Consider the following 139,792-nt stretch of genomic DNA (forward strand, 5'->3'; position numbering starts at 1 on the left):
TCCAATTCAACCTGTTAATAAAATACGAAAATAGAAAAACTAGCATCAGAATGTTTCCCACCACTTATAAGTAATGACGGGAAACTATGTACTTGACATTGAAACAAATTGAACTGTCCTATAAATTATGAATTCCTTAGGTCATACCAGATCACCCTAGATGGGGTTCCCATAGTGACCAGAAGAAGAAGAAACGGAGCAAAAGGGGGAAAAGGAAAGGAGGATTAAAATACATATGTTCATATTCATTCAACGAAATATGAGAGACATGAGGGATTATACACCTTCTTCCCCCCACTAGATATATAATTAATTTGTAGTATATCTTCTATTATTGAAAACAACCAAAAAATGAAGAAAATAGAAGAAAAAGTGATCAATGAAGAACAAATTTATCCGGTCAGAACGGATTTATGGTCAGAAGAGTTGGAGGGGGGAAGTCCTAAATATGAGTGGAGTGGATTAATCAGATATGTATGGAGATCCATCCGGACATTTTCAGACAAAAACCGATTTTCGAAACTTTTCGAAAATCAGAAATTCTTGTTCTCTACCGTAAACCAGAGAGCTTTCAAATGAGTATAATCATGCTCATATTTGTCCGATTCTTGAAATCCTTGCGCCTTTAAACACCCAAATTTCGTAGTGGGACCCAAAATTTCAAACATAGTCATGATTATACTCATTTGAAAGGTCTGGTTACTGTACTTTTCGTGGTGAGACCCAAAAATGTCTCAAATTTTTCAAATTTTCTGTCTTGACTTTCTGAATTCAATTAAACCACTCAGAACTCTTGAAAATCCTGTCTTGAGCCAAAAAAGCTCATTTTCAAAGCGGATTACTGTAGTTTTTGTGGTGGGACTCAAATTTTACCTAAACCAGTCATGATTATATTCATTTTGAGGCTAACAACGCGCTGAATCTAATTTTCCATACTTTATCTCTATAAAACTTACATTTTCCATGGATATGTATCAGTTCTTGATATTGTACCAGTCTCTGTGAAATGCATATTGTCATTTAACCCATTTGATCTGAAATTTCCGTTTTTTCAGTTTTTTAGTAGCTCCAGTGTCAATAAGTATTCATTGGATTTCTGGATCCTTTTTAGTTTCCTCAGTTCAATTAGTTCAAAAAGTCTTTATTCTATTAAAAACTAATTATAAAAAAATGACAATTATGTCTTGGCATCCACAAAAATCTCCTGATGTGAGAACTCCACTTGCCATACATTAAAGGTTTGAGCGATTTCTTGACGGTGGCGGGTTTTGCGGATGTCTTCCTGAATAAAAACAAGGCATTCGCAGAAAAAAAAGCAAAAAAAAATCTCAAAAATGCTTTATAAAATGCACAGAATGCGTGTTGTGCATTCTTGTGCATTCTTGTACATTCGAGGTCATTTTTAATAACTTTTCTTCAATTTTTGTCATTTTTCTTAAATTTCCCTTTTACTCCAGCTTAAAACACAGGTGTTTTCTTCAAAAAATGCACATTTTGAGGAATTTTGAGAAGAAAAATGCAAAAAATTCTCAAGAATGCTCGAGAATGGTCCAAATATAACTACAGGTCCCTCCACGACAACTACAGTAACCTAATTGAAAAATTAAAAAGAATATTTATTGCCATTCTCCGAAAATTCCATAATTAACTAATTAACTAACTAGCATCAACAAGCATCAACAAAAAAGTCCGTGTGAGAAGGCTCGACAGTCCAGACGTTGAAGACGTCGGCAATATGTTGGCGTTGGCGGGTTCTTAGGATGGCTCCCTAAATAAAAACAAGGCATTTGGAGAAAAAAGAGCGAAAAAAAATCTCAAAAATGCTCTAGAATGCTCCAAAATGCATATTGTACATTCTAGTACATGCCAGGGCAAAAGGCAAAAAAAAGAATATGACCAGGTAATTCTAACTATAGGTCCCGCCACGACAACTACAGTAACCTAATTGAAGAATTAAATAAGAATATTTATTGCCGTTCTCAAAAGTTGTACAATTATCTAATTAACTATGCATCAACAAAAAAGTTGGGATGAGAAAACTCGACAGTCCAGACGTTGAAGACGTCGGCAATATGTTGGCGTTGGCGGGTTCTTAGGATGGCTTCCTAGAAATATGATAGGTTACGGTATTAGCTTAGCACAGTCATTACAACTGCGCTCCACCAAAATCCCACATCTCTTTTTCTCAAAGTATTTCAATTTCGCACACAATTTTTTAAGTTTCGGTAGAGCGCGGTTGTAAGACGTGTGTCGTGGCAATAAGTCTATCTGATCCTAGAAACTTTTGACACCCAAACTCACCCGTATCTTATTGTTAATCTTCATCAACCTGGCCACCCTCGCTGCATAATTGTGCATTTTCATCTGTTTCACGTAGTAACTGTGCAAGTCATCAGCCAGAAAACCCAACACTTTCTCACAGAATTCTAGAATCTCTCCTTGAAATCGTTGTCCGGCATACTGTAGACACAATTGGCACAGCATATAGGATAGCTCCACGTCATTGGGTTTGATGGATATCATTTCGTCCATTAGTTGGTAGATATAACTGTCATGACTGGTGTCGAGGAAGCTGGAAATTAAGAAGTTTGATTGAGAATTGAGAAAGTTAATAAAAAATGAAACTTTTTGAGTCAAAAATCATACAAATTGGTTGGAAATGAAGAAAGTTAGAAGGTTTTGAAATTTTCGAAAGATCCCAAAATTGAAATTTTACAAAATTTACCGTATCTCAGTCATTTTCATGGAAGGACCCATAAAACTCAAATTTTCAGAATCTGAAACCAAATAAGACGGTTACAACGGGTATACTCATGACTAGGCTCCCACCACGATCACTACAGTACCCCAATTCGTGTCGGGACCCAAAAAATCAAAGGTGCTCATGATTATGTTTGTTTGATTCGCTTTGTCACGGGTCTTGAAACAAAAGTCACCGAGTTACAGTAATTTTTGTAAATCCAGAATTTTGAAAACAAAAAATTGAAAAAGTTGATTTGAAATCAAAGCTTCGGGAAGTTTAAGTGCATTTTGAGCATTCGGAGCCTTCAAAATTCTCCTGAAAAATGTGTCAGAATGCACTAGAATGCTCGGCAATCATTTTGAAGCATTTTCAGCGATTTTGGAGCATTTTGAAGGCTCAGAATGCTCAAAATGCACTTAAACTTCCCGAAGCTTTGATTTCAAGTCTCAGGCCCCACCACGATAACTACAGTACCCCAATTCGTGTCTGGAACCCAAAAAGTCAAAGGTAGTCATGGTTAGACTCCCTCGGGGTATTAAAACGAAATTTAACGAGTTACAGTAGTCCAAAATGTTGAAAAAAAATTTCAACTCACTATCTCATCTGCTCATTGCTATAATTGGTACACCAACTCATATCCACCTCGATTTTATTCAAATCACACACTGCGAACTCGTTCTGGTGGCTAACCATCACCATATTCTCATCACAAATCCCACGTCTTCTACCCATTGCTGAGATGGAAAGCTTTTGAAGACGAGACCACACATGCCAGATACCTTGCATTAAGAGAAGCTGGAACATCACTTTTGGGTCCTAGCACGAAACCATAAAATTGATCCTCACCTGATGTTCCTTTTCCAAGAATTGAAACTCATCCAAATAGGTAAACCACTTGGAGGCTCTCAAAAAGTCCGTTTCGAAGAAGGACAGGACTTCTTTCTTCCCCATTTTCCCCACAAATCTCACTTGACCAGATGGAGCATCTTGGAATTGTTGGAGACCTTGAGCCAGTTTGATCAATCGATTTTTGGAGAAGAGAGGGGATTCACTGCCCTTTAAATAATAAATTATGTATGAATATTCCATTTTCACTAAAAACAAAAAAACCCTTTTTCCCAAAATTTATCAAAGCTATCAGAACGATGTTTATAACCAAAAAGTAGCCCTGAAAATTCTACACATTTTATCAGTTGGAAGTTTTTTGATAATTATAATCTCTGAAGAGATACAACGCTTTAAAGATTAGAGGCGAGAGCGCAGACGACCAGACACGCTAACCGTCTGTGCCCCCCACTAAAACTTTCAAGCCTTGTATCTCCCCAGGGATTACAGCTATTGAAAAACTTTGAATTGGTAAATTATGTAAAATTTTAAGGGCTATACTTTGATATACTTTTCGTCTAGTTTCGAACAAATTTGGCTACAGTAGCTGTCGTAATGGGGCCCGAGTAAATCAGGAACCTAGTCACGATTATACTTATTTGGAAGCTAAGAACTTGCTGGGTTCGAAATTTTATAACTTTTTCTATTTCCGTTATTTTTTGCTCATTTTTGCATCAAAGTACTCAGTTTTTCCCCAGAATCTTTACCATTGACAAAACGCCCGACGCCTTCTCCAACAGTGGCACACAATCTATCACATCCTTCCTCAACACCAATACTTCCGGATTGCAACTCAACACAAAATACGGGCGGCCCACAAATTGTTCAATAGACTGAAAAACGCATCATTAATTATCAATAATATATGATTAATTACCCTATTAATATTCTTTCTCGGTGAAACCGGTTTGGCGCCAATGAGATCACGACAGAATTGGAAATCTGAATATGTATATGTATATTTGGGTGGAAATCGAAAAAAAAGATTATAAAAAATACTTCTTACTTTCAGAACTCATTCCAGCTTCATAGCATTTTTGGAGTCGGCAATTCCGGCATTTTAGGGCGAATTTCATATGGTTTTGGCATTTTTTGGTGGTAGATTCCGATTTTCGGGCGGCTGCGCGTCTGAAAATTTTTTTTGGAGTACGGTCTCCCACATAGCGAAAAAGAATTGCAAAAATGTAAAGCCGATTTTTCCACGTTTTAATTCAATTCTTTGATTTTTTGTACTGAGAATCCAGTATTTTTTTGATTTTTAAACGGCGCAATTGATGAAAAAAGATCCAACTCATCAAAATTGTAGAAAATGAAATTCTCCATCGAATGAGCCTGAATTTTGGTCAAAAATTGACTTTTTTGATACAGAAAAACCAAAAGAAAACATTTTCTGCTAAACGTTGCACATAATGCACTTGAGAATGCTCTGAAACTGTTACAATTTTCAGAAAATCTCATTTTTCTGGAAATCGGTTTTTTCGTATCAAAAAAGTCAATTTTAGACCAAAATTCACATTTTCTGGCTCATTCGATGGGGAATTTAATTTTCCACAATTCTGATGGATGGGATATTTTTTCGTCCATTGCCAGGTCTGGAAACTTGAAAAAAAACATTTATGACCAAGACATTTCAGCAATTCTGGGCCAGAGCAGGACAAGTTTGATGCCTGGCACCTTCTTTTTGAAAAAATCCAATAAATATGTGTATGACCAACCGAAAAAAAGCAGCACATGCTCTGCAAGTGAACGCACCAAAATGCATTCCATTCCCAGTATCATCACAGACATTACATTTTTGGGGACGACTCGAAGAGCTCGCTTCAAGCTCCATCTGAAATTTGGAACAGTTGAGTAAAGGAAATTATGAAAAAAGAAAGTGATAGATACAATATAAGCTTCCTAAGTCTCTTAGGTTGTCAAAACAACATTTCAAAACTACGAAATCAAAAAATCAACTCAAAATCCACTGAAAATAACGCAAAATTCCCTTCTATTACCTCAAAAATCACATAAAAATGATGAAAAAGTGAGTAGAGAATGAAAAGTACATAGAGGGGAGAGAAAAAGAGAAAAGTGGGGAGGGAGACAAAAATCAAACTTCATTTGTTTGATTTGATCATACGGAAGAGAGGAAAAAGAGAGAGTGAGAGACAGAGAGACAGACAGAGACAGCAGAGGACATAAATCACAGAATTATTAATGGTTATTAGTGGGGGGGGGGGGAAGTCCAGTGAAGCAAATTGAGAGAGAGAGAGAGAGATAGAGAGACATCCGCACAGACAGACACAGCAATGGACGTGGACATCCGGACCTACAGAAATGCAGACAGGTATAATGACAAAGCAACGTTATATCTCATTCTCCAAGACATCTGGACATTCGGACTCACAGACACACAGACAGACATACAGAAAGAGAGGAGAAAAAACAGAGTCAGCGTTGGTATTCCAGAACTAATGACTGTCGCGCCTCCGGCGCACACTGGCTGTGGATTAGCAGAATCAAGTTTTAAGTTTCTAGGACATCCGGACACCTTGACAGACAGACAGACACACCAATGGACAAAGGCTTGACTTAGAAGAACTCTGCGTATCCAGGACATCCGGGCAGACAGACAAAGAGACAGATGAGCAGGTGGACATCCGGAGAAACAGACACACAGAAGGACAGAATGTTGCCTACAGCCAAATTGTGAGACCACGCTACCACAACTCTTAAAGGCTTTAGGAAATTTGGACAGACAGACACAAACACATTTTTTGTAAATCTGAAACAGAGTGAATCGAAACAAATTTATCTTCAAATATGTATATTGTTTTAAATTTTTTCAGGCATCAACTATGAACTCGGGATGAGAAAATTCAATAGTCCAAATATCGAAGACGTCGGCAATATGTTGACGTTGCCGCGTTTCTAGGATAGCCTTCTGGAAAAGTTAAAACTCATTCCGATCCGTAAAAAAATTTAAAAACTCACATTAATCCTATTATTGATTTTGATGAGTTTGGCCACCCTCCCAGCATAGTTGTGCATTTTCAACTGTTTCCCGTAGTAGCTATGCAAATCATCAGCTAATAAACTCATCACTTTTTCAGAGAATTCTAGAATCTCTCCTTGAAATCGTTGTCCGGCATACTGTAGACACAATTGGCATAACATATAGGATAACTCCACATCATTGGGTCTAAGAGCCACCATCTCATCCAATAGTTGGTAGAGGTAACTGTCATAATTGGTTTCCAGGAAACTGAAAAACTTCGCGATTAGGGCAGAGGAATTTTTCGTTGCTTCGTTCATCTAATCTAAAAATTAGAGAAAAATAGCAAATATGAAAAAACTTTTCGAAAATTGTCGATCGTAAATTGTAGCATAACTCGGTAGAATTTAGTTTAAAACTGAAAATTCTTAAATTTCTGGAATTAGCTCATTGAGACGCGTCGAATGAGTATAAACATGCCTAGGTTTGGTGCATTTTCGAGGTCTATGCGCCTTTAAACTAGATTACTGTAGTTTTCGTGTCGAGACCCAACTTTCTTCAAACCTAGTCATGTTTATACTCATTCGACGCGTCTCAATGAGCTAATTTCAGAAATTTAAGAATTTTCAGTTTCAGACGGAATCCAATATAATTAACTCACTATCGAATCTGCTCATTACTGTAGTTTGTACACCAGCTCACATCGATATTCATCTCATTTAAATCCCACAATCCAAACTGCGCATTATCAAACCCGTTTATTCTACCCATCGCTGAAACGGAAAGCTTCTGAAGACGTGACCACACATGCCAGATTCCTTGCATTAGGAGCAGCTGGAAATATTTTTCTAAAATATCTCCAAAAGTTTTCCTACCTTATTATCCCCGCTTAGCATCTGAATTTCATCCAAATAGGTAAACCACTTGCAAGTTTTCAAAAATTCCGCTTCAAAAGAAGACATCATGTCGGTCGTTTCGAATTTCTCTACAAGAGCGGAGGAGGGGTTTTGGAATTGTTGGAGTCCTTGAGCTAGTTTGACCAGACGGTTTTTAGAGAAGAGCGGGGATTCACTGCCCTAAAAACCATAACCATTACTATTGGACATCCGGACAGACAGACCTTACCATTGCAAAAACGCGCGCCGCCATCTCTATAAGAGGCATACAATCTATCACTTTCTTCCCGGAAACTGAGATTTCTGGGTCGCAGTTTAATACGAAAAACGGGCGGCCCACGAATTGTTCGAATGACTGTAACATAACACATTTCGAAATATAAAAAATATCATATCTCACCCTATAAAAATCCTTTTTATCCTTCCTAACAATGATCTGGTCTCGGTAGAATTGGAATTCTGGAAACTTCTGTTGATAAAATTTCAGAGGATAAAAACTGACTCTCAGTACTCATCCCGACTTCATAGCACTTTTGGAGTCGGCATTTTTTGCAGCTCAACAAATAAGTTGAGTGGATTCCGCATTTTTTGATAGAGGTACGGTGAGCGGCACGTCTGGAAAACGTTAAGAGTCGCTACGCAGTTAAAACAGTTTTTTTTCCACAGACCTAAAGAAAGCAGCACATGCTCGACATGTGAACGCACCAAAGTTCATTCCCTTGGCTGGTAGATCACAGACAACGCAATTGTTGGGGGTGGCGGAGCTTGTGGAGCTAGATGACTCGATTTCCATTTCTGGAATTTAATTTTTATATGAAAAAAACAAGAAAAAAAAACGGCTGAGAAAAAGATTGAAATCGATGAAAAATTGTAAAAAGAACTGAGAGAAAATGAGAGAGAGAGAGAGAGTGCGCAGAGAAAAAAACAAATCATACGGAAAGAGAAGAGGAGAAGATAGGAGAGACACAGAGAGAAAGGACATCCGGACTCACAGACAGACAGACACACAGGCGGAAAGACATAGAAAGGTAGAACAAACGATAGACAAAAACCCATCGCATCTGAACTGAATGTCCAAGTGACTCAGATACTGGACACTGGACATCCGGACTCACAGACAGACAGAAATTCGGAATGATAGAATTACAGATTGGCAGAATTCCAGTCTCCAAGACATCCGGACTCACAGACAGACAGACAGATATAATGACAAACATTATCAAACATCTGGACATTTGGACTGATCGACACACAGACAGACACACATTTCGCATTGAAACTCCAGGACAAAATGGCTGGGGCGCCTTCGGCGCGCCTTGACTGTGGTTTCGTTGCTAAATACATAGAATATCCATTGTCTTGTAGCATTGGAGGATGAAAATATGAAGTTTTTCGAAATATTTTTTTCGAATTTTTGACGATGTTTTTAAGTATCGATAAAACGCAAGAGTACATAGGATTTTTGGTTATTTTTGATAAAATTTTCGAAATATTTTGTGAAAAATTGTGCACATTTTTGACTCCTGGTCGACCGGACCGGGCCGAGATTTTTCAGGTCTGGTGGAGGACACACAGACACGCAGACAGACATTTTTTCTCCGATGATCTCTGGTATCAAGGTACATTATAGTCTCCGCCTCCTTCTTCTCTTTTTCTTTCTCTTCAAATCATTCTCCACTACGAAGTACACATTTGCCCCCTTCTCTTGTAACCCTATCTCTATTTTCTCTGTGTCTCTATGATTCGTGTACTATCTCTTTCTTGTTTGCTGTTGGTCTTTGAAGGAGGTCTAACACTCTATTACTCTCTTCTTTTTTCGATTAAAAACGCGTCTTTAACATGATTTTTGATGAAAAATTGATTTTTCTTTATAAATTTTTGTTTCAGATGCTCCTCCCTACTACGTCCTCATCCTCTCCTGAATCCTCCATCTGCTCAACTTCATCCTTTGAATCTTCCATCAAATTATGCGCTGTCTGTGATCTACCAGCCAAAGGAAAACACTTCGGAGTCTATAGCTGTCGAGCGTGTGCTGCCTTTTTTCGGTTTCACTTGAAATTCCAATAATTTTTCCAATAATATATTTCCAGACGAGCGTCCACCCAAACCGATGGAATCCGTGTGTGCAAGAAGAACAATAACTGCAAATTATTCAATGGGAATGGATGGTTTCAATGTAAAAAGTGTCGGTTGGACAAGTGTTATAAAGTGGGAATGAGTGTGCAGAGTGAGTTTTGGGTCACAAAAAGACATCCGGACTCACAGACAGACAGACAGACATTCCGCTTTGAAACTCCAGAATCAATGACTCGATGAAATTTCAAAATTTGCAGATTTCCAATTCGATAGAGATCTGATAAGGACAAAAGTTCAAGTGATGGAGAGAAATATGCCAGCGGTGAGTCGAAAAATTCCGAAAATACCAAAAAATGCACAAAAAACCCCAAAAAACCAGAAAATACCCAAAAAAATGTCAAAAACGCGAAAATTGCTAAAAACGCCAAAAAATCTCAAAAAATGCCCAAAAATGCCTAGAAAATGCCTAACAATAGCCAAAAAATGCACAAAAATGCCAGAAATACCCGAAAAAGTTACAGTGACAAAGTTACAGTGACAAAGTTACAGTGACCAAATTACTGTACCAAAAACGGTTTGTTTTAAAATGGTTGATCCCAGCTGAAAATGCAATAGATATACGAAAAAAGCACAAAAATGCCAATTTTTGACACTGACTAGAATACAATGACAAAGTTACAATGACAATTTTCCAGACAATCGAAGAATTCATTGGACGTCCCCACTTTGTCATTTCCTGCGCTCCAAATATGCTGAAAATGAACCCCTACGAGAAGATAATTGACTGCAATGAATTTGTAGGGAAAGGAAAGAATATATTGTTTGGGGTGAGTTTTTTCAGTCTTTTCAAATTGACGAAAATGTCCAAAAATGCCAAAAAATGCCCGAAAAACAGCCCAGAAATGCCAACGTTTCAGGGCTCCGAGTCCCCCTTCCACTTCTCCAACACTCTCCAAAAAATGGCACTGGCACGACGGAGAATGGAGGGGCGACACAACACCACGGTGAAAGTGATCACCACTTATGGGGAAGCTGAAACTATGGCATTCTGGGAGAATGACTTTTTAAGAGCTGCCAAATGGTTCACCTATTTTGATGAGTTTCAGAGATTGGAGCAAGGGGAGCAGGTAATTTTAACTTTTGGGACAGATTGTCAGAATTACAATCTCCAAGACATCAGGACTGCCAGAAATTTAGACAGACAGGCACAAAACCATTGAATACATGCAAAATCTCAACCACTGGACATCCGGTCCTACAGACACACAAGCAGATATAATGACATTATAACATGATCAAAGACATCTGAACATTCGGACCGAACGACACACAGACATTCAGCCTTAAAACTCCTGAACCAATCGCTGTCAAGTAATCCATTTTTTATTTACAGCTAAAAATCCTGGCCTCTGTCTGGCATGTGTGGAGTAGACTTGATAAGCTGGCCATCACTGCGATGGGTCGACGGAAGAAGCTGTGTGGAGACTTTGTAATGTTTAGCCATGGGGATGAGTACTCTGTGATGGATATGAAGAATATGGAGATCGATTTGACATGGTGTGCGAGGTTGACGAATCAACAGATGAAGTTGTAAGTTTTACTTCTAGATGGCAGGCATACAGTAACCTTTTATAGTTTCTACGACACATCTGAAACCAACATAACCTACAAATACGCCCAGGAGATGATGGACTTGAATCCAGATGACGTGGAGCTGTCCTTCATGCTTGCGGAGCTAGTACTTACTCATGCCGGGCATAGACTCAAAGGAGAAACTCAAGAGATTTGTGAGAATTTATTGGAGCGGCTGGCTAACAACCTTCATGAGTATTATGTGAATGAGAAGGAGACACCGAGATATTCTGGGAGGCTCGCGCAGATTTTGAAGCTGAATCGGAAGTTGAGGGTGGGTTTTTTTGGAATTTGTATCCTCATAAGGGTTTGAAGCTCTTGATTTGCACAATTTGATTATGTTGTTCTTAAAAATCTTACTTAGAAAACAGTGGAATTCAAAAAATCTAAATTTTATAAATTATTTAACAAAAACCATCGATTATTCCGACAAGGGAAGTACACGACGGACCGAGTTGAAATTTTCTCTATAAATTTGACCATAGGTAATTTTGACCTTGAATATTCCAAATCTGCAAGAAAAATCTGCAAAATGGTCTCGTATCTCGTGGTAAAAAGCTTAAACCAAAGGAAAAGTTTGATGGCTCATAACTTGGTACACGGGACCATTTTGCAGATTTTTCTTGCAATTCAGAGTTGAAATTACCTGGGGGTCGATCTGTCGTGTACTTCCCTTGTGAGACAAACTTCCTAATTTTTTTCTCTAATTTAATTTGTTTTTTTACCTCAAAATTATCAAATGTTTTTAATATTTAATATCATATCAATATTTAATTCAACTAACTTTTTCATCATTTCCAGGAAGAAATAATGCAAATTCGATCGAAACTGCAACTTGCCAAAGTGTTCGATGTGCACACAGTGGAGTTTTCTCATATGGAGTTTTTTGAGGACTTGTGAATGTATTTATGTTATGAGCTCAGGAAAAGTACAATAAATTGTTATATTATGAGGCTCAGGACAGTGTTATGCTGGATTACAGAAGGCAAGGTTTGTCATGATGTTCTCAGTGATTCTCAAAGTCATCTGGACATTCGGACAGAACGACACACAGACAGACAGACATTCCGCTTTGAAACTCTAGAACCAATGGCTAATGGTCCCCTTAACTCGCCGAATCCTCCTCAATACACTCCACCCCATTGATCACAATCTAACACACATTCGCTGAACATAAAATGGGAAGAATTCGGGGGAGAAGCCTCCATCTATTCGCCTAAATATGTACCACGTGTGGGTGAAAACAGGGAGAACACAAAGATGAGGAACAAATTGGATGAATGAGGCAGATACGCATTTCATTTGACTGTTCAAGTTGTAACTTTGGGTGTAATGAATACAGAAAGGAGGACGGATTTGCATATTTAAGAGAATTTGAGATGAAAGTTCAAGCAAGAGACACCAACTTTTTTTGGTTGAGATTGTTGGTGGTTACATGGAGTTTTTAGTGGAAAATGACAAAAAGAGTGTCATAATGCCACCGATTATTCTAGGACACCAATTTTTGTAGAGTATGTAGGTTAGAGGTGGAGCTTCACTTTTGTAGTTGACAACTTTTTTGTACGGACAATCCCTAGCAAGTTACATGACAAAGTAATATCTCCCTCAAATCGTCCTATTTCAATGTAAAATAGTGCGATTTTTGTCTTAAAATGACCATAACTCTCTAGGGAGTGTCCGTTCAAAAAAGTTGTCAACTACAAAAATGAAGCTCCCTCTTTGTTCTGAATGGTTTATATATAACTTGGTTTGTGGGACATACCGTAACACCCTCTGGTCATTTTCAACTGAAAAAGGCCAAATTGTATGTCTTGTACTGTAGCTATACCGATTTGAAGGTAAAACTTTCGGAATCTTTAACTAAAAGGAATTTACGCATCAAGAGACAGTCAGGAATGCTGTGACGCAAACTGACCTCTTACCAATTCTCAAATCAGTTCAGAATGTTTCTGATCCTTGAAATTAGTGGGAAACGATGACTCAAAACTCATCAAACACAAACAAAAACACTCCGTCACTCCAATTGGCCATTCTGATTCGTGTCGTATTTCCCTTGTTTCCTCCTCTTACTCTCACGTGACGTTTCTCTTTTCTTCCTTGCTGATCTTTCTTCAAACCGTTTTTCTCTTTCGTCCATCACCCCGGCTTCTCTTATTCAGCGAATGTTCCGTTAGTCCCATCTCTCCAATATATCGCAGATAAAACTATGTATATAAATAGGAGGGGGATACTGTGGAATTTCTCATTTTGCAAGTTGGTCGAATACATTTTCTCATAGAATGACCATTTTTTTTCAAATAGAAAGATAAGGTTATACGAAAAGATAGCTTTGATCCTTCTCAGGGTTTTTTTTGGTTTTTCTCTTTCCTTCGCCTATTGATGTCCAAAGTTGTCTTGAATCCTGGTTAGAGATAGGTACTCGAATTCAATTCATCTAGATTCAGAATTATGAAAAGCTTGCCTAGTTCTCGCCCTTCGTCTGCTCTGTTCTTGTCTTTAAAATCTTGGCTAAAATGTTTGTACCTGAAATATGGCTGGAATTTGACTAACCCAAAAAATCTCAGCTTCACCAAAATTCTCTAGCTTATTTCTGGTTTTTGCTCAGAATTGTTTGCAATTGCCTAGAATCCCGGCCGGACTTGCAGGTTATTCTTTTTGCACCTAAATTTGATTTTTCCATTTCCAGGTTCCAGGCTTTAACCATGCTAACAGATTTTTGCCTGTTTTTTGTCCAAACGGAATATCATCTATCTGCATTTGAAAATTTGATTTACTTCAGTCATATTAGACCTCAAATCCTAGAAGAATGCCTCAAATTTTCAGCCGGGATGTCTCTGCATCAAGGCTGTCGCACGGCCGGCCGCGGCCGGCCGCGGCCCTCGGCTTTCAGGGCCGTCGCGGCCGCGGATTAACCAAATGGGCTGAATTTTTGCATATCGACTAATCTTTTGGTCCTCTACAAGGCCGCCTGAAGAAGCGAAAATTTTCCATGGCTGGGAACTGAGATATAAAATCGCCCCTTTTTGACAGCCTTGCTCTGCATCCAAATTAACCAGTTTACCAAATAAACCACTATTGATGAATCCAGAGATCTCAAATCCATTCTGATTCAAATGAGATCATTTTGTGTTTTAACCGACCGTCTAGCCTAACAAACAACAAGAGGTCACTTTTTCTAATATACCAACTTGAGAAGATAACGATCTAAAACAAAAGAACACGGCTGTCTATCGGCCAGGTCCGAAATATGCACTTTTTTACTATTACTACGTTGCAAATGATTTTTTTCCCCAACACTGTGTTCTGGTCTCTCTAGATTTAGAATCACTGCAGTCGTTTCCTCGATGTTGTTGCACTTTACCTGACGAATTCGAATTCGCCCAAAAATTTAATATGAGACAAACAATGTATTACTTATTGTTATGGTGTCTCCCCAATTCACACTTAACCTTGAAATCTCTCACGCCTATTAATTATGCATCTTCCCTTCCTTCCGCACTTTATTTGTACTCATCTCCCCACTATCTGTCTGTCGGTTTGTCCTAGGGGGGTCCAAAAGAGGGCGGAGCCTAGGAAACTAATTGTCATTGTCTCAGAATCATCGAATCTTCCAGAACAATTCAATCTTTCTTGTTCTTCTGTTTGTTGTGTTAAAACTATTGACATCATCATAATGAACAATAGAGGAGTGACCACAATAACTGTTTCGTCTTGTTTTCTCTTATTTAGGTGAGGAGAGGAACAACTTGTGATTTCATTTAGTGAGAGACATTTCTTGTACCTAGTGTAGTTTTTGTGGAGGAGGGTTCTGCTTTAATACATTCAAAATTAAAAAAAAAGTTTTTGAATTGAATTTAGGCTTGTTTATGTTGAATTTTTGACCTTAAATCGAAAAAACTCAAAGGTTTTTTGGTGTTTTGAGATTGAAATTCATAATTTAGATTAAAACTACGAATCAGGCTAAAATACCTTGTTATCAGTCAAAAATTAATGAATTTTAGCCAAGATTGGTCATTGGATTTGGTCAGTGTACTTTGTCAGTGTACTTTGTCAGTGTAAGCTTTCCTGGCCTCAAATGCTCATTCAAGTTGAAAAATCTGATTTTTAGCTAAAACTATGAATCTCAGACCTACTTTCCTACTTTCTTCGGCTCAAATGCTTTATTTCATGCTGAAATTGGAATTTTTTGTGGCAAAACTTTACAATTTTTTATTAGAACCTGAATATAGGATTTCCAATTAAAACTAGTTCTTTTCTGAGCTCGGTGGCATATTTCATTCTGGAATTCAGACTTTCCTAGACTAAAATCACACAATTCTCCGTTAAAATCTAGGCTCATCCAGATAGATTTTCAATTTTTAATTGCTAAATCAAAAGATTTTTGGACCAAACTCTGCTAGACCAGAAATCTATTCAAATTTTTTAAATCCCAAATTCCTTTTTTCCTGATCTCTTATAACTATAGCCTACATCCCCTCCTCATCATCATCATCTCATCACCTTCCTGCAACGTGACTGTGTGTTCTATTTTGTGTCCTTATCATAGCGTCCCGCCCCCTCCTCCTTTTCCGTTAAAATGTATCTTTTGAAGATCAGAGAAATCATTTGGGAGGACGGACTGTTTTATTGGAGTGCAGGTTGATTTCTTGGTCTTGCCTAATTCTTGCCGATTTTTTTTTGAAATTTTGACCGCTCACTTTTTTATCTTTCCAGACCTAACCATGCGGCTACCCACCGCCAAATATGAAGTCCACATGCGGAAATTCTTCTACAAAGTTGGATTTTTCATTGGTACACACCCCAGAAAATGTATTGCTGCTCTACTGATGGTCACCGCGTTCTCATGTTTGGGATTTTTGAGGTTTCATCAGGTAAGTGGGGTATGGGACAAGAATCTGGGTAAGCAAAGGCAGTGTGGGATATCAAAATGTTAGAAATTTACTCACTAGTTCAAAATTATCAAAGACTTTTCTAAAAAAACTTCTTACTGTAAAAATAAAGATACACTAACAAAGTACACTGACCGAATACAATGACAAACTTTGGGTACTGTAGACTTATGATTGTACCAAAATCAACTTTTCCAACTAAAAACGCCGTCAAAACACAGTATTTCCCTTTAAAAACCGTTGAGAAACTCATTTTCTTTTTGTCAATCTCAAATTTCCTGATTTCAAGGGTAAAACTTGCTATTTTTCGAGTTTTAGCCAAAAATTTCATACTCTCTAGTAGACAAAAAATGTCTGATTTCTGGTTTTTGATTTCCCATAGAAAATAGATACAACTCAACGAACTACTAAAATGTTTTTTTCCAGAATGACATCATTTACAAAATTTTTCTTATTTTTTGCATGTATCCAATCCCCCCTTCTTTCAGATCAACAACGCTCGTGTCACATTCACCGCTCATGACTCGCCCAGCCATCGTGAGGGATCCATGTTTTTTGAATTCCTGCGACAAAATGGTACACTTCACATGATTGAGGTATATACAGACTACAATAACTACACTACACAAGTTGTAAAATAAGAAAAGGACAGCAAAGAGGGGGGTGGGGGGGAACTTGTTTTTGGAGATTGATAGTGGGACGGAGGGGAGAAAAAAAAGGTGTTAGATAGAATAGTCGGGAAGGTGTCGGGGGAGATACTGTAGGTGTGCAATTACTGTTAAAAAAAGTTACACTGACAAAGTACACTGACAAAATACAATGACCAAATACACTGACAAACTTTGGGTACTGTAGACTTATGAGTACTGTAAATTATGCCAAAACTAGGAATCCACACCTTTAAATTGAAGACACTAAGAGTACAGTACTCCAGTGGTACAGTAACCCAGGATATAGGATCCGTGGGAAGGGACTGATGTTTCAGAAATCTTTAAGGTACCGTAACTCGATAGGTTTTGGGTTGTTTTTTATGATTTTTTGGATAAAAATGTGAGATTTTTAAGGCTTTGAGGGTAAATACTGTAAACTGAAAGAGAGTACTGTAATCCAGTGGTACAGTAATCCCGAAATATAGAATCCAGGGGAAGTGACTGATATGTAAGAAATATTTAATCTACCGTAACTCAGCGGGGGTTCGACCAGATTCGATGATTTTTGAACGAAAAAATAAGGAGTTTTCACATTTTTAGGTTTTGAGATGACACTTTTGAAGTTTTCAGCTGTAAGACTACAGTACTCCCCTTCCCTTCTCTTTCCAAGATCTCTGATTCTTCTGACGTCAAAATCCCCCTTCTACCATCAGATATCCGCCTAATTCAGTGATTCACTTGGTATAGTTACACAGTGATCTGTTAATGTTGTTAGTGGTCAAACGGAGGAGAAGAAGAAATTGTACTTGGTGTGTGTCTGATCACTTTTGTGTTTTCTTGTGTCCCCAAGTGATATCATGATATCAAAGACTAGGAAGGGATTTGTAGTTTATAGGGAACATGTTATATGAAATCAGATATATCGTGGCTAACTGAGAGGTACTGTAGGTGAAATTACTGTAAAAAACAAAGTTACACTGACAAAGTACACTGACAACTTTGGGTACTGTACATAGGTTTGAGGATACTGTAGAATTATGAACAACAGTAGCTGAAGGTGCGAATACTGTAATCGGTTACTGTAGATACTGTAAGAATCGAAGGTACTGCAGGTGAATAAAGTTACACTGACAAAGTACACTGACCAACTCAAACTACATATTTCACCCTAACAAGGGAACCTTTTTCATACACGGGTTGAGAATTTGCTGAAACTTGGCACACGTATACTTTCGACTATGCTCAATTTAATGGCGTTGTCAGAATTTGCAGAGTTATGCTAATTGGCTAGAAAACTCGATCTGAAAATTCTGGAAATCCACGCCTCATTTTGTCCGCGTGGCATCCCTCTCTTGATTCTCCTTTTCACAATACAAAAAGCAACGAAAATGGCGCAGTGGTAGTGAGGGGGTGTGGTATTGGGAAGGTGGTGGGTACGGTTCCTCTCCCCCGACATTCTTTTTTTGCATTTTTGAATTTGAATTTTAAAGAGCTTCTGATTGGCTTAAAATACACTTTTTGGATTTTGAATCATCGAAAATTGATGATTGTGTATTCAGGAAGCAGTTATGACGAAAAACGAAACACTTTTTTTTTGAGAATTTTTCGCTTCCGACCATCAAGAGGTGGACTAGGTAAAAAAATACTTTGAAATAAAATTTTTGAAAATACATCATTTGAACAAATCAGAAGAAAAATAGTTTCATTTTTGAAAAAAACTACTTTGCCCACCTCTTGATGGTCGGAAGCGAAAAATTCTCAAAAAAAAAGTGTTTCGTTTTTCGTCATAACTGCTTCCTGAATACACAATCATCAATTTTCGATGATTCAAAATCCAAAAAGTGTATTTTAAGCCAATCAGAAGCTCTTTAAAATTCAAATTCAAAAATGCAAAAAAAGAATGTCGGGGGAGAGGAACCGTACCCACCACCTTCCCAATACCACACCCCCTCACTACCACTGCGCCATTTTCGTTGCTTTTTGTATTGTGAAAAGGAGAATCAAGAGAGGGATGCCACGCGGACAAAATGAGGCGTGGATTTCCAGAATTTTCAGATCGAGTTTTCTAGCCAATTAGCATAACTCTGCAAATTCTGACAACGCCATTAAATTGAGCATAGTCGAAAGTATACGTGTGCCAAGTTTCAGCAAATTCTCAACCGGTGTATGAAAAAGGTTCCCTTGTAAGAGAACCCGACCACTCCCTTGATTTTTGATCGGCGACTTTTAAAGTGTGTCACCCCTCTCTCCTTTTCCCCATGCGCCTCCCGGTAGATCATAAAACCAAATTTTATATTTTCCAGGTCCTCCTCCAAGCGTCTGATAAAGGCAACCTCCTCCGACCTGCCTACCGCCACCAACTCCTAGGAATTTCCAAAGAAATTGTTGAAGAGTTGAGTGTCACCACATCCGGACATGTGCAGACTTATGGAGATATGTGTGAGCCGTACTGTGAGAAGAATGACGCATTTTTTGCGTTGATGGACATTTTTGAGTCAAACTCAACGGATTCCTTCGAGTTGACCTACCCATCCACCGAGATCCTTGGCCATAAAATGCTCCTCGCCAATAACTTGTATGGAGTCAAGACTGACCCAGACACCCATCAGATTCTATCCTTCTCATCAGTGATTCTCAGGTTTTTCCTGACAAATCCAACAATCAAACCCATGACAGATTTCGAGAATGAGATAGTGAAGCTTGTCTATGATTCTGGAAAGTATAGATTGATTCATGGACAGGTGGCTAGTGATAACTTGGTGGCCAAGGAAGTGAAGAGGCTGGGCAACGAGACGGCACCATGGTTGTCAGTGGCTCTGGCTATCCTGTGTGCATTCTTGGTGGTTTGCTCGTTGAGATACCGTCGAAGCGAGTCGAAGCCCCTTGAAGCCTGCCTTGGAGCCCTTATCCCGGTGCTCTCTGGTCTTACAACAGTCGGAATGGTGTCAGCGACCGGTCTAGCTTTTCAAAGTATCATTGTTAGTACTTTATTCCTGGTCATTGCTATTGGAATCGACGATGTTTTTATCATCCTGGCCGCTTGGCACAGATCGGACAAGAATTTGGAGATTCCTGAGAGACTTGCGCTAACGGTGCAAGATGCAGGGTGTTCTATGACAGTTACTACAGTGACCAATTTGGTTTCTTTTGGAAATGGAGTGCTATCGACTACGCCGGTTCTTCAGGTGAGTAGTGGCTTGGGCAAGCTGCCTGAAAGTATGATAAACGTATTTTCTAGACATTCGCCATCTACTCCTCGGTTGCCAGTGTTGTCTGCTATATCTACCAACTTGTGATCTTCCCGGCTATCATTGCTATCACCGCGCCAAAAGAGTACAAGGAATTGGGTAAAATGGAGGAGGAGAAAACTTTCGAATTCATCGGAAGGCTATCGGAATGGTCGGAGAAGATGTGGCATCAGTTGGCAGGTAAGGGGTTCAAACTGGGGGAAATGGGTTGCTGAAATAAAGTTACACTGACAAAGTACAATGACCAAATAATACACTGACAAACTTTGAGTACTGTAGGTTTGAGGGTACTGTAGATTCCTGTACAGAGACGGGTTAACGTTCATGATTCATGAAAAAAGTGAAAATTGAACATTTTGGGTCAAAAAACGATCGAAAAAGGTAATTTTCAATTTTTTGAAAAGCGCGTCAAAGGTGCGCCAGAAGTCTGTCTGGGGTGCCACCGGCGCGTTTTTGGTGAGAAATTTACGATTTTCGGTGATTTTTCGGTTAAAATTCCCCAAATTTTCAAGTTTTTAATCGATTTTCCAACTTTTTGGTCATTTTTCACCTCTTCCATCAATCTTGACTTATTTTTCTGGATTTTTCTGGATTTTCCTCAATTTATTGAGAATGTGTAAATGGTCTAGAATTAATTTGTAGTTTACAGGGAATGTGTTTCAGCCAACAGTACCTAAAGGTGTGAATACTGTAATTCAGGTTACTGTAGGTACTGTAAGAGCGGAAGGTACTGTAGGTGCAATTACTGAAAAATAAAGTTACAATGACAAAGTACACTGACCAAATACAATGACCAAATACACTGACAAACTTTGGGTACTGTAGACTTATGAGTATTTTTTCCAGCTATAATCGGCACATATTGGATGAGAATTCTCACAATCTCAATACTCCTCGGCTACTGGTACCTCTCAGTCTATGGAATTTTCTCAATGGAAACCGACCTATCGATTCAAAAAATGGCGGATCAAAAGTCTCGAATTGTGAAATACAAAAAGGAAGCGGATATCATAATGAAGGAGATGCAGTCAGTGGCAGTACTTGTCAAACAACCCGGGGATCTCAGAAAACCAGAAAATCTGGAAAACCTTCAGAATCTGATAAAAGATTTCGAGGCTGCCAAGTATAGTTATGGAAAGGAATCTACGATTTGCTGGCTGCAATCTTATCTAGATTTCCTTGCGTTTTATGAGGATTCTGAAGAAGATTTTGAGGAGATTTCTGGAAACTTCTCTGCTTCTGATTCTGGAGCCATCCACAAGACTGTCAACTTCACCTACACTGATCTGCCGAACTTTCTAAACTCCGCCTCTCATTTCAATCCAATGATACGGTATTCTGAGAAGGATTGTGAGAAGAACTTGCCGAGTTGTCTCCAAAGTTTCGTTTTCTCTACTGGATTCACCACAGTGGTTAGATATAATGAGATGTATCCAGTGGTTTCTGATTGGAGGTACATAACTCTTACCCATCGATTTTTCCAAAAATCTAAATCCCGATTATTTCCAGAAGAATCGCTGCGAAATACCCACAACTCGAAGTCTACCCATACACCGAGCGCTCCAACTTTGTAGATCAAACCGTTGATATGGTAGACAACATTTGGAATACAGTAATCTCGGAAGTGATCTGCATGGGTCTCACTTTTCTCATATTCATCCCTGATGTCGTCTCCATTTTTGCTGCGGTCTTCGCCCTTTTCTCTGTCAATTTTGGAGTTTTTGGATTCTTATCCCTCTGGGGAGTTGGCATGGATCCAGTGTCCACTGCCTCTCTGCTGATGTCCATTGGATTTTCTGTTGATATTAGTGCACACATCAGCTATCACTATTATCAAGTAGACAAGCCGGTAAGTATTTTGATATGTTCGGAAAAATTTTTTGGTGAAAATCGCGCCAAAGGCGCGCCAGATTCTTTGAAACTAATAGAAAATGTGAAAGTTTGGTAAAAATTGGCCATTTTCAGGCTGAAAAGGGAAATTTTTAAAACAATACTCTGGCGCGCCTTTCACGCTTTTCTTATCTGGCGCGCCTTCGACGCGTTTTAGACGCAATATCGACTAATTTGATGGTTTTCTCTTGTTTTTTCCGACATTTCGACAAATTTTTTGTGATTTGGAGGTCATTTTCAAGCTGGTTTTCGCTCTAAATCAAGTGAAAAAGCGTCAAAGGCGCGCCAGATTCTTTGAAACCAATAGAAAATGTAAAAATTTAGTAAAAATTGATTATTTTCAGAGTGATTTCCGCTCTTGTTTTGAATTTCTCATAGACATATCTAGAGAGATGGAAACTTTAATATCTATCACAACGCGTCAAAGGCGCGACAGATACCAAGAAAGATGAAGAATTTTCTAAAACTTTTGGTAAAAAGTGACATTTTTAGTATTTTTTGACGAAAAATTAAACTTTTTTTATTTTGCAGACCGCCCGTCAAAAGTTGGAGCACGTCTTCACTCATATCGGATGGCCAACTCTTCAGGGTGGACTGAGCACAATGATTGCGATGAGCCCGATTGTGATTGCTCCGTCTTATTTGGGATTGGTGTTTCTGAAGGTGGGCGTTTTTTTGAAGGCTTTACTGTGTAGATCAAAAGTGGGCCTCCATTTTTGTAGTTGACAGTTTTTTGATAACTATTCACGCTTTTGAGATATGCGCATTCCAAGGTTGGTATAGGAAACAAAGAGAGAGGCGGGAGGCGCAGAGAAACGAGAGTGTCTCGTTTCTCTGCGTCTCTTCGCTAAGTGACAAACTTTGAGCGGTCGTATCTCGAAAGCGTGAATAGCTATCAAAAAACAGTCGACTACAAAAATGGAGACCTACTTTTGATCTACAAGAACAATTAAAAATCTAGGTTGTGGAACAGGTTTTGTTTTGAAGAGTTTGTTTGGGAAAAAATGAAGGAAAGTAAAAGTAGCTCACCTTATTACTCTGAAATTTTTTCCAGACTGTCGTGTTAGTTTGTACCTTCGGGCTCATTCATGGTCTCATTGTTTTGCCGGTTTTCTTGTCGTTCTTTGAGGAGGTGGCTGGAAGTTGCAGGTATATTTCTTTTCGTCAATTTCAGAAAAACTGAAAAATTCAATTTTTTTAGAACCAAAAGTGTGAAAATAACTGACTCAACCACATCGTCCACCCATCATCTCCCTACCACGATCCATGTCAAAGATATAGGATATCATAACAATAATGATGAGAAGTTCTAGATTTTTTTGAATAATTTTGGTTGCTTTCTTTCATTTTCTGAAGATCATATGTATTTACGGGTTGCTATTTGTATATATTTATACATAAATGTTTTCTTTAAAAATTTAAGTTCCATTTTTTCAATATTTTTCTTCAAGAAATGAGTTTTACACCAAAAATTGCCGAGTTTTGGTAAAAATGATGAAAAACGCTAATTACCCGATTCAAAACCATACCGCTCATTTTAATACTGCTAAACGGAATCTCAAAGGAATAGAGCCGATCTCAGAAATTCTTATCTTCCCTACTGTATTTTAAAAACGCATATCTCAAAAGTGGGCGGAGCTATCAAAAAGCTGTCAACTACAAAAATGGAGAGCTAGGTTTGATCTACAAAATAACAGTTAATTCAATAAACTTATCGATATCTTTTTTAGAACTATAATGATCTCAATTTCATCCTTGTAGACAGTACGTTATTTTTTGAACGTAAACTTACTTTAGACGCAGTTAGACTCAAAAACTTATGCATAGCTGAGATATTTCACGACTAAAAGGTACCAAACATAAGAATTTACCAAACAACTGATTGCTACACTCAAATCAATCGAGCCTCGGAAACTAGGGCAAGGAGTACTAAAATAAACTGCGCTGCGCTGAAAAAAATTTTATTGATCTCAGTCGAAAAACTGATCAAAAATGCGGGAAACTGAGATAAATCGGCTGGTCGCTTAAGCTGCGTATCAAAATTTCACAACGAAACAGCGAATTAAAAAAACTTAATTTAGTGTAGCGCGTTTAATTTCTATTTTTTACGTGCCCTTGTTGAACCTTGCTGCTTCCAATAATACTTGGCATTATTAATTATTTTTTTTATTTCGCTACTTTTCAAAATGAACAATTACTATAAATGTAAGCTCAAACTCTTATCAATCAGCACTAATCATTTTTAGACCCACGCGGAGTGAAAGTTGATCTGAAGCCACCTGAGTATCAAGGATTATATTCCACTGCTTATCAAATTTCATCAGTTGCAGGTTTTTATGATTGGTAAGTGTTCGATGACAAACAGGCACAAAACCAGACTGGTTTCAGTCAGTTCAAAGTCTATATGAGTAGACATGGAGATTCATGTGTTGCCTCTGCAACCATTCAACTCGGAGGTTCCAAACAAGCAATCATCAGAACTCGTTGTTGTGTGGAAGTTGTCAACAGAGATGAAGAAAAGAGTGAAATTTTTGAAAAAGAGTGTGCATTTGAGTTAGGCAAAGAGTATTTTTTGATGGACGGCTTCACTCTGTTAAACATTTTCGATGAGGAAGACGGATGGATTAATAATGGGAAACTAATGATCAAATTTGGTATTTATGCCTACGCGATTTATGAACAGAATATCTGGTTCTTTAATTTCAATGACAGCATATTCGATGCAAAGGATATTAACCAGACAATATTTTTGGCAAAAAGGGATAGTGATGAGAAACTGGAATGTAATAAGCAGGTGAGTATTAAGTACCGCGCAGTAAGATATACAATTTGGCCTTTTTCAGTTGAGAATGACCAGAGGGTGTTACGGTACCACTGATTGTCCCACAAACTGAATTGTTTATAAACCATACAGAACAAACGTTGAACTTCATTTTTGTAGTTGACAACTTTTTTGTACGGAAACTCCATAGAGAGTTATGGTCATTTTAAGGGGACAGCTCAAAAATCATTATATTTTGCACTAAAATGGGACTATTTCAGGGAGAAATTACTTTGTCAATATGTAACTTGCTAGGGAGTGCTCGTACAAAAATGTTGTCAACTAAAAAAATGAAGATCTATCTTTGTTCTGTATGATTTATACACAATTCACTTGGTGGGACAATTAATAATACCGTAACACTCTCCAAATTGGTCATTTTCTACTGAAACCAGCCAAAGTTGATAACCTTTTGAGCGGCACTGTAAGTTCAGTCCTGAAGAATCACCTCAGTTCAAATTCTATTTGAATATTCCTATTTTCAGCTCCTAGTATTCCATTCATCACGATTTGCCAAATGTCTACCAAATATGAATAGTATCAGAAAGTTTTCACCTGATGTTGATATGAATACGCTCAATGTTTGTATACAAATGGCGCATGGAGTGCAAATGCGTTGTGATGGTACCTCAATGGATCCCTTCTATATTAATTACTATGTGAATTTTTGCAGTGTCCACCCTTGACCATGTGATTCAAATAGCTCATTACCTCAAACTAAGAAATGTGCAAATTTATTGTGAGCGTCAACTTATCCATGAATATTCTCACCTCAAAGTGACTTCGAAAATGATTTTGTTTGCATTTCGACATGATCTTTATCGTTACTTGGTAAGAAATTCTACTGAACTGATTGCGTTTCCAATCAGAAACTTGTTTTCAGTATCTCAATCTCCAGAAGTATGAATCATTCAAAGATTTTCAAGCAGTTCTGAAGAAAGCGGATATTCAGATGATGTCAACGGAATCCATGAAGCTGTGTATCAAATCTTTTGTTGAAAATGAGAAATGGGAGTAGTTTATTTGAATATTGTAATAAAGTGAAAAGTCTCGAAACTGTACTTATAGAATTGATCTCAGTCAAAAAACTGACCAAAAATGCGGAAAACTGACACATAAATCGGCTCAAAAAGTGGTTGCGTATCGAAATGCCACAACGAAACAGAGAAATCGACAAATATTTAAACTGGAATTTCCAAGTCTAGTGGAGCGCGTATCTTTTCAGCAGACCTCGTGTTATGGTTTTGAATTTTCTCGGTTTTGAAATAGAAACTCCTGAAAACGATTCTGAAATTTAACGTGCCCTTGTTCAACCTTCCTGCTCCAAATAATACAGGCATTATCAATATTTATTATTTTGTTATTGTTTAAAATGACCTCCGATTACTATAAATGTAAGCTCAATTTTATATATCTTTAGCACCAAGATCAATTTTTAGACCCAATCAGAGTCAATGTTGAACTGAAGCCAGCTAATTATCAAGGATTATATCACACTACTTTTCAAATTCCATCAATTGCCGGTTTTCATGATTCGTAAATTCTCGAGGACAAACAGACACACAAACAGACTGGTTTTCAGTGAGATTGGAGTGTATTTAACAAGACATGGAGATTCATGTGTTGTCTCTGCAAAAATTCGACTCGGAGGTTCCAAAGAAGCGTTAGTCAGAACTCGTTGTTGTGTGGAAGTTGTCAACAGAGATGAGGAAGAAAATGAATTTATTGAAAAAGAATGTGCACTTGAATTAGGCAAAGAGTGCAAATTGATGGACAGCTTCTTTCTGTTAGACATTTTCGATGAGAAAGACGGATGGATTAATAATGGGGAACTGAAACTCAAGTTTGGTATATATGCCTACGCGATTTATGAACAGAATATCTGGTTCTTTAATTTCAATGATAGCATATTCGATGCAAAGGATGCTCAGCAATCAATATTGTTGTTGAAAAAGAATAGTGATGAGAATATAGAATGTAATAAGCAGGTGGGTATCTTTTGACATGTTGGACATCGGGACACACATACATAGACAATAGACAAAAAATATTTTAAAAACTCGAATTTTGATATAGAAATAGTAATTTTAGGACATCGGGGTGGACCCACAGACAGACATAAACTAATTAGGACATACTGACACACCAAACGATAGACATTTTTGATCAGATTTATGTTGAAAATATGGAAAAATAGATATTTTTCAATCAAAGATTAAGAAAACTAGAGATTTTCGGATATCCGGACATCCGGACATATAGAGAGACCTGTAAACCAGTTTTTATTGGAAAAATACGATTTTTTTAGTTGTAGAACCAAAAACCCGTTTTCAGCTCTTTTCAATACAAATTCTAGACCAATTTTCCTATTTTCAGCTTCTAGTATTCCATTCATCACGATTTGCAAGATGTTTACCATATACGGATAGTCGCATGACGTTGTCACCTAATGTTGATATGAATTTGCTCAATATTTGTATTCAAATGGCACATGGAGTCCAAATGCGTTGTAAAGGTGAGCTTAATGAATTCCTTTGATATTATTTAAAATTTGATTTCTTTTTCAGCCACCACCCTCAACTATGTGATTCAAATAGCTCAATATCTCAGACTGAGAAATGTTAAAATTTATTGTGAGCGTCAACTTATCCATGAATATTCTCACCTCAAAGTGACTTCGAAAAAGATTTTGTTTGCATGTCGATATGATCTTCATCGTTACTTGGTAACGAATTCTATTGAATTAATTGCTTTTCCAATCAGAAACCTGTTTCCAGAATTTCTATCTCCAAAAGTTGGAATCATTCAAAGATTTTCAAGAAGTTCTGAAGAAAGCGGACATTCAGATTATGTCAACGGAATCCATGAAGCTGTGTATCAAATATTTTGTTGGGAATGAGAAATGGGAGTAGTTTATTTGAGAATTGTAATAAAGTGATAAGTTTCAAAACTGTATTTTTGGGAACCGTTGGTTTCCTAATGCCTGGGAAGGGAACCACGGCATAATTAACTGAAATTTTAAAGATAGATTATGAACAATCTGAAATGACGTTTAGACACTTTTAGACGCTTTAAAACATTTGTGATTTGAGTCATTTGTCCCAGAGTAGCCCAAAATATTATTAAATAGTCCATGTTTAGAATTCGATATAACAGAGGTACCTGCTAATGTCTTCTATATTTGCCGTAGATGAGAGAAAGAGATCAAGATTCTATCAGTCCGTGGGAAGAACACTTTAGAAACTGGCTTATGTACATTTGTACAAGATTCCAACGCCGTAGAACCCTGCCTCCGGGAAGAACACTTTAAAAGACTGACAACAGACATCTTATTTGTGAGGTGCTAACAGATCCCCCAGATTGCTAATGACATGAGAACAATGGATGTGTCTTACAAACCTTTATTCCAAGACCAATCGATTAATACAACAGAAGGAAAAAAAGGAAAAATCAACAGAACACAGCACAGAACAACAAAAAATTTAAAGGATGCTGTCTACTGGAATGTAGAAGACGTGTTTCACAATCAACTTCTGTCCTCCTTCCATGGTAAAAGTGTACTCAAAAACTAGATCGCCCTTCTCAATTTGGTAGGTACCCTGGAGGCACTCAGTCTTCGGATCGCAGCTTCCCACGTTGGCCACATCAAAGATGTCGCCATTCAGAGATGGCCATGAAACCAAGATATCCCCTTCCTTACCGCCCTTCCGAAATTTGATCGGGTAGAAATAGAGGGCCTCCGCAACTTGTGTGCCATTCTGCTTCGTCATGTGAAGATACATCTCGACACCTTCGAAGCGAGTTGGGTCCGGGATGTACTTGTCCCAGTAGTATTCTGGAACATCTGCGAGTTTTGACCACGTCCTTGATTGCATCACTCGTTGTGCTCTCGCAATTTTTTCCTCGTTCTCGAACAGTTTGGTCCTTTGCAGCATTTGACGTTCTCCGAGAGCCAAACGATAGGCGGTAGCATCGAAGGTGGTATTGATGGTCGTGTTGGCAACTGGAGCCGCTTTCTTCGGATTGGAAGCTGCTAGAAAACAGAGAGCAACGAGCACGATGACGAAGTGTACAAGTTTCTGATGGGCTACGTCTTCCCGTTGTTTCGTTGGAACCAGTGGAACAGGATCTTCCTTTTGATCTTGATTCGAGACGTCTCCAAGGTCCGAGGCATCCGAGAGGTGGTCGAACGATTCGTTAGACATTTCTGAAAATTCAAAAATTAGAAAACAATTGAAGGAAAACAAAAAATTGAGACAAACGAAGGAGATGGTGTATATCTCTAAAGATTGCCCCTTTTATACAGGTTTTTTTGGAGGGGGGGGGGGGGGGGGGGGGGGGTGGAGCTCCCTCTGTTGGCTCCTGGGAATCTAGAAGGTTCTATAGGTGCTAAGATCGATATATTTTTTGCTCCGCCCTAGTCGCTTGTGGGAATCATTTGCTTTACAAATAAGACAGACCTGCAGGAATTAGATAGTACATTAATGGCTGTCTGAATAACGGCTTTGCGATGGGTGGAGCTAAAACATAACTCTTATCCTAAATCTCTGAATTTCGGGAAAATGGCTGACACATGGAAATCTGTTGAGAATGTATGGTAGTTCCCTGTTTTACGTATGGCTGAGAAATAAGTGATTCATGGAAATCTGTTGAAATGGGAATCCAAATGATGATGGCGATCTGAAAGAGGTCCCTGGCATTCGAATTTAAGCTTTACATTGTTTTTTCCTCATTACCGCAATTGTATCTTTGTTAACAATGGGTAATACAATTCTTGTATTTCACGTAACATCGATTTCTTGATCCATCACAATATATTGGATTCAATGACCTGTATGTTTGTAGCACACGGGGTAAGTTAATTCCGAAGCCGTAGACCAAGATAATAATGGTCCCCGGGAAAGAACATTTTAGAAACTGGCCTATGTACATTTGTACTAGATCCCAACGCCGTAAAACCCTGCCTCCGGGAAGAACACTTTAGACGACAAGACAACTGACATACACCTTCTTTGTGAGGTGTTAATAAGAGCAGATCCTCCAGATTGCTAATGTCATGAGAACGATGGATTTGTATTACAAACATTTATTTACCACGAACAATTAATTAGAACAAAAGAAGAAAGAAATCAACAGAACAGAGCAAAGAAAGTTTACATTTAAATAAATGTTTCCGCTGGAACATAGTAGACAGTTTTTACAATCATCTTTTGTCCTCCTTCCATGGTAAAAATGTGCTCGAAAAATAGATCACCCTTTTCGATTCTGTAACCACTCATGGAGCACTTAGTGTTTGGATCGCAACTTCTGACGGTGCTCATATCAAAAATGCCATCATTCAGTGATGGCCATGTGGTGTCAATTGAGTTCCACATATTGGCCTTCACAAATTTGATCGGGTGGAAGTATAGTGCCTCTTCAACTTGGGTGCCATTCAGCTTCGTCTTGTGGAGATACGCATCCACGCCTTCGAATCTTGTGATATCCGGTACAAACTTGTCCCAGTAGTACTCTGGCACATCTCCAAGTTTTGACCATCTTTTTGATTCCACCGCTCGTTGCGCTTTGGCCACTTTTTCCTGGTCTTCTAAGATCTCACTCGTTTTCATCATTCGTCTTTCGCCCAGAGATTTCATGTATACCGTGGGATTGAAAGTGCCATTTGCGTTGGTGGTGTTGGTATGATTGGTGCGCCTTCAGTTTTTCCAAACTGTATACTTAGAAACATAAGTATAACAAAGGACATGATATAGACGAGTACTGCAATAATAAATCCCGCATCTGGTCCGCTTGTCTGGTTCTTTTGCCGTTCAGTGGACATGTCTGAAATGCGAAAAACGGAAAATGAGGTAAAAGAGGAAACGAAAAAAAGAAAAATGTGGCTGACTACCGAATACCGTAGCTCCTTTTATACCGGTTTTTTGGGGTGGAGCTTTAGTTTTTGGCTCCTGGGGGATCTAGAAGGTTCTATAGGTGCTATGAGTGATGTATTGTTTGCTCCGCCCTAGTCGCTGGTGGGAACCATTTGCTTTGGAAGATTTACAAATAAGACAGACCTGCAGGGATTAGACATCAATGGTTGTCTGAATAACGACTTGGCGATGGGTGGAGCTGAAACATAACTCTTATCCTAAATCTCTGAATTTCGGGAAAATGGCTGACACATGGAAATCTGTTGAGAATGTATGGTAGTTCCCTGTTTTACGTATGGCTGAGAAATAAGTGATTCATGGAAATCTGTTGCAATGGGAATCCAAATGATGATGGCGATCTGAAAGAGGTCCCTGGCATTCGAATTTAAGCTTTACATTGTTTTTTCCTCATTACCGCAATTGTATCTTTGTTAACAATGGGTAATACAATTCTTGTATTTCACGTAACATCGATTTCTTGATCCATCAGAGTATATTGGATTGAATGACCTGTATGTTTGTAGCACATAGGGTAAGTTAATCACGAAGCCGTAGACCAAGATAATAATGGTCCCCGGGAAAGAACACTTTAGAAACTGGTCTATGTACATTTGTCGGCGATAGCAAAGCCATTGAAACCTGCCCCATGGGAAAAACACTTTAAAAGACTGACAACAGACAGACACCTTATTTGTGAGGTGCTAACAGATCCCCCAGATTGCTAATTTCATGAGAACGATGGATGTGTATTACGAAGATTTATTCCGAGAACAAATAATTAGTACATAAGAAGGAAAAATCAACAGAACAGAGCACAGCAAAAAAGGTTCGATTTAAATAAATGTTTCCGCTGGAACATAGTAGACAGTTTTCACAATCATCTTTTGTCCTCCTTCCATGGTAAAAGTGTGCTCGAAAAATAGATCACCCTTCTCGATTCTGTATCCACTCTGGCGAAACACAATCTTTGGACCGCCACATCCGACGTTGGCCATATCGAAATTATCATCATTCAGTGATGGCCATGAAGTCCTGATTCTCCCATTCTCACTGATCTTCACAAATTTGATCGGGTGGAAATAAAGAGCCTCTTCCACTAGGGAGCCATTCATCTTCGTCTTGTGGAGATACGCATCCATGCCTTCGAATCTTGTGATGTCTGGCATAAACTTGTCCCAGTAGTACTCCGGCACATCTGCGAGTTTCGACCATCCCTTTGATTCGAACACTCGTTGCGCTCTGGTCATTTTTTCCTGGTCTTCTAGGATCTCGCTTGTTCTCATCATTCTCCTCTCGCCAAGAGATCTCATGTCCATTGGATTGAAGGTGCCCTTTGTGTTGGCCATGGTTCGTGCGCTTTCAGTGTTTTGAATAGGTTTTCTCAGAAAAACAGCTCTAAAAACTGTAAATACACCTGTAACTAAGATTATGGCGATCATGAGCATCATAATAATGCAAAATACATCTTCTGCATCTATTCCGCTTTTCTGGTTCCTTTTTTGCCGTCGGACGACTTTCACTATTTGACCCTCATCCGAATCCGAGTAGTAGCTGTAGTCAGAGATGTCGCTGAGATCGGAGAGGTGGTCCAACGATTCAGTGGACATACCTGAAATGCCAAAATTGGGAAATGAGGTAAAAGAGAGAACGAAAAAAAGAAAAAAATGACTGACTACCGAATACCCTAGCTCCTTTTATACCAGTTTTTGGGGGGTGGAGCTTCTGTTTTTGGCTCCTGGGGATCTAGAAGGTTCTTTAGGTGCTGAGATTGATGTATTGTTTGCTCCGCCCTAGTCGCTGGTGGGAACAAATATTTTAAATAAGATAGACGTACAGGGATTAGATAGCGCACATCAATTGTTACGAACTTGCATTGGGTGGAGCTAAAACATGACTGTTATCATAATTCTCATAATCTCAGAAAAATCGAAAAATTGCAGGCACGTGGAAATCTGTTGAGAATGTTTGGTAGTTCCCTGTTGTACGTATGACTGAGAAATAAGCGATTTATGAAAATCTGTATTTCACGTAACATCGATTTCTTGATCCATCACAATATATTGGATTCAATGCCCTGTATGTTTGTAGCACATGGGGTAAGTTAATCCCGAAGCCGTAGACCAAGATAATAATGGTCCCCGGGAAAGAACACTTTAGAAACTGGTCTATGTACATTTGTCGGCGATAGCAAAGCCATTGAAACCTGCCCCATGGGAAAAACACTTTAAAAGACTGACAACTGACAGACACCTTATTTGTAAGGTGCTAACAGCAGCAGATCCCCCAGATTGTTAATTTCATGAGAACGATGGATGTGTATTACGAAGATTTATTCCAAGAACAATTAATTAGCAAAAAAAAGAAGGAAGAGAAGGAAAGAAAAGAAAATCAACAGAACACAGCAGAGCACAGCAAAAAAGTTAGATGACTCTACTCGATGAGTCCACTCGAAGGAAATAAATGTTTCGGCTGGAACGTAGTAGACAGTTTTCACAATCATCTTTTGTCCTCCTTCCATTGTAAAAGTGTTCTCAATAACTAGATCGCCCTTCTCAATTTTGTAGGTACCCTTGTAGCACTCAGTCTTTGGATCGCAACTTCCGACGTTTTCCATATTGAATATGCCATCATTCAGTAATGCCCATGAAGTGTTGATAGACCCTTCCTCATTGATCTTCACAAATTTGATCGGGTGGAAATATAGTGCCTCTTCCACTAGGGTGCCATTCAGCTTCGTCATGTGGAGATACGCATCCACACCTTCGAATCTTGTGATGTCTGGCATAAATTTGTCCCAATAGTACTCCGGGACATCTGCGAGTTCCGACCATCTTTTTGATTCGACCACTCGTTGCGCTCTGGCCACTTTTTCCTGGTCTTCTAGGATCTCGATTGTTCTCATCATTCGTTTTTCGCCAAAAGATTTCATGTATTCCATTGGATTGAAGATGTCATTTTCGGTCATGTTGGCGATGATTGGGGCGTTTTCCGTTTTTTTAATAGGTTTTCTCAGAAAAGCAGCTCTAAAACATATGAAAATACCGGTAACTAAGAGCATGACGATGATGAGCATAGAAATAATGAAAAATACATCTTCTGCATCTATTCCGTTTTTCTGGTTCCTCTTTTGCCGCCGGACGACTTCCACCATTTCACCCTGATCCGAATCCGAGTGGTAGCTGTAGTCGGAGATGTCGCTGAGGTCAGAGAGTTGGTCCAACGATTCCGTGGACATGTCTGAAAATGTCAAAATTGGGAAATGAGATAAAAGACAAAACAAGAAAATGAAAAAGAAAGTGGCTAACTACCGAGGAACCTAGCTTTTTTAACCACGTTTTTTAAGGCATAGATCTTTTTTAAAAGAATAGAAGAAAAACAAAAAGAAAGGTCCAGACAGAAAAGAGGATGTATATTTGGCCTCCTTGCTTCTTTTATACCGGTTTTTGGGAGGGGGTGGAGCTTCTTCTATTGGCTCCTGGGGATCTAGAAAATTCTATGGTTGCTAAGATTGACGTATTATTCGGGTATTGTTTGCTCCGCCCTTGTCGCTGGTGGGAACCGTTTGCTTGGGAAGATTTACAAATAAGATAGACCTGCAGGGATTAGATAGTACATTAATGGTTGTCTGAATAACGGCTTTGCGATGGGTGGAACTGAAACACAACTGTTATCCTAAATCTCAGAATTTCAGAAAAAAAGCAACACGTGAAAATCTGTTGATAATGTTTCGTAGTTCACTGTAATAAGTATGGGGAAAAAGTAGGTGATTTATGGAAATTTGTTGCGATGGGTACCCAAATGATGACAGTGATTTGAAAACGGCCTGTAATTTAAGCACATTTATTCTGAAATTTTTGAAATTTTCGGAATGCTTTGAATCCTACCGGGCTGACACGGCCCGATTTGAGTGAAGTGCCTGTGCTATGCGCTGTTAATGACCTGTATGTTTGTAGTAGATGGGATAAGTTGATCCCAATGCCGTAGACAGAGATTCTATTGGTCCCCGAGAAGAACACTTCAGAAACTGGCCTATGTACATTTGTATGGTGATCCCAACGCGGTTAGAAGCCTGCCCTCTGGGAAAAACACTTTAGAAGACTGACAACTGACAGACACCATATTTGTGAGGTGCTAACAGATCCCCCAGATTGCTAATCTCATGAGAACGATGGATGTGTATTTCAAATTTATTTCGAGAACAAAGAATTAGTGCAAAAGAAGGAAAAATCAACAGAACAGAGCGCAGCAAAAAGTTTAGATTTAAATAAATGTGTCGGCTGGAACGTAGTAGACAGTTTTTACAATCATCTTTCGTCCTCCTTCCATGGTGAAAGTGTGCTCGAAAACTAGATCACTCTTCTCGATTTTGCAGACAACCTTGAGGCACTCAGTCTTCGGATCGCAACTACCCACGTTGGCCATATCAAAGATGCTATGATTCAGTGATGGCCATGTAGTGTCAATCATGCTCCACATATTGTTCTCATTGAAAAAAACTGGTGAAAAACCCATCCCCACTGGTCTTCCAAAATTTTATCGGATGGAAGTAGAGAGCCTCTTCTACTTGAGTGCCATTCTGCTTCGCCTTGTGGAGGTACACATTCACACCCTCAAATCGTGTGATATCCGGCATAAATTTGTCCCAGTAGTACTCCGGCACATCTGCGAGACGCGACCATTTTTTTGATTCTACTACTCGTTGAGCTCTGGTCATTTTTTCCTGGTCTCCCAAGATTTCACTCGTTCTCATCATTTGTCTTTCGCCAAAAGATCTCATGTATTCCGTGGGATTGAAGACGCCATTTGTGTTGATGATGTTGTTGGTGGTTGGTGCGCTCTCAGTAGTTTGGTTGAAAACGTTTCTCATCAGAAAAGGAACTGTGACTAAGTACATGCCGAGGAGGATCATTGTAATAAGTATAAACGCATCTCTTTCACGTTCCAGCTGCTTTTGTCGCCGGACGACTTTTTTCAATCGATCCTGATCCGAATCCGACAGGTGGCTGAAGATGTCGCTGAGATCGGAGAGTTGGTCCAACGATTCAGTGGACATGTCTGAAATTTCGAAATTGGGGAAACGAGGTAAACGACAGAACAAGAAAATGAAGGAAAAAGATGACTGACTACCTTGCTCTTTTTATACCGGTTTTTTGGGGTGGAGATTCTTTTTGGGCTCCTGGGGAATCTAAGGTATTCGTTTTGCCCTAGCAGTTCATGGGAATCTAGACGGTGTCTACATTGAGATAATAGGAGAAAGAGGGGGAATAGGAAGGATGCCATTATCTGCAAACCATACAGAACAAAGGTAGATCTTCATTTTTGAAGTGGACAACTTTTTTGTACGAGAACTCTCTAGGAAGTTACATATCGACAAAGTAATTACTCCCTTGAATCGTCCCACTTTAGTGCCAAACACGGTACTGCAGGTGATTCACGGAAATCTGTCGAGATGGGTACCCAAATGATGACAACTATCTGAAAGAGGTCGTCAGCACTCGAATTTAAGCAGTGCATCGTTTTTTTCTCATTACCGCAATTGTAATCTTTGTTAATAATTGATATTTCAAGTTGTGTGGTTCACGTCACATCGCTTTTTTGATCCATCATAATCTATTGAATTCCAAAAATATTGTGACATATTCTGGGTTAGATACAACGAAGGCTAATCGCTGCAAATGGCATGTATGTTTGTGTGTAGATATTTGTTGCCAAGATTCTATTGATCTCCGGGAAGAAACCTTCATAAACTGGCCTAGGTACATTTGTACTAGATTCCAACGTCGTCAGAAACCTGCCTCCCGGGAAAAACACTTTAGAAGACTGACAACTGACAGACACCTTCTTTGTGAGGTGCTAACAGATCCTCCAGATTGCTAATGTCATGAGAACGATGGATGTGTATTACAAACATTTATTTCAAAAACAGTTGAATTAGTATAAAAAAAGAAAAAATCAACAGAACAGAGAACAGCAAAAAAAGTTTACATTCAAATAAATGTTTCCGCTGGAACGTAGTACACAGTTTTCACAATCATCTTTTGTCCTCCTTCCATCGTAAAAGTGAGCTCGAAAACTAGATCGCCCTTCTCAATTTTGTATTTACCCTGGAGGCACTCAGTCTTCGGATCGCAACTACCCACGTTGACCATACCAAAGATGCCATGATTCAGTGATGGCCATCCAGATTCAATTGCGCTCCGCAAATTGAACATCTCGAATAAAGTGTTGATGAACCCATCCTCACTGACCTTCCAAAATTTGATTGGGTGGAAATAGAGAGCCTCTTCCACTCGGGTGCCATTCTGCTTCGTCTTGTAGAGGTACGTCTCGACACCTTCGAATCGTGTGATGTCCGGCATAAACTTGTCCCAGTAGTACTCCGGCACATCTCCAATTCTCCTCCATCCCTTTGATTCTACCACTCGTTGCGCTTTGGCCACTTTTTCATGGTCTTCCAAGATCTCGCTCGTTCTCATCATTCGTCGTTTGCCCAGAGTTTTCATGTATTCCGTGGGATTGAAGGTGTCGGTTGTGTTGGTGGTGTTGGTGATGATTGGTGCAATTTCAGTTGTTTGATTGGGATTGTATCTTATTAGAATAGGAACTGTGACTAAGTAGATGGCGAGAAGAATCATCGTAATAAGAACAAACGCATCTCTTTCACGTTCCAGCTGCTTTTGTCGCCGGACGAGTACCATCATTTGATCCTGATCCGAATCCGAGTGATGGCTGCTGATGTCGCTGACATCGGAGAGTTGGTCAAACGATTCAGTAGACATGTCTGAAATGTCAACTGATTGAAAAAATGATAGGGGAACAAAGTGAAAGGCAGCACGAGAAAATGAAGGTGAAAAGTGGCTGACTACCGAAGACCCTAGCTCCTTTTATACCGGTTTTTGGGGGGTGGAGCATATTCACTGTTGACTCCTAGGAATCTAGAAGGTTTTAAAGGTGCTATGATTGATGTATTATTTGCTCCGCCCAGGTAATTGCTGGGAATCAATGGATTTGGAAGATTTTAGATAAGATAGGTGTGATGGGATCAGATAGCACATCTATGATTCTTTGACTGACGACTTTGCTGTGGGTGGAGCTGAAACATAACTGTTATCCTAAATCTCAGAATCTCAGAACAATTGCTGACACATGGAAATCTTTCTTGATGTTTTTTATGAACAAAGTCCGGTTTTCGACTAAAAGTTCGAAACTCAATCAAAAAGGGAATATGTACGGTAATTTAAGCAGTTTTGCTCTGAAATTTTGAAAGAAAATCCGAAGAGTACCCATTTTTCCGAGACGGCCAATCCCGTTTTTTGACAAGTCTAATTCTCACAGATTCTGGTCTAGATATGTCTGAAATCCGTGCTAATCGCTGGTGATGACCTGTATGTAATTAGTAGATCAGAAGCGATGATCCCAAAGAAACCTGCTCACCCGGGAAAAACACTTTTGAAGACTGACAACTGACAGGCACCTTATTTGTGAGGTGCTAACAGATCCCCCAGATTGCTAATGTCATGAGAACGATGGATGTGTATTACAAGCATTTATTCCGAGAACAAATAATTAGTACAAAAGAAGGAACAATCAACAGAACAGAGCACAGAAAAAAAGTTTACATTTAAATAAATGTTTCGGCTGGAATGTAGTAGACAGTTTTCACAAACATCTTTTGTCCTCCATCCATGGTGAAAGTGTGCTCGAAAACTAGATCGCCCTTCTCAATTTGGTAGGTACTCTTGAGGCACTCAGTCTTCGGATCGCAACTATCCACGTTGACCATATCAAAGATTCCGTGATTCAGTGATGGCCATGTAGTGTCAATTGTGCCACGCATATTGATCTTCACGAATTTGATTGGGTGGAAGTAGAGAGCCTCTTCTACTTGAGTGCCATTTTGTTTCGTCTTGTGGAGATACGCATCCACGCCTTCAAATCTTGTGATATCCGGTACAAACTTGTCCCAGTAGTACTCTGGCACATCTCCAAGTTTTGACCATCTTTTTGATTCCACCGCTCGTTGAGCTTTTGCCAGCTTTTCCTGGTCTCCCAAGATTTCACTCGTTTTCATCATTCGTCTTTCGCCAAAAGTTTTCATGTATTCCGTGGGATTGAAAGTGCCATTTGTGTTGGTGATGTTGGTGGTGGTTGGTGCACTTTCAGTTGTTTGATTGGGATTGTTTCTCAACAGGAAAAAAACTGCGACTGAGAGCATGACGAGGAGGATTATCGTAATTTGTACGAACGCATCTCTTTCACGCTCAAGCAGCTTTTGTTGGAAGACGGCTTCCTCCAATCGATCCTGATCCGAATCCGATTGATGGCTGTTGTTCTGATTCTTTTGCCGCCGGACGACAGGCTTTCGTTCTTCCTGAAAAACTGGTTCCACTTGATCCTGATCCGAATCCGAGTGGTAGCTGCAGTCGGAGATGAGGCTGAGGTCGGAGAGCTGGTCCAACGATTCAGTGGACATACCTGAAATGTAAATAATGGAAATCTTTGTATAAGAATAGAAGGAAAACAAGAACAGAGATACAGACGAGGAAGATGGTGTATAGCTGCCCCTTTTATACCGGTTTTTTGGGTGGGTGGATCTTTTTTTTTGGCTCCTGGGGATCTAGAGAATTCTATGGGTGCTAATAGTAAGATTGATGTATTCGGACATTGTTTGCTTCGCCCTGGGGTCCATTGGCTTTGGAAGATTTCAGATAAGATCTTTTTGCTCCTGGGGAATCTGAGGTGTTTGCTCTGCCCTGATAGGAATCTAGACGGTGTCTAAATCATTGAGATAATAAAAGAAAGAGGGGATCTTTACTGAATCTAGCAGTTTTAAAGCGGAAAATTTGTTAAATCCGCGTGATGATTTTGTGTTTAGGCCACGATTGGTCATTATTGAATATTAGTTCTTCACCTGATAACCCTGTTTAGATAAACCATTGCTTATATTTTTCAAGGTATCTAACTTCACAGCTGATGCCCTTTTTAGGACACATTTTTCTAGCCGGGAAGGGTTTCACTTTCCACTAAAACTCAGAATTTCATAGAAATTGCTCACATATGGAAATCTGTTGAGAATGTTTCGTAGTTCCCTGTTGTAAGTATGGTTGAGAAATAGGTGATCCATGTGAATCTGTAGAGATGGGTAACCAAATGATGAGAGTGATCTGAAAGAGGTCCTCGGCATTTGAATTTAACCTATACATTGTTTTTCCTCATTACCGCAATTGTAATCGTTGTTAACAAGTGATAAATCGATTATTGTACTTTACTTAACATCGATTCCTTGATCCACCATAATTTTTTGAATTCAAAGAGAACTAATCTCAGATTCTAAGCTCGATTCAACAATAGAGTTTTCTAATTGCTGCCAATGGCCTGTATGTTTGTAGTACATGGAGAAAATCGATCCCAAAGCCGTAGACCAAGATTCTAGTGGTCCCCGGGAAGATCACTTTAGAAACTGGCCTATGTACATTTGTATGGTGAACGCCGTTAGAAACCTGCCTCCCGGGAAAAACACTTTAAAAGACTGACAACTGACAGACACCTTATTTGTGAGGTGCTAACATATCCCTCAGATTGCTAATGTCATGAGAACGATTGATGTGTATTACAAAGATTTATTCCAAAAACAATAAATTGGTACAAAAGAAGGAAAAATTAACAGAACAAAAAATTTATTTGATCTTGTGTGCTGGAATGTAATAGACGGTCTTCACAAACATTTTATGTCCTCCTTCCATGGTGAAAGAGTGATGATAAACTAGATCGCCCTTCTCAAATATGTAGGTACCTTTGCGGCACTCAGTCAGTGGATCGCAGCCTCCGACGTTGTGGGCATAGAAGATGGACTCATTCAGTGATGGCCATGAAGTCTTGATTCTCCCTTCCTCATCGACCTTCCAAAATTTGATCGGATGGAAATAAAGAGTCTCTTCCACTCGGGTGCCATTCAGCTTCGTCTTGTGGAGATACGCATCCACGCCTTCGAATCGTGTGATGTCCGGTACAAACTTGTCCCAATAGTACTCCGGCACATCTTCAAGTTTTGACCATCCTTTTGATTCGATCACTCGTTGAGCTCTAGCCACATTTTCCTGGTCTCCCAAGATTTCACTCGTTTTCATCATTCGTCTTTCGCCAAGAGATTTCATGTATTCCGTGGGATTGAAGGTGTCGGTTGTGTTGGTGGTGTTGGTGACGGTTGGGGCGCTCTCAGTTTTTTGATTGGGAATTCGTTTACCCAGATAAGCTACAGAAAGTGTGAGAATGACGGATATCAAAATAATGAGTGCCGTATCTATTACATCTATTCCGTTGTTCTGATTCTTTTGCCGCCGGACGACGGGCTTCCGTTCTTCCGGAAAAACTGGTTCCACTTGATCCTGATCCCAATCCGAGTGGTAGCTGCAGTCGGAGATGAGGCTGAGGTCGGAGAGCTGGTCCAACGATTCAGTGGGCATACCTGAAATGTGAATAATGGAAAAGGCTGTATAAGAGTAGAACGAAAACAAGAACAAAGATACAGACGAAGAAGATGGTGTCTATCTGGCTACCCTTCTCCTTTTATACCGGTTTTTTGGGTGGGTGGAGCTTCTTTTTTTGGCTCCTGGGGATCTAGAGAATTCTATGGGTGCTAATAGTAAGATTGATGTATTCGGACATTGTTTGCACCGCCCTGGGGACCATTGGCTTAAGAAGATTTTAGATAAGATCTTTTTTTGCTCCTGGGGAATCTGAGGTGTTTGCTCTGTCCTGATGGGAATCTAGACAGTGTCTAAATCATTGAGATAATAGAAGAAAGAAAGGGTTTTTATTGAAACTAGCAGTTTGAAAGCGAACAATTTTTTGAGCCCCTGTGAAGATTATTTATTTCAGACATGATTGAATGTTATTTCCTCACCTGATAATTCTGTTTTGATGAACTGGTGTTATATTTATTAAGAATAACTCCTTTTTCTAGCCGGAAAGGGTTCCATAGTTTTCAATTTCCACAAATCCATACACACACTCCCAATTAGCTCAACGGCTGTAGAATAATTGTGGCAAGTCACGGTGTAATCTACGAGCCGATCAAAGGGTCTTGCCGACCGCCTAATTGTTTGATCTTTCAGGTTAATTGGCCACAAATCTGTACCCCTCGAAGGGATTTGTGATATGGGGGACGGAGGGTTTTTAGGATGATCACACGTTGGCCGTCTATATCTCCTTAGGTAAGAGTGGTAGAGAAAAATGGTCAAGTACAAAAAAGAAGATCTAATGTTGTTCTATAAAATACAAAAAGTTTAAATATGAAAAAAAATGTTTTCAACATAGTTACAAAGTTTTGAATATCGTCTTTTTTTTCAAAAATTTAAAAAAAACAGTTTTTTTAAAACATTTTGCCATTCTGCCAAAAATGAGTTTAGAGACCTAAATTTTTGTCTGTATGTAAATTAAATTGAGATATACATTTTTGTAGTTGACAACTTTTTTGCTCGAGTAGTCCCTGAGGAGATACAGCTCCTAGAACCTTCTACTGCCTGTATCTCCTTAGAGACCGCCCTCACCAAAAAAATGGTCTACTACAAAAATGAAGTTTTAGTCTTGTTCTATAACTTCCAAAAAATCATTCTTATATATAAAACGCGTGTGGGCGCTGTCTGTGGATTTGTCGGTGTGTTTTTCAGGATGTCCGCAAGGTTTTTGAGAAATAAAGAGGAGGGCGCGCCATGTGCAAAAGTCGAACCCTCGCCATTTCAGCGACAGGCGTAAGCGTTAACCACTCGGCCACGTGAACACTTTTGTGAGAGGGTGAACAGGAAAATAAAAAGAGGCCAGCCGGATGAAGCGCCGAAGGCGCGGCAGCCAGGCTGGTGTTAAAATAAAAAATGAGTTTTTATCGAAGATTTGAAGAATTTTGACATTTCGCCATATCTGACCATCTTGAATCTCTGAATCTCATCCATTTTTTTGTCCTTATTCACCCAGTCTGTTTTCTTTCCCATGACCCATAAGATTACTTTAAGTGAATCTGCTGTCTACCTTGCCTTTAGGAATACAAACAGAATCCTCGATCTAGAGTGCTAATTGCTAAGAAAAAGACTACATTTGTTAAGGAGTAAACAATTAAGTCATCAAATGTTTTATTCAAAAACTATGTACAATTTCATCGATTCATACATTTAAAGAATTATCAATCCTGATATCTTCTTCTCAACACAGCGTTAAACTTCCTCGGAATCACAAAATTATCCTTTGACTTGTCCAAATCCGGCAACCCATCCTTTCCCTGCAGCACTTCATATCGATTGAAAATATTGGCGAAGAACAAGAACAACTCCATTCTCGCGAGTCCTTCTCCTATACACTGCCGCTTGCCGATTGAGAATGGGATCACTTCATCTACCTTCTTTAGTTTTCCATTTTCCAAAAAGCGATCTGGATTCACGTGGAATGGCTCGGGGAAGACTGTCTCATCCAACATAACAGTACTAATCTGAGCAATGACTCCTGTTCCCTTGGCAATCGGGTACCCATCAATTACAGTATCCCTCGTAGTCATATGCAGTAAATTCAACGGAATTATATTTGCACATCGTTGAGTCTCATTCAAGAATGCTGAGAGATAAGGGAGGTTGTTCTTATCAGCAGTGGTGATAAGCCGGTCGTTTCCAATGACTCTATCCAACTCTTCATGGATGTTCTTCCGGATTTTGGGGTCATGAAGGTAGTAAGAGATGCCCCAGGTAAGGGTGGAGGTAGTGGTAAGGAGCCCAGCGATCCAGAGGTCGAAGCACATAGCACACAGTTGTTTTCGGCTGGAAATTGGTAGTTTAGGGTAACTGGAGTCATATAAATCTAAAATGGGCTTCGAACAATCTATAATTTTGGTCGTAGGTATTTTCAGCTACGTGGAATCCATTTCTGCAGTCAAAACCTGTTAAATGTCTCTACGAACTGAGTTATGAACTCTCAAACGTTTTATATGGTTAAAAAAGGAGAACACCTCCGCGTACACTAAGCTCAATCATATGACCAATTTTAGAGCTCGTAACTTGGTTAGCTGAAAAAACCTGTGACCAAATTTATAGAGAATTTAGCCTCTAATATTTTCGAGTCCTTAGATTCCAAATTTGAAATAAAATTCAGTTAAATCCTTCTGTAAACCGAGTTATGACCCGTCAAAAATATTCTACAATTAAGCTTTTTGCGTCAGGAGCTTTGACGACTCATAGCTCAGTTCACAGAAGGAGTTAGCAAAATTTTATTTCAGATTCGGAATCTACGGACTCGAAAGTGTCCCGGGCCGAATTCTTGAGTTGTTTGAAAAAAGACACCCCTTGTAAGAAGCTCAACCAAAATAACTCAAGCTACATATACTGAGCCGCTACCCTTGAAAAAACGCGCCTCGGGTGCACCAGATATTCAAAATGTTGTAAAAACCCTGAAATTTTCGCTATTTTCAGAGAGTTCTAGATTTAAAAATTCTCAAAAATCCATTTTTCCACACCAAATCCTCAAAAATTAATATGATATTTTCAATATTTTTAGCCAAAAATGTGATTTTCAGCATTAAAACACTGAAAATTAAACTCATTTTTCTGTGAAAACGCGCCGTAGATGCGCCAGTTTCCTCTAAAACCCCAACGCGTCTCAGGTGCGCCAGCCACTCAAATTATTGTAAAAATCGCGTTTTTAGCCTCAAAAAAACTGAAAAATTTTTGGACCGCCCGTGGTAAAATAGATCGACTGCTCAGGCTTTTTTTGTGATAGTCATGCTAATTACCATCCAATTAAACCCCCTACCCAACCTACCTAAATGTCTCCATATCCCCATCCTCCTCTCTCTTCCTCTGCTCCTTCAAATAAGCCTCAACAAAATCAAAGCTCTCGTGAGAATCAAAGTCGATCTCCTTCTGATGCTCATCAATCTGACTGTAGAAAAAGTCGTCCAGTTTGTTTCGTTTCTCTCTTGATTTCTCTGACAATGTTGGTCCTGGGATCACTCGGGATGTCCACGGGACAAGGAACTGGATAAAATAGCGGAATTTGGAAGCAACGTCTCGGATGTCATCGATAAGAGACTTGAGGTGAGCAAACTCGTCGCCTTGGTTCTGAAATTCCTTTTTTGTATTACCAATTAGAATCTAGAGGTACCACCTACCCTCTCAAATCTCTTATTAAACAATGTCAAATTAATAACATTCCCGACACTTCTATCAATAAGACCTGGTAGATCAAACTCTTTCCCTGAATTCGCATCGATATCTTTGAAGAGCTCGACGACTTCCATCAGAATCTTCTCCTGCATCAAATCCTTGCCCAGACCCAAATCTCTCAGTTGAGTCAACGCGAATCGTCTGTGAATACTCCACATTTCTCCGTTGGTGTCGAGTACTCCGTAGTTTTGACCGAGACGTTGTTTTTCCACAACAGCGAGTTGCTTGTCGACGTATGTGTCTCCATCCTTGACAAACGTCTCCTTGAGTTTTTCATAAGAGGCAATGATGATGAATGGCTTCTGGGCTGAAAGGTATACAGTAGTAAGTAAGGTGGTTTTATATTTGTAGGAAAATTTTTAGGATCGGCCGAAATTCTATAAAGTTTTTATCTAGTTTACTTCAGACCTGACCTACCGTACAACCTCTAATAGAAGTGTCCCCCCAGTAGCAAAAGTTTGGTGCACAATATCTCAACTGCCTCGAGAGTTATCAAGTTTTTTCCAACTAAAAAAATGTTTCATAAGTAATCAGCTACATTTTGTTTGTTAGCAACTTTTTGATATCTCCTTGGAGAAAAAAGATATACCGCTTTAAATAGGCTTTACTGGGGGGCACCTTTTTAGAGGTTTTACGGTAAGTTAAGCCTGATATCAAGCCTTAAATGAATTTCTGAAACTTTGCTAAAAATTCACCATAATTTTCTAAAGTTTTAGTGAAAAACTAGACTTTTTCCAAAAACATACAAAAAAAGGCCGATTATCCCGTGACAACCCCGAATTCTAAACTTTTAGTCAGAAATTGGACTTTTTCCAAACATTTTTTGTTGAAAACAGAACATTTTTGATTTTTTACCCCTGACTCACCCATCCAAAACGTGAAAACCGGTCCATACTGCTTCCTCCACTTGCCAAATGCCTCGTATCCCGGTTTCAGCTTATTCAGCTCCAAAAGATTCCCCAGAATCGGGATAGGCGTTGGTCCGGGCGGCAGATTCCTTCGCTTCCAATACAATTCATGGAAAATGTACAGAAAAATGATAGAGACAATGATTAGGAATAGCATTTTTGTCCGTCTCGGTTATAAGAAATAGTAAACTGTTAATTTGCTTTATAACCTAGTTTCAAAAACCACCGAATAGAGAGACCCAGACACTTTTTTGATTTTTCGCGTCAAAAAAACTGTGATTTGTGACATTTTGAACTGTAGAAACGGGGAATTCATTAGGGAGAAATTGAGTGTGGTCTCTGCTATGTCAATATTGTTTTGTATGATTGGAAGGGCGGGAAAAAGAGATAGGGAGGAGACATAGAATATGTGACAATTTGTCATTTTTGGCACGCTTTGATTAGTGTTTGGCGCCTAGAAAATAGTTGGAATACTTTATTATGCCTGAAAATAAATACAAGAAATCGGTACATTGAGATCGGGTTCAACTACACTGTGTACATGAAAAAAGGAATGACTGGGTGAAAATGAGAGTGGAGAATTATATGCATAGTTCTTACAACTGCGCTGCACCGAATCGCCTTTCGCAATTTTCTTCGGTTTCGGTAGAGCGTGGTTGTAAGAAGCGTGCCGTGCTAATAGAAAAATTAAAATGATTTATGGTCTGCGGTGCTTGGTTCCAAATCCATTGGGTATAGGGGAGACTGGCGTGAAGCCGAGACTGGATTCGTTGTTTTTCTGGAAAAAAATAGCTTAAAATTTTTTTTCGACTTTTTGATTTTTCAAATTTCCTGCTGGGAAAACCGATTTCTACACCAATTTTTTTGAGTTTCTCACGATTTTCTGATCTGGAAACACTGGAAAACCCAGTATCATTCAATTACAGTGCCGCCGATGCACCATGTTCCAATCACTTCCCATTTCAGCCATTTTTTAAAATTTGGGTTTTAGACCAAAATTCTGCATTTTCTGCTATTTTTCACATAAAAAAACTTCCAAAAAAGTCACAAAATACTTGTTAGAATGGCTTTTTTTTTAAACCAAGGTACAGTACCCCCCTTACTAGGGAAGGTCATGGAGTCAGTTTGGAGTTATGAGGCGTGACCGATATCATTGGAAAGCTGAGAATACGCTGATTTAAAATATACATTCACTTTTTGCCCTTGAGGCCTTGAATTTGAGAGAAAACGAGGTCAAAGTTCAAAAAAATGCGAAAAGTTCAAAAATTTTTCAAAAATTCAAAAACTCTGGAAAAATGTGAACTTTGATTGAATATATTAGAAAATGACTGAAAATGTCGGAAAACGCTAAAAGTTTTAAAGCATTTAGAAATACAAATTGACGAGCTAGAAATTTTTTGGTGACCTAGAAACCCAATTAGTCATTTTTGTCATTTTTTCGAACTTTGATCTTGTTTTTCTCGAATACTAGGCCTCAAGGGCAAGAACTGAATATATATTCAGAATCAGCGTTTTCTCAGCTTTCCAATGATATAGCTCACGCGCTATAACTCCACTTTGGTTCCTTCCCTACTCAGGTATTTTTTCGCACTTTGCCCACGAAATGGGCAGCATGGCCGAGAGAAAAGGGCCGCGGGGCCTGCCCTACGCCGGCACTCGTGCCGATTTTGAGGGCCACATGGCCCATTTCGTGGGCAAAGTGCCGAGATTTGGTACAACGAGCGGCATTCCTCTCCTTTTGCTCCTTACCATTTAGCACTATAATTAACCAGATTACACATTTTTGCACTTTTCTACTATTTATTCATCTAAATTAAACAAAAATAGTAATTTCAGTAATAATGGGGAGTAATAAGATAAAATAAACTAGAATTTGTCAAACTCTAAAATAGGGATTAGGAATACAGGAGAAGAATATAATTTTTAGTAAAAGTTAGTTACAAATATACAAATTAAAACGAAAAATTTAAAGTAAATGCGAAAATTAACAGAGACGAGCAGTGGAGTAGCCGGAGCGCGTAGTTGATGAAGATGCTCGTATTGCTGAATTTATTTCTTGTTCCGCTGAAATTTGTCAAAAATTGAAAGAAAAAAAGAAAAAAAAAAGAAAATAGTAGCGTCTTACCTGTTTTTTCGGAGGATCTGTGTAGATTGTCTCATCTTCTATTTGAAAAAAGTAGCATAAAATAGAAGGAGGAAAGAATTGAAAAAGAAACGAAATAAATTAGAAAAATCGTGGTGAAAAATCAGCGTGCGCTGTAGAGCGCGATTTCTCAACTTATGCCCACTTCGGGCCAATGTGGTGCCCAACCGGGGCCAAACAGGTGCCCAACTCGTGCCCACATCCAACCAGCCTCTCCTTTCGGCAACCAACTCTCCAGCTTGTGCCCAACCCGCGCCAAACTAGTGCCCACGGGCCATGTGGCCCTTTTTGTGGGCAATTTGCCCTATTCAAAGGTCACATGGCCCATTTAACAGTTTCACTGCCCAACCCTCGCCAAAAAATATCTGAGTAGTAAGGGGTACTGTACTTTGGTTTTGTCCTAGGAGTACTAGATCGCGAAATTTTTTTAGACATTCTAACAGGTATTTTGTGAACTTTTGGAGGTGAAAAATTGAAGAAAACAAAAAATTTCGTTCTAAAAACTGAATTTTAGAAAAAAGGTCACTCGGGGGCCTTTTGCGCTTGCTTAGGCTTAGCAGCAACAATAGTTTTCTGACACAAATAGCTTATCATCTTTGTCTCTGTCTAACTACAGTACTCCTTATTCTACTAGAGCGCTCCTCACCTGAAAGAACCGTATCATATCCTCATAGGTCACCAGCCCATCCCGATCCCCATCCAACTCTGTAAATATCGTGGTTGCTCTCTGCTGCACGGACTCTTTATTAATCTCCTCATTCCCTCCTTTTCCCTCATTCAATTGGAATACAGATTGAGTGAAATCCAAGAACGCGGTGTACCCGAAACAGTCGCCCTCACCACCGGTGATCAATCGCATCGTCCATTTCGCATTGGTCTCAGCGGTTTGAGGGTGGACATGCGAGAGACTGTCAATGAGGTCCTGAAGCAGCGGGAAAGGGTTACTGTAGTTGGAAAAATGGTCACTGTACCTCAAAAGTGATTGTCTTTTTGTCCTTTCCAGCAAAGGCTGAGAATAATCGAGAGATATATTGATCGGTGGCTTTTTCTGGGGCGATGATAGAGGCTAGTAGATTTCGAAACTCCTCTTCCTTCATTTTTCCTGTTGGGGATTCCTAAAAAACCGAAAATTTCAGATTTTGAGAGTCCTAGGAGGTTTGTAGAGGTTTTCAGCTTCTGAATAAGTATTTAAAATGTGGCAATTTTCAGTGATGGCGTGCCTATGGAGCGTTCGAGTTCGGGCAATTTAAATGACTTTTCCGTATAAAAACCATACTATTTTCTAGCTAAAAATTTGTTCCGTAAATCGACATGGCCTGGCCAAGCTTTTGGAGTCTTCTTGCCTATTTCAACTCTACAACTCACATTCTTAAACTTTGCATACATGTACTTAATCCACTTCGGACTAAACTGTGTCTTAATTGTCAGCTGCTCCAACGAGGGTGGTTGAACTCCGAGCTCCCATTTGTCAACCACTTCGTCTAGATCCATATCTTCATTTTTGTAGAAAATCTTGAATTGCAGCGCCCGTATCGACCAGTAGATACGGTGGTAGAGGGTGTCGAGGATTGAGGAGCTCGTGAAGATTTGTGGAGGTTCTGAGTAGGCTTTGTGCACCGCGCGGTCGAACTGGAATGGAGAGACTATTGATGGGAGGAGGATAGTGATGGGAAAGGAACATTTTCTTAAGTTATAACCGGACAAACAGACTTACTCGGGAGGTATTCATGATTAGGAATAGGAAAAGAATACTGGATTTTAAGGCTTTCAGCTTAATACCAAGCATCAAACAGGTGAATTTTATTTTCAGGAAATTACTTTCACTCGGAAATTGAAAAATGACATTTAGCTCCAAATCTTGCATAGTTTTTGATTTGAAAAAAATATAATTTTAGGCCGGAAATTACATTTTTAGATTGAAAAATGGGTTGTCTATTTCCAGAACTGTCACATGGTGCATCAGGGCTCCGGAAATTGGAAAAATGAATTAAATGTAGTCTTTTAAGAAGCAAAACATGATTTTCAACCGGAAATTTGATATAGTGGAATATTTTTTGAGCTATAACATAGTGCATCAGGATTTCAGATATTGAGAAAATTTGAGTTTTATATAAGTCAAATATGACTTTTTCTGCCGGAATTTGTTGGAATTTGTTGATAAGGTTTTCAATTTTTTTTAACCGAAATATATTGATTTTTGACTAAAAAATTGTACTGTTCCGCATTGGGCGTGCCATAGGCACGTTTTTAACATGTTTTGGTCCAAACTTTTCTTTTTTTCGGGTAGTCAAAATTGTGCTTTTGCACCAAATATGGTGCATCTGCCGTGTCGTCGGCACATTTTGACGATTTTTGCTCAAAATTCTTGGAATTGATCAGAAAACAGACAAGATTCAAGATTTTTGGCACTCCCGTCTAGAAATTTTGCATTTTGGAGTTGAAAATTAGTTTTCTGCAGTGTTCCCAATAAATGGTGCATCTGGCGTGTCGTTGGCGCGTTTTGGACGAAAATTGTTCCAAAATGTGTTTTTAGCCTGACAAATCTTGGAAATTTACATTTTCAGAAGCTCCATGCTCTTACTAAAGCATGGAGCTTGAAAATCATGTGAGAATTTTAACTACTTTTGGAATAATTACGCAGTTTTCTATTTCATACAAAAAATTTATTCCAGAGGCTTTCAACACTGGAACCTGGTGCATCGTCTTATCAGAAATTAATTGAAAATTATAGAAAATTGGAGCTAAGGAGCCGACGAGCCAATTTCTGATGCTATTCCATTTATTTGATCTCCCCAGGTTTCATATTTGATTTCTAACTAGACAGGTGAAAAACCGAACAACTATTTTATGATCTACACTCACCCACTGTTCATAAAGAGTCTGTTCATATTGATCTTGTAAATGAGTGGATCTACGACGAGTCCCATCACCACGACGGGACTCTCGAGACATTGCACCGCCCATTTTTTCAAAATTTTAGTGTTTTAGTATCTCAGAGTTATAATATCAGTAGTGATAATATAAAATATGAATTATTTTTCAGATAGTGGTGGTTTTGGGGCGACAACTGATATGTGATAAGTGATAGATGAGGAGAAGGGAAATGAGAGGGAGGTGATATGATAACAAGTGAAATAGTATAGGCCTGGTGAAGAGACGCAGACACCCCGGGGGATGGGAAATGAAATGAGAAATGAGCAAAAAAGTGGGAGAGGGAGAGATAGATAAGAGACCAATTTCTTTTTAGTTTTTTGTTTTTATGTTTGGAGAGGGTTCCGGGGCCTCGGGGCGTTGGTTTTGGTTGGTTTTATGTTCGTATTGACACTAGATACACTTGTTTTTATATTAGTCGAGGTTGAAGGATGTTCAGATTTTTAGCTGTGTGGATACGGAGGTTGGATAGTTTTTGATTTTGGAGATCAGTGATCCTCAGGAATTGACAAGTAGTGTTGGTTGGCTGAGCCGGAAGTTACATAGGAAAAACGAGTTGTGACTCTTGAAACGTTGAAAGGAATTTCGGCTGTAGAATTTCTGCAGTGTTTTGATAAAGTTTTCGGGAGAAAAATGACAACGGGGTACTTTTGAGGTACGGATAAGTCATATTTCTGTAAAATTTGAACATTTAAATGCAGAAATTAAGCTCCGCCCCCAAAAGGTAGCGACATTTCACAATTGGGCTCATTTTCCGTTTACTGACGTCATTACAGTTCCCGTTTTTATGAAACTATATTTGTCAAGGCCCGGATTCTAAAAAATAAACATTTTTTGGTCATTTTTTTCAATTTTTTATCAAAAATGTGAACCTGATCCTGAAAAGTAGAGTTTTTGGTGAAAAATTTGAGTTACGAGGGTTTTAATGCTAAAATTCATAAATGTGGACTATATGAACAGTCAGAAACTTAGTTCTCAAAACGCGCCGAGGGCGCACCAGCGATTCTGTGATTTAAACGGTTTTGTACCATTTTCTTTCTTGATGACTTTTCAAACTTTTTTATAATTCTGGATGATAGTCAAAAATGTGTCTTTTTCGCTAAAAAATTTTGAAAAAACTGCAAAAAAATAGAATTTTGAACTTTGGCCACATTTACCCGGGTCTTGACAAGTACAGTTTTTTCAACGCGCTCTACTGAACCTGAAAAAATTGCAAATAGAGAATCTCAGAGGAAAATCTAGCTTTTTCAATTTTTTGTGATCAAATAGCTCAGCACAGTTTTTACAACTGCGCTCCATCGTAATCCGATAAATTATTAACAGTAAGGTTAGTACTGCCTAAATTACGTTTAGTCGAGTCTTATAGAATGACTGGAATCTAAGAATTAATTGCAGTAACTTCAGTTTCAGATCTACACAATGTTAGGGTCAATTTTACATTTCTAATACACGGCGGGGCAGCGGCGACGCGCGGACTCCGCAGCCAAATTCCTCGGCCCCGATACGGCGGCGCGCGAAATTCAAACGCCAATTTTTCTCACAAAGCGCGCTGACAGGCTTTTGCACGTTTTCTGGCAAGTATTTGATATATTTAACACATTACATATGATGTTAACTGAAACTGACAATTTTTCAACGTTGCATATTATGGAATAACAAAAAATCTCGATTTTAATTACTTTTTATCAAAGAAAACGAGTATTTTGAGAAAAAAAGTCATTTTCTCAAAAACTGGACTGGATTTTTTGCTGAAACAGTTTTCTAAAGTAAAATGAGGGTCTAGAATTCAATAAAAACATCAGTTTCAGTCCATTGAAACATTTTGAAGGCCCTTTTTTCTTGAAAATGTCGAAAAAATAGGGAAAAACAATGTATTTGTCTATTTTTTTCAAAAACTGGACTGGATTTTTTGCTGAAACAGTTGTCTAAAGTAAAATCAGGCTATAAAATTTAATAAAAACATTAGTTTCAGTCGATTGAAACATTTTGAAGGCATTTTCAGTTTATTTCTCACATCAGCACAAATTGCTTAGCCCTCACACTTAATTTTCCATATACGTTCTCTGAATTAGTGTTTTTATTTTCGTTTAAAGCAATTTTTGCCGATAAAGTCTTTTTCTCACAAAAAAAACCACATTTTATCATTTTTTATGTGGTTTTCTGCACTTAAAAACTTTTTTATATCATTTTCGGGTTACTGTAAACACTAGTCCGCAAACACCGTGTGAAGTGTACACAACTTTTTCGACTGAGTATTTAATGCGGATTTTTCTAGGCCACGCGTCGCCGCAGCCCCGCACAGCCTCCTACGAGCGAAATCGCGCGCGATTTTGTCTCGCTGTCTGCCGCCCTCCACTCTCTCACCCCTGTGAGAGTGCAGTAGAAGGTAGAGATGAAAAAACGAATAAAAAAGTTAAATCTGGGTGGTTTTTTGTGATTTTTTCTATAAAATCATCAAGAAGAACACAGAAGCAACAATTACAGTATAATTAAAAACACTTTACCATGCAAAATATAATAAAAAACGAGTAAACGTTAGTCGACTTTCTTACTGTAGACTACAAGGTATTTTACCGATTCTGAAGAGCTCCGGAGTATGTCAGTTGATCGAAGAATACTATTAACTGACAGAATTAACAAACTAAATGAAATTAGAGCTTGATACAGTGTCGTAGAAGTGGGAATCATCCTCACAACTTTTCAGTTTTTCGGTGAATTTGCTTCATAAGTTTCGGCTAAGACCACGAAATTCAGAATAGTCCAGATGTTCCAATTTTTGGCATGTGTGTTCTACCAACATAGGCCTGGGTTTTCTTAGTTGAAAACTTTTTTTCAAAACCTCTCCCAAGAAAGACATCGGCCGTTAAATCAGGGCTACTTCATATGGGTGTAATCGTAGCTTGTTTGCTTCTATCGTCTCCAACTGCCTAGGATGCTCTTCAACAAAAAAACGATCAACTACAAAAATGGAGAGCAAGAATAGTAGTACAATTTGGTTTAAAAATCAAACACAAGATCATTAGTTCTGACGTCATGAAACCATCTCAAAGTTGAACTATAATATCGACGGATCAATGATTGTCTATTAGAAAGTAAATTCAGTCAAGGTGACATGAATTGTTTATCAGCTTCTTGAAAACGTTTAAAATAACTTCAGTTTTCATTTTTGGTACGTACAGAATTCTAGATTCGATTCTTCCTTCCAGAAGATGACCGAAATATCAGATCATAGTATACCGCTTGAATAAGTGTTCGAACACGAGCGTATTTGTCTGAAAACCAAATCTAAGAAGGAGATTACTCTTATTTATTCTTCCTAGAGTGTAAAAACTCATTTGAGATAGAAAAGAAACCATATTTCAAAGTTCCTCTTTTGATGCGCGCTCTCGAGTCTACACCTACAGTAGTCAACGTGGTCTTGCCCTGTCTCCGAAAAAATGCGAACGTTCAGTCAGTTCTTAACATAAAATGGTGATTGATAGCTCAAATTAACCGCAAAGACATTCTCTACAAACGTAAGGAAACCGATTTTTGATTTAGGCCGTCGTTTCTGAGTAATTTACCAAAAACCCTCAAAAAATGACCAAATTTTCGAATTTTGTACTGAAATTTGTTTTAACTAACAGAGCGTTATTTTTGGACCTTTTTTGACGTTCTAACTTGGAAAATGATCACCATCGAATTCTCTACAAACGCAAGGAAGCCGATTTTCGATATTTATATTTTTTCGTTTTTTAGGGCCCAAAAACCGTAAAATGTGACAAAAAGTTTATAAAATCCGTGATATATATAACTTTAACATGGAGAAACATGTTATTTTTGTATTATCAAAGGGTTTTAGACATCGGTTTATAGAATCCATACAAAACTTTGAGTATTAAACTTCAGAATACCTCTGAAGCACTCAAAATCGCGAATCTGATTGATCTACGTCTTACGGCTCTCTGGTGAAAATTTTGCAAATTTTTTTTAATTAAAAAAAAATTTCACTTCTTAATTCATCTTGTTGTTAAACTTTCTTTCTTTTAATTTCACTTTTTTCATGATTTTAACGTCTTCAAAGTGTCCTTCCAAAAACGGTGTTACGGCAGCGCAAACGCGCTCTATCTGCACGAGCGAGAGAGTGCGAGACGCACAGCACCTCCCACCGTACTTTTTCGCGAAAAATTTTCGCCGCAGGAGGCTGTGGCCCCGCCGTGAATAGAGAAAAAACAAGTTTCAACTCATTCCCAACCCACAAAACCGAAGAATGCTATCCCAAAACCATGACCGCCGCCTTCAAACATGAACAAAGAAAACGGAACAAATAAGAACACGAATTGACTCCGGACGACACTCTTGTTCGAAGGGAAAAAGGGAGAAATACATTTCCGTTTTTTCTCCTTTTTTCATTCAATAGATATATATCTCTTTTTCGTTTTTTTCCCACACATACATACACAAAAGGGGGGGGGGGAAAGGATAGATATTCAATTGGTTTTGAGGGTAAGTGGTGGGTGTTCTGAATATATAAATAGGGAAAGGAATGAGATTCTGAAAACATACAAATCAAGATCAAATGAGTGCTTGGCTCTCCGGAGAGTGCAACAAAAAATTTCTCAATATGAGGAGAATAATAATAAGAGGGGGTTTAGTTCTAGTGCTTGAAGGTAAACGCGTCAGAGGTACGCCAGCGATAACATCGTTGGCGGTGCTGTGGCACCTTTGACGCGCTTTGAGACCTGATGGAATTTCTGGGGTGCCGTCGGCGCTGGTCTAAAGTACTAGAACTCCAAGGAGACTCAGAAATTTCCAAATTGAGAATTTCAGGAACTTGGGACAGGGAGTTTTGGAGCACAGAATTTTTTTTAAAAAATTTTTGAAGGGACTCAAAAATGAATTTATTTTCAGTTTTTCCAGTTAAAAACGCTTCTAAAAAGAGCTAGAACACTTCTCAACCTCCAGATGACGTAAGAAACCAAATAAAAATACGAATAATTGCTTTTGCAAGCGATCTCTCCTCTCTTTGAAGCAAAAAAAGTGAAATGTTTGAAAATAAAATGAAACAAAACGTTTCTGCCACACCCCGAAATCTGATATCCACACAAACAGACTGATTTACAACTGCGCTTTGAGCACTCACTTATTCTAGAGTGAGAATTCCAGAAAATGTCTAAAAATCGAAGAGAAAGAATTTCATTTTCTCTTTCTCATCTTTTCTCACAGCCTCATTAATTATTCCGACTTTTCGTTGTGTATCATCGCATTGCTTATTAGTTTTCTGTATATATGTGTGAGGGATAGAGGGAAAAAGGAATTCAATATGGGAAAGAGAAGAAAATTAAAAGAAGACCAGTAAACATGACATTCAGGAAATTGGGGGAATTTGAAAAAAAAAATTCGGCTGAAAATGACAATGAATTTCTGAAAAACACCCTCGAAAAAGGTCAAACATGCCTACATATGACAATTTATGCACCGCCCATGTTGTCAGAACCCAAAAAAAAACAAGCGAAGGAGAAAAAAAATCATATAAATAACAAAGTACTCTTAGAAAGAGAGGATAAAGAACAGAAAAGTCCAAAGGGACAAGTATTAGCACTTCTTACAACCGCGCTCTACCGAAACCGAGAAAAATTGAGTGCGAAGTTGAGAGATTAGAGAAAAAAAGGCATTTCGGTGGAGCGCAGTTGTAAGAATTGTGACGAGCTAATAGCTAATTTGGCAAGATTCCGGCAAGAAACCGGCAAGACTCCGGCAAGACTCCGATAAGAAAACTTCTGACTCACCTGACTCGGCCGCCGACGCATCCTCTCACTGGCCAACGGTGAAAACACATTTTTGCCTGAAAACATCCGATTTTGGTCCGGCTCTCCGGGGCTGCCTAAATTTTTCAATTTTTTGAGTTTCCTAACACGGAACAGAGGAAAACAGAGCAGAAAAACTATGCTTGAGAATGGAAAAATCATCATCTAACTGCTTTGCGGGGGAGAAGTTAGATCGGAGGAAGTGGAAGATGGCTATAAAATATAATGTGCCTGTGGGGCTTCGTTTATCTTTTTTTTCATATTTAGCGTTTTTTTTGGTCGGAAAATAAGAAAAAAGACTGGAAAAGACTCATGTTTTTCTTAATTATCGATAAAATAAAAGCAGGACTCGAATTGTCTGAATTAGACTGAAAACGGTTCCAAATGACATTATTTGAGAAAGGTTATCGGTAAGTAAAATTAATTAGAAAACAATTAAAGACCAGACTCACAAGGTCATAGAAACTCCATATGAACCGCCAAAAAAAGGGAGTGAATTTAGCGCAAAATTCAAAAAGTTATCAAAATTTTTTATGCAAGGTTTAACCGAAAAAACAAGAAAAATGGAAGAAAAGTGATTTTAATTAGAAAAATCTAACTCCCTATCGTTCGTCCATGTTATCAGCACGCGATTTGGCTGAGCGGCGACTGAATTGGCCACCTGACAAGTCGAGCTACACTAGACTTCCGGTTTTGCGGGAAAGTTTGAATTCATAAGGACTAGAAATGACCCTGTGCAGAATTCGAAAATATTCGGATTTTTCTGAAAAAAAAGTTTTCATACTGTTTGTAGGTTTCTAAGATTGTTGAGGAATATGTTTCAGAAAAATTGAAGTAAAAAATGTTTCCCTACAAAACTGAACAGAAAAATGAGTGGAGCAGGAGAAGAAGAAGTTTATGAATAGTTAATGAGGAACATGATATCAAATAACTTCCTTTTCTCACATTATTTCTGGTCACGTTCTTGTTTTAATGATCAGAAATCTATATTCTACACAAAAAAAGTTGACGAAATGGAATTTCTTCTCGAATTCAAAGAATCCAAATCCAAATCCTTTCATCTCGTTTTCTTGTCATGTAGCAAAAGAAAAGAGTGAAATGTTTTAAAATGCAATTTCCGGCACCTTCATCTAGATGTCTTCCCTTTGTAACACAACAGGGTAGATCAAATTTCGCGCGCTTCTTCTTGTTCTTCTTATCTCCGTCTCTCACTTACTCATTCTTGAAACATGTCTGACATGTCAGCAGTGTGAACTTTTTTTATTCATAAGAAAAAAACGGCGAAAAAAAGATGAGTGAGGATGTAGGGGAACATGATAAAGAACAGTGGTCATTTAAAAACTGGCGTGCGTTTGGCGCGTTTTCTTGGATGGGGGATAGCTATGAAACTTATCCTACATACATATAGTTTCAGATTGAGTACAGAGATTCATGAATATTTCACGTGGGATAGTAGTTCTGGTGGATTCGAGGAGTATCATCTTGAAATTTTTTCTTTGAGTTTTGTTAGGCTACTGTAGTTTTTTGTGGTGGGACTACTATATTTATTTTGAAGCTCTTGAAATACTGGTTAATTATATGTAAGTTTCATAAAATTTGAAGTACGGATAATCAATTTTTTTAACCTTTTCAAACAAAAAACTCACTTTCCAAACTCCCAAAGTTGTCGACAGCGTTGTAATAGGTCATGAAGGTTGAGCTGAAAAAATATATTCTTTTAGTCGATTCCTATGATTCCTAAAAAGAAAAAGAACTAAAAAAACCAATCAAACGTTTATGTCATCGTCTCGGAAGTGTATGCGAGATACCAGAAATCATCGTCTTCTTCCTTCCTTCGAAAATTGTGAGGTCTTCTAGAAACTGGAAATTCGAAACCCCTTCTAACCACTTTCGGACAAGAAGAAGACATCTTTTCCGCTTTTCAAATTTCATTTCCCCCGTTTTATTTCTGTGGCAGCTGGGGGAAATTCAATTCACCATAGGGGTGTCGGGGAAGAAAAAAGGAACATTCTAAGAAAAGGAGGGAACCTGACAAAACGGAAATCATTTCCAAATAGTTCATGAAGCATAGATTTGAAAATTCATAAGGTCTGAACATTATTAATCGGCACATACAGTACCGTGCAGCAAGATATATAATTTGTTCTTTTTCAGTTCAAAATGGCCAGAAGGTGTTACGGTATTGTCCCCAGAAAGTAAATTATGTATAACCATACAGAACAAAGGTAGAACTTCATTTTTGTAGTTGACAACTTTTTTGTACAAACACTCTCTAGAAAGTTATAGTAATTTCTTCCTCAAATCGTCCCAGTGCAAAGTAGGGCGATTTTTGAGCTGTCGTCTTAAAAAGACCATAACTCTCTAGGGAGTGCTCGTACAAAAAAGTTGTCAACTACAAAAATGGAGCTCTACCCTTGATCTGTATGGTTTATACATAATTTACTTTGTGGGACAATCCAATGATACCGTAACACCCTCTGGTCATTTTCAACTTGAAAAGAGCAAATTGTATATCTTAATGCATGGTACTGTATAACACAGTAGTGTTTTTATGTATATGTGACTAGCCGGTCAGTTATAATACCAGATTTTCTTTCTCGGACCCGATCAATGAATTAATTGGGATTTTTCTCGTAAAAACATGTTCAGAACCAAAAATTAAGAGGAAACCCCCGATCCGGGGAGTTAAAATGCACTAAATATCGAGGATAAAGTTTCTGAAATTTCAGGAAATCCGTATAAACCAAAACCTAGGTCAGTTTTCCACGGAATGCCTCGATTTTTTGAATTGAGAAAGAAAGGTGAGAGAATTTCACTGGTTGTCAATCAAAAATGAATGATGGCAGTGGAGAAAAGAGCAAAAATCGAATGGGTGATAAACTAGAATGTTGCCTATCTTTTTGTTCTAAATTAAAGATTTTTTGATATGAATCGATTCAGAAAGCCAAAGAGAGCTTGGAGCTAGGTCCTAAAATCAGTCTGAAACGAGTTATGAGGTCTCAAGGGGCCAAAAAGTACAGTACATTTTAATAGAAATTGTTCTCGTCTGTCGTTGAATTTTCATCTTTCGAAATTATTTGGAAAATTGTTGAAATGCACGGCGAGGAGCTTTTTTGGCACTTTGAGGCCTCACAACTCGTTCCAGACTGATTTTCGGATCTATCTCTGGCTTTTTGAATTGATTCATATGGAAAAATCTTACATTTTGGAATAGTTGTGTTCCCCTTGAATAATTTCGAGACGTTTTGAAACAAAAATATTGAATTATTCCTAACCTAAAAATGCACTCCCCGACACCATCAAAAGTGTACTTTTGAAACATTTTTAGAACTTACTTATTGGAATACATAGCTCCTTCTTCTCACATATGTGTGCACTCACACAAACTTTTCTCTGAGAAAAAGTTCTCCAAGTTTTCTAGTTTCCCTCCAAAACTCACCCCAATAATGAGTTCCTCTTTTTCCTGGTGCTCCGTCGTCCGTGTCCACGCATCATAATTGGGTCAGTTGAAGACATAATATTCATTTTTACTCTAGGACTTTTTGTAAAAGTCGAAGTAAGAGTGGTTTTTGAGACTTGTAGAGATTTATATAGGGTGCTCAATGGGGCGTGAGTGGTTTATTGAAAATGGGTACTTGAGAGGGAAATTGAAAAAGTTGAGAAGTTGAGATTCTACACGTGATTTATGAGATTATGAGTAGTCTGATGATGGCTATGGCACGAGTTGAGAGGACTGTGTTGGCTTTGGTGGCTGCAAAGAATAAAGGAATTACGTGAGGATTCAATGGAGGGCAGTTGTAAAAACTGTGCTGAGCTAGTAGGAATTTATAAAGAAATTTTGGATTTTTGGGACATAGGATGATTTCTTGTTTTCAAAACGCCACAAGTCCAAAACTAGTTATAAGGTCAAAAAGCTGAAGACGTGAGGATTCTGAATCTCTTTTCAAAACTTCCATAGCATCAATTTTAGCTGAGATACATCTATTAGTTGCAGAGCCGATTAATGATATTCACAATACTTAAAACGCGCCTAATGAACCCCAATCTCTCATCATTTAGCTAGAAACGCGTCAAAGGCACCCCAGTCTTTCATAGCAAAAAATGCGCCAAAGGCACTCCAGTCTCTCATCTTTCACAGATAAAAATGCGTCAAACAAAAAGTTATGTAACTTGGCTGCATTTTGGCCTACACAAAATTTTGAACTAGAATCAGAATCCTCAAGACGTCAGTTTTGCAGTCATATAATTTTTTTCCTAATTACCATAAGTAATTTTCAGACAAAACTCACGACTCTCTCTTCTTCTTTGTCCTTGTCAAAATATAGATATGAATTGGAGTAATTGGAAATTGCATCAAGTAGAGGATATAGACAAATGCATCGATCTGAAAAATCTTGGTACCAAAAATATCACTTACAAGGGAAGGTCATGAAGTCAGTTTGGAGTTAAGGGACGTGACCTATATCATTAGAGTCTGAGAAAACGCTGATTCCAAATATATATTCAGTTTTTGCCCTAGAGACCAGGTATACAAGAAAAATGAGGTCAAACTTCTAAGAAATGACAAATTATATCTATTTTCGAAACTTTGACCTCGTTTTTCTCGAAAACCAGACCTGGAAGGCAAAAAGTGAATATATATTTGGAATCAGCGTTTTCTCAGCTTTCCAATAATATAAGTCACGTCCCATAACTCCACGGTCACCTGGACGTCTTCCTTTGTTAGCTTACCCTCAGAAATATCCTCCTCACATCGATGGAGCTGCTCTCTCGTAGGTTGAAGAACTCGTCGAGGAGCTAGAAACTTATTTTATGTATATTTTTAAACATTTTCCTGTAAGAGTACCTGTAAACTATAATTAGGCAGGTTCAAAAACAAAGTAATTGTCGCTGAAATCAAGCATCTCCTTATAGCATTCGACCGCTGCTTCTGAGAGTTTCTCATACTATTCGAGGACACTATTTTCATATGGCTATGCTTTCTTGATCCCACTCCATTATCACTGGTTTTCGATCGGATCTCATCCTGGGATACCAAGTGAATTGATAATCCCCAAGCACTTTTCCAGGTTAGTACAGAGATGTCTGCGAATATGGTAAGGATGAGGGGGAGGAAGAAAGTGGCAAACACTTCGAGCACCATGATGAGTTGGGTGTGGGTGAAACTGCAAAGAAAACGGGTCACAGGTTTCTGGAAAAAACCTAACAAGGGAAGTTTTTGGAGTCATGACTTTTAAATAATCTATAAATTCGATTAGATATTTTCGACTTCGGGGAGTCCATTACTGCAGTCAAAACCGGCTAAATGTCTCTGCGAGCCAAGTTAAAAGCTCTCGAACTTTAAGCTGCTTCACATCGAATCCCAAATCGGTCAATAGTATACTCAAGATGTTTTCATTTAAAAACAGGTAAACCGGAACACAAATGAAACCGTGCGGTGGCGTATATGCGGTCGATTTGGATATCATTTGAGAGCTCATAACTCGGCTCGCAGAGACATTCAGCAGGTTTTGACTGCAGAAATGGATTCCACGTATTCGAAAGTACCTATAACCAAATTTATAGATCGTTTGAAAACCTCGTCTCCAAAGACTTTCCTTATAAGTAAAAGTCACCTCTCATACTGCGGATCCTCTCCACAATAGATATTGTCAAACTGAGAATCCAACCTTCTCCCAGTTATAAATATTGGTGTCCATAGTTGTATACACATTGACATCACTAAAATCGTCAATAGGATGCACCTAGTCCGGCAGGAACTGTGATTTCGAAAGCGGAGAGGGAAGAATATGTAGCAGAAGCGCTGGAACATGATTCTGATGGGGGAGACACATACAAGCTCGACGCTGTTCTTACAACTGTGCTCCACTGAAAATTTTTTTTGGTTTCGATAGAGCGCGGTTGTAAGAAGTGTGCAGTGCTAACAGCTTAAAAAGAATACCTCAGCGTACATGGCAACCCATGCCCAATGGATGAAGCAGGAAGATGAGTTGACTAGGAATGCGGTGAGCTTGCAGACAAGGTATCCTGGGATTATGTCTGGAAGAAGGAAGGGAAATTAGTTACACAGAGACTGACGGAAGGAGAAAGCTAGGCCTGTAAAAAAATTGAATGCTATGACACGGCTCAGTTGGCAAGAAATAAGTATAGAGTTTTAGAGACCAAAAATAGGAAAACTCAGTGTTTTTCTGAGATTTTTCGAGTAAAAAATAGTCGGAAATCTCGAAAAATCAGTCAAAAATGAGTTTTAAAGCAAAAAATGAGAATTTCGGTTTCTAGGCCACCTCTCATTTTACTATTTTCGACCAACTTTTTTTGTTTCTATAAAGAAAAATAGTCAAAAATATGAAAAACCATTGAAAAACGATAAAAAAATGAGTTGGGTTTCTAGGCCACCACTACTATACAATTATATTTTTGATGATCAGAACCAAAAAGTAAAAACCGCATTATTTTGGGAAAAAAATCGAGAAAATCAAGGGTTTGGCTTTCTAGATCACCAAAAAAAATTCGGTCATCAAATTTTTTTTGTTTTTTTCGAAATATTTGAAAATTTGACATTGGTGGCCTAGAAACCCAAATCTAGAAGTTAGGCCACTGAACACTGGCCTAGAAACTCCCAGGCCCCCGTCAACTCACCATAAACATAATCGGTGTTCTCCGTTATCACACTCGTCATCAACGTGCCCAACAGCACCATGTTAGCACCCAGAATTGCACACAAATAAGGCAAAAAATGCACATTTTGACGCTTCTTACACCGTATCCAACAGAAACTTGTTAACAAGACTGGAAGAGTGAAGAAGGCTATTGAGAGGACCGAGTAGAATAGGAGACGAGAGCTGTTCGTCCATTCTTCCAGGTAGATTTGCTCTTCGGTTAGCATCGAGGGTTGGATGAAAGTGAGCAGTGGCATGGAGATGGAGGACATGGTGTCTGGAATCGAAAAGTTAGTACGACACGCTTCTTACAACCGCGCTCCACCGAAACCGAGGAAAATTTTCTCAAAGGAATTTCGATGGAGCGCAGTTGTAAGAACTGTGCCGAGCTAGTAAAAACGGTAAAAGACAGTTGGTAATTACTATTATATAAAGAAGAGGAATTCATTTCTTTTTAAAGAATTTCAGAACTGAGTCAGCCAAGCCTACAAATACCACAGAACTAATAAATTTTCCTATGCAGAAGGAAGTTCTCCCAATGCACCATAGGCAAATATTAAAAAAGGATCTCAGGAAAAAAATTTCAATTTCATAACAGAGATCTCATTTATATGAAGACACACATGAGGACGTTTTATTTCTGACGAGAGAATATAGAAATGGAATATTGGGAGAGCTTTTTGCAGAAGGGATGGGACATCAGGACATCAAAGGACTTGTCTGAGCCATTCTGAGAATTTTCCAAGATCTCTCTGTATTCTAGTTCAAAAAGAATGAATTAACAATTTTTGGAGATTGATTTGCGAAAACGTTATCTTTATGGCCAACTCAAGGAGTAGTACTCCAATTTCCATATCAAAAAACAACGAACCACTGAGACTAGAAATCTACACCTTTACATTGAGATATAACGCTTTAAAGCAAAAAAGACGAGACGCAGACAGTCAGACACTCTAGCTGTCTTTGCTCTCACCCATTCACTCTCGGCAACTTCTAAGGCTTGTATCTGAAAACCTCGCAAAGTTATCAAAAAATTTTCAACTGCAAAAAGATAGTAAATTTTATTTGCTATATTTGTGTAGTTGACAACTTTTTGGTAGCTGCTCTAGCTTTTGAGATATAACGCTTTGAAGCAAACGTTTTTTCCCTCTCTTCATGCAACTCCGTAACAAAGTGACACTACATATGTTCTAAAAAAATATCGTTTAAAAAGACTATCGGTGTGAGAACCGGGAGTTTTGATAATATAAGAGGATGATGGGAGAGCGAAAAGGAAACCTGTTTGGAAGAACGTAGTAAATAAAAATAATAAAATTTTCAGTTTTGCTATGGTGACAATTGAATGGGGGTTATAATGAAAGCACAAAAGGAAGTTGTGGATGGAGAGTAGGTAAATATATTGTGTCAAAAATATGATTTCAGGTTTTGCCAAAATATCTTTTATATGTATTTATTAGCTCGGTGCATTTCTTACAACTACGCTCCACCGAAATTTGAAAAATTTGTCTGTATTGGAGATGAAGTCTTCTGAACTTATATCAGTCAAGTAGCATCAGAAATTCCAGCCAAAAGTATCAGTAAAGTGTTATAAATAAAGAATGAAACCACATGATCCCTATCGGATTAAAGTGTCAAAAGCCATAGAGTAGAAATTGTTAAAAGAAATGGTTATTTTTGGAAAACAAGAGCGGGAGATTAATTTTTTGTAGAGATTTAGAAGTTTTTGTCAGCTTGAATGAAGGGGAGGAATTTAATGAATGTGAGATACAAAATTCGTGATATGATAATAGAAATTTCGGATTTTTGAATCATGGTTGACATTGTAGAGTCTATCTATAACTTTATCGAGTAAAAATACTACTAATCTTATCAGAAACTGAAAATAATGGATGCTGGAATCAGATTAAAATGTGTCTAGACCTGAGGGAACTTTGATTAAAAGTCAAGACAGAAATTGGATTCTGGAAAACAGGGGAATAGCTGAAAATAGCAAAACAGAGACGTTTGGTAACCATTCCTCTGATTACAAAACGATCGGTTTCAAAATATCAATAGTTGCTAAATGTATTGGTTTTAAAACGGCATTACTGCTAGTGTACTACTGAGGGTTGACCGGACGAATTGAATAAAGGCAAAATCACAAAAACTATGACTAGACTTCCTCAGAAAGAGGTGTGTGCTTGGTGTCAAAATTTTATTATTCTGGCATTACACCTTGCATAAAAACTGGATTATCTGAAAATTGCAGACTATTATTTGATTATGTGTCATGCTTAATAGACACATTTCCTTATAGAAATCCAGAAAAGGCACTGTACTAAAAATGATGCACATGCTGAGTACCAAAAATTGACCCAATTTGAATTTGAAGACGCCGACTATTAGTTATGATCTATTTCTCTTGGAGGCATGAAATGATGAGAACAGACAAAGGAACAAGAAAGAAAAAGAAGTGACATATCTCGTCAAGTCAGAACTGAACACAATTCAGTGTCGTTTTATGAAAATTCGCTCGCATTTCTTTCTTTTTTTCTTCTTTTTTCAAGGAATAATAAATTCATACATCCTCCTTTTTTTGGATGAATGAATGTGCAAAAACACGCAAGGGGATGGGACGGAATGGGAAGTGAATCATGATGTTTGGGTTTCTAGGCCACGGGAAATTCTAGGCCATTAAATGGAAAAAGGAAATTGAAATTGAAGCAAAAGGATGCTTTAGGGGTGAAAAAACTGATAAATTCGCTGAAAATCATCTTAGAACCTTTGAAAAACCACAAAAAACCATCAAAATAGAGTATTCCCAAAAACCTAAAGTGGTGGCCGAGCGGTTAAGGTAGACACCTCCTTCGAATCTGACCATCGAGGGTTCGATTCCACATACCGGCAAATTTTTTTTGCGTGTTTGATTATGGTTTGAAATATGTTAAAACCACCAAAAAACCATAAAAACTGTTCGGGTTTCTAGGCCACGGGGAAATTCTAGGCCATTAAATGGAAAAAGGAAAGATAGGTACATTAACATCTTGAATCCCCTTGGGTTGGCCTAGTTTTCCTGGGATGTGGTTTCTTGGTCATGATAAAATAATTGCCAAGGGGTGGCCTAACATTCTGGATTTAGGGTTTCTAGCTCATGGACTAGGAACGCACTGATTTCCCGTTTTCCATCTAAAAGGATTCAGTGGATACACTTGATTGAAATACTACCAAAATGACGAAGCAGTGCCTCCTAGGCTCTCCTGGTGGCCTAGAATGCAACTTTTTAGATTTCTAGGTCATAGTTCACTACCTGGCCTAGAAATCTCCTATCTTAGGCCCCCAATACAAAAAGTGAGATTAACCAAAAAAAAGAGTGAAGTACAAATGAAACTCTACCTCCTACCAACGTAAATTAGATTTCCTCTATCTCCAGAAACTACACTCTCCTCCCCAAAGTGTGTCCTTCATGAATACATGATGATGAGTACTTGGAAAAGAAGGGGGAGAGCACAAAGAAGTTTTTGTTGGTTTTTTTTTGCTGATGAAGAGCGGAAAATCAAAGAGTTCGAAAATGTAGAAGAATAGAGTTGATGTTCGGATGTTCAGGCAATCGAAATATTGGATCATGACCTAGGTTTGCAGATTCGGAAAAACATGGACTAGGATATCAAGTTCTGAGTCGTGAACTAGGATATCAATTTTTTACCTAACTTCACAAGTTCTAGGCCACCATCTCACTAGGGAAGGTCCTCGAGGCAGTGGGGAGGTAAGGTAATGACTTGCCAGAGGTCCAAACGTTGACCTCGTTTTTCTCGAATACCATGCCTCGAGGGCAAGAAGTGATATATATATATTTGGAATCAGCGTGATTTCAGCTTTCCAACGATATAGGTCACGCCCCATATCTCCACACTGACTCGAGGATCTTCCCTAGTCAGATCTCAAATTCTTGGCCAGACTTTATAGGTTCTCTGATTCTAGGTCGTATCCTATGTTCAGATGTTTCGAATCACAATGAAGGGATGGACTAAATTCCCAACCTCTAGAATTATAGGCCACCAAAATATTAGATTTCTTTGAAATCCTTGATTATTTATTAGATTATCATTGTATTTTTTTTCCAAAACGGAAGCCCTCTCATGAACTCTTGTTACTACCCTTTTCTGCATAACAAAAAGGGTGAAAAATAAGGAAACCTTGGGACACTGGGCGCGACAATGATAAATTATAAATATCAAGCTACACAACGAGATAAGGTCAAATAAGAATTTCTGTCTACATACACATATCTCTGTGACTTCTGCTTTCCTATAAATAACGACAAATCCCAGGAAACCTTATGATATTCCTTATTTCCTCATTTCCTCACAACGAACATCATAATAAGAACTTGCTGCAAAAAAAAGCTGGAAACGTGACAAAAGTTGTGGGAATGTGTGCAGAGATCTCACACTTTTTCAGGCACTCTTTAGTGTGAAGCTAAATGAAGTACCCTCTCCCGTTAAGAGGGCACGGGAGGGGGATTATGAAGCAAAAAAGTATAATTTTAGCATGGAGAAGGCCGTACTACAATAGGAGATCATTTTGAGCCAAAAATCACTGAATTTCAATAGAAACTGAAGAAGTTACAGAATTTCGAAAATCCAATTTTTCACTAACACCATCATAACTTGGTCGGATTTGACATTTTCTGAAAATTTTTAAAAATTTCAAATTCAGCGAGCCAAGACGTTTCGAAAAAGTATAATCATGCCTAGATTTGGGTCAAATCAGAAAAAACTACGGTATGCGCCTTTAAATTGTGGAATTTTGTGGTAAGACCCAAATCTTGGCATGAGTATACTCATTCGAAGCGTCTCGAATTGGAAAATCTGAAAATATTGTCTAATCCGACCAAGTTATGATGGTCTTTGTGAAAAATTGGATTTTCTCTATTTTCAAAAAGTTTCGAAAATCCCCAACTTTCTTATTTTCAGTGGTTTTTGCCTGGTTTTTGGCTTAAAATCTTCAAAATTTTCCAGATTCCCAGACATACAATCAATTCATTCAGAAACAGATTCTAGACAACATAGAACAGTTACCAGTAGCAAAAATAAGACAAAAAAAAGAGATAAATTTAAAAATGAACAGAATCCTTGTTCTCACTTCTTTCCCTGCTTCTTATTCTTCTTCTTTTTTGACGTTTTCGTCTCCTTCTTCTCGCTAGTCTCCAACTTAGCCACGCCCTCTGTGACTTCATCAATCTCCAGATTCACAAGATTCATCCTACCACACGCTTGCTGCTTCTTGATAAACTCCAACATCTTGGGAACTTTCCGAACGAGCGCGTTGATTTGACACTGTGCAATCGCCAAATGCAGGTTACTCATTGACAACGACTTCTTTTTCAGCTTCAGATAAATAGGATACGCATATTGCATGAGGTTTCCGTTTCCAAAGCACGTATCCAGTTTCAGACGTTTCAGCTCTTTATCCAAGGTGTTCATAGTGAAAGTGTCCTTGTCCCGAACAATGACAAGTCTTGGGAACGATGAGGCAAATTTCAAGTTCTCATTGTATACCTTCTCCCACTCCTTCTTGATAGTCTCCACCTCTTTTAAATCCATAAAGTAGATATCATTTCTAGCTACATCGAAATGAGATTCCATCGACTTGAAGAACTCAAGAATTACCAGCCAATCCCTCTCTTCAAAGGTATGAAACACCTTTTTCGCCACAACAATATCCATGAGAAGCTCGTAGAGTGCATCCACAGCGAGGATACAGTAACCTCCATAATGAGTTGGAATTGGTCTCTGATTAAACTTCAACAGATTACTCTTCATCTTTGCAAACTCCATCTCCTTCAAGTGCTCATCACCAACCTCCTTCAACACACCCAATGCGTTTTGGAAGGTTATTGTAGACAGTTTCTGATTTCTGAGATCTTCTGGGATCAATGCCAACTTCTCCGATACCTCCGGCTTTACACCATGCTCTTCTAGAATCTCGAGCAAGTCGTGAACCATCACAAAGTGATTCTTTTCAATCGAGAATAATCGGATGACTGGTACTTGTTTGATGGGTTCACCCTCTGGATTCAGAAGGACGTTGATTGGTGGCAAGTGAATATTTGATTCTTGGATCAACTTTGCAACTCTTCCAATCACAAATCCAACCCAGGCAACCACAGTTGTCACTTCTAGATTTCCAACCTTCAACTGTTCGGTGAGCTTGTCCATCGAAGAGAAAATGACACCTCCTATCGAACCTTGAGTTTTCGCCGCCATATCCTTAAAGTCCGACTTCAAGTTCATAAACCCTGTCGTCGAGATCTGTTCGTCAAGTTTCTTATGGTCTTCCTCCTCGAACGTCGGTGGCGCTGGTTCATACGAGCACGCGATCATTTTGTGATGCTTTTTTCCTCTTAGTACTTCCCAGCAATCATCCAGAATCCCCTCGGAAAACATGGAGATCTCCGGAAGATATGGACAAAGATGAAGGTGATCGAATAACTTGTGAACATCGTTTTGATAGATACACGGTTTTCCTTTGACACTTTTGGCGACATACGGGAATCGTTCCACTCGATCGCGTCGGACCATCTGGAAGTGCTCGTAGCTCGCCGGGAAATCCATAAAGTCGAAAATGGTGTCGTAGAGCTCATCGACGGACTCGAATATTCCAAATAGTTTTATTCCTTCTACTAGAAGACGTGCCACGTTGTCTTTATGATCCATATGCTCGCATTCCCAAGTCTCGGGAATCAGCTGAAATTGAGAGAAATTAATTAATTGAGATCTGGAATTGAAAAAAAACCACTCACCTCTTTTGGGATACATTTCCGGATTGCTAATTCTAGATTGCTTTCGGTGTGAGCAGGTAGCGGAGAAGGTAGCCGAGGAGGAAGAGGAGGAGGTGCGTTCGACGCCATATCTGGAAAAAAATTGGGTTGTTGAAATTTGGAGAAATTTGGAGAAAATTGGAAAAAAAAACACGAAAAAACACAGAAAAACGGCTAAAAAGAAGAAAACGAGCGGTTTCCAAAGCGAAGAGAACAAAAAAACAACAAAAAAACAACTGCGGTGAGAAAAGCGCGGTCGTAGATCAAACTTGACGGAACGAAGAAGTGGGTCTAGAAAAGGAAAATTTTTCTTTTTTTTCTCGATTTGGTAGATCAAATCCAGAGCTATTTTTTTGTAGTTGACAACTATTTTTCAAAAACCATATATAGAAAGTTATAGCTGCTTTCGGCTGGAAATTGGTCAGTGTAACTAATTGGTCAGGAATGACAAGATTCTGATTATTTGTGCATTATTCGAAAAGTTTATACTATTTAATTAAAATTGAGAATTGAGGATTCACGAAAATACTCGAAAAAGATACAAAATTCGGGAGAACACTGTTTCTTGATTCCTATCCTATCCAGTAAGTATCGTGCAGTAGGATATACGAAATGACCAACTTTGAGAGAATGTTACGGTATCACTGATTATCCCACAGAGTAAGTAATGTGTACACCATACAGAACAAAGGTAGAGCTTTATTTTTGTAGTTGACAACTTTTTTGTACGGACACTCCCTAGAGAGTTACATATCGATAAAGTAATTTCTCCATCAAATCGTCAGATTTTTTGAGCAGTCGTCTTAAAATGACCATAACTCTTTAGGGAGTGTCCGTACAAAAAAGTTGTCAACTACAAAAATGAAGTTCTATCTTTGTTCTGTATGGTTTATACATTATTTATTTTATAGGACAATCAGTGATTTCGTAATACCTTCTTGCAGTTTGCCATTGTGGAACAAGTTTTTGAAATTCGGAACCCCTGAATCTTCGAAAACGCATAAATTATGTTGTCACCCTCCTCGTCTCTCCTCTCCCACTTTTTGTTGTCTCATAAAGTGGAGAGTGAGGTCGATTCGCAGAGAAGATAGGGGAGGTCTCCCCCTCTCCCCGTTCTCTGACTTCCTTCACACTGCCTTCGTCTCTAATTCTTCGTTTCCCTCACCCAGCTAGTCAGAAAATTAGAAAGAAATGGATTTTTCCTTGGCTTGTGTTCTTTCCATTTTCAAATTTCATTGTTTTTTCAGGTTTTCTTTTTCTCCTTTTCAACAAAATGGGAGCAACCAACAAATCGGTGAGTTCCAGTACGCCGCTCTGCCCGCCTTGTAGTTTGTAGTGCCGCCGCAATGATAATTATAATTTTATAATTTTTCTCCCAAATTTTGGTTTTACGTTTCCTGCTCGCTCTTTTTTGATGTTTCAATCCTATAGGTGTTCGCTGATAAAAAGTCCGCAATATTGCGTAGAATACGGTGTTTGCGTATAGAAAATTGAGGTTTGGTGTCGATTTACGGGGAGCTTTCAGAACTTTTTATTTCACGAAATTTCAGCCTTTTTCTCACTTTTTTCGTATAAAACTGCAATAAAATATAATTTTTCAGCTTAAATGTGTATCGGAGACTTCAAAAATATACTATATCATCAAATTAATATCAATATTCGACAGTATTTCCGAAAAAACTCTGAAAATGTGTGAAAATAGAGCATTCCACACATTTTCCAAGTAAAACGCTCAAAAAATGCTTAAAAATCTGGAGAAATCGCCAAAGGAACATTTCGAAACTAGTTTTGTCGAATTTTCCGCTGTTTCTCGTCAATAGATGTACCAAAATTCCAGATTTCTGTTGAAAATTGAAATGAAACCCCAGAAATTTGGACCTGTCGTCATAATTTTCCTTTTTGCGCACAGAAAATAGTGTTTTCATTGAGGTTATCGCCAGCGGTCACGAATTAATATGAATTTTCAAGCGGTTTTGCTTTAGCGCTGTTTAACAGCGCTAAAATTTTGACACTTGAAATTTTAGCGCTGTTAAGCAGCGCTAAAACTGTAGCACTGCAACAGTTTAGCGCTGTTTAGCAGCGCTGAAGCCACATCATAATGTTGATTTAGCGCTGCTAAACAGCGCTAAAATTTTAATACTTGAAATTTTAGCGCTGTTAAGCAGCGCTAAAACTGTAGCACTGCAACAGTTTAGCGCTGTTGAGCAGCGCTGAAGCCACATCATAATGTTGATTTAGCGCTGCTAAACAGCGCTAAAATTCCACGTTTCGAAACTTTAGCGCTGTTTAGCAGCGCTAAAATTCCACGTTCTCATTATTAGCGCTGTTTAGCAGCGCTAAAATATCGCGTTCCCAAGTTTTAGCGGTGTTTAACATTTTTAAGCTGAAATCGCAAGAAAATTCTTAGAAAATTTATGGAAATATGTTCAGAATCGACTTGAATCTCTATCGCTGAAACGAAAATCTTGACAAAAACCGAAATCCATCAGCTTTTTTCCAGATGGATGCTCTCTTCAAAGTCGGCGAGAAGTTCGTGTGCCTCTACGAGAACACCACCCCCTACCAAGCAAAAGTGACGGCGATTCGAGTGGTTCGAGGTGTTGACAACTACAATGTTCACTACATCAGCTATGGAAAACGACACGATGAATTGGTACCATTCGGAGAGGAGGAGGGAAAAATGTTCAAAGGAACACTGGAAGATTATCAGAGAAATCATAACATTCCGCCAGCGGAGGCGATGAAAAATATCATTATTGGGAATCCACCGAAAGCAGGAGGAGCTGTAGAGAAACCGGGACCTTCTAGCAGAAAGCCAGGGCGTCCGAAGAAGGGAAAAGAAGGAGAGCAAGAATCGACGGACCCGTGTGAACCATCCACTTCCACAGAAGAACCCACACACTCAGTTTGTCTGAAAGTAGAACTGCCTCCGGGACTGCTGAAAGTGTTAGGAGAAGATCACAGTCTCCTGGGAAAAGATTTCATTCCGGAACTCCCGGTGACTCACTCGATCGATACAATCATTCGAGAGTATCTGGCGAAAATGGAGAAAGATGAGAAAGAAGAACTGATTTCGATTAAAGATGGAGATAGTGCGACGAGGGAAAAGAAGAAAGTGTTGGTGAAGTATGCTGCGAGGAAAGGAGCTATCAGATCACTTGTTGAATACTTCAACGCGAGTTTGAAGTGAGTGCCACCATTATTCGACGTGGAGAAGCATGCATTGATGGTTTTTTATCGATTTCCATCACTTTTCACCACTTCTATTTGAATTTTCAGACATTCCTCCACTTTTTTCTACCATTCATATTGAAAAGAATCTGATCAACTACATTTTTATACAAAAATCATAAAAATCGGTTCAGTACCAGCTGAAATTCCCGTAAAATCGACTCGGCGCAATGAAAATGAAACATGTCTGGCAGTTAGAGACACTCTCCTCTTTTAACGCACTCTCTCGTTAGTTCCGACATTCTGAACCCAATTTCAGATGAAAAAAGTGAATTTTTGAAATGATTCTTGCATTCATGTTGAAAAGAATTCGATTAGCTACATTTTGATACAAAAATGAAATCGGTTCAGCACCAGCTGAAAATAAGAAGAACGAAGGATTTTCACTGGGAAAATGTGATTTTCGAGATTTTTCGATGTTTTAACAAATTTCAGACAGAAAAAATAATAAAACTGAAAGACAGACAATGTTTTGGTACAAAAAATTGACTGAAAATCTGAGAAAATCTCGAAAAATGACTGAAAATATCATTTTCCCCCGAAAAACCTCCGGATTAACACAATTCTGAATTAAAATTTTCAAATTTCCTACCAAAAGAAAGCCCAACGGATTCTCTACAACATGAATGCAATGATGATCTCGAAAATTCACTTCTTCCATCAGAAATAGACTTCTGAATGTCGACGGGAGGCGAAGCACAACGAGAGAGCATGTCGAGAGAAGAGAGTATCTCTAACCGAAAGACATTTCCATTTTCAGCGGCGGGTCGTTTTAAACCGATTTTTATGAATTTTAACTATTTTTTCATGAAAATAGTGTTGTGAAAATTGAAGAGAAGCTTTTTAAACATTTAATTCCATCAAAAATTGCAATAAAATCATCAAAATCGAAGGAAAACGTTTCAAGACAAAGAAAGGTGGGATTGTTAAGTGTTATCGCAATTTTTCATCGATTCCCATAACTTTTAACAACTTTTATTCGAATTTTCAGACATTCTTCAGCGTTTTTCCACCATTTTCTACTAAAAATCCACTGAAAACTGCATTTTCGCTTAACAACCCCTCCCTTTTCTTGTCTTGAAGCGTTTTCTCATCGATTTTCATGATTTCTTTGCAAATTTTGATGAGAAAATCTTCTTTTTAATGGTCAGAACACTGTTTTCATGGAAAAATTGTGGAAAAAGTGAGGAAAATTGGTGAAAATCGGTGAAAACCGACCCCGCCGCTGAAAGCAAAAATGCATACTTGTCAAGGGCCGGGCCGGGCCGGGCCGGGCCGGGCTTTTTTTTCAAAACGTCAGGCCCGGCCCGGCCCGGGCTTTTTTTTCAAAACGTCAGGCCCGGCCCGGCCCGGCCCGAAGCCCGGCCCGGCCCGGGCCGGCCCGGCCCGGCCCGCCAGGCCCGTCTTTTTGGAGGGAATTTTTTTTTCAAATTTTTAATGAATATTTTGAAATTACCAAAAAAAAGTAAATTTCTTTGCCAGTACGACTCCACGCTTTCTTTCCTTCCAAATTCGACATGTTCAGTTTCAAAAAAAAAAACACGTGGAAAATTTCAAAAACAAAATTTCATTAAAAAAATTTCAAAAATCCAAGATTCCTGAAAAGACGGGCCTGACGGGCCGGGCCCGGGCCGAAGCTTTTCAGGCCCGGCCCGGCCCGGCCCGTCATTTGACAAGTATGCAAAAATGTGTGGCGGTTAGAGACACTCTCCTCTCTCGACATGCTCTCTCGTCGTGCCTCGCCTCCCGTCGACATTCAGAAGCCTATTTCAGATGGAAGACTTTAATTTTCAAAATAATTATTGTATTCATGTTGTAGAGAATCCGATGGGCTATCTTTTTGTGGTAAATTTGAAAATTTTAATTCAGAAATTATATTTTTCGAGATTTTCTCAGATTTTCAGCCAATTTTTCGTTGAAAAACACAGTCTGTTTATCAATTTTCCTATTATTTCTGTCTGAAATTTGTAGAAAACCAAAAAAAAAACCGAAAATCACATTTTCCCAACGAAAATCCTTCGTTCTTCTCGTTCTCAGCTGGTACTGAACCGATTTTTATCATTTTTGTATAAAAATGAAGCTAATTGGATTCTTTTCAACATGAATGCAAAAATCGTTTCAAATTTCACTTTTTTCATCTGAAATCGGCTTCAGAAAGTCGTCGGATGACGAGGGGTAGCGAGAGAGTGCGTTAGAAGAGGAGGGTGTCTCTAACTGCCAGACATGTTTCATTTTCTTCGCACCTAGGGCGGTTTTCCTTTAAAACTGAACATTTTTCTCTGATTTAGAAAGATGATAACCATGAAAACGACCAAAACCACCCCATTTTCCAAAAATATTTTATTTTTCCAGCAACTTCCTGCTCACCGAAAAGGAACGCCTTCAACACAGCGCTCTTCTGCGACGCGAAGCGACAAAGAAGAATGTGAGATTCAAAAGTGTCCTCGACATTCCAACGGACACTGTCAGATTCTCCGAACACTACGGTATTGTCCATATGGTTCGGATGCTGACGAAACTCGACGAGCTTCTTCAAGTATCCGATTGGAACGACTATTTTATGGAGGTAATCTAGAAATTTATTAATTTTTCAATTTAATTTTTCTTTCAGAAGTTTATGGATGCAGTCCACGACTTTATGGGATTCCTCGAGGACAACTATCTGAAATACTGGAAAGCGGAGGGTGGCTACAGGACGTTGACTGCTGAGTACTATAGACAATGGACAACGGCCGGAGATGAATAATTGTTTTATTTTGTGAAATTATATTTGAAATTCACTTTTTTACTCTTTTAATTACTCTAATTCTTCAAGAAAAACTTGACGCATTGTTTCATAGATTCAGATGTCATCCTCTGGAGATCCAAGGTCTTCAGAATCTTTTTCAATTCATCATTCGAATTCAGATTCCCGAGCCAATGAGCCATGTAGATGTGATCATTGAAATAGGCAGCGATTCGAAACTCAAATTCGTCCATAAGTGGGGTGTCTGGACTCATGATTATCTGGGATTGACAGTAACGGATGACATCTTTCATATCGAGTAGAGAAGCGGCTCTTAACAACTGGCAAAGAGTGGCAGATGACAACTCCTCACGAACTCCATGAGCAATTTGGAGGACTTTTTCGATTAAGCTACGATCCATTTTCCTTGTTAACCCCGTTCCACAACCTTCATCATCTGGGATGTCAGCGAAATACGGGGAATAGAATTTTAGTTGCTGGAAATATTCATTTATAGCCTCACTAGGGGAAGGACACAGTTTGGAGCTATGGGGCGTGGTCTATATCATTGGAAAGCTGAGAAAACGCTGATTCCAAATATATATTCAGTTTTTGCCCTGGAGGTCTGGTATTTGAGAAAAACGGGGTGTGGCAACTTTGACCTCATTTTTCTCGAATACCAGACCTCAAGGGGAAAAACTGAATATATATTTGGAATCAGTGTTTTCTCAGCTTTCCAATGGTATAGGTCACGCCGCATAGCTCCAGACTGACCAATACCTGTTTCGGACAATACAAATCAACAACGTCGCTGTCATCATCGTTCAGTAGAAAGTGTACCATTCGGGGACGTGTCTCCTCTACATCCCCATAAATTCTATCGTAAAAATTGAATTTCCAAATCCGATCCATTCCCTGAATGGCTTTCACATAGACCTCGAAACAAAACGTCACGGAGTACGGGTCCTCGTCATTCTCCTTTTCAGTATGATCACTCGAAATGAACTCTTTCGATCTCAAGACACAACCAGGCTTCACAATTCTATCGTCCTCATAAAAACAACGTTTTCGGTTGTTTGTATTGATGGTTTGAAAGAGAAAGTGGACTCGAAGTTTCCTGATTTCTGTCGAGTGCCCCAACTCCATTGACATATGAGCATTGCCTCCTTCCGCCAAATGCTCAATAGTCACAGTGAAACTACTGGAACATTGGGAAATGAATCGCTGGTATACTGTAGCTTACCAATCAGTTATCCCTGCTATACTTGTTGAGATGGTATAAGGTTCTTGTAGAGAATCTCTTGTGAAATGATATATTCTGAATGCTTCGCATATTGGAACTGAAAAGAGCTGTAAATGGAGAGGCAGGAAGATATTGGTGACACTCACATTTGCTATTCATATCGAAATAAAGAGTGGAAATGATCGGAAGACACGTTGCATAGTAGGAAAGGTTACTGTTTAATAGGGAACTTGTCATGTTTTAAAACCGTGCAATTTTTGGGAGCTATTTGGAGCTTCGTAGTATTCCCCAATGATTCATAATTTGGGAAAATGTAGCTCTGACCGGGTACTTCACTTCTGTAGTTGACAACTTTTTGGTACGAGTGCCACCTGAAAAGTTATATGGTCTAAACCTTCCGACCTGTACAAATGTCTTAGTTAGGCGGCTTCGAAATGACTTCCGTTTCAACACCCGCAGAGTTTAAGTGTTAGGAACCTGAATTAAAGAAAAAGGAAAACAAACCAAATTGACTTATACTATAAAACAAATTAAATGTATTTAAGTACTAATCAGATGAGACTCTACGGACGCAACTAATATTTTATAACTATTTACAGGAAAATCTATTCGTCCTTTTCACATCTTACAATTGTAGCTATAACTGAGTAACTAGAAGCACTATTGGGCAGAGGGTCATCTTAATAGAGTAAAGTTTCACAAATTGAAACTAGGCAGGAGACAAGCACAAACTACTAAATAAGAGAAATGGGAAAACAAGCAACGAATCAGAATTATTTCTATCAATTACAGATTCGATTAGACGGGTGAACCAGCCGGAATGGCGTTGTTTCGGGGTCCTCTTCCTTGCTCCAAGTTTATCCATTGGATAACAAAACTGATCTTTTCCACGTTGGTTCAGTTGCATTTTCAAGTCGTCGTTGAACTTGTCGTCTGCGGTGTAGTTTTTCATGAAAGCTGAACGAGCCAAACTGCCCGAGACGCCACTTAGCTGGTTGTTGACTGGCCCTCTAAAATGCATTAAGAGGCGCTGTCTGTAAGATGAGGATTCCTCTTGGCACAGTTGCAAAAAGATGTTTCAATCCGAACTCTTTTTACATCATATATACCCCTATGGTAGTGATTCACAAACAATAAATCATCAGTCCCCTATGACGTCATCCTAGGAAAATATGACCAATAATTGACTTTTCACCCAAAAATTCACAAAAATTTCAATTTTCCAGATAACTGTGCAAAACTTTCGGTACATGTTAGGAGTGTTCTTGACTACCTCTACACAAATTTCCAGCCCTCTAGACACCCCAGAAACCGTTCAAGTAAATTTAATTTTTATGTTTGATCAACTTTTCTCAAAAAATCCCTGTGGAAGCCATAAAATTTCAAATCGTATTCATATTCCCCGCAAAGTGTTCTATCAAATCCAATTAAAATCATCAAATAGTGGGTGGACCATTTTGAGATATTTCGATTTTTTCAAAAATCACATAAGGGTCCCCCCTTATGAAAATTTTTTTTTGGTAAAAAATTTGAAAAAAAAAATTGTTACGAAAATGATCAGAATATTGATTACACACGTGAAGTAAACCAATTCCAAGATTTTACACCTCAGAAATTGGTTTGAACAGATTTCGAATTTTTCTTCATCAAAATTTTTTCCCATTTTTTGACGTTTTCATCAATAATTTGTACAGAAGCCATAAAATTTCAACTAATGCACTAAATTCCCGCAATATTTAACATACGATCCATTTAAAACCATCAGAAAACAAGTGGACCATTTTGAGATATTTTCATTTATTTTGAAAATCACATAAGGGTCCCCCCCATGGAAAAAAAAATTTTATGAAAAAATAATTCGAAAGTTTTTTGATGCAAAACCGTTCAGAGCTTTAATGAAATATTAGAAAACCAACTGTAAAAAAGTTTTGAACGTTTTTGCATAAAAATAATGTCGACTTATTTTTCAATAAAATTTTTTTCCATGGGGGGGACCCTTATGTGATTTTCAAAATAAATGAAAATATCTCAAAATGGTCCACTTGTTTTTTGATGATTTCAATTGGATTTGATAGAACACTTTGCGGGGAATATGAATACGATTTGAAATTTTATGGCTTCTACAGGGATTTTTTGAGAAAAGTTGATCAAACATAAAAATTAAATTTACTTGAACGGTTTCTGGGGTGTCTAGAGGGCTGGAAATTTGTGTAGAGGTAGTCAAGAACACTCCTAATATGTTACAAAAGTTTCCCGATGTTATTTAGAAAATTGAAATTTTTGTGAATTTTTGGGTGAAAAGTCAATTATTGGTCATATTTTCCTAGGATGACGTCATAGGGGACTGGTGACTTATTGTTTGTGAATCACTACCATAGGGGTATATATGATGTAAAAAGAGTTCGGATTGAAACATCTTTTTGCAACTGTGCCAAGAGGAATCCTCGTCTTACAGACAACGCCTCTTAGAAACAATGAGAAAAATGAAATTGACAGCTGAAAAATTCCGAACGCGCAAACTGAAATTTTCATACTCCCGACCTGGAGTTTCACCCTAAAAATTAAGAAATCAAGCTGTAGACTTGCAGTTTTCTCAAAAGATCAAAAACTTCCCTGTCGTCCTTTTTCGATGTCTGGGAAATCGTCCAATGCCAAAAAAAAATTGAAATATGCCTCCCACGGCCTCCACAAGTCTAAAATTTTGTTTTTTTTCACAATCGGCAAAAATGCATTGCGCCTTTAGTACCGTACTCCGCTTGTGTTTACACAAATGTTCTCCAAACTATTGTTTTATTTTACATCTTTTTCTCTGCGAAACACTTATTTACCGATTCTAAAATTATGTATATAGATAATGCTCTCTACACAATTCTAAAACTGAATTTTTAAAATTTCCAACATAGCGCTCTTAGGTAAAAATTAAAAAAATAAAGTTTCAGACGCGATTTTTTTCAAAAAATTTTGTTTTTAGAGAAGAGATCAAAAATTTCCTTGCGGTTTTTTTTTGGAGAAAATAGTACCGTGTGCTGATCTATCATGAATTTTAATAATTTCTTCTAAGCAATTTCTTAGTAATTTCCTCTAAATTCATCCTCATTCTGTTCCCGATATCTCACTTATTTTCCATCGGGTTCTCCTTAAATTTTCTTTAACTTCTCTCGAATAAATCGGTTTCTAACATCTCACTCATTACTATTTCTTCAACTATTTTTTTTGCCTTCAAAAATTCGTTTTCGTTTCAGAGAAATGACGTACCGCCCGTCATTTCGGTATCGGACCACCCCTCATTTCACGATTCCCGTATCGGACAACCGGTCATTCCCGCATCCCATATCCAGGTAAGAAAACTGTTATCCAGCCTTCTAAAAGACATTGTCGTTTCAGGATGTTCCTGCTGCTGATGGATCAGATGCACCGGATCCGCCAATCGTCATTCCTGCGCCAGCCGCATTCGATAATGAAAGAAGGGAAGCGTCTTCAAGTGAAATGCGAAGAGTAAGTGATGAAATTTGGGTAAAATTAATTTCGAAATCTTTTCTTGCAGAAAAGACCGAGAGTGGAAGATAGCGGAAGTGAGGGGAGTACGGACGTGTCCACAAATCCGTTTGATATGAGTCGATGGAGTTGTATGCGAAAAACGCTGGACCCGATCAGCTTTATGATGGTCAACATAAAGTTGCGAGACGAAGATGACACCTCCTTACTCGAATCGTAGGCCAGAAAGATGTGAGTTTGCATTCAAAGCGAACAAAATATAATTTTCAATTTCTTCAGTGGAGCCGTCATTCAAAACATTCACACTTACCGGATGCCGTGCGGAGAAGGCCGGTACTTCCAGACATTCTTCGCTCATGAAGAAAACGCGGAAAAAATCAAAAGTGCAATAGACTCTGAGAATTGGATGGCACAGTGGAGAATAAATAGTCTTGTACGTATTTCTATTTAATTAGGATATTTTGTTTCATTTGTCATAATTTCAGATGGCGAGAGACGCTCAACCGTTCTTCTGGCATGCGATGGGTTGCGGGAATCTGTTCAAACTCGTGACGTACTGCACCAAGTAAGTTCTTTCAAGTGAATTTTAATTTAATGAAGTCTTTTTTCTCAGGTTCACGAGAAGTCGCGAACTGCACAAGACAGTGAGGGATAAATTGGACGCTCAAGAAACAGTGCGAAAGATTCTCAGCTGCCCAATGTTCGTCGATGACTTCAAGCAGCATTTGAATCATATTGGTGAGGCATCGTGGACATCGATTGTGAATAAGCATGATGATCGTGAGGCAAGAGGGAACGACGTTCCAATAAGGAGAATCCGTCCACGCAGAAGATAAGCGAACGCTCTGGATCATCAATCATTATCAATTTTATGTTTTGTTTTATGTATACTCCGTTTCTTCCCGTTTCTCATATAGTTAAATTCCTAATCATATAAAATAGTACATAGTTTTATATATTAATCCGTGTAAATGTCATATTTCTAATCGTTTCTTTTGACCCCTCAATTTCTGGCTTATCTATTTTTATTTGTTTTTTCCACTCCAATACCACATAATATAGTATTCATTATTTTTAATGTGTTCTGAATTGGTATGAAATGTAGAATGTTTCATTTAATTCTTGAACTGTTTCCTCTATTTTTCAGATATTCAGGAGTCTGAAATTCTGGTAGTGTCAAAACGGAGTCAGCAGAGAGATGATTTGAACTATGAGACATTGCCACGGAGTCAGTGATTGCCCAATAACAGTGAATGTTTGTGGGCTTGTATAATAAACCCAGAGCTCTGTTTTTGTAATTGAGGACATTTGTCTACGAGCACTCTTCAAAGAGTTGTGGCCGCCAAGCTAACCCGGAAAGTTTCTCCGTAATCCATTGGAGAGATACGCGCCAACTCAGATGACATCAGAAGAAATTAAACACTTCAAAATTTATTTCCAGTTTTCAGACCCACCATTATATTTCGCACGTAGAAAGCGATCACTGTGATCTACTTTCGGATTTTTTGTATTTTCAGTGAATAAACTTTCAAGAAAAAAAAACAATTTTTTCAGTTTTTCCACGCGTTTCTTATTAATTTTCAGCAGCTTTAGCACAATCTGATTTAAAAAAAAATATTTCGTTTTATTTTTAAAAATTGCAAAAAAATCTTTCAAAAGTTGACAAATCATTTGAAAAAGCATGTCTAAAAATTAATTTGAAAAATTTATATTCGAAAAAAACATTGCGCCTTTAATACCGTACTACGCATTTTTTCGAAAAAATAGTTTTTAAAAATGTCTTGCTAACTTTCAATGTATTTTGCCGTTATGGTTTTATTTTTTCAAAATTTCCGCACATTTTTTTCTTGTGACTCTTCATTCTATGTTTCAACTAGTGCGTTTTTCAGGTACCATGACCCTGATCAACAACACAGTCAACGTGGATGGAACTCTACATCAAAACATTGATATTACACAAGTGAATCTCCACAACGTCAACGTCCAATTCAACCTGAATGTCTACCCGGTAAGGTCTTCATGACTGTTGTGAGATTTTTGCACAAATGGCGCGTGACAAGAGGACTATCAGTCACAATACCGTAAATGTTGTATAACTTTTGCATACATATTTTCTGATTTTTTGTTATTGCGGTGGAACTGTTATAATCTTGTCGCATAACAGTTGCAGAAACTGTGAAAGCTGCGGAAAGTAGCCGATAAGATAATCATTCTTAATAATTCCAGACGACATCTCCTCCCTTCACATCTGGAGCACCGCCACGACCACCAACCAACAATACCAATGGACCTCATCCGGGAAAGCCGTCAACGTCAGTGGGTGACGAGACAAGTGATGTGACACCACCATCAGGAAACGTGGAAAATGAAAGTTTTGAGGTAAGAAAACTGTAATACAGCCTTCTAAAAGACATGTTCGTTTCAGGACGTTCCTGCTGCTGAGGAATCAGATGCACCGGATCCGACAATCAACGATGATCTGACATGGATTAGGCGGCAATCGACTGTGCAGGAATATGATGCGATGGATAACGCTTTCGTCAATCCTCCATCCGTGGACATGTCAACTTCATTCGACCCTACATCGATGACACCAGTTCGCGCAAGATCTGTTGCCAACGATCTTCTCAACCAACTGTTAGCGAGAAATGCGCCAACCGTGCCGCAAGACAATACGAGAAATGGTTCCGGCTAACTAATCATCGCCGGTAATGAAAGAAGCGAATCGTCTTCAAGTGAAATGCGAAGAGTAAGTGAGGAAATTTAGGTAAAATTAATTTTGAAATCTTTTCTTGCAGAAAAGACCAAGAATTGAAGACAGCGGAAGTGACGGGAATACGGAGGTGTCCACAAATCCGTTTGATATGAGTCGTTGGAGCTACATGAGAAGAATGCTGGACCCGATCAGCTTTATGATGGTCAACATAAAGTTGCGAGACGAAGATGACACCTCCTTACTCGAATCGGAGGCCAGAAAGATGTGAGTTTGCATTCAAAGCGAACAAAATATAATTTTCAATTTCTTCAGTGGAGCCGTCATTCAAAACATTCACACTTACCGGATGCCGTGCGGAGAAGGCCGGTACTTCCAGATATTCTCCGCTTATGAAGAGAACGCGGACAAAATCAAAAGTGCAATAGATTCGGAGAATTGGATGGCACAGTGGAGAATAAATAGTCTTGTACGTATTTCTATTTAATTAGGATATTTTGTTTCATTTGTCATAATTTCAGATGGCGACAGACGCTCAACCGTTCTTCTGGCATGGGCTGGGTTGCGGGAATCTGTTCAAACTTGTGACGTACTGCACCAAGTAAGTTCTTTCAGATGAATTTTAATTTAATGAAATCTAATTTTCAGGTTCACGAGAAGTCGCGAACTGTACACGACAGTGAGGGATAAATTGGACGCTCAAGAAACAGTGCGAGAGATTCTCAGATGCCCAGTGCAGCATTCAAATCCTCTTGGACAGGCATGGTGGACAGCGATTGGGAAAAAGCATGATGATCGTGAGGCAAGAGGGAACGACGTTCCATTAAGGAGAATCCGTCCACGCAGAAGATAAGCGAACGCTCTGGATCATCAATCATTATCAATTTTATGTTTTGTTTTATGTATACTCCGTTTCTTCCCGTCTCTTCTGAATGTAGATTCATATCTAGAGACCGCAACATTTTTTTCAAACTCAATTTTTCATTAAAATTTCCATCCTGACCTTTTCTTCAGGTAAATGGAAGTACATTCCCAAATTTTTTTCTGAAAATATTCACTCTCTCCGAAGTTACAGGACCTTTTAGTCAGCCATGGTTTCTACTGAATTTCTCTTGGGGAATTCTTTTGTTTTGAAAATTAATAAACTTGTACTTAATTCCATTTAATTAGGTTTTTTGTTTCATTTGTCATAATTTCTGATGGCGACAGACTCGCAACCAGGGTGCTCAACCGATACTTCAAAACCGATTAAAATCGGTTATTGATTAAAAAATCGGTTAAAATATGAGCCGGTTTTTAAAAAAGAAATCGGTTTTTCTCCAGGGAAAAATTGGTTAAAATTCGATTTTCTTCGATTGTTTCGAAAAAAAAACCGATTTTGTTCGGTTTAGAAACCGGTTAAAACCGATTAGTCTCCGATTTTTACGGCAAACACTCACTTGCTAGTAGATCATTTGCTATTTTCCCGTTTGCTATTGAGTCTCACTTGCTATATAGGATCACTTGCTATATTGGACTCACTTGCTATGAAATTTCAAAATTTCAGGGTCTCATTTGCTATTAAAAGTCTCACTTGCTATTCGAAATCTCACTTGCTATTTTTTTGGCTCATTTGCTATTTGCAGGTTGATTTTTCCAGTTTCTGCTTTTTGTCGGCGCTTGTTCCACACTTGGAAGCTTGTTATTATTGTGACTTCTGCATGTTTCGAGTTCACATGGAATGTATTTTGACTGCCCCACCCCTATGTTGATCGACAACTAGCCCTGAGCTCAAAAATGGACCGGTAAACATGAAATTTTGTGAGTAAAATGCTCAACCCTAGCATATCATTTTCTTAGTTGATCACTTTTTTGTAGGACCCCTCCCTGGGTTACTGTAGCTCATAGAGACTCAGTCACGTTCAATATAGCACAACAGTCCAGGGAAGACCCGCATCAAAAAACGGCCAACTACAAAATTAAAGTACAAGGATTGATCTGTTCATGCACAAAGTTTCAAAATTTTTTCTCAATTTCTGAGCCTGTACCATCGTCTCAAACTTTTTCTTTGACTTCCTCTCGACACCTCGCTAGTGCCTCCTCACTGAGAGGAGACTTGTTAGATTAACAGAATACATTTTTTATGTTTAAGGGGCTAGTCCACCTTATTTTCTAATATTCCTCGGTGGTTTCGAACAAAATATTTATACTTTGATGAAATCATAGATCGAAACCGAAATTCAATTAATTGAGCTTGTGAGCGAAATTACCGAGTTCTATGATAAATCACATTTTCACCTTTTTCAGGACCAAAAATTTTTTCACAAGTTTCATATTTTGGTCGAACCCTGCATGAAATCTGCTACAATTATGCTACTAACTCATTTTCTGAACAAACCGGGAAAATAACCAGAAAATTTATGAAAAGAAATTTTCGAAAAAATTTAATTTTTCAAAAACGAGGTTACGTCACAGTAAAACCCATTGTGACTCATTTTTTCTTGGCAAAACTCATACGCAAAAAAAAACGGTACTTTAGGGGTGGGGCAGTCAAAATACATTCCATGTGAACTCGAAACATGCAGAAGTCACAATAATAACAAGCTTCCACGTGTGGAACAAGCGCCGACAAAAAGCAGAAACTGGAAAAATCAACCTGCAAATAGCAAATGAGCCAAAAAAATAGCAAGTGAGATTTCGAATAGCAAGTGAGACTTTTAATAGCAAATGAGACCCTGAAATTTTGAAATTTCATAGCAAGTGAGTCCAATATAGCAAGTGATCCTATATAGCAAGTGAGACTCAATAGCAAACGGGAAAATAGCAAATGATCTACTAGCAAGTGAGTGTTTGCCGATTTTTACCGATTTTCACCGGATTTTCTGAAAGTTCAAACTCTACGGCGGTTTGTCACGTTTTTATCATATTTTGTTCAAATTTTCTTAAAAATTAGAAAAAAACGTGTGAAGTAATCGAAACGTGACAGTTTGAATTTTCAAAAAAACCGATGAAAATCGGTAAAAATCGAAGAATAATCGGTTTTTTAACCGGTTTCAAAACCGCTAAAAACCGAAACCGAACGGTTTTTTTCAAAACACAATCGAAGAAAATCGATTCTTCTCCGATTGTTGATCGATTTCCTACCGATTTTAGTTTTTGAGAAATCGGTTAAAATTCTTCGGTGAGAGAAACGATTTTCATCGGTTTAAAAAAATCGGTTTTTCATCGGTTTTACCTTCGGTTGAGCACCCTGTTCGCAACTATTGGCATGAGCTGGGTCCCAGAAAGCTCTTCGGACTAGTTCCGTACTGCTCCGAGTAAGTTCTTTCGGGTGAATTATAATTTAATGGATTTGTTTGTTTCAGGCTCGAGGGCAGTCCGGAGCTCTGTACAACTGTCAGAGAGAAATTTGACGATCAACAGAAAGTGCGAAAGATACTATATGGAGGTCAACGATTTGTCGATGAATTCAAAAGTCATCTTGGGCAGCGCTAAAAATTAAAGAAATAAAGTTTCAGACCTGCAATGTTCTCGAAAATGTTGTCTTTTGAGAGGAGATCAAAAATTTCCTTGCGGTTTTTTGTTTTCGAAGTCTGGGAAAGAAAATATATTGGAATATGCATTAGCAAGTCTAAAAATTTATTTTCTTCAATCAGCAAAAAATGCATTGCGCCTTTAGTACCGTACTCCGCTTGTGTCAACGAAAATGTTTTAAAATTATTGTTTTATTTTACTTTTTCTTCTCTGCGAAATACTTGTTATGTGAAAAAAAACTGTGAAAAATAAAGTTTGGCCAAGGATTTTCAAAAAAAATATTTCGCGGGCTAAAACACGATAGACCATTTGTGCACTGGCGTGTTTCGGCCGCGAAAATTTCTTTTGAACTTTGTTTTTTCACAGTATGTATGTGGAGAATTCTCTCTACACAACTTCTAAAACTGAATTTTCTTATTTTGAAATGAATTTTCTTCTCTCGAAAATGAGAAAGCTCTCTTTTAATTGCAAAAATAAACGTTTCTTCTGAAAAATCAATCTAAATTATTTTAGAACACCTTCGTAACTTTTCCTTTTTCTACCCTCTATTTAATTATGCATGTTTCAGGGTTATGAATCAACACACTTTTCACGTGGACTCTCAAGGAGGAACGGTCAACTTCACGATCAACAACGTCTGCAACATCATCGTCGCTCCAGTAAGTTCGGGAATAACTAGAGTGCTGGGATAGATCTCTACATTTCTACGATAGAAAATCTTTTTTTATATCAAAATTCCACTGATTCAGTGTAATTTTCTGGGTTTCTCTAAAATTGACTTCTCAAATACTTCCCTTAGAGAAGTATGGGGGGTATATAGGACACACAAGGAAAGGGGAGGGTTAGGAGATACAGGAACACACCGTGAGAGACACCGTGTTTCATCAGTGAAACATATGTTTGCAAGGGTTATGTGGTTGAATTTATTGATTATAGAAGTGTTTTAACTAATTAGTTTCGTTAATTAGCGGTTTTCTATATTTTATTTATTGAAATTAATTGAATTTTTTCTGTTTTTATTTTATTTTGTTTTATTCTAAGACATTTATATAGTTTATAATTTCCGTGTACTTGTTTATTTAACTAATTAATTTTTTTTTTTGTTTTTGATTCGTTTAATTAGTTAATTGATTTTTGTTTTGATTCATTTTAATTAGTTAATTGATTTTTGTTTTGATTCATTTTAATTAGTTAATTGATTTTTGTTTTGATTCAATAAGTACCAGATCCTATTTATTACACGTATATTATAAGTTATATTACATATGCTATAGTTTATCACAGATTCATTATTTTTGACTATGTGAACTTATTAATACCGAATGTATTTTTGGAAACTATCACTAACCATAAGAGAAAAAGGGGCGGAGCCTGAGGCTGACTATAAATACCCGAACGAATTAGAATATTATTTCATAATGTTTCCTTTTTCTTTACTATGAGTGACGTTTTTTTTTCTTTCTTGGAAAACTCTTTGAGTTTTCATTGTTTTAAATATGTTATCTTTCCGTAAATCATCTTTGAATACGAAATCCAGTCAAAATTCTTGTGTTTTTTACAACAGGAAAACCAACGCAATGTCATCAACATCAGCCAATGATCGAGAGGTTTCTCCAACCAGAGATCAAGAGACTTCTGAGATAGTTGCGTACATCAAATCAATTAGTGCTAATATTTTATCTCAAGAGGTGAACTACAAGTAACTTAACAACTCTTACGTTTCTTATTTTTTCAGGAACTCAACAAGAAAGCAGTGACGATTTTGAGAAAAACAACAGAAGAAGCACGAGGAGCCTTCCAGGGATCAGTAGTCACAGTCAAACTGTTTGTAGAACTCTCACGAGTAATAACTGTTCATCCGTTGGGCCCTGAAGCATTTGGAGAATGTGTTCATCAGCTTACCAATGACCACAATCCATTTGATATCTCCAATCGTACACATGTATCAGTTGCTTTTGAATCCACTCATTCTGCTGTACCACTCGCTAGCTTCTTCAAAAGCCTTAACGAAATAACACCTGAAACAATTGTGGACTGCCTGGCTGAAAGTGATCAATGTCTCGAACTGGACATACCAAGAGTGTCAATCATTTTCACATATATTCGGTCACCGTTTTGATTTCCTTATACTGTGTTGCTGTTTGACAAATAAACATTTTATTGAAAGTATTCTTTGTTTGTGTTTAAAAAAAAACACACACTAATGTAGTTTTCATCCATCTCTGAGTATCGTTGTAAACAACTTTGCGTGAAAAGTTGTCTGACTTTTTAAAGTTGTGCTGTGCATGTTTCCAAGTTTATATGGGATGTCACGTGATATTCACATGACTTCAAAACAGAAGAACTCTGGAAATAACAAAAAAAAAAATCAATACTTTATTCTGAGCAAGCAAATTTTTAAGATAAAAATTACCTAGAGATATGTACTGAATTTCTCTTGAATATTCAACAGACAATACAATACACCAAAAAGAATATAGTCAAACATTTTTCTTCTGAGCAATAAGAAATTATTGTGAAACTACAGTGTAGTTTTGTGAACTGAGACTACCACGTGACCAGAACAATTAAAGATCAAAAGATCAAAGATCAAACATTAATAAATAATTATGCAATCTCGGAAGTATAGAAAACAATCATCAAATTAATTACTTTAATGATTATAGTGAAAAGTGACAAAACAAGCTTTTTTAGACAAAACACGGTAAAAGCACCAAAAAATGGTATATTGTGATGATTCGTACAATTTTTGACATGTTCGGAGGGTAGAGGTCACTATATAAGACACTGAAAGTCTGGTTTCCGTCATTCATTCACACTCTATCAGAGTGTGACCGTGAGCTCTCTTCCGCTCTCTAATTATTTTGTTATTTTACTTTCTATTTACTGTGCTTGGAAATGCATAATTCATCGACAGCAGAAGGATTCATCTTCGAGGTAGCTATTAATACATTAATATTTTCATAAAATTGTAAGTGTTTAGGAACAAGTGGGAGGTGCCAGAGTTCGTTTGATAAGTAAAAATGTTAAGAAAGCAGAAGGACGTTTTCGTGGAATTGTGGAACTAGTGACACTCTCCATCGAGTTACCTACAACTATGACATCTCACCCCCAAGCAGCCGAACTATTTTCGGAAACATTGGTGGAACTAGCAAAGAGGCACGACCCATTCAAAACTACGAATACAATGGTTGGAATAGGGATAGATTCAGAAGAGAACCCAACTTCAATCATAGGCATACCACTTCGAGAAATCAGAAAAGTCACCACTGAGGAAATTGTTACAAATCTGAGCAGAATTTCGCAATCAAATAAGTCACCACTCGAACTGGATATTCCGAAGCTTGTTGTAACATTTACATACGTGAACCCTCAAACCGGAAGTGGAAAACGAAAGTTCGACACAGGATCGATATTGGAACTGACGGCTTTTGAAAAGCGACAAAAGCTTGAAGAGTTAGACAAGGATCTTTTCAATGATACGGAAACGAACAAAGCAAAACTAACAAGGTCGAATATTATGCCAAACGAAGGTAAAGTTTCAAATAATCGTACACTTTAATTAAATAAATATTACAGTTCTCGACGATTGTCTGCCACATGCGCTCTATCAAGCTCAAATGTATTATGAGTGGAAACACTGTCAATCATTAGAGAATTTGAGGAGATACCGTGATTCGATCCGAAAAACGTATAAACACCCAGGAATCTGTACTCATGTTTATGAGACAGTTCAGAAAATGAAAGAAGTAAGTTAACGAAAAAAAAAAGATGATTTTCGATAGAATAAATACAAATACAACGAAAACATATAATTCCTTCAATCAATTTATTTTCCAGAAGGTTGGAATGGTAAAATCAAACAATTTCGATCGCCTGGACATAGAACAATTCCAAAAGTCTGTGTTTGCGGGACAATACCAAATCACGTGTTTTGTCAAAACATCCAAAGTACCTTACTATGTTGGCCCATACCTCGGACCAGGAAAACAACTGGTTTTATATCTAAACGATGGTCATTATAGTGGAGTGAGAAGTGTTTGTGCATTACTGAAGACACGGTTTTACTGTTTTCTATGCAACACAAGGTGCCGAGATGCATCATCTCACTACAGTTGCCCACTGATTCATCGGTTGTGTGGTAAATCAAACTGTCCAAAAACAAAGAAAGGAGAAGAAATTAGATGTGAATCATGCACAGTACTTTTTCATTCCCAAGAATGCTATGATAACCACAGGAAAAAAGGTAATGTGAAATGTGAATATCCAACATGTGTATTGTATTCTTACAGGACCAAATGGAGGAAAAAGTTGTTGTGATTATACGAAGGCTTGTAAGAAGTGTAACGGTATATACTATACGAATAAAAATAAAGATGCCCACAAATGTGGCGAGAAGTGGTGTTATCGATGTAACTGTAAGAGAACCAAAAAACATGATTGTTTTATGCCGAAGTCAATCAAGAATGAGAAGAAACTAACTAGACAACGAGTGTACTTTGACATAGAGGTAGTGTATATTTGTATAAATGTTTTAACTGTTTTAAAATTTCAGAGTAGAGCAGATGAAAAGACAGGACAACAACACCCAGTTCTATTTGTTGCTTTGCGGTGCTGTCCAAATTGTTCAACAGTAATTCCAAAGGATGTCAGCATAACTAAAAAAGAAATATGCGAAAAATGTGCTCCTGATGGTCGTTTGAAGATAATAGAATGCATTTCACAACGTAATAGAGATGTAAATGTAGCTCAAGAACTAACGAAATGGCTTTTTGGGGATCATCACAGAGGTAGAGTGGTAGTAGCCCACAATGCATCGGGGTGAGTTTAAATTAAATGTTTTTCAACCTTATATTGGTTTTTAGATATGACGCACAATTCATACTCGAACAGATGATTTCAAGCAACAAAGCAACACCGAAACTGATTCTGGAAGGAACAAAATTAATTTTTATGGAGCATAATGGTGTACGACTGTTGGACTCTATGAAGTTTTTAACGATGAGTCTCGCAGCTATGGGAAAAGCTTTTGAAATTGACTCAGTCAAAGGGTAAGAAAACATTAATTATCAATTTACACATTCGTAATTTTCAGAGATTTCCCGGTACTTTTTATCAAACCAGATCATTACGATTATGATGCCAACATCCCAGATGAGAAGTGGTATGATCTGAACAACAAAACATCCGCTGTCAAAAAACAAATACTAAGTTTTTTGGAAAGTCAGAAAAATATTCCTCAGAAGTTCAATTTCTATAACGAAATTGTGAAGTATTGTTACAATGATGTCTATATTCTATCGAAGGCAATGAACATTTTCGAAACAGAATTTGAACAAATGACCAACGTGTGTCTGTTAGAGGTAAAAAATAGCTAGTAATATACCTTATACGGTATTTATTTATTACAGGAATCTACTACAGCTGCGTCAGCTGCGGCATTGGTGTTTAGAAGGAATCATCTTGACCCAGCAAAACCCATAGTCCTTGATGAAAAACCATCTGTTTCGAAAACCAGCTCGGTTGTCAGTCAGAAATATCTCGCATGGTTCAGTCAAAAAGAAGGAGTACAAGTTAACATGTCGACAACTTATGGGGAAGAAAAGGTTGAAATAAATTCTAAGAATAACTAAAAACTGATAATTTACAGATTGGTAAATATAGAGTAGACGGTTTTGTACCACCGTGTGAAAAATATCCAAAAGGTTTGGTAATCGAATTTCAAGTAAGTTGCCACTTATACTATAGTATTGCATTACATTAGTTGCAGGGATGTTATTGGCATGCTCATGATTGTACGTACGCTGAAGAATCTGTGATATCTGGTGAAAGTGCAAGAGATATCAGAGCAAGAGACGAGGCAAGATTTGAAGACTTAAAACAAATACATCCAGTAAAGGTAGTATGGGAATGTGAAGTAAATCAAGAACTTCTCAAAGATAGTGAAATGGCAAAGTTTTTTGAAGAGTATGAGCCTGTGGTATGTACATAGAAAAGAAAAAAAAATTTAAACTATACCATTTAAGGGAATACTCCATTGTGAAAAGTCACTTGTGGGTGGAAGAACAGAAGTGTATCGCTTGCATGCTAACAATGTCCGTCAGTTTCTTCGTTACTTGGATGTGGTGAGGTAGGATATTTTAAAACAATCAATATTTTTACAGATTTTCTTTGAAAATACTTTTTACAGTCTTTACCCCACTGTAATGAAACACGAAGCATTCCCAATTGGATCACCGGAAAACGTTCAAAGAAAAGACATGAAAAGTGTGATGACGAAACCAGATGATATACCATTTCGAGGATTCTTGAGTTGTAGAGTATTGCCTCCAAAGAATTTGAAACTTCCAATACTCCCAATGAAACTATCGGGAAAACTACTTTTTTGTCTTTGCAAGAGTAAGAACAACATTTAATTTTCAATTCAAAGTAGTTATATTTTCAGAATGTGCTGTTGGAATGTGTAATCAGGAATGCAAACACAGTGACGAAGAAAGGTCTTTCAATGGTACCTTTACAACCATTGAACTCCAAAAAGCTCTAAGCTTGGGTTATATCATAACCGACATTTATCACGTGAGTTCCATAAATTCCTATTTAAACTCCAAATATTTCATACTTTGTAGGGTTTGAAGTATAATCATTGGGTACAAAACGATGAAAAAGGTGAAGGTGGACTCTTCACGTCTTATATAAATCAGATGATGGAAGAAAAAATTGTAAGTTTTCATACAACATTCAACATTTTTTAGATAGAAAGGGATTATTTCAGTATAGTTCCGGTTGGCCTTCAAATGTCAAGACCGATGAAGAGAAGGAAGCATTCATTAAAGCTTATTTGGAAAAGGAACACATCCACCTGACTGACCGAAGACGCTTCAAGAAAAACCCAGGAAAACGTGCCGTAGCTAAACTGATGCTCAATTCATTGGTAATAATTTGTCTTATTGCCTTTTCTAATTGTATAATTTTGCAGTGGGGTAAATTTGCACAGAATGTCGATCGAGAAACTACAACAATCATCACTGATCCGTGCGAGTTTTGGAATCTGGTGTATGACACCAGTGTAGTTATTTCCATCGTCCGATGTGTAAATGATGTTCTTGTTGTTAAACATCGAAAACAACAGGAAACACTCCAGAGTTTGAAGACTAGTGCCATGCAACTTGCATCCTACACAACATCTTATGCCCGTCTTCGACTTTACCGATTTATGGAAATGGTTGGTGGAGAAAACATAATCTACACAGGTTTGTTATTGCGAAATACCTCAAAAATATATTTTGTATTTTCACAGACACTGATTCCATCATCTACGCAGTACCGGAAGGCACAAAAGACCCGTTGGAAATGGAAGTTGGACCTTATCTCGGACAGCTTACTGACGAACTAAGCGGCGAGATGACGGAGTTTGTCAGTCTAGGACCAAAGACTTATTGCTACAGAGACCTAATGAAAAACAATGAAGAGAAGATTGTCAGAAAGGCCAAAGGAATAACGATGAGCTCACAGGTAGAGAAGTATGTAAACTTTGAAATGATGAGAGCGATGGTCGATGAAGCCATCAATAACACCGGAGAGCGAACGGAACATCTTCTACCTCAACACACTATTCGTAGAGATAACTCTAACAAAATGTATAGTAAAAACACTGAAAAGGTATTTAAGTATACATTTAACAAGAGAAGACTCTTAGGCGATGGGACTACATTGCCATTTGGTTACTGTCAACTTTGAATTTGATTGATTTTTCTTTAGTTTAATTTGTACAATTCCTCACATTTTCCCTGTATATAGATGTATGATTAAAACATTTTCTGTTTGTTAATAAAGTTAATTTCATCCAATCTGTTTAAAAATGAAAATGAAAAACTGACACGAATAGAAATATTCCGATAAAAGGTTATTCGGAAACGGTTAGGTTTCACTTGGTGTGCAAGAATCAAATCTCATATACGGTAAACGTTACTTGTTCAAAAAGAAACTCATTTGACGGCTGATAGTGTAGTGAAGAAAGATATCTATTTAACTTTTTAAAACATACATCACCTAATTCCACTTCTCTTTGTTTTCTTTTTTATAAAAAATTCATCAAGTCCAAATACTTTTTTCGTTTAATACCTATCATATGAGAATATCTTTTTTATATTTTGGCAATGTTCAATTATTAAAGTCTCATTCAAACCTGTAATATTTTTTCTAATCAAATTTTTAAAGAAATAACTAGTATAGTTTCCCTCAATAAGAATAGAATGGTTGTATTATGGGCCTTCACAAATTGTGACACACTTTTTCCCTCTTTCCCACCAATGTGAGTCATGTTTGGTTAGTTCACCAAGGCCTTATGTTTGTGAATCATGACGCAAATTGTGTGCACATTAATTTTAACATAAAATATAAAATGAGTGATAGAAATATAATTTAACTCCATATTCCAAAGTATAAATCTTCCAAGTCTACTGAAAAATAAACGAAAAATATTATTCTAATTCGAATACTATACGAACTTGGTAAAAATAAAAATAATATATTGTTTTTCTGGAATTTTTAATAAAAATTATTAGATATTTCATGGTTTTCAGGGCTTTTTCAAGTATTTTTTAACTATCTAGATGATCATTTCAATCAAAAATGTTAAAGTATAGAAAGAAATGAAAGAAATATGCATTAAAATATCGGAAATGAGCAGAAATTCGAAAAGTAAACTTCTGAAATATCCTAACTAATACAAATTTTGTACGGTTTTCAAACAAAAACAAAATATTATTAGTAATTTAAATCAATTTTACGAATTATACTAAAAAGTAATGAAAAAATAGGCTTAGATTGATTGTTTTTCTGGGATTTTTATTAAGAGGTATCAGATATTTTCGTGTTTTCCGTGCTTTTTTTCAAATAATTTTAAATGTCTAGATGAATTTTCAAATGAAAAATGTAAAAATGGTGATATAAATTTTAGAGAAAAGTGATGAATTACCGGAAATATTAAGTAATTTTAAAGTGAACTTCTAAAATAAACAAACACTAGTGCAAATTTTGTGCAGTTTTTAAACAAAACAAACAATATTCACCAATTTTAGTACGATTTTACGAAATACACTAGAAAAATTATGAAATAAATAGGTTTAAGTTGATATTTTTCCGTAATATCACAATATTAATTAGTTTAAAATTAAATTTCTATGCGAAACAACACTTGAGTCTCATAATTTAGTACATTTTTACGAATTATACTAGAAAAATTATGAAGAAATAGGTTTAAGTTGATATTTTTACGTGATATCATAGTACTAATTAGTTTAAAAATTTAATTTCCATGCGAAATATCACTTGAGAATCCGTATACCAACCAACGAGAGAAGTATGGGGGTACACCTCCGTGCGTTTTAATTTCGCATGCTGCACCCTCTCACTCTCTCGTCGTGTGAGAGAGCTTCTCTGCGCTCTCTCACTCTCTCGCCTGTCTGTACCCTCTTTCTCTAACATTGTCTCTAATTATGTTTTCTTTTGAGACGACCACTTGCCTAATTGATTTTGATGAGTCATACTTTCCCAACCTCTATCCTTTAATATGTTTTTTTAGAGCCTCTATGGGTCTTGAACCCTCAACTATCCGACTGTTGACTCAGACCCTTACCGCTAACACTAAGTGTGTAAGTCAGACCGACCGTCTTCATGTGGTTTATATATTCACCCGTCTCGGTCGGTCAGAGCAAATAGAGAGAGGGGCAATGATTTCAAAACTGATAGAATGTAAGGCCCCTCTCTTTATGTCGACACACTTAGTGATATCGTCGGAGTCAACAGTTCCAGAGGCTCAAAAACATATTAAAGGATAGAGGTTGAGAAAGTATGAGTCATTAAAATCAATTAGTCTAGTGTTCATCTAAAAAGAAAACATAATTAGAAACAATGTTATAAAAAGAGGAAAGCTTATTTTCCGAGAGGTGAGAGGGTGTACCCCCATACTTCTCTCGTTGGTTGGTATACGGATTCTCAAGTGATATTTCGCATGGAAATTAAATTTTTAAACTAATTAGTACTATGATATCACGTAAAAATATCAACTTAAACCTATTTCTTCATAATTTTTCTAGTATAATTCGTAAAAATGTACTAAATTATGAGACTCAAGTGTTGTTTCGCATAGAAATTTAATTTTAAACTAATTAATATTGTGATATTACGGAAAAATATCAACTTAAACCTATTTATTTCATAATTTTTCTAGTGTATTTCGTAAAATCGTACTAAAATTGGTGAATATTTTTTGTTTTGTTTAAAAACTGCACAAAATTTGCACTAGTGTTTGTTTATTTTAGAAGTTCACTTTAAAATTACTTAATATTTCCGGTAATTCATCACTTTTCTCTAAAATTTATATCACCATTTTTACATTTTTCATTTGAAAATTCATCTAGACATTTAAAATTATTTGAAAAAAAGCACGGAAAACACGAAAATATCTGATACCTCTTAATAAAAATCCCAGAAAAACAATCAATCTAAGCCTATTTTTTCATTACTTTTTAGTATAATTCGTAAAATTGATTTAAATTACTAATAATATTTTGTTTTTGTTTGAAAACCGTACAAAATTTGTATTAGTTAGGATATTTCAGAAGTTTACTTTTCGAATTTCTGCTCATTTCCGATATTTTAATGCATATTTCTTTCATTTCTTTCTATACTTTAACATTTTTGATTGAAATGATCATCTAGATAGTTAAAAAATACTTGAAAAAGCCCTGAAAACCATGAAATATCTAATAATTTTTATTAAAAATTCCAGAAAAACAATATATTATTTTTATTTTTACCAAGTTCGTATAGTATTCGAATTAGAATAATATTTTTCGTTTATTTTTCAGTAGACTTGGAAGATTTATACTTTGGAATATGGAGTTAAATTATATTTCTATCACTCATTTTATATTTTATGTTAAAATTAATGTGCACACAATTTGCGTCATGATTCACAAACATAAGGCCTTGGTGAACTAACCAAACATGACTCACATTGGTGGGAAAGAGGGAAAAAGTGTGTCACAATTTGTGAAGGCCCATAATACAACCATTCTATTCTTATTGAGGGAAACTATACTAGTTATTTCTTTAAAAATTTGATTAGAAAAAATATTACAGGTTTGAATGAGACTTTAATAATTGAACATTGCCAAAATATAAAAAAGATATTCTCATATGATAGGTATTAAACGAAAAAAGTATTTGGACTTGATGAATTTTTTATAAAAAAGAAAACAAAGAGAAGTGGAATTAGGTGATGTATGTTTTAAAAAGTTAAATAGATATCTTTCTTCACTACACTATCAGCCGTCAAATGAGTTTCTTTTTGAACAAGTAACGTTTACCGTATATGAGATTTGATTCTTGCACACCAAGTGAAACCTAACCGTTTCCGAATAACCTTTTATCGGAATATTTCTATTCGTGTCAGTTTTTCATTTTCATTTTTAAACAGATTGGATGAAATTAACTTTATTAACAAACAGAAAATGTTTTAATCATACATCTATATACAGGGAAAATGTGAGGAATTGTACAAATTAAACTAAAGAAAAATCAATCAAATTCAAAGTTGACAGTAACCAAATGGCAATGTAGTCCCATCGCCTAAGAGTCTTCTCTTGTTAAATGTATACTTAAATACCTTTTCAGTGTTTTTACTATACATTTTGTTAGAGTTATCTCTACGAATAGTGTGTTGAGGTAGAAGATGTTCCGTTCGCTCTCCGGTGTTATTGATGGCTTCATCGACCATCGCTCTCATCATTTCAAAGTTTACATACTTCTCTACCTGTGAGCTCATCGTTATTCCTTTGGCCTTTCTGACAATCTTCTCTTCATTGTTTTTCATTAGGTCTCTGTAGCAATAAGTCTTTGGTCCTAGACTGACAAACTCCGTCATCTCGCCGCTTAGTTCGTCAGTAAGCTGTCCGAGATAAGGTCCAACTTCCATTTCCAACGGGTCTTTTGTGCCTTCCGGTACTGCGTAGATGATGGAATCAGTGTCTGTGAAAATACAAAATATATTTTTGAGGTATTTCGCAATAACAAACCTGTGTAGATTATGTTTTCTCCACCAACCATTTCCATAAATCGGTAAAGTCGAAGACGGGCATAAGATGTTGTGTAGGATGCAAGTTGCATGGCACTAGTCTTCAAACTCTGGAGTGTTTCCTGTTGTTTTCGATGTTTAACAACAAGAACATCATTTACACATCGGACGATGGAAATAACTACACTGGTGTCATACACCAGATTCCAAAACTCGCACGGATCAGTGATGATTGTTGTAGTTTCTCGATCGACATTCTGTGCAAATTTACCCCACTGCAAAATTATACAATTAGAAAAGGCAATAAGACAAATTATTACCAATGAATTGAGCATCAGTTTAGCTACGGCACGTTTTCCTGGGTTTTTCTTGAAGCGTCTTCGGTCAGTCAGGTGGATGTGTTCCTTTTCCAAATAAGCTTTAATGAATGCTTCCTTCTCTTCATCGGTCTTGACATTTGAAGGCCAACCGGAACTATACTGAAATAATCCCTTTCTATCTAAAAAATGTTGAATGTTGTATGAAAACTTACAATTTTTTCTTCCATCATCTGATTTATATAAGACGTGAAGAGTCCACCTTCACCTTTTTCATCGTTTTGTACCCAATGATTATACTTCAAACCCTACAAAGTATGAAATATTTGGAGTTTAAATAGGAATTTATGGAACTCACGTGATAAATGTCGGTTATGATATAACCCAAGCTTAGAGCTTTTTGGAGTTCAATGGTTGTAAAGGTACCATTGAAAGACCTTTCTTCGTCACTGTGTTTGCATTCCTGATTACACATTCCAACAGCACATTCTGAAAATATAACTACTTTGAATTGAAAATTAAATGTTGTTCTTACTCTTGCAAAGACAAAAAAGTAGTTTTCCCGATAGTTTCATTGGGAGTATTGGAAGTTTCAAATTCTTTGGAGGCAATACTCTACAACTCAAGAATCCTCGAAATGGTATATCATCTGGTTTCGTCATCACACTTTTCATGTCTTTTCTTTGAACGTTTTCCGGTGATCCAATTGGGAATGCTTCGTGTTTCATTACAGTGGGGTAAAGACTGTAAAAAGTATTTTCAAAGAAAATCTGTAAAAATATTGATTGTTTTAAAATATCCTACCTCACCACATCCAAGTAACGAAGAAACTGACGGACATTGTTAGCATGCAAGCGATACACTTCTGTTCTTCCACCCACAAGTGACTTTTCACAATGGAGTATTCCCTTAAATGGTATAGTTTAAATTTTTTTTTCTTTTCTATGTACATACCACAGGCTCATACTCTTCAAAAAACTTTGCCATTTCACTATCTTTGAGAAGTTCTTGATTTACTTCACATTCCCATACTACCTTTACTGGATGTATTTGTTTTAAGTCTTCAAATCTTGCCTCGTCTCTTGCTCTGATATCTCTTGCACTTTCACCAGATATCACAGATTCTTCAGCGTACGTACAATCATGAGCATGCCAATAACATCCCTGCAACTAATGTAATGCAATACTATAGTATAAGTGGCAACTTACTTGAAATTCGATTACCAAACCTTTTGGATATTTTTCACACGGTGGTACAAAACCGTCTACTCTATATTTACCAATCTGTAAATTATCAGTTTTTAGTTATTCTTAGAATTTATTTCAACCTTTTCTTCCCCATAAGTTGTCGACATGTTAACTTGTACTCCTTCTTTTTGACTGAACCATGCGAGATATTTCTGACTGACAACCGAGCTGGTTTTCGAAACAGATGGTTTTTCATCAAGGACTATGGGTTTTGCTGGGTCAAGATGATTCCTTCTAAACACCAATGCCGCAGCTGACGCAGCTGTAGTAGATTCCTGTAATAAATAAATACCGTATAAGGTATATTACTAGCTATTTTTTACCTCTAACAGACACACGTTGGTCATTTGTTCAAATTCTGTTTCGAAAATGTTCATTGCCTTCGATAGAATATAGACATCATTGTAACAATACTTCACAATTTCGTTATAGAAATTGAACTTCTGAGGAATATTTTTCTGACTTTCCAAAAAACTTAGTATTTGTTTTTTGACAGCGGATGTTTTGTTGTTCAGATCATACCACTTCTCATCTGGGATGTTGGCATCATAATCGTAATGATCTGGTTTGATAAAAAGTACCGGGAAATCTCTGAAAATTACGAATGTGTAAATTGATAATTAATGTTTTCTTACCCTTTGACTGAGTCAATTTCAAAAGCTTTTCCCATAGCTGCGAGACTCATCGTTAAAAACTTCATAGAGTCCAACAGTCGTACACCATTATGCTCCATAAAAATTAATTTTGTTCCTTCCAGAATCAGTTTCGGTGTTGCTTTGTTGCTTGAAATCATCTGTTCGAGTATGAATTGTGCGTCATATCTAAAAACCAATATAAGGTTGAAAAACATTTAATTTAAACTCACCCCGATGCATTGTGGGCTACTACCACTCTACCTCTGTGATGATCCCCAAAAAGCCATTTCGTTAGTTCTTGAGCTACATTTACATCTCTATTACGTTGTGAAATGCATTCTATTATCTTCAAACGACCATCAGGAGCACATTTTTCGCATATTTCTTTTTTAGTTATGCTGACATCCTTTGGAATTACTGTTGAACAATTTGGACAGCACCGCAAAGCAACAAATAGAACTGGGTGTTGTTGTCCTGTCTTTTCATCTGCTCTACTCTGAAATTTTAAAACAGTTAAAACATTTATACAAATATACACTACCTCTATGTCAAAGTACACTCGTTGTCTAGTTAGTTTCTTCTCATTCTTGATTGACTTCGGCATAAAACAATCATGTTTTTTGGTTCTCTTACAGTTACATCGATAACACCACTTCTCGCCACATTTGTGGGCATCTTTATTTTTATTCGTATAGTATATACCGTTACACTTCTTACAAGCCTTCGTATAATCACAACAACTTTTTCCTCCATTTGGTCCTGTAAGAATACAATACACATGTTGGATATTCACATTTCACATTACCTTTTTTCCTGTGGTTATCATAGCATTCTTGGGAATGAAAAAGTACTGTGCATGATTCACATCTAATTTCTTCTCCTTTCTTTGTTTTTGGACAGTTTGATTTACCACACAACCGATGAATCAGTGGGCAACTGTAGTGAGATGATGCATCTCGGCACCTTGTGTTGCATAGAAAACAGTAAAACCGTGTCTTCAGTAATGCACAAACACTTCTCACTCCACTATAATGACCATCGTTTAGATATAAAACCAGTTGTTTTCCTGGTCCGAGGTATGGGCCAACATAGTAAGGTACTTTGGATGTTTTGACAAAACACGTGATTTGGTATTGTCCCGCAAACACAGACTTTTGGAATTGTTCTATGTCCAGGCGATCGAAATTGTTTGATTTTACCATTCCAACCTTCTGGAAAATAAATTGATTGAAGGAATTATATGTTTTCGTTGTATTTGTATTTATTCTATCGAAAATCATCTTTTTTTTTTCGTTAACTTACTTCTTTCATTTTCTGAACTGTCTCATAAACATGAGTACAGATTCCTGGGTGTTTATACGTTTTTCGGATCGAATCACGGTATCTCCTCAAATTCTCTAATGATTGACAGTGTTTCCACTCATAATACATTTGAGCTTGATAGAGCGCATGTGGCAGACAATCGTCGAGAACTGTAATATTTATTTAATTAAAGTGTACGATTATTTGAAACTTTACCTTCGTTTGGCATAATATTCGACCTTGTTAGTTTTGCTTTGTTCGTTTCCGTATCATTGAAAAGATCCTTGTCTAACTCTTCAAGCTTTTGTCGCTTTTCAAAAGCCGTCAGTTCCAATATCGATCCTGTGTCGAACTTTCGTTTTCCACTTCCGGTTTGAGGGTTCACGTATGTAAATGTTACAACAAGCTTCGGAATATCCAGTTCGAGTGGTGACTTATTTGATTGCGAAATTCTGCTCAGATTTGTAACAATTTCCTCAGTGGTGACTTTTCTGATTTCTCGAAGTGGTATGCCTATGATTGAAGTTGGGTTCTTTTCTGAATCTATCCCTATTCCAACCATTGTATTCGTAGTTTTGAATGGGTCGTGCCTCTTTGCTAGTTCCACCAATGTTTCCGAAAATAGTTCGGCTGCTTGGGGGTGAGATGTCATAGTTGTAGGTAACTCGATGGAGAGTGTCACTAGTTCCACAATTCCACGAAAACGTCCTTCTGCTTTCTTAACATTTTTACTTATCAAACGAACTCTGGCACCTCCCACTTGTTCCTAAACACTTACAATTTTATGAAAATATTAATGTATTAATAGCTACCTCGAAGATGAATCCTTCTGCTGTCGATGAATTATGCATTTCCAAGCACAGTAAATAGAAAGTAAAATAACAAAATAATTAGAGAGCGGAAGAGAGCTCACGGTCACACTCTGATAGAGTGTGAATGAATGACGGAAACCAGACTTTCAGTGTCTTATATAGTGACCTCTACCCTCCGAACATGTCAAAAATTGTACGAATCATCACAATATACCATTTTTTGGTGCTTTTACCGTGTTTTGTCTAAAAAAGCTTGTTTTGTCACTTTTCACTATAATCATTAAAGTAATTAATTTGATGATTGTTTTCTATACTTCCGAGATTGCATAATTATTTATTAATGTTTGATCTTTGATCTTTTGATCTTTAATTGTTCTGGTCACGTGGTAGTCTCAGTTCACAAAACTACACTGTAGTTTCACAATAATTTCTTATTGCTCAGAAGAAAAATGTTTGACTATATTCTTTTTGGTGTATTGTATTGTCTGTTGAATATTCAAGAGAAATTCAGTACATATCTCTAGGTAATTTTTATCTTAAAAATTTGCTTGCTCAGAATAAAGTATTGATTTTTTTTGTTATTTCCAGAGTTCTTCTGTTTTGAAGTCATGTGAATATCACGTGACATCCCATATAAACTTGGAAACATGCACAGCACAACTTTAAAAAGTCAGACAACTTTTCACGCAAAGTTGTTTACAACGATACTCAGAGATGGATGAAAACTACATTAGTGTGTGTTTTTTTTTAAACACAAACAAAGAATACTTTCAATAAAATGTTTATTTGTCAAACAGCAACACAGTATAAGGAAATCAAAACGGTGACCGAATATATGTGAAAATGATTGACACTCTTGGTATGTCCAGTTCGAGACATTGATCACTTTCAGCCAGGCAGTCCACAATTGTTTCAGGTGTTATTTCGTTAAGGCTTTTGAAGAAGCTAGCGAGTGGTACAGCAGAATGAGTGGATTCAAAAGCAACTGATACATGTGTACGATTGGAGATATCAAATGGATTGTGGTCATTGATAAGCTGATGAACACATTCTCCAAATGCTTCAGGGCCCAACGGATGAACAGTTATTACTCGTGAGAGTTCTACAAACAGTTTGACTGTGACTACTGATCCCTGGAAGGCTCCTCGTGCTTCTTCTGTTGTTTTTCTCAAAATCGTCACTGCTTTCTTGTTGAGTTCCTGAAAAAATAAGAAACGTAAGAGTTGTTAAGTTACTTGTAGTTCACCTCTTGAGATAAAATATTAGCACTAATTGATTTGATGTACGCAACTATCTCAGAAGTCTCTTGATCTCTGGTTGGAGAAACCTCTCGATCATTGGCTGATGTTGATGACATTGCGTTGGTTTTCCTGTTGTAAAAAACACAAGAATTTTGACTGGATTTCGTATTCAAAGATGATTTACGGAAAGATAACATATTTAAAACAATGAAAACTCAAAGAGTTTTCCAAGAAAGAAAAAAAAACGTCACTCATAGTAAAGAAAAAGGAAACATTATGAAATAATATTCTAATTCGTTCGGGTATTTATAGTCAGCCTCAGGCTCCGCCCCTTTTTCTCTTATGGTTAGTGATAGTTTCCAAAAATACATTCGGTATTAATAAGTTCACATAGTCAAAAATAATGAATCTGTGATAAACTATAGCATATGTAATATAACTTATAATATACGTGTAATAAATAGGATCTGGTACTTATTGAATCAAAACAAAAATCAATTAACTAATTAAAATGAATCAAAACAAAAATCAATTAACTAATTAAAATGAATCAAAACAAAAATCAATTAACTAATTAAACGAATCAAAAACAAAAAAAAAATTAATTAGTTAAATAAACAAGTACACGGAAATTATAAACTATATAAATGTCTTAGAATAAAACAAAATAAAATAAAAACAGAAAAAATTCAATTAATTTCAATAAATAAAATATAGAAAACCGCTAATTAACGAAACTAATTAGTTAAAACACTTCTATAATCAATAAATTCAACCACATAACCCTTGCAAACATATGTTTCACTGATGAAACACGGTGTCTCTCACGGTGTGTTCCTGTATCTCCTAACCCTCCCCTTTCCTTGTGTGTCCTATATACCCCCCATACTTCTCTTCCCTTGAAAATGCAATCGTTCAATTTCAAAAACAAACATTTCTTCTGAAAACTCAATATAAATTATTTCAGAACACCTTCGCGCCGCCACCCTTCCGCCAGCCACAAGAAGACCCTCCACCGTTCAATTATCACCAAAATGAGGTATAACCATCTAAATCCTGAATTTTGAAAAAAATCAATAAATACTGCAGGGGACATCGAGATCAAGTGGAAACGAGCCAAACGACTATGGTGATGCTCCGAGCACAACTGCAAATGCTTCTAACGTTCCAGAAGGACACCCAGATGACGAGAATGAAGTTCCGCCGCCAAGAGCTAATCAACAAGACATCATTGGAATGCCGGCACCAATTGCCATTTCGTAGCTGGATGGTGGATAATGAGCAACAAGCTGTGGTAAGAGTTTAGACTTGTTTCAACTGTACCCTTGAAGAAACTGTATTCAATTTCAGATTCCCGAGGAGAATCGGTCGCCCCCCACAACAAATGCAATCATTCCATTGAACAGTCACTCAGGCGTCGGCACGCTAGCAGAAGTCTCGGGTATGGAAAGAAGAGATGCAGAAGATTCGAGAGGACCTGATGAGCCAGCACGAACTGCTCAAACCTTGGAGGCTGAAACATCTGTCTCTGACACTCAAACAGCTGATACTGTCTCAACTGATGCTGAAAGATCTGTTGTTGAAACAGCTGTTGCTGCTGAAACAGCGGAGACTCAATTAATTGATTTTCAAATAGACGATATACAATTAACGGATGTTGAAATGGTCAATTCTGGAAATGATGAAGACTTGAATGTGGTCGCTGTTGGATTAGAGGTAAGAGTCTCAGAATACCTTAATAGTGGATATTCAAACAAAAAATCTAGTCAAAGTCGGTAGTCTTTTTTTAAATAGAAACCACTTAAAAAACACGAAAGTTAAGGATTTAAAAATTATATTTCGACTTTTGAATTTCTTTTTTTTTTTGAAATTTTTAAGACTTTTTTTTCAGAGGGATCGTCACTTCGGTGCAATCAACGCGGTACAAACACTGCAAAACAACAATGTTGTAGTTTCTGAAGGATCGGGATCGAAGCTGCTAGCTACACGTTCTGTCCCTGTCACCCCGTCGATTCCTCGTCAGAACCGTAAGAGAAGGGCAGAGACGGATGATGGTTTGTGTCCACCGACGCTCACTAGGGAATGACTCACACAAAGTATGGAGATATACAACATGATATATATCGCTGGAAAGCTGACGTTTCCCTGATTCCGAATCTATATTCAGTTTTTGCAGTGGCCCTCCCAGTTTTGAGAAATCCGGCTCCAAAGTTTGGGTGAAATTTAGTGCTAAAACTCGAGTTTCCAACCCGCGTGTTGCCCCAACACGTAAATCCATTCGGAGGATAGTTAAATCGGCGGTCGAATGGTCGAGGGGGTTACAGGTGGGGTAGCATGTGGACACTCTATGGTTCGATTCCATGCTTTTTTTTCTCTTTTTTTATTTTTTGTAATCCTCGTTTTTGTGTCCCATGGTCATCACCATGTGTCAGAAATCGGGTTTTTGAAGCTTTTCCAGTCCATATTGACTTCCTACGACGTTTTAAGAAAAATATTTTTTATCAAGAAAATTTACTTTTCTGTGACCAAGTCCATGATGAGAATGTAGTCGGAGTTTTTAAAAAACTTTTCTTTAAAATTTAAAAAAACAATAGAAAATTTGATTCCAACATGTTTGCATGATAGAGATCTTCAGACTACGACTTTAACTTCGAATCACCACATATGAAGCAGAGTAGTTGTTTCAAAAAAGTATCTACCGGTGCAACAAGAAAAGGAAATTACGGAAAAATCTTTTTTATATCTTGTCATAACATTTTCTATTGTTTTTTTTAATTCTAAAGAAAAGTTTTTAAAAAACTCCGACTACATTCTCATCATGGACTTGGTCACAGAAAAGTAAATTTTCTTGATAAAAAATATTTTTCTTAAAACGTCGTAGGAAGTCAATATGGACTGGAAAAGCTTCAAAAACCCGATTTCTGACACATGGTGATGACCATGGGACACAAAAACGAGGATTACAAAAAATAAAAAAAGAGAAAAAAAAGCATGGAATCGAACCATAGAGTGTCCACATGCTACCCCACCTGTAACCCCCTCGACCATTCGACCGCCGATTTAACTATCCTCCGAATGGATTTACGTGTTGGGGCAACACGCGGGTTGGAAACTCGAGTTTTAGCACTAAATTTCACCCAAACTTTGGAGCCGGATTTCTCAAAACTGGGAGGGCCACTGCAAAAACTGAATATAGATTCGGAATCAGGGAAACGTCAGCTTTCCAGCGATATATATCATGTTGTATATCTCCATACTTTGTGTGAGTCATTCCCTAGTCAGAAGAAGGACGACAGCTTCACGGTTTTTGTTGATTCAATACCATCCTTCACTTCTACGTTCATCAATGTCTCCCTGACCGATCCGCAAGATGAATCAATTCTTGAAGCAGAAGCCAAAAAACTGTAAGTTTACTTTCCCAGCTTCCCTGTTCAAAACAAATAATTAACGAAAATTTCAGCCACAGTATCAAATGTCATGACCGAGAAAATGCCCGTCGGCCAAAATCGCTACATTCAACATTTTCGAGTGCAGAATAGAAGTGAGAAACGAAGGATAAGCAAAGAATGCAACAAGTTAGATTGGAAGCAGTAGTCGGAAATGTCAGAAATTGTACGTTATTCTGAAATACTCAACTTTGTTTCAATCGTCCTAATTTCAGATCAAAGATACTGCAACACCATTCTTCGCCCACCACATCACTTTGGATCTCGCACTTCGTTTCATAATGTACACTACCAAGTAAGTTTCTTTCGATTTCAACTTAAAAACATTGAAATTGTTCTTATTCAGGTATCCCACGAAAGAGAGCTACAACAGAGTATTAGGCAATTCTCAATGCAAAAATCAAAAAAATCGTGCTTGGCCGACGAAAGTTTCTTCAATGAAATCGAAAAGTATCTTAAAAAAGGGAAGAAGGATTTCCACGATATTATCAGAACCACCATCAACCATTTTGAGAGAGACGCCGCAACAGCTGTTGGATTGGGGAACAGATTCCTGCAATCAAAATGATAAATATAATTCATTTCACTTTCTATGTATTTAAATGTCATTTCCCCATATCTCGGTGAGAAACCTTATATTTCATACTGAATCTCCCAATAGATGATATCAGATATCCCTCTTTTGCCTCAAATTGTGAAACTCGCCCCCTTTTCCCATTTAAGATTATAATTATTAGGTGTGTTACCTCAATCTCCCTCCGAAAATTTTATTTTATGTCAAATGTGCAATTCTCATACTCCCGACCTAGAACTTCACTCTAAAAATTAAGAAATCAAGCTGTAGACTTGCAGTTTTCTCAAAAGATCAAAAACTTCCCTGTCGTCATTTTTCGATGTCTGGGAAACCGTCCAATGCCAAAAATAAATTGAAATGTGTCTCCCACGGCCTCCACAAGTCTAAAATTTTGTTTTTTTTCACAATCGGCAAAAAATGCATTGCGCCTTTGGTACCGTACTCCGCTTGTGTTTACAAAAATGTTCTCCAAACTATTGTTTTATTTTATTTCTTTTTCTCTGCGAAATATTTATTTTCTTCTAAAAAGTGGAAATAAGCGAAAGACACGTTGCATAATAGGAAAGGTTACGGTTTCATAGGGAACTTGTCATGTTTTGAAACCGTGCAATTTTTGGGAGCTTTGTAGTATTCCCCAATGATTCACAATTTGGGAAAATGTAGTTCTGACCGTGTACTTCACTTTTGTGGGTGACAACTTTTTGGTACAAGTGCCATCTGAAAAGTTATATGATCTAAACCTTCCGACCTGTACAAATGTGCAGGCGGTTTCGAAATGTCCGGTTTGACTTCGTTTTAACACCCGCAGAGTTTAAGTGTTAAGAACCTGAATTAAAGAAAAAGAAACCAGATTTACTCAAATTTTTCTACTATAAAACAATTAAATATATTTAAGTACTAATCAGATGAGACTCTACGGACACAACTAATATTTTATAACTATTTACAGGAAAATCTATTCGTCCTTTTCACATCTTACAATTGTAGCTATAACTGAGTAACTAGAAGCACTATTGGGCAGAGGGTCATCTTAATAGAGTAAAGTTTCACAAATTGAAACTAGGCAGGAGACAAGCACAAACTACTAAATAAGAGAAATGGGAAAACAAGCAACGAATCAGAATTATTTCTATCAATTACAGATTCGATTAGACGGGTGAACCAGCCGGAATGGCGTTGTTTCGGGGACCTCTTCCTTGCTCCAAGTTTATCCATTGGATAACAAAACTGATCTTTTCCACGTTGGTTCAGTTGCATTTTCAAGTCGTCGTTGAATTTGTCGTAGTATTTCAAGGTTCCGCCCATGTTCCATGTTGGTTGCCACAAGTCCGGTGATATGCGAGCACTTGAGACCCACCCTTTGTTCTCACGCCCAATCACAGAAAATCTAAATATGTATTTCTGTTGCCCGAACGGCGCGGGGATCGGTCTGTACGACTCGATGGTGAAGCCACTGAAAATATTTATTCTATTTTTTTCAAAGTACTGAGAATAATAACTCCCTGCTTTAAAGCCTGACTTTGCAACCCTTTTGTGTCATACTTGTTGACGACCGAGACATTTACAAGAAGGAAGTTGTGTCTTGTGTGGTGGTAGTTGGCACCGACGGATAAGTAGTCCAGGACGGCGGATCTACCTGTGTGGTGGTTGCTGCCGCCGACGGAGTTGCAGTCGTGGTCCTCGGAGCAGCCTGCCTGGTGTTCACTGTCGTTGACGGAGAAGTTGTGCTCGTCGGAGCAGCCTGTGTGGTGGTTGCTGGCACCGACAGTGGAGCTGCTGGTGGTTTCGAGGTGGCCGTCGACGGCGATTAACGAAACAACGATTGACGGTGGTGCAGCTGATGGTGGAGTCCACGCTAAAAATTAAAGAAATAAAGTTTCAGACCTGCAATTTTCTCCAAAATTTTGTTTTTTGAGAGGAGATCAAACATTTCCTTGCAGTTTTTTGTTTTCGAAGCCTGGAAAAGAAAATATATTGGAATATGCATTAGCAAGTCTAAAAATGTATTTTCTTCAATCAGCAAAAAATGCATTGCGCCTTTAGTACCGTACTCCGCTTGTGTTTATTAAAATGTTTTCAAAACTATTGTTTTATTTTACTTCTTTTGCTCTGCGAAATACTTGTTTTGCGAAAAAAAACCTGTGAAAAAATAAAGTTTGGCCAATGATTTTCAAAAAAAAAAATTTCGCGGTCTAAAACACGGTAGAGCCTTTGTGCACTGGCGCGAAAATTTCTTTTGAACTTTGTTTTTTTCACAGTATGTATGTGGAGAATTCTCTCTACACAACTTCTAAAACTGAATTTTCTTATTTGAAATGAATTTTCTTCTCTCGAAAATAAGAGAGCTCTCTTTTAATTGCAAAAATTAACGTTTCTTCTGAAAAATCAATCTAAATTATTTCTGACACCTTCGTAACTTTTCCTTTTTCTACCCTCTATTTAATTATGCATGTTTCAGGGTTATGAATCAACACACTTTTCACGTGGACTCTCAAGGAGGAACGGTCAACTTCACGATCAACAACGTCTGCAACATCATCGTCGCTCCAGTAAGTTCGGGAATAACTAGAATGCCGGAACGAATCTCTACATTTCTACGATAGAAAATCTCTTCTTCTCATATCAAAAGTCCACTGATTCAGTGTAATTTTCTGGGGTTCTCTCCAATTGACTTCTCAAATACTTACCTCAAAAATGCGATTCTTCAATTTCAAAAACGAGCATTTCTTCTGAAAAATCAATCTAAATTATTTCAGCACACCTTCGCGCCGCCACCCTTCCGCCAGCCACAAGAAAACCCTCCAACCTACAACACTCACCAAAACGAGGTATAACCATCTAATTCCTGAATTTTGAAAAAAATCAATAAATATTTTAGGGTGCAACAAAATCAAGAGAACACGAGCAGAACGACAATGGTGATGCTCCGAACAGAACTACGAATGCTACAACTCTTCCAGAAGGGCACTCAGATGAACTTCCGCCGCCAAGTGAAAATCGGTCGCCTCCCAATGTCATCATTCTTCCGTACCTGGTAGACAATGAGCAACAGGCTGTGGTAAGAATTTAGACTTGTTTCAACTGTACCCTTGAAGAAACTGTATTTAATTTCAGATACCTGTGGAGCATCGTTTGCTTCCATCGAACAATCCCTTGAGCGTCGCCACGCAAGGAGAAATCACAGACACTGAGAGAAGAGATTCAGAACAGGCGAGAGGATATGATGAGTCAGCACAAACTGGTCAAACCTTGGAGGCTGATGCGCGTATTGCTGAAATGTCAATAAATGATGCGATTTTAACTGATGTTGAAATGGATGTCACTCCACTTGCTGAGACTCTTATAACTGATGATGAAACTGCTGCTGCTCAAACCGAGGAGGTTCAAACAGCTGATGGTGAAACAGCTCATGCTCCAATCATTGATGGTCAATTCATTGATGTTTAAATGGATACTACTCCAATCACAGATGGCCCACCAGTTGATGAACAACTTGCTGATACTCCAATGGGAGACACTTCATCAACTAATGTACATTTGGCTCAGAACTTGGATACGATGGCACCTACATTTGAGGTAAGAGTCTTAGAATACCTGATGAGAGCAACTATTCTGGTCATTCATCATTGTTATTTGTGGAAATTCATCAAAAAATCATTTGAATTTCCGGTTAGTTTGAGATTGAGTTTTTGCTCCTAACTTGTATTAGCTCAAGTTAATACTTGTATTTTTTCAGAGATAACGTCACTTCGGTGCAATCAACTCGTCGCAAACTTCGCAAGGCAACGATAATGTAGTTGCTGAAATGAAAATAGAAGTGAGAAAAGAAGAATGAGCAAAGCAGCTCCCACTTCGTTTCATCATGTACGCCAGGGGTGTGCGGAACGGAATTCGGAATTCCGAAAAATTCCGAAAATCGGCTCATTTTCGGAACGGAATTCCGATCATGACGGGTCTCGAACAGATTTTTTTTTTAAACAAAACAACGGTTTTCAGCATTCGATATGGGTAAATGGGACAGTCTGTTGAAAAAAAATTCCGAAAGTCCGAAAATCGGAATATTCCGACATTCCGAAATTCCGAAAATCCTCAATTCGGAATAGTCCGAGATTCCGAAATTCCGAAAATTTGAAATTCGGACAATTCCGAGATTCCGATATTCCGAAAATTTGAAATTCGGACAATTCCGAGATTCCGATATTCCGAAAATTTGAAATTCGGACAATTCCGAGATTCCGATATTCCGAAATTTTGAAACTCGGACATTTTTTAGTGTCCGAAATTCCGAAATTTTCCTGTCCGCACACCCCTGATGTACGCCACCAAGTAAGTTTCTTTTGATTCCAACGTGAAAACAATCAGATTGTTCTTATTCAGGTATCCCAAAAATGAGAGCTACAACAGAGTATTAGGCAATTCCCAATGCAAAACGCATGTCAAATCGTACTTGGCCGACGAAAGTTTCATCAATGAAATCGAAATGAATCTGAACGAAAAAGGGAAGAAGGATTTCCACGACATTATCAGAACCACGATCGATCATTTTGCCGGAGACGCCGCGACAGCTGTTCGATTGGCGAACAGATTGCTGCAATCAAAATGATAATTATAATTCATTTCACTCTCTGTATCTCATATCCCCATATCTCGGTGCCCGTATTCCTATTTTTATATTTTTTGAATCAGCTATACCCGTCATTCGGTTAGTCCATATCCATATTGTGTTATTCTAACATTTCGTACATCTATTATCGCCTACCTTCTCCCAAGAGATGATCTCATACATCCCGCTTTGACCTCAAATTGTGAAATTCGCCCTCTTTCCCTATTTAAAATGCAAGTTATAATTGTTAGGTGCGTTTTTTCTTGTCCCAACCTCTATTTCCCCCGAAAATTCCATTTCATTTGAAATGTGATCTGTTCTTAGCCCGTTGGCTCATTACAAAGGCATCAGGCATTTTTACCTAAAACATGCAATTGTTTAAACTTAAAATAGTGAGAGAGAATAAAAAAAGTGAGTGTAATGTAGGCGAACACTTTGTTTTAGTGGCCTGTAAAACGGCAAATTTTCTCAAAAGTTCGACTTTTGCCCATGGCGCGCTCTCCCCTTCATTTCAATTTCAAGAATGATTATTTTAGCGAAAAATGTATTTAAAGTTTCATAAAAAAACATAATTAAATATTCAAACGATGAGAAAAATAAAATTTCTGAAAAAAAACCAGATAAAACCCGAAAGCGCAATCGCGACACGTTGAATGATATTTACAAAATCGAAAATGAAGAATTACTATTTTCGACCAGAATTAATATATGAAACCAGTATTTTTCGCATTGACTGAGTGGATAATGCAGTCATAATAATTCTAAAACAGAAATTATTATACTCCCGGCCTAGAACTTCACGTTAAAAATTAAAGAAATTTAGTTTCAGACCTGCAATTTTCTCCAAAATTTTGTTTTTTTTTAGAGGAGATCAAACATTTCCTTGCAGTTTTTTGTTTTCGAAGCCCGGAAAAGAAAATATATTGGAATATGCATTAGCAAGTCTAAAAATTTCATTTCTTCAATCAGCAAAAAATGCATTGTGCCTTTAGTACCGTACTCCGCTTGTGTCAACGAAAATGTTTCAAAATTATTGTATTATTTTACTTTTTCTTCTCTGCGAAATACTTGTTTTGTGAAAAAAACTGTGAAAAAAATAAAGTTTGGCAAAGGATTTTCAAAAAAAAATTTCGCGGGCTAAAACACGGTAGTGCACTTGTGCACTGACGTGTTTCGGCCGCGAAAATTTCTTTTGAACTTTGTTTTTTTTCCCAATATGTATGTGGACAATGCTCTCTACTCAATTCTAAAACTGAATTTTCTTATTTTAAAATGAATTTTCTTATTTTGAAATGAATTTTCTTCTCTCGAAAATAAGAGAGCTCTCTTTTAATTGCAAAAATAAACGTTTCTTCTGAAAAATCAATCTAAATTATTTCTGACACCTTCGTAACTTTTCCTTTTTCTACCCTCTATTTAATTATGCATGTTTCAGGGTTATGAATCAACACACTTTTCACGTGGACTCTCAAGGAGGAACGGTCAACTTCACGATCAACAACGTCTGCAACATCATCGTCGCTCCAGTAAGTTCGGGAATAACTAGAATGCCGGAACGAATCTCTACATTTCTACGATAGAAAATCTTTTTTTTAAATATCAAAAGTCCATGACTTCAGTGTAATTTTCTGGGTTTCTCTAAAATTGACTTCTCAAACACTTCCCTTGAAAATGCAATTGTTCAATTTCAAAAACAAACATTTCTTCTGAAAAATCAATCTAAATTATTCTAGACCACCTTCGTGTCCTCATCCTTCCGTCGGCCACAAGAAGACCCTTCAACCTACAACAATCACCAAAATGAGGTATAACCATCTAATTCCTGAATTTTGAAAAAAATCAATAAATATTCTAGGGTGCAACAAAATCAAGAGAACACGAGCAGAACGACAATGGTGATGCTCCGAACAGAACTACGAATGCTACAACTCTTCCAGAAGGGCACTCATATGAACTTCCGCCGCCAAGAGAAAATCGGTCGCCTCCCAATGTCATCATTCTTCCGTACCTGGTAGACAATGAGCAACAAGATGTTGTAAGAATTTAGACTTGTTTCAACTGTAAGAAACTGTATTCAATTTCAGATTCCTGTGGAGCATCGTTTGCTTCCATCGAACAATCCTTTGAGCGTCGCCACGCAAGGAGAAATCTCAGACGCCGAAGGAAGAAACGCAGAAGATTTGAGAGGACCTGATGGGTCAACACAAACTGTTCAAATCTCGGAGGTTCAAACGCCTGTTGATGAAACAGCTGATGCTGGTGGTGCTCAATTTGGTGTTGTTCAATCAACTGATGCACGTATCGCTAAAATGTCAATGAATGATGCGATTTTAACTGATGTTGAAATGGATGACACTCCACTTGCTGAGACTCTTATAACCGATGATGAAACTGCTGCTGCTCAAACCGAGGAGGTTCAAACAGCTGATGGTGAAACAGCTCATGCTCCAATCATTGATGGTTAATTAATTGATGTTCAAATGGATACTACTGACACAGCTGTTGCTGCTGAAACAGCGGAGACTCAAACATCTGCTGCTGATATTGTGTTAATTGATGTTACTGAATCAGCTGCTGCTGCTGGAATCGCGAACACTCAAACAGCTGCTGCTGAAACATCTGACACTCAATCACCCCTTCGATTCCTCGTCAGAACCGTAAAAGGAGGGCGGAGACAGATGATGGATTGTGTCCACCGACGCCCGGAAGTGTCGACAGCACAGATGTGTTCATCAATTCGATACCGCAGAAGCCAAAAAACTGTAAGTTTACTTTCCCAGTTTCCCTGTTCAAAACGAATAATTAACGAAAATTTCAGCCACAGTATCAAATGCCATGACCGAGAAAATGCCCGTCTGCCAAAATCGCTGCATGCAGCATTTCAAAGTGAAGAATAGAAGTGAGAGAAGAACAATGAACAAAGAATGCAACAAGTTGGAGTGGAAGCAGAAGTGGGCATTGTCAGAAATTGTACGTTATTCTGAAATACTCAACTTTGTTTCAATTGTCCAAAATTCAGATCAAAGATACTGCAACACCATTCTTCGCCCACCACATCACTTTGGATCTCCCACTTCGCTTCATAATGTACACTACCAAGTAAGTTTCTTTCGATTTCAACTTAAAAACATTGAAATTGTTCTTATTCAGGTATCTCACGAAAGAGAGCTACAAAAAAGTATTAGGCAATTCCCAATACAAAAATCATGTCAAGTCGTGCTTGGTCGACGAAAGTTTCTTCAATGAAATCGAAAAGAATCTCAACGAAAAAGGGAGGAAGGATTTTCACGATATTATCAGAACCACCATCAATCATTTTGAGAGAGACGCCGCAACAGCTGTTGGATTGGGGAACAGATTCCTGCAATCCAAATGATAAATATAATTCATTTCACTTTCTATGTATTTAAATGTCATTTCCCCATATCTCGGTGAGAAAACTTATATTTCATACTGAATCTCCCAATTAATGGTTATTAGATATCCCACCTTTTGCCTCAAATTGTGAAACTCGCCCCCTTTTCCCATTTAAGATTATAATTGTTAGGAGTTCACTACCTCAATCTCCCTCCGAAAATTTTATTTCATGTCAAATGTGCTCCGTTCTTAGCCCGTTCCCAGTTTACAAATATTTGCCCTTTTTCTTGTTTAATGATTTTAATGTATAATTGATTGTGTACCGGTTTATGAGAACAAATCGGTTTATAGGTAAGGATTCTTCTTGATTATTGCATTTTAATTGTTTTTTATAGTTGTCAGAGTTTTAAATAAAGTAGATGTAGTAGGTGTTTATAGTGAGCTCCCCGAAGATATGGAGCTGTAAATTAAAAAAAAAATAATTTTCTTCTCAAAAATCCCATCTTTACTTTCCATTTCTCTTCATTTTATTCTATATGCGAAAAATGTATTAATACGCAAATTGTTCGTCATTTATAATGCCGGGTACGCAAACACCGCAGCAGATATTTGAATTAAATCTATTTTCTCTTTCCTTGATTTTCATCGGTTTTTTACCGAATTTTTCACTTTTTTTCAAATTTCAGATGGAAGATCCAGTTGCCAACGAGGATGCTACCATTTCGGAGCCAGAAACCGCTCCGGAGACCCCTGAAACCACACCAACTATCGATTTTCAGTGCTCCTCGACATGATTCAGTCAGATTTCGTCAATATGAAAATATCACAACAGACCACAATAAGCTTTAAATAGGGAAATCTCGAATTTCACAATTTGAGGTCAAAGCGGGATGTATGAGATCATCTATTGGGAGAAGGTAGGCGATAATAGATGTACGAAATATTAGAATAACACAAGATGTTATTGAACTAACCAAATGATTACGGGTATAGCTGATGCAAGCAATTTGAACTAAACGTTTGGTCACCGAGATATGGGGAAATCGCATTTAAATACACAGAGAGTGAAATGAATTATATTTATCGGGTTGAACGCAGGAATCGGTTTGCCAATCTCGCTGTTCCGGCGTCGTTGGCGAAATCTCTAATCGCTCCTTTAATAATCTCAGCAAAATCCTTCCGTCCTTTTTCGTTGAGATTCCTTTTAACTTCACTGATGAGCCTTTCGTCGGCCAAATACGCTTTGACATGCATTTTCCATTGAGATTTACCATAGAAACTCCGATATGATTCTCTTTCGGGAAATCTGAATAAGAAAAATTTGATTGTTTTCACGTTGGAATCAAAAGAAACTTACTTGGTGGAAGCGGAGTGGACCTCCACACTTCCGGGCGTCGATGGACACAACTCCCCATCTGTCTCCGCTCTTACTTGGCGGTGTACATGATGAAACGGAGTGGGACTTCGAACCTAATGTTATGGACGAAGAATGGTGTAGCAGAGTCTTTGAGGTCTAACTTGTTGCACTCTTTGCTCATCCTTCTTTACTCTCTTCTATTCTTCACGGCAAAATGTTGCAAATAGCGATTTTGGCCGACGGGCATTTTCTCGGTGATGACATTTGATACTGTCACGTTGCTGAAATTTGTGAAACATTATTTGTTTAGTACAGGGAAACTGGGAAAGTAAACTTACAGCTTTTTGGCTTCTGCTTCAAGAATGGATACATCTTGTCAGGGAGCCATTCATGAAACTGAATTTTAATGTCGGTGGCATTGGATTGATGAACCCTCGGTGCTGTCGACACTTCCGGGCGTTGGTGAACACAAACCTTCATCCGTATCTGCCCTTCTTTTACGGTTCTGGCGAGGAATCGACGGGGTATCCGGAAGAGAACGTGTTATCGGCACAGTCGATCCAGCTCGATCCAGCTCAATTATATTATCGTCGTTTTGCGAAGTTTGCGACGAGTTGGTTGCACCGGCGAGACGATCTCTCTGAAAGAGAGAAGTCTTAAAAATTTCAAAAAAAGAAATTCAAAAGCAGAAAATTAATTTTTAAAACCTTAATTTTCGTGTTTTCAAAGTGTTTTCTATTAAAGAAAAAGACTACTGGCTTTGACTAGATTTTTTGTTTGAATTTCCACTATTAAGGTATTCAGATTAACCATTTCAACATTAGTAAATTGAATATAAGAGATTGTAAACTTCAAAAAAAAAGTTTTCGCATCATTTCTCATAGATTCTATCAATTTATGTAGCCCTTACAGCTTTTTCATGGAAAAATAAATATGTGTGATTGCTGTATAAATATACCGATAATCTGAAGATGCTAGAATATTGTCGCAAGCTCTGTGATTTTTGGCTCTGCTCTCGTTTTCATACATTTGTTTTCATTATTTCAGATTTGTTATTATCAGTTTATTATGTCAAGTCAACCAATACAAATAATGTGACATAAAAAATGGAACAGTGAGGAAAAAAAATATACAGAAATTTAAATCCAAAATTTCTGTATATTTTCCACGTTATCTTTTTTTTTATTATAAAGAAATTTTGGATTTAAATTTCTGTATATTTCTCACGTAATATTTTTTTTTGTTGTAAATTATACAGAAATTCTGAATTCAAATTTCTGTATATCTTTTTTCCTCACTGTTCCATTTTTTATGTCACATTATTTGTATTGATTGACTTGAAATTATAAACTGATAATAACAAAACTGAAATAATGAAAAAAAAAGTATGAAAAAAACCAGACTTCTTCAACTTATACGCTTTCCAACTATTTACATGACTCAATGTGGGAAATTGTATATTTATACATGTAAAAGTAGGAGGAATATAACATTCTAGAAACAAAGTATAATCACTACAGTTTTTCTTTAAAACTTAACGTTTTCACTTGAAAACTTTTTTTTTTGAAATTTACAATCTCTTATATCATCTATTTGAAAATCATTAAATTGAGTATCAGCTGTTTCAGCAGCATCAGATGTTTGAGTTTCCGCGGTTCCAGCAGCAGCAGCTGTTTCAGTAACAAATGTTTCAGCATCAGTTGATACAGTATCAGCTGTTTGAGTTTCCGCTAATTCAGTAGCAGCAGCAGCAACAGCTGTGTCAGAGACAGATGTTACAGCCTCCAAGGTTTGAGCAGTTCGTGCTGGCTCATCAGGTTCTCTCGAATCTTCAGCATCTCTTCCTACCATACCCGAGACTTCTGCTAGCGTGCCGACGCTCGAGGAATTGTTCGATGGAATGATGACATTTGTTGTGGGAAGCAAACGATTCTCCTCGGGAATCTGAAATTGAATACACTATTATCAAGAATGTAGTTGAAACAAGTCTAAACCCTTACAACAGCTTGTTGCTCATTATCCACCATCCAGATACGAAATGGCAATTGGTGCCGGCATTCCAATGATGTCTTGTTGATTTGACAAATTTGCTGCTCTTGGCGGCGGAAATTCTTTCTCGTTGTATGTGTGTCCTTTTGGAACGGTTGTAGTTCTCGCAGTTCTGTTTGAAGTATAGTCAAAGTCGTTTTGCTCGTATCCTCTTGATCTTGATGTTCCCTAAAATATTTATTGTTTTTTTTCAAAATTCTGATGGGGGCATGAAGGTGGTCTGGAATAATAATCATTCAACCCGGAACGGAAGCGATATTAATACAATAAACTATGAACGCGGGATATGATTGATAGTATATGACGTTGAGGCATCAGAGTACAAATATACAATTGAAAATTGACTAAAAGCAAAGAAGAAGAGGGATGGGATTAACAACAACAATTAGAGAGTTTCGTGATTATTAATCTTGTCTTCTTTTCCTCTAACCGGTTCAAGAATTCCTCCGTCTCCATTCTATCCAGCCGTGTCGGACTTCGACTACTCCATTTTCTTCATTTCTTCCTCGTTCTTGACAAAAAATGTCATAACATATGGATTTTGGCGTATTGTCTTCGGGAAGACAGAAACTTTGGACAGTATGATCCGACTAAAATTTGAGAAAACTTTAACTTGAGATTAAACATGCAAACTCAATTTTCTATGCTTCACAAACGAGATACTAATTCACCCGAAAGCACTTACTCGGAGCAGTACGGAACTAGTCTGAAGAGCTTTCTGGGACCCAGCCCATGCCAATGGCTGCGAGTCTGTCGCCATCAGAAATTATGACAAATGAAACAAAAAACCTAATTAAATGGAATTACGCACAAGTTTATTAATTTTCAAAAAACTATAAAACTAACGAGTAAAGAGTGGCATTTTACACGGATTGATATATAAAACTATGTACCATATAATATGATTATGAAATACATATAGAAGAAACGGTTATTAAAATAGAAATACGTACAAGACTAGTTATTCTCCACTTAGCCATCCAATTCTCAGAATCTATTGCACTTTTGATCTTGTCCGCATTCTCTTCATAAGCGGAGAATGTCTGGAAGTACCGGCCTTCTCCGCACGGCATCCGGAAAGTGTGAAGGTCTTCTTACCGACCCTAAACTCAAGTTCCGCTCTCATATCACCCGCACTGTTAATCTTTCCCTTCTCAGGTCTAACCAACTTTTTAAATCCTTTAAATCTCTCTCTCCCAAATTCTACATTTCTTTGTTTAAAACATATGTCCTCCCTCTCCTGGAATACTGTTGCACTGTATATTCCCCTCCTGTCTCTAGTATCCTTTCTCACTCTCTTGAAAAACCCCTCCGTCTTTATTCTCGTAAAGTCCTTCAACGCTGTAATATTTCATATTCTTCCTACCCCCACCGGCTCGAAATCCTTAACTTAGTCTCCCTCCGTCACCGCCGTCTCAAAGCCCAACTCCTTCTTCTTTATAGCTTTATTAGCGGTGCCACTTATTTCCCCAACCTTAAATTTCATGTCAAAATCTCTCAATCACTTCGACGTCCCATGACCTTAATTTGTTGCCATCCCTCTATCCCCGATTTTTTTGCATCCTCCATTCCAATTTGGAATGCTATCACTGCTAATGTCCCCCAATTCCTTCCTCCATCTAAATTCGAAACTCTCCTTAACTCCTCTATTACCCGTTTTTAGTATTTTAGTTCATTGTCTTACTCTCCCCCGGTTTTCTTCTCTTCCTCAAACTTGCTAACTCCTTTAATTTTTCTCCCGGTTATTTTACCCCCTATTCCAATTCTCACACACTTTCCTTCATTTTATTACTAGTCCATCTCGTGAGGGATGTATCTAGTCTCCCCCTTTTTAATGTATTCCTTTCGTTATTTTACTTCTGTCAATAAATATATATATATAAGAGCTTTCTGGGACCCAGCCCATGCCAATGGCTGCGAGTCTGTCGCCATCAGAAATTATGACAAATGAAACAAAAAACCTAATTAAATAAAATTACGCACAAGTTTATTAATTTTCAAAAAACTATAAAACTAACGAGTAAAGAGTGGCATTTTACACGGATTGATATATAAAACTATGTACCATATAATATGATTATGAAATACATATAGAAAAAACGGTTATTAAAATAGAAATACGTACAAGACTATTTATTCTCCACTTAGCCATCCAATTCTCAGAATCTATTGCACTTTTGATTTTTTCCGCATTCTCTTCATAAGCGGAGAATGTCTGGAAGTACCGGCCTTCTCCGCACGGCATCCGGAAAGTGTGAATGTTTTGAATGACGGCTCCACTGAAGAAATTGAAAATTATATTTAGTTCGCTTTGAATGGGATTGCAAACTCACATCCTTCTGGCCTCCGATTCAAGAAATAAGGGATCATCCTCGTATCTCAACTTTATGTTGACCAGCATATAGCTGATCGGGTCCAGCATTCTTCGCATACAACTCCATCGACTCATATCAAACGGATTCGTGGCCACCTCCGTATTCCCGTCACCTCCGCTGTCTTCAATTCTTGGTCTTTTCTGCAAGAAAAGATTTCGGAATTAATTTTACCTAAATTTCATCACTTACTCTTCTCATTTCACTTGAAGACGATTCGCTTCTTTCATTACCGGCGATGATTAGTGAGCCGGAACCATTTCTCGTATTGTCTTGCGGCACGGTTGGCGCATTTCTCGCTAACAGTTGGTTGAGAAGATCGCTGGCAACAGATCTTGCGCGAACTGGTGTCATCGATGTTGGGTCGAATGGAGTTGCCATGTCCGCGGATGGAGGATTGATGAAAGCGTTATCCATCGTATCACTCGATTGTCGCCTAATCGAAATCAGATCATTGTTGATTGGCGGATCCTCTGATTCCTCATCCGATACGGGAATCGTGAAATGACGGGTGGTCCGATACCGAAATGACGGGCAGTCCATCATTTCTCTGAAACGAAAATATCTTTTAGAAGGCTGTATAACAGTTTTCTTACCTCAAAATTTTCATTTTCCACGTTTCCTGATGGTGGTGTCACATCACTTGCCTCGTCACCCACTGACGTTGACGGTTCTCCAGTGTGAGGTGCATTGGTATTGTTGGTTGTTGGTCGTGGCGGTGCTCCAGATGTGAAGGAAGATGACGTCATCTGGAATTATCAAGAATGATTATCTTATCGGCTACTTTCCGCAGTTTTCACAGTTACTAATAGTCCTCTTTTCACGCGCCATTTGTGCAAAAATCTCACAACAGTCATGAAGACCTTACCGGGTAGACATTTAGATTGAATTTGACGTTGACGTTGTGAAGATTCACTTGTGTAATGTCAATGTTTTGGTGTAGAGTTCCATCCACGTTGACTGTGTTGTTGATCAGGCTCATGGTACCTGAAAAACGCACTAGTTGAAACATAGAATGAAGAGTCACAAGAAAAAAATGTGCGGAAATTTTGAAAAAATAAAACCTTAAAGACAAAATAAATTGAAAGTGAACAAGACATTTTTGGAAACAATTTTTTCGAAAAAAGGGCGTAGTACGGTATTAAAGGCGCAATGTTTTTTCGAATATAAATTTTTAAAATTAATTTTTAGACATGCTTTTTCAAATTATTTTTCAACTTTTGAAAGATTTCTTTTTGCAAGTTTTAAAATAACACAAATAACACGATTTATAAAAAATATGAGATTGTGCTAAAGCTACTGAAAATTAATAAGAAACGCGTGGTAAAAACTGCAAAACAATTTGATTTTTTTTCGTGGAAGTTTATTCACTCAAAAAAAATCCGAAGGTAGATCACAGTGATCGCTTTCTATTTGCAAAATATATAGGTGCGTCTGAAAACTAGAAATACATTTTGAAATGTTTAATTTCTTCCGATGTCATCTGGGTTGGCGCATGTCTCTCCAATAGATTACGGAGAACCTTTCCGGCGATCTTTTCTTGGCGGATAGGTGTTTCAGAAGTTGGATTATCCATCGCATCAACGTGCTGAAACGACAAAGTGTGTCTTTTAAAAGGCTGGATAACAAGTTTCTTATATTATCTGTATATGGGGATTTCGTTGATTCGGACCGACACTGAATGCATTTTAAATTAACCATAAATGGGGTACATAGATTTCGGCTAGTGCTTCATTTGGGCTAGCTTGGCGGCTACAACTCTTTGGAGAGTGCTTGTAGACAAATGTCCTCAATTACAAAAACGGAGCTCTGGGATTAATATACAAGTCAACAAACATTCGATATCAGTGCACAGTCACTGACTCCGCGACACTGACTCAAGGCTGATAAATGGTGAGACACAAACTATAGAAAAGAGAGTGGCAACAGGATGTTAACCGTTCCGTGATACCAAGCTTCCCGAATTTAATTCAAAGTGATCTCTCTTTGCTGACTCCGTTTTGACAATACTAGGATTTCAGATTCCTGAATATCTGAAAAATAGAGGAAACAGTGCAAGAATTTAATAAAACATTCTACATTCTAAATCAATCAAAAAACAATATATAAAACTAACGAGTCGGAAATGATCGCACACTATTCACATGAAAAGCAAACTGAGAATACTATTTGGTATTGACGTGGAAGGAAAAAAAGAAAAAATAGATAAGGCTAGGGAAGAGGAATGTTGCGACACCATGTCGGTAAGAGAATATATTCGAAAAGTGAGAATTAAATAGAATTTAAAGGGGTAAAAGGAGGTGGATAAAAAAGGATTTGTTACACGGATCAATATTTGAATCTTAATTAATATATAGAATTGGGAAGATTAATGAATGGAAGCGGGAAGAAAAACGCCGTATTTAAGCTACAGTTACCAAAATATAAAATCGATTTTCCGAATCCGAAACGCTCGCTTATCTTCTGCGACTACGGTATCTTGTATTTGGAAGATCCCCGTCTCCGCTGGTCTCACGTCTTTAATACGTCTCGACAAGCTCCCTCCACCACCCTTGTCCAATATCGTTTAGATGGCTTCTGAATTCGGAGACGAATCGTGGACATCGAAGAATCTCTGACGCTTGAGCGTCCAATGTATCCCTCACAGTCTTGTAAAGTTCGCGGTTTCTTGTAAATCTGAAAAAAAATGTCATTAAATTCAAATTCACTAGAAAGAACTTACCTGGAACAGTAAGAAATTAATCTGAACACGTTACTGCAGCCCAGCGAATGGCAGAAGAACGGTTGAGAATCCGTCGCTATCTGAAATTATAACAAATGAGCCACAATATCCTAATTAGATAGAAATACATACAAGACTCGACATTCTCCACTTCTCCATCCAGTTTTCCGCGTTAATCACAGTTCGAATCTTGTCGGCGTGTTCGTCGTACGCTGTGAAAGTTTGAACGTAGATGTCATCACCATAAGGCATCCGAAAAGAGTTAATTTGTTGGATTTCGGCTTCACTGAAGGAATTAAAAATTTATATTTTGTTCGATTTGAATGGGTATGCAAACTCACATCCTTCTGCTTTCCGACTCAAGAAATGAGGGATCATCCTCGTTTCTCAACTAATAAGGTTTCCTGGTCGTTTTGTAACTTTACGTTCACAATCATAAAGCTGATCGAATCGAGGACTCTTGGTTTTTTCTGGAAGAAAATATTTCAGAAACAATTTCACTTAAATTTCACCACTTACTCTTCGGATTTCACTTGATGGCTGTTCCCTTCTCTCAGTCCCGGATACGGCGACAGGAGACTGTGTTGGATCGGAAAAGACCAATGAACCAGAGTTTTTTCTTGTTACAACATCTGAAGACGCATTTGGGGCGTTTCTTGATAACCGTCTGCTCAGAAGATCGTTGGCAAAAGTTCCACTTTGAACCGGCGTCATTGATGTCGAATCTGATGACATTTCTGCGGAGGAAGGAACAATAAAAGCGTTTTCCATCGCATCATAGTCCTGATTATCAGCACTCAATTGTGGTGTTCCCTCTGGCACTTGAGTATGAATTGATGATGATGCAACATTGTTTCCCGGTGGTGGTCTATGAATATCATCATCATTGGAAGCTCGTCGATTATTTGAAGACTGATCAATTGGGATTGGCGGGCCCGGTACGGGGATGATCGTCGGAACCACGACCGCCAACTGATCAGATTCTCTTATCATAACTTCTGAAGGTTCGTTCGGCGTATTACTGGCTAACAGATTGCGAAGCAACTGTTCGGCGAACGTTTCCGGGCGAGCAGATCGCATTGACGTGTCCGGTCCTATCTGCTGCACATCCGACTGTGCTTTTGGCGCTGGCGATTCAGTGATACCATTGGATGATGAGGCGGCCGGATTTCTTGGCGACGCGAAGTGGACGGAGAGAGAGTTCGGTGAAGGAGGCTCATTTTCATTCGAAGATCCTCGCCTATTGTGAATTGGCAGATCCGGTGCGTCGGATGCCGGAAGAATGATGAGCGGCTCCTCAGCAACGTGGTCACCCTGAAACAAAAATGTATTTTTAAAGGCTGGATAACAGTATTCTTACCTGGATTGCGAATGCGGATCGATCTTGTGGATCTTGTTGATCTTGCGGCACATCCGACTCTGCTCTTGGCGCTGGCGATCCATTGAAACCTATTGAAGGTACGTCCGGTAGGGGAATGACGGCCGGTATATCAATTCTCTGAAACGAAAATGTCTTTTAGAAGGTTGGATAACTGTTTTCTTACCTCAGAACATTCAACGTTATCGGATGGAGAAGCTTCAGGGGGGAACGTATTCATCGTCTTCGAACCAAGTGGCGCGTTCCCCACTGACGTTGCCGGCTTTCCCGGATGAGGTCCATTGGAACTGTTCGTTGGTGGTCGTGGCGGTGTTCCAGATGTGAAGAATGGAGACGTCATCTGGAATTATTAAGAATGATTACTTTCTCGCCTACTTTTCGCTACAGTTACGCAGCTTTCACAGTTTTTGCAACTGTTATGCGACAAGATTCTAACAGTTCCACCGCAATAACAAAAAATCAGAAAATATGTATGCAAAAGTTATACAACTTTTACGGTATTGTGACTGATAGTTCTCTTGTCACGCGATAGTTGCAACAATCTCACAACAGTCATGAAGACCTTACCGGGAAGACGTTTACATTGAATTGCACGTTGACGTTGTGAAGATTCACTTGTGTAATATCAATGTTTTGATGTAGAGTTCCATCCACGTTGACTGTGTTGTTGATCAGGGTCATGGTACCTGAAAAACGCACTAGTTAAAACATAGAATGAAGAGACACAAGAAAAAAATGTGCGGAATTTTTGAAAAATAAAACCATAATGGCAAAATAAATTGAAAGTGAACAAGACATTTTTAAAAACTATTTTTTCGAAAAAATGCGTAGTACGGTATTAAAGGCGCAATGTGTTTTCAAATATAAATGTTTCAAATTAACTTTTAGACATGCTTTTTCAAATGATTTGTCAACTTTTGAAAGATTTTTTTGCAATTTTTAAAAATAAAACGAAATATTTTTTTTAAAATCAGATTGTGCTAAAGCTGCTGAAAATTAATAAGAAACGCGTGGAAAAACTGAAAAAATTGTTTTTTTTTCTTGAAAGTTTATTCACTGAAAATACAAAAAATCCGAAAGTAGATCACAGTGATCGCTTTCTACGTGCGAAATATAATGGTGGGTCTGAAAACTGGAAATAAATTTTGAAATGTTTAATTTCTTCTGATGTCATCTGAGTTGGCGCGTATCTCTCCAATGGATTACGGAGAAACTTTCCGGGTTAGCTTGGCGGCCACAACTCTTTGAAGAGTGCTCGTAGACAAATGTCCTCAATTACAAAAACAGAGCTCTGGGTTTATTATACAAGCCCACAAACATTCACTGTTATTGCGCAATCACTGACTCCGTGACACTGACTCATAGTTCAAATCATCTCTCTGCTGACTCCGTTTTGACACTACCAGAATTTCAGACTCCTGAATATCTGAAAAATAGAGGAAACAGTTCAAGAATTAAATGAAACATTCTACATTTCATACCAACTCAAAACGCATTAAAAATAATAAATACTATATTATGTGGTATTGGAGTGGAAAAAAACAAATGAAAAATAGATAAGCCAGAAATTGAGGGGTTAAAAGAAATCAATAGAAATATGACATTTTACACGGATTGATATATAAAAATATGTAATATCTGATATGATTATTAATTTAAATGAAAAAAACGGGAAGAATTGCGTTGGGGTCTACATAAAACAAAACAAAAAATTAATGATAATGATCCGGAATCTTCTGCGAGGACGGAATCTCCTTCTTGGAAGCTCGCCGTTCCCTCTGGCCTCACGTTCATCATACGTCTTCACAATCTCTGTTCACCATGCCTGTCCAAGAAGATTCAAATGCTGTTTGAACTCATCGACGAGTCCTGGGCAGCTGAGAATTTCTCGCACTGTTTCTTGAGCGTCCAATTTATCCCTCACTGTCTTGTACATTTCACGACTTCTCGTCAACCTGAGAAAAAAGATTTCATTAAATAAAATTCACTTGAAAGAACTTACTTGGTGCTGTACGTCACGAGTTTGAACAGATTCCCGCAACCCATCGCATAGAAGAAGAACGGTTGAGCGTCTGTCGCTATCTGAAATTATGACAAATGAGCCAAAATATCCTAATTAAATAGAAATACGTACAAGATTATTTATTCTGTGCCATCCAATTCTCCGAAACTATTGAACTTTTGATTTTTTCCGCATTTTCTTTATGAGCGGAGAATGTTTGGAAGTACCGGCCTTCTCCGCACGGCATCCGGTAAGTGTGAATGTTTTGAATGACGGCTCCACTGAAGAAATTGAAAATTATATTTTATTCGCTTTGAATGGGAATGCAAACTCACATCTTTCTGGCCTCCGATTCGAGTAAGGAGGTGTCATCCTCGTATCTCAACTTTATGTTGACCACCATAAAGCTGATCGGGTCCAGCGTTTTTCGCATACAACTCCATCGACTCATATCAAACGCATTGCTCGTGGACACCTCTGTATTCCCGTCACTTCCGCTATCTTCCATTCTCGGAATCTTCTGCAAGAAAAGATTTCAGAATTAATTTTACCTAAATTTCATCACTTACTCTTCGCACTTTGCGCATTCAGCGTTTACGGTTCACTTGTGCCATCATTCATTGCATTATACCTGAAAAAATAAAAATAATAAGTGAGATGTTAGAACCGATTTATTCGAGAGAAGTTAAAGAAAATGTGAGGAGAACCCGATGGAAGAAAAGTGAGATATCGGAAACAGAATGAGGATGAATTAAAAGGAAATTACTAAGAAATTGCTTAGAAGAGAAAAAGAAAACATGACGGATCAGCACACGAAACTATTTTCTCCAAAAAAACCGCAAGGAAATTTTTGATCTCTTCTCTAAAAACAAATTTTTTTTGAAAAAATCGCGCCTGAAACTTTATTTCTTTTAACTTTTAGCTAAGAGCGCTAGGTCGGAAATTTAAATAAATTCAAAAACAAAGTTCAAAATAAATTTTCGCGGCCGAAACACGCCAGTGCACAAATGCTCTACCGTGTTTCATAATTATTGATTTTTATTGCAAAAATGTGTTTAATATCAACGAACATTAACCAAAACCGCTACCATTTGATGGTTTACATCGAGCATAATATAAACATTTCTGGCTCGTCGGTTGGTGTGGTTTTAGGGGTCTCCGGAGCGGTTTCTAACGCCGAAATGGTAGCATCCTCGTTGGCAACTGGATCTTCCATCTGAAATTTGAAAAAAAAATGAAAAATTCGGTGAAAAACCGATGAAAATGAAGGAAAGAGAAAATAGATTTAATTCAAATATCTGCTGCGGTGTTTGCGTACCCGGCATTATTAATGACAAACAATTCGCGAATTAATACATTTTTCGCATAAAATGGAATAAAATGAAGAGAAATGGAAAGTAAAAATGGGATTTTTGAGAAGAAAATTAATTGTTAAAAATTTACAGCTCAACATCTTCAGAGAGCTCACTATAAACACCTACTACATCTACTTTATTTAAAACTCTGACAATTATTGTAAGGTATTCGGATGAATCCCTTAGGCCTGCTCGGCTCTTTGTCTAAAGCCCACAGTTGTTTCACCAAATATGACACTTTCAGAAGTCAATAATTTCGCGTCGAAACTGCTCGCCTCCGCTCACAGTCTCGTCGCCACAATTCCTAGGCCTGCAACTGTCATCGCCGCCGTCGTCGTGTCTGCTGTCTCTCTCGTCGCCAACACTCTCTCTCCGCCACCGCCACAACGACACTCCGCCACCACGAGGACTGTTTGACCTGGCGCTCAACCGCCATGGCGCCAACCTATGGATTTACTAACTCCGCCCCCTTTTCACCACTATATAAGCTGAGAATTCCCTTTCTCTAGGCAGTTCTTACGGGTGAACTTGCACCAGTCCCTATTTCTCCTTGTAACTTGTTTTCACCCATTCTCTTGTAACATCTGAGTTAACTAATAAACTAGTAGTTGAGTATAAAAGTCTTCCGTTGTTACTTTATAAACAATTAAAATGCTATAATCAAGAAGAATCCTTACCTATAAACCGATCGGTTTTCATAACCCGGTACACATCAGTTATACATTAAAAGCATTAAACAAGAAAAAGGGCAAAATATTTGTAAAATGGGAACGGGCTAGGAACGAAGTACATTTGACATGAAATAGAGTTTTTGGGAGGGGGGGGGAGATTGAGAAATAGCGATATTCACAATTTAAGGTATCATTTTGAGGGGTGACAAAACAAGAAGTTTACGGGGAGAAAAAATTGAGACATTGATTAACAATAAAACTTTAAAAACTAGTCATTCAACAAAACGGGGGAGAAATCATTGAAAATCAAGAAATATAAAAATAGGAATTCGGGCAACGAGATATGGGGATATGAGATACAGAGAGTGAAATGAATTCTATTCATCGCGTGGATCGCAGCAATCTGTTCGCCAATCGAACAGCTGTCGCGGCGTCTCTGGCAAAATGATCGATCGTGGTTCTGATAATGTCGTGAAAATCCTTCTTCCCTTTTTCGTTGAGATCCATTTCGCTTTTATTAATGAAACTTTCGTCGGCCAAGCACGATTTGACATGATTTGTGCATTGGGAATTGCCTAATACTTTGTTGTAGCTCTCATTCGTGGGACACCTGAATAAGAACAATTTGAATGTTTTTACGTTGGAATCGAAAGAAACTTACTTGGTAGTGTACATTATGAAACGAAGTGGGAGATCCAAAGTGATGTGGTGGGCGAAGAATGGTGTTGCAGTATCTTTGATCTGAATTTTGGACGATTGAAACAAAGTTGAGTACTTCAGAATAACGTACAATTTCTGACAATGCCCACTTTTGCTTCCACTCTAACTTGTTGCATTCTTTGCTTATCCTTTGTTTCTCACTTCTATTCTGCACTTCAAAATGTTGAATGTAGCGATTTTGGCCGACGGGCATTTTCTCGGTCATGACATTTGATACTGTCACGTTGCTAAAATTTTCGTTAATTATTTGTTTTGAACAGGGAAGCTGCAAAAGTAAACTGACTGTTTTTTCGTTTCTGTTTCAAGAATGGATACTTCTTGCGGATCGGCCAGGGAGACATTGATGTAACTGAATGTGTATGTCGGTATTGAATTGATGAAAACATCTGTGCTGTTGACACTTCCGGGCGCCAGTGGACACAAACCATCATCCGTCTCCGCCCTCCTTTTACGGTTCTGACGAGGAATCGAAGGGGTGACAGGGACAGAACGTGTAGCTAGCAGCTTCGATCCCGATCGTTCAGCAACTACAACATCGTTGTTTTGCAGTGTTTGTACCGCGTTGATTGCACCGAAGTCACGATCCCTCTGAAAAAGACAAGTTTTAAAAATTACACAAAAAAAGAAATTCAACAGTTTTAAATTCTTAACTTTTGTGTTTTTAAAGTGGTTTCTATTAAAGACAAAAACTACTGACTGGGACTTGATTTTTTTGTTTGATTTTCCACTAATAACAATGATGAATGACCAGAATAGTTGCTCTCATCAGGTATTCTAAGACTCTTACCTCAAATGTAGGTGCCATCGTATCCAAGTTCTGAGCCAAATGTACATTAGTTGATGAAGTATCCCTCATTGGAGTATTAGCAATTAGCTCATCAATTAATTGAGCATCATTGATTGGAGCATTATCCATTTGAACATTGATTGAAAGCGCATCACCCATTGGAATGTCAGCTAGTGGTTAATCAATTAATTGAGCATTATCCATTTCAACATCAATGAATTGACCATCAATGATTGGAGCATGAGCTGTTTCACCATCAGCTGTTTGAACCTCCTCGGTTTGAGCAGCAGCAGTTTCATCATCAGTTAAAAGAGTCTCAGCAAGTGGAGCATCATCCATTTCAACATCAGTTAAACAATCATCATTCATTGAAATTTCAGCAATACGTGCATCAGTTGATTGAACAGCACCAAATTGAGCACCACCAGCATCAGCTGTTTCAGCATTACCCATAGGAGCATCAGTTGTTACAACAACAGTTGTTATTTCAGCAGGTGTCTGAGCCTCCGTTGTGTCAGCAGTTTGAGTTGAGCCATCAGGTCCTCTCGTATCTTCAGCATCTCTTCTTTCCATACCCGAGACTTCTGCTAGCGTGCCGACGCTCGAGGATTTGTTCGATGGAATGATTGCATTTGTTATGGGGGGCGACCGATTCTCCTCGGGAATCTGAAATTAAATACACTTTTATCAAAGGTACAGTTGAAACAAGTCTAAATTCTTACCACAGCTTGTTGCTCATTATCCACCAGTTGGTCCTGATACGGAAGAGCAATTGGTGCCAGCATTCCAATTATGCCTTGTTGATTTGACACATTTGCTGTTGGCGGCGGAACTTCATTCTCGTCATCTGGGTGTCCTTCTGGAAGGGTTGTAGCATTCGTAGTTCTGTTCGGAGCATCACCATTGTCGTTCTGCCCGTATTCTCTTGATCTTGTTGCACCCTAAAATATTTATTGATTTTTTTTTTCAAAATTCAGGATTTAGATGGTTATACCTCATTTTGGTGATAATTGGACGGTGGAGGGTTTTCTTCTGGCGGAAGGATGGGGCCACGAAGATTTTCTGAAATAATTTAGATTGATTTTTCAGAAGAAATGTTTGTTTTTGAAATTTAAAAAGAGCTCCGTCATTTTTGAGTGAAGAAAATTTATTTTTAATTAACTTTTTAATCTGTCCCATTCTAGTTATTCCCGAACTTACTGGAGTGACGATGATGTTGCATATGTTGTTTATGGTGTAATTGACATGTTCACCATGTACATTCACAAAGAATGTGTATTGGTTCATAACCCTGAAAAATGCATAATTAAATAGAGGGTAGAAAAAGGAAAAGTTACGAAGGTGTCAGAAATAATTTAGATTGATTTTTCAGAAGAAACGTTAATTTTTGCAATTAAAAGAGAGCTCTCTTATTTTCGAGAGAAGAAAATTCATTTCAAAATAAAAAATGCTGTTTTAGAATTGTGTAGAGAGCCTTATCCGCATTCATACTGTGGAAAAAAACGTTCAAAAGAAATTTTCGCGGCCGAAACACGCCAGTGCACAAAGGCTCTACCGTGTTTTAGACCGCGAAATTTTTTTTTTTGAAAATCATTGGCCAAACTTTATTTTTTCACAGTTTTTTTCCCAAAACAAGTATTTCGCAGAGAAGAAAAAGTAAAATAAAACAATAGTTTTAAAACATTTTCGTTGACACAAGCGGAGTACGGTACTAAAGGCGCAATGCATTTTTCGCTGATTGAAGAAAATACGTTTTTAGACTTGTAAATGCATATTCCAATATATTTTCTTTTCCAGACTTCGAAAACAAAAAACTAAAAGGAAATGTTTGATCTCCTCTAAAAAAACAAAATTTTTGAAAAAATTGCAGGTCTGAAACTTTATTTCTTTAATTTTTAGCGCTATGTCGGGAGTATGAAACTTTTAGTTTTAGAATTATTATGACTGAACTATCCACTCAATCAATGCAAAAAATACTGGTTTCATATATTAATTCTGGTCGAAAATAGCAGACTTGCAAGATTCCGGGCCGGGCCGGCCCGGTCGGCCCGGATTTGAATTTTTGAATTTTTTTCACTACAATTTTTTGTCCAAAAATTTATTTTCTGAAAATTTTTCATATTTTTCTTCAAGTATATTTTTCAAAAACCTTCGAAACCTACAAAAAATTGTTTTTAAGAAATATTTTTCAAAAAAAATCAGGAAATTTTCGAAAAAAAATTTGAATTTTTTTCAGTACTGAACTTCCGCGCCGACCGGGCCGGGCCGTAGAAATTTTCATTCCGGCCCGTTGCAAGTCTGGAAAATGGTAATTTTTCATTTTCGATTTCGTAAATATTATTCAACCTTAGCGCGAAACGGCAGTTGTTCAGTTCACTGCGTTTCTTTCAGCGTTTTTAGTCTGGTTTCACTTATGCATCTACCCACGAAGAAAAATTGTACCATTTAATTCATTTTTTTGCAAATTAATTCTATTCACGAATGCAAATAAATGCATTAATCTGCTGTTTTGTACCGTAATCACAAGCACTGAAGAATTTGTCGGCGCAAAATATCGCAAGCTGGAAATTCCATGCGCCTTTAACTTTTGTATGGGCGATTTTTGTGTGGATTTACAAGCGAAGTGGATTTACGGGCGGCCACACAAAAGTTAAAGGCGCATGGAATTTCCAGCTTGCGATATTTTGCGCCGACAAATTCTTCAGTGCTTGTGATTACGGTACAAAACAGCAGATTAATGCATTTATTTGCATTCGTGAATAGAATTAATTTGCAAAAAAATGCATTAAATGGTACAATTTTTCTTCGTGGGTAGATGCATTATCGCTTATTAGTTTTCCATAAATCGATCAAATTTGAAAACAATTTTTTTTTCTCCGTCAATGATTTTCTACTTTTTCATTGTGTCTTTGATGTGCAAAAACACTGTTTAATTTTAAAAATCAAAAAAACTCAATTGCTAAAATTATTTATTTTCAGAAAAGAAATAATTATGCAACGACAAATGCTTCTGGTTTGCCGGCTCCAGGAAGCGAGTGTATCCGGACGAAAAATGAAATCCGTTGTCCAATCATGTGAGTTTTATGATTATTTTCCTTATTTCTACTAAAATTATTTATTTTCAGAAAAGAAATAATACAGCAACAAAAAAAGGCGTCTGGTTTGCCCTTGTCAACGTGGAATTGAAGTCACCAAAAGACGAATCACGTCTTCAAGCCGAAGCTCATCGCCTGTAAGTCAAAAATTCAAGATTTTTTGAAAAATAATAAATTATTTTCAGAAATGTCACCAACAGTTAGATCTGGATTCCGTGTGGAAACAACCGTTTCGTCCAAGCATTCATGGTTTGTGGCACGGAAAATAGGGACCGAATGAGAGCGGAAAGAGTCAAGGAGGACTACTGGAAAACCTGTTGGAACATCGGGAACCTTATGGGTGATGCAACTCCATTTCTCTGGGGACTCATCCGAGAGACACAAGTCTTCAAGCTAATTCTCTGTGCATCAAAGTAAGCGATTCTAGTTTTTCACCAATAAATCATCATTTTTCTTCATTTCAGACTCTCGAATGATGAAAGAGACACGTCGCAATTGGAGGGTGTGCTTGGAAACATCAATCGGCGTCCATTCATGAGTCGGTGTGTTCAAGATACAGGATTCAACGATGATTTCAAAAGGAATTTGAACAATGGAGGACTTGGTGAATGGGAGAGACTGATGCAATGGATCGATTTGGATGATGCGCAAAGACTCGAGAACGACCGGAATGCTCCAGGGTCATCAACTAGCTAATTAATGTGATTTTGTGTTTTCTTGTAAATAGTGTACCGACGATTTAGTTTTATAGTATTTTAAATTTGTTTCAAATAAACAATTTTTAAACCAGTTTTTGGTATGTTTTCTTTCTTTTTCAGATGAATTTGAATCAGATTCCAAAGACTGAATTTCTATTAGAAATTGCTTGTTGATAAAAAATTAATTGTTGAAAAACGAGAAAATACACATGTGACCAACTTGTAGAATTGTAAGTTTTTCGACTCGACAGCAGAAATTAACTATTTTTAACATAAATTTTTTTTTTAATTTAATGTGTTTGTATCAAACACTTTATCGCTTTCATTTCAACATGGTTAATTTCGAGACAGTGTCTCCAAGTCAGTGATTGCCCAATCACATCAAGTGTTTGTGGCGTTGTATATCAAACCCAGATCTATATTTTTGTAGTTAAGCATATTCGTCCACAAGCATTCTCCGAAAGAGTTATAGTTTCTCCAACGAACTAACACATTCGAAAAGGAACGAGTTGGAGGCCCGATAACTCTTCAGGTGACACTCTGAAACAAAGTTGTCAACTACAGAAATAAAACCCTGCTATTTAATAATCTATATTTTCACAAATAACGAATTATTAACAAACGAAAACGGCTGTATGTTTGTGTGTGTATGTGTGTATCGAGAGACACAAATCTTCAAACTTATCGTCTGCGCATCGAAATAAGTTCTTCTAGTTTTTCAGCACTAAGTCACCCCTTTCATTCCTTTCAGACTTTCGAACAATGAAAAAGACACGTCAAGATTGAGTGGAGTTCTTGGAAGCATCGGGCGGTCATGAGTCGGTGCCTCCTTCAAGATGACCAATTCAACAATTATTTCGAGTGAAAATTGGGCAATCGAAGACGTGGTGAATGGGAGAAGAAGCATACTTGCAACGGCCTGGTCGGCCCGGGTCACAGTACAAAAATTTGAAAATTTGAATTTTTTCGAAATTTTTTTGATTTTTTCGCGAAAAAGTCGAATTTTCGACTATGTTTTTACATATCGATAAAACTCAAGTGTACATAGGGTTTTTGACTATTTTTGATGAAAATTTTAAAAAATTTCGAAAAATGTTGTGAAAAAATTGTGCTCATTTTTTGACTCCGGGTCGACCGGGTCGGGCCGTTATTTTGCAAGTATGAGAAGAAGGGTTTATATTGTCCTAAGCAGGTTTTGGAACAAGGGAGTCAGTTTGGAGTTATAGGTCGTGACCTATATCATTGGAAAGCTTAGAAAACGCTGATTCCAAATATATATTCAGTTTTTCCTTCGAGGTCTGGTATTCGAGAAAAATGAGGCCAAATTTGCCACACCCGTTTTTTTTGAATACCAGACCTCCAGGGCAAAAACTGAGCATATATTCGGAATCACCGTTTTCTAAGCTTTCCAATGGCATAGGTAGGTCACATGTCATATCTCCAAACTGACCTTCCCCTAGTGAGGCTATAAATGAATATTTCCAGCAACTAAAATTCCATTCCCCATACTTCGCTGACATCCCAGATGATCAGGGTTGTGGAGCGGGGTTAACAAGGAAAATGGATCCTAGCTTAATCGAGAAAACCCTTTAAATTGCTCATGGAGTTCGTGAGGAGTTGTCATCTGCCACTCTCCGCGAGTTGTTAAGAGCCGCTGCTCTATTCGATATGAAAGATGTCATCCGTTACTGTCAATCACAGATAATCATAAATTCAGAAACTCGAGAAATGGATAAATTCGAGCTTCGATTCGCTTCCTATTTCAATGCTCACATCTACTTGGCTCACTGGCTCAGTAATATAAAGTCGATTTGTGAATTGAAGAAGATTCTGAAGGCTCTAGATCTCCAGAGGATGACATCTGAATCTATGAAACAATGCGTCAAGTTTTTCTTGAAGAATTAGAGTAATTAAAAGAGTAAAAAAGTGAATTTCAAATATAATTTTACAAAATAAAACAATTATTCATCTCCGGCCGTTGTCCATTGTCTATAGTACTCAGCAGTCAACGTCCTGTAGCCACCCTCCGCTTTCCAGTATTTCAGATAGTTCTCCTCGAGGAATCCCATAAAGTCGTGGACTGCATCCATAAACTTCTGGAAGAAAAATTTGATTGAAAAATTAATAAATTTCTAGATTACCTCCATAAAATAGTCGTTCCAATCGGATACCTGAAGGAGCTCATCGAGTTTCGTAAGCATCCGAACCATATGAACAATACCGTAGTGTTCGGAGAATCTAACAGTGTCCGTTGGAATGTCGAGGACACTTTTGAATCTCACATTCTTCTTTGTCGCTTCGCGGCGCAGAAGAGCGCTGTGTTGAAGGCGTTCCTTTTCGGTGAGCAGGAAGTTGCTGGAAAAATAAAATATTTTTGGGAAAATGGGGTGGTTTTGGTCGTTTCCATGGTTATCATCTTTCTAAATCAGAGAAAAATGTTCAGTTTTAAAGGAAAACCGCCCTAGGTGCGAAGAAAATGAAAAATGTCTGGCAGTTAGAGACACCCTCCTCTTCTAACGCTCTCTCTCGCTACCCCTCGTCATCCGACGACTTTCTGAAGCCGATTTCAGATGAAAAAAGTGAAATTTGAAACGATTTTTGCATTCATGTTGAAAAGAATCCAATTAGCTTCATTTTTATACAAAAATGATAAAAATCGGTTCAGGACCAGCTGAGAATAAGATGAACGAAGGATTTTCGTTGGGAAAATGTGATTTTCGAGATTTTTCGGCTTTTTTTGGTTTTCAACAAATTTGAGACAGAAACAATAGGAACATTGAAAAACAGACTGTGTTTTTCTACAAAAAATTGGCTGAAAATCTGAGAAAATCTCGAAAAATAACGAAAAATATAATTTTCCACAAGAAAAGCCGTTTCCCCTCCAATTCTGAATTAAAATTTTCAAATTTACTATCAAAAGATAGCCCATCGGATTCTCTACAACATGAATACAATAATTATTTCGAAAATTAAAATCTTCCATCTGAAATAGGCTTCTGTATGTCGAGCACAACGAGAGAGCATGTCGAGAGAGGAGAGTGTCTCTAACCGCCAGACATTTTTGCTTTCAGCGGCGGGTCGTTTTTCACCGATTTTCACCAATTTTCCTTACTTTTCCACAATTTTTCCATGAAAACGGTGTTGTGACCGTTAAAAAGAAGATTTTCTCATCAAAATTTGCAAAGAAATCATGAAAATCGATGGGAAAACCCTTCAAGACAAGAAAATGGAGGGGTTGTTAAGCGAAAATGCAGTTTTCCGTCGATTTTTAGTCGAAAATGGTGGAAATATGTGAAGTAATGCCTGAAAATTCCAATAAAAAGTGTGAAAAGTTATGGGAATCGATGAAAAATTGCAATAACGTTGAACAATTCCACTTTTCTCTGTTTCGATGCAGTTTCCGTCGATTTTCATGATTTTTTTGGAATTTCAGATGAGAGAAAATGTTTAAAAAGCTTCTCTCCAATACTCAGATCAATATTTTCATTGAAAAATCGTGAAAAAGTTATGAAAATCGGTGAAAAACGACTCGGCACTGAAAGTAGAAATGTCTGGCGGTTAGAGACACTCTCCTCTTTCGATATTTATGCTCTCTGGTCGATCCTCGCAGTTCGTGACGGCGTTCGTCGTCGTTCAGAAGCCTATTTCAGATGGAAAACTTGAATTTTCGAGATCACTATTGTATTCATGTTGTAGAGAATCCGTTGGGCTATCTTTTGGTAGAAAATTTGAAAATTTTAATTCAGAATTGTGCTAATCCGGAGGTTTTTCGGGGGAAAATGATATTTTTTCGTTATTTTTCGAGATTTTCACAGCTTTTCAATCAGTATTTTTCACAAAAACATTGTCTGTCTTTCAGTGTTTCTATTATTTCTGTCTGAAGTTCATTGTACACTTCGAAAAATCTCGAAAATCACATTTTCCCACTGAAAATCTTCCGTCCTTATCATTCTCAGCTGGTATTGAAACTGATTTCTATAATTTTGGTATAAAAATGTAGCTAATC

At 37.7% G+C, this 139,792-nt stretch overlaps 37 protein-coding genes across 37 annotated transcripts in view; 14 read left to right on the top strand and 23 right to left on the bottom strand.

Annotated features, from left to right (window-relative positions):
- Nucleotides 1-2,006: 2,006 nt before the first annotated feature.
- Nucleotides 2,007-6,270, bottom strand: GCK72_021619 (uncharacterized protein; the record flags this gene model as incomplete). The annotated part of the gene is made up of 9 exons (XM_003098022.2): nt 2,007-2,105; nt 2,302-2,572; nt 3,339-3,538; nt 3,590-3,799; nt 4,336-4,461; nt 4,506-4,570; nt 4,635-4,756; nt 5,344-5,459; nt 6,184-6,270. 9 exons carry the CDS (start codon nt 6,268-6,270, stop codon nt 2,007-2,009), a joined length of 1,296 nt encoding a protein of 431 aa, XP_003098070.2.
- A 185-nt stretch (nt 6,271-6,455) lies between these two features.
- Nucleotides 6,456-8,294, bottom strand: GCK72_021620 (uncharacterized protein; the record flags this gene model as incomplete). The annotated part of the gene is made up of 8 exons (XM_053734385.1): nt 6,456-6,554; nt 6,605-6,875; nt 7,267-7,394; nt 7,481-7,681; nt 7,731-7,856; nt 7,902-7,960; nt 8,004-8,116; nt 8,170-8,294. 8 exons carry the CDS (start codon nt 8,292-8,294, stop codon nt 6,456-6,458), a joined length of 1,122 nt encoding a protein of 373 aa, XP_053583298.1.
- Nucleotides 8,295-9,388: 1,094 nt separating this feature from the next.
- Nucleotides 9,389-12,109, top strand: GCK72_021621 (uncharacterized protein; the record flags this gene model as incomplete). Its single annotated transcript, XM_053734386.1, has 8 exons — nt 9,389-9,546; nt 9,592-9,728; nt 9,835-9,899; nt 10,273-10,404; nt 10,495-10,704; nt 10,971-11,167; nt 11,213-11,483; nt 12,011-12,109. The coding sequence occupies 8 exons, from the start codon at nt 9,389-9,391 to the stop codon at nt 12,107-12,109; spliced, it is 1,269 nt and encodes a 422-aa protein (XP_053583299.1).
- Nucleotides 12,110-15,930: 3,821 nt separating this feature from the next.
- On the top strand, nt 15,931-19,120 carry GCK72_021622 (uncharacterized protein; the record flags this gene model as incomplete). The annotated part of the gene is made up of 3 exons (XM_053734387.1): nt 15,931-16,080; nt 16,587-16,694; nt 19,055-19,120. Coding segments are annotated over 3 exons (324 nt in total), but the record flags the coding sequence as incomplete, so codon positions are not given.
- Nucleotides 19,121-19,303: 183 nt separating this feature from the next.
- On the top strand, nt 19,304-23,199 carry GCK72_021623 (uncharacterized protein; the record flags this gene model as incomplete). The annotated part of the gene is made up of 7 exons (XM_003098084.2): nt 19,304-19,933; nt 19,987-20,176; nt 20,843-21,449; nt 21,506-21,845; nt 22,418-22,549; nt 22,941-23,035; nt 23,088-23,199. The coding sequence occupies 7 exons, from the start codon at nt 19,304-19,306 to the stop codon at nt 23,197-23,199; spliced, it is 2,106 nt and encodes a 701-aa protein (XP_003098132.2).
- A 48-nt stretch (nt 23,200-23,247) lies between these two features.
- GCK72_021624 (uncharacterized protein) lies at nt 23,248-25,725 on the top strand (the record flags this gene model as incomplete). Its single annotated transcript, XM_053734388.1, has 6 exons — nt 23,248-23,269; nt 24,133-24,229; nt 24,275-24,680; nt 25,193-25,331; nt 25,381-25,538; nt 25,591-25,725. The coding sequence occupies 6 exons, from the start codon at nt 23,248-23,250 to the stop codon at nt 25,723-25,725; spliced, it is 957 nt and encodes a 318-aa protein (XP_053583301.1).
- A 354-nt stretch (nt 25,726-26,079) lies between these two features.
- GCK72_021625 (uncharacterized protein) lies at nt 26,080-26,710 on the top strand (the record flags this gene model as incomplete). Its single annotated transcript, XM_053734389.1, has 3 exons — nt 26,080-26,101; nt 26,147-26,243; nt 26,290-26,710. 3 exons carry the CDS (start codon nt 26,080-26,082, stop codon nt 26,708-26,710), a joined length of 540 nt encoding a protein of 179 aa, XP_053583302.1.
- Nucleotides 26,711-27,140: 430 nt separating this feature from the next.
- Nucleotides 27,141-27,619, top strand: GCK72_021626 (uncharacterized protein; the record flags this gene model as incomplete). The annotated part of the gene is made up of 3 exons (XM_003098059.2): nt 27,141-27,222; nt 27,275-27,432; nt 27,485-27,619. The coding sequence occupies 3 exons, from the start codon at nt 27,141-27,143 to the stop codon at nt 27,617-27,619; spliced, it is 375 nt and encodes a 124-aa protein (XP_003098107.2).
- A 570-nt stretch (nt 27,620-28,189) lies between these two features.
- On the bottom strand, nt 28,190-28,912 carry GCK72_021627 (uncharacterized protein; the record flags this gene model as incomplete). The annotated part of the gene is made up of 1 exon (XM_003098023.2): nt 28,190-28,912. The coding sequence occupies one exon, from the start codon at nt 28,910-28,912 to the stop codon at nt 28,190-28,192; it is 723 nt and encodes a 240-aa protein (XP_003098071.2).
- A 954-nt stretch (nt 28,913-29,866) lies between these two features.
- GCK72_021628 (uncharacterized protein) lies at nt 29,867-30,319 on the bottom strand (the record flags this gene model as incomplete). Its single annotated transcript, XM_003098080.2, has 1 exon — nt 29,867-30,319. The coding sequence occupies one exon, from the start codon at nt 30,317-30,319 to the stop codon at nt 29,867-29,869; it is 453 nt and encodes a 150-aa protein (XP_003098128.2).
- A 1,133-nt stretch (nt 30,320-31,452) lies between these two features.
- On the bottom strand, nt 31,453-32,226 carry GCK72_021629 (uncharacterized protein; the record flags this gene model as incomplete). Its single annotated transcript, XM_003098031.2, has 1 exon — nt 31,453-32,226. The coding sequence occupies one exon, from the start codon at nt 32,224-32,226 to the stop codon at nt 31,453-31,455; it is 774 nt and encodes a 257-aa protein (XP_003098079.2).
- Nucleotides 32,227-32,963: 737 nt separating this feature from the next.
- Nucleotides 32,964-33,854, bottom strand: GCK72_021630 (uncharacterized protein; the record flags this gene model as incomplete). Its single annotated transcript, XM_003098070.2, has 1 exon — nt 32,964-33,854. The coding sequence occupies one exon, from the start codon at nt 33,852-33,854 to the stop codon at nt 32,964-32,966; it is 891 nt and encodes a 296-aa protein (XP_003098118.2).
- A 1,025-nt stretch (nt 33,855-34,879) lies between these two features.
- GCK72_021631 (uncharacterized protein) lies at nt 34,880-35,095 on the bottom strand (the record flags this gene model as incomplete). The annotated part of the gene is made up of 1 exon (XM_053734390.1): nt 34,880-35,095. One exon carries the CDS (start codon nt 35,093-35,095, stop codon nt 34,880-34,882), a length of 216 nt encoding a protein of 71 aa, XP_053583303.1.
- Nucleotides 35,096-35,102: 7 nt separating this feature from the next.
- GCK72_021632 (uncharacterized protein) lies at nt 35,103-35,672 on the bottom strand (the record flags this gene model as incomplete). Its single annotated transcript, XM_003098083.2, has 1 exon — nt 35,103-35,672. The coding sequence occupies one exon, from the start codon at nt 35,670-35,672 to the stop codon at nt 35,103-35,105; it is 570 nt and encodes a 189-aa protein (XP_003098131.2).
- Nucleotides 35,673-36,606: 934 nt separating this feature from the next.
- Nucleotides 36,607-37,398, bottom strand: GCK72_021633 (uncharacterized protein; the record flags this gene model as incomplete). Its single annotated transcript, XM_003098038.1, has 1 exon — nt 36,607-37,398. One exon carries the CDS (start codon nt 37,396-37,398, stop codon nt 36,607-36,609), a length of 792 nt encoding a protein of 263 aa, XP_003098086.1.
- Nucleotides 37,399-38,240: 842 nt separating this feature from the next.
- On the bottom strand, nt 38,241-39,092 carry GCK72_021634 (uncharacterized protein; the record flags this gene model as incomplete). The annotated part of the gene is made up of 1 exon (XM_003098056.2): nt 38,241-39,092. One exon carries the CDS (start codon nt 39,090-39,092, stop codon nt 38,241-38,243), a length of 852 nt encoding a protein of 283 aa, XP_003098104.2.
- Nucleotides 39,093-40,296: 1,204 nt separating this feature from the next.
- Nucleotides 40,297-41,082, bottom strand: GCK72_021635 (uncharacterized protein; the record flags this gene model as incomplete). The annotated part of the gene is made up of 1 exon (XM_053734391.1): nt 40,297-41,082. One exon carries the CDS (start codon nt 41,080-41,082, stop codon nt 40,297-40,299), a length of 786 nt encoding a protein of 261 aa, XP_053583304.1.
- A 1,712-nt stretch (nt 41,083-42,794) lies between these two features.
- Nucleotides 42,795-45,885, bottom strand: GCK72_021636 (uncharacterized protein; the record flags this gene model as incomplete). The annotated part of the gene is made up of 4 exons (XM_003098096.2): nt 42,795-43,419; nt 44,417-44,715; nt 44,766-45,127; nt 45,687-45,885. The coding sequence occupies 4 exons, from the start codon at nt 45,883-45,885 to the stop codon at nt 42,795-42,797; spliced, it is 1,485 nt and encodes a 494-aa protein (XP_003098144.2).
- Nucleotides 45,886-48,493: 2,608 nt separating this feature from the next.
- Nucleotides 48,494-50,835, bottom strand: GCK72_021637 (uncharacterized protein; the record flags this gene model as incomplete). Its single annotated transcript, XM_003098085.2, has 4 exons — nt 48,494-48,793; nt 48,843-48,986; nt 49,237-49,500; nt 50,734-50,835. 4 exons carry the CDS (start codon nt 50,833-50,835, stop codon nt 48,494-48,496), a joined length of 810 nt encoding a protein of 269 aa, XP_003098133.2.
- An 11,483-nt stretch (nt 50,836-62,318) lies between these two features.
- Nucleotides 62,319-63,519, bottom strand: GCK72_021638 (uncharacterized protein; the record flags this gene model as incomplete). Its single annotated transcript, XM_053734392.1, has 3 exons — nt 62,319-62,456; nt 62,530-62,627; nt 63,228-63,519. The coding sequence occupies 3 exons, from the start codon at nt 63,517-63,519 to the stop codon at nt 62,319-62,321; spliced, it is 528 nt and encodes a 175-aa protein (XP_053583305.1).
- Nucleotides 63,520-68,364: 4,845 nt separating this feature from the next.
- Nucleotides 68,365-70,136, bottom strand: GCK72_021639 (uncharacterized protein; the record flags this gene model as incomplete). Its single annotated transcript, XM_003098019.2, has 2 exons — nt 68,365-69,972; nt 70,029-70,136. The coding sequence occupies 2 exons, from the start codon at nt 70,134-70,136 to the stop codon at nt 68,365-68,367; spliced, it is 1,716 nt and encodes a 571-aa protein (XP_003098067.2).
- Nucleotides 70,137-71,319: 1,183 nt separating this feature from the next.
- GCK72_021640 (uncharacterized protein) lies at nt 71,320-76,023 on the top strand (the record flags this gene model as incomplete). Its single annotated transcript, XM_003098071.2, has 4 exons — nt 71,320-71,340; nt 72,547-73,232; nt 75,630-75,843; nt 75,889-76,023. 4 exons carry the CDS (start codon nt 71,320-71,322, stop codon nt 76,021-76,023), a joined length of 1,056 nt encoding a protein of 351 aa, XP_003098119.2.
- Nucleotides 76,024-76,079: 56 nt separating this feature from the next.
- Nucleotides 76,080-77,482, bottom strand: GCK72_021641 (uncharacterized protein; the record flags this gene model as incomplete). The annotated part of the gene is made up of 4 exons (XM_053734393.1): nt 76,080-76,499; nt 76,783-77,203; nt 77,246-77,342; nt 77,392-77,482. The coding sequence occupies 4 exons, from the start codon at nt 77,480-77,482 to the stop codon at nt 76,080-76,082; spliced, it is 1,029 nt and encodes a 342-aa protein (XP_053583306.1).
- A 5,998-nt stretch (nt 77,483-83,480) lies between these two features.
- GCK72_021642 (uncharacterized protein) lies at nt 83,481-84,306 on the top strand (the record flags this gene model as incomplete). Its single annotated transcript, XM_053734394.1, has 5 exons — nt 83,481-83,489; nt 83,539-83,720; nt 83,769-83,922; nt 83,975-84,054; nt 84,102-84,306. 5 exons carry the CDS (start codon nt 83,481-83,483, stop codon nt 84,304-84,306), a joined length of 630 nt encoding a protein of 209 aa, XP_053583307.1.
- A 4,237-nt stretch (nt 84,307-88,543) lies between these two features.
- GCK72_021643 (uncharacterized protein) lies at nt 88,544-89,085 on the top strand (the record flags this gene model as incomplete). The annotated part of the gene is made up of 2 exons (XM_053734395.1): nt 88,544-88,654; nt 88,702-89,085. The coding sequence occupies 2 exons, from the start codon at nt 88,544-88,546 to the stop codon at nt 89,083-89,085; spliced, it is 495 nt and encodes a 164-aa protein (XP_053583308.1).
- A 779-nt stretch (nt 89,086-89,864) lies between these two features.
- Nucleotides 89,865-94,703, top strand: GCK72_021644 (uncharacterized protein; the record flags this gene model as incomplete). Its single annotated transcript, XM_053734396.1, has 18 exons — nt 89,865-89,903; nt 89,950-90,499; nt 90,546-90,715; nt 90,807-91,212; nt 91,259-91,476; nt 91,522-91,787; nt 91,832-92,017; nt 92,062-92,329; nt 92,378-92,572; nt 92,617-92,691; nt 92,737-92,946; nt 92,993-93,096; nt 93,157-93,365; nt 93,412-93,542; nt 93,593-93,685; nt 93,739-93,897; nt 93,943-94,216; nt 94,264-94,703. The coding sequence occupies 18 exons, from the start codon at nt 89,865-89,867 to the stop codon at nt 94,701-94,703; spliced, it is 3,993 nt and encodes a 1,330-aa protein (XP_053583309.1).
- A 9,471-nt stretch (nt 94,704-104,174) lies between these two features.
- GCK72_021645 (uncharacterized protein) lies at nt 104,175-104,716 on the bottom strand (the record flags this gene model as incomplete). Its single annotated transcript, XM_053734397.1, has 2 exons — nt 104,175-104,558; nt 104,606-104,716. The coding sequence occupies 2 exons, from the start codon at nt 104,714-104,716 to the stop codon at nt 104,175-104,177; spliced, it is 495 nt and encodes a 164-aa protein (XP_053583310.1).
- A 6,366-nt stretch (nt 104,717-111,082) lies between these two features.
- GCK72_021646 (uncharacterized protein) lies at nt 111,083-113,223 on the top strand (the record flags this gene model as incomplete). Its single annotated transcript, XM_053734398.1, has 7 exons — nt 111,083-111,169; nt 111,377-111,448; nt 111,499-111,678; nt 111,735-112,047; nt 112,090-112,196; nt 112,894-112,946; nt 112,998-113,223. 7 exons carry the CDS (start codon nt 111,083-111,085, stop codon nt 113,221-113,223), a joined length of 1,038 nt encoding a protein of 345 aa, XP_053583311.1.
- Nucleotides 113,224-114,662: 1,439 nt separating this feature from the next.
- Nucleotides 114,663-116,599, top strand: GCK72_021647 (uncharacterized protein; the record flags this gene model as incomplete). Its single annotated transcript, XM_053734399.1, has 8 exons — nt 114,663-114,749; nt 114,957-115,028; nt 115,079-115,258; nt 115,308-115,653; nt 115,723-115,989; nt 116,042-116,193; nt 116,243-116,322; nt 116,374-116,599. The coding sequence occupies 8 exons, from the start codon at nt 114,663-114,665 to the stop codon at nt 116,597-116,599; spliced, it is 1,410 nt and encodes a 469-aa protein (XP_053583312.1).
- Nucleotides 116,600-117,660: 1,061 nt separating this feature from the next.
- On the bottom strand, nt 117,661-118,118 carry GCK72_021648 (uncharacterized protein; the record flags this gene model as incomplete). The annotated part of the gene is made up of 2 exons (XM_053734400.1): nt 117,661-117,886; nt 118,012-118,118. The coding sequence occupies 2 exons, from the start codon at nt 118,116-118,118 to the stop codon at nt 117,661-117,663; spliced, it is 333 nt and encodes a 110-aa protein (XP_053583313.1).
- A 6,759-nt stretch (nt 118,119-124,877) lies between these two features.
- Nucleotides 124,878-127,139, bottom strand: GCK72_021649 (uncharacterized protein; the record flags this gene model as incomplete). Its single annotated transcript, XM_053734401.1, has 8 exons — nt 124,878-125,034; nt 125,081-125,160; nt 125,213-125,366; nt 125,501-125,550; nt 125,600-126,394; nt 126,441-126,578; nt 126,625-126,798; nt 127,026-127,139. The coding sequence occupies 8 exons, from the start codon at nt 127,137-127,139 to the stop codon at nt 124,878-124,880; spliced, it is 1,662 nt and encodes a 553-aa protein (XP_053583314.1).
- A 1,135-nt stretch (nt 127,140-128,274) lies between these two features.
- On the bottom strand, nt 128,275-128,968 carry GCK72_021650 (uncharacterized protein; the record flags this gene model as incomplete). The annotated part of the gene is made up of 4 exons (XM_053734402.1): nt 128,275-128,413; nt 128,461-128,540; nt 128,630-128,741; nt 128,796-128,968. 4 exons carry the CDS (start codon nt 128,966-128,968, stop codon nt 128,275-128,277), a joined length of 504 nt encoding a protein of 167 aa, XP_053583315.1.
- Nucleotides 128,969-130,867: 1,899 nt separating this feature from the next.
- Nucleotides 130,868-132,122, bottom strand: GCK72_021651 (uncharacterized protein; the record flags this gene model as incomplete). The annotated part of the gene is made up of 5 exons (XM_053734403.1): nt 130,868-131,096; nt 131,148-131,227; nt 131,277-131,433; nt 131,490-131,794; nt 131,994-132,122. 5 exons carry the CDS (start codon nt 132,120-132,122, stop codon nt 130,868-130,870), a joined length of 900 nt encoding a protein of 299 aa, XP_053583316.1.
- Nucleotides 132,123-132,170: 48 nt separating this feature from the next.
- On the bottom strand, nt 132,171-133,215 carry GCK72_021652 (uncharacterized protein; the record flags this gene model as incomplete). Its single annotated transcript, XM_053734404.1, has 4 exons — nt 132,171-132,659; nt 132,716-132,934; nt 132,988-133,055; nt 133,194-133,215. 4 exons carry the CDS (start codon nt 133,213-133,215, stop codon nt 132,171-132,173), a joined length of 798 nt encoding a protein of 265 aa, XP_053583317.1.
- A 2,119-nt stretch (nt 133,216-135,334) lies between these two features.
- Nucleotides 135,335-135,784, top strand: GCK72_021653 (uncharacterized protein; the record flags this gene model as incomplete). The annotated part of the gene is made up of 2 exons (XM_053734405.1): nt 135,335-135,501; nt 135,553-135,784. 2 exons carry the CDS (start codon nt 135,335-135,337, stop codon nt 135,782-135,784), a joined length of 399 nt encoding a protein of 132 aa, XP_053583318.1.
- Nucleotides 135,785-137,454: 1,670 nt separating this feature from the next.
- Nucleotides 137,455-137,691, top strand: GCK72_021654 (uncharacterized protein; the record flags this gene model as incomplete). Its single annotated transcript, XM_053734406.1, has 1 exon — nt 137,455-137,691. The coding sequence occupies one exon, from the start codon at nt 137,455-137,457 to the stop codon at nt 137,689-137,691; it is 237 nt and encodes a 78-aa protein (XP_053583319.1).
- A 56-nt stretch (nt 137,692-137,747) lies between these two features.
- The window catches only part of GCK72_021655 (uncharacterized protein), a gene marked incomplete at both ends in the record, with an annotated part of 4,383 nt that continues 2,338 nt past the window's right edge, over nt 137,748-139,792 (bottom strand). The window contains 2 exons of the mRNA XM_053734407.1: nt 137,748-137,882; nt 137,928-138,141. Coding sequence (XP_053583320.1) covers nt 137,748-137,882; nt 137,928-138,141 — 349 coding nt within the window. The remainder of the gene's footprint in view (nt 137,883-137,927; nt 138,142-139,792) is intronic.

The sequence above is a fragment of the Caenorhabditis remanei genome, chromosome V (assembly GCF_010183535.1).
Source record: "Caenorhabditis remanei strain PX506 chromosome V, whole genome shotgun sequence".
Taxonomy (NCBI): domain Eukaryota; kingdom Metazoa; phylum Nematoda; class Chromadorea; order Rhabditida; family Rhabditidae; genus Caenorhabditis; species Caenorhabditis remanei.